This window comes from Rattus rattus, chromosome 16 (assembly GCF_011064425.1).
Source record: "Rattus rattus isolate New Zealand chromosome 16, Rrattus_CSIRO_v1, whole genome shotgun sequence".
NCBI classification, from domain to species: domain Eukaryota; kingdom Metazoa; phylum Chordata; class Mammalia; order Rodentia; family Muridae; genus Rattus; species Rattus rattus.
Window position 1 is genome coordinate 39,708,554 of NC_046169.1, and position 112,693 is coordinate 39,821,246.

At 51.0% G+C, this 112,693-nt stretch overlaps 1 protein-coding gene across 1 annotated transcript; it reads right to left on the minus strand.

The window, feature by feature from the left end:
• Positions 1-5,633: 5,633 nt before the first annotated feature.
• Acacb (acetyl-CoA carboxylase beta) lies at positions 5,634-92,881 on the minus strand. Its single transcript, XM_032886835.1, is given in 53 exon segments — positions 5,634-7,021; positions 7,602-7,738; positions 7,859-8,029; positions 8,599-8,753; positions 10,310-10,422; positions 10,811-10,988; positions 11,562-11,697; positions 12,750-12,846; positions 14,024-14,120; positions 15,126-15,246; positions 15,915-16,058; positions 17,079-17,189; positions 18,974-19,094; positions 20,509-20,606; positions 22,609-22,878; positions 22,992-23,114; positions 25,407-25,562; positions 26,317-26,520; positions 27,576-27,731; positions 29,660-29,875; positions 31,136-31,177; positions 31,409-31,465; positions 32,868-32,975; positions 33,065-33,164; positions 33,402-33,539; positions 37,166-37,284; positions 39,327-39,416; positions 39,946-40,059; positions 40,148-40,261; positions 42,309-42,433; positions 43,210-43,298; positions 44,334-44,434; positions 45,938-46,126; positions 47,130-47,276; positions 48,906-49,040; positions 51,393-51,543; positions 52,836-52,981; positions 54,530-54,611; positions 56,029-56,132; positions 56,233-56,383; positions 58,521-58,536; positions 58,539-58,683; positions 60,458-60,619; positions 63,990-64,160; positions 64,378-64,587; positions 67,440-67,550; positions 67,671-67,780; positions 70,679-70,777; positions 71,779-71,860; positions 72,038-72,147; positions 72,829-72,967; positions 76,719-76,851; positions 92,234-92,881. Coding segments are annotated over 53 exon segments (7,365 nt in total). The 5' UTR covers positions 92,878-92,881; the 3' UTR covers positions 5,634-6,894.
• Between the last annotated feature and the right edge of the window lie 19,812 nt (positions 92,882-112,693).

The following is a 112,693-nucleotide window of genomic DNA, read 5'->3' on the forward strand; positions in this document are numbered from 1 at the left end:
CAAAATTCACAAGACTGACGCTGTCCTTCCGAATGAACACTTGACAGGTAGCGTCTTGGGAGTGAGTTGTACATAACTGTCAACTACTCCCACGGCAGACGCTCGGTGTGTGCGTGGTGGGGGGGTGGGGGCTGGGTCTACACGTGCCAGCCTCAGACTCTGGTGGGGCTGCTCCAAGCTGGGGAGAGGGCAACAGAAAGACTCCTCCCTTCTCATCATCTGCCACACGCCAGGCCAGGGATGGTCACCACCGTGAGCTCATGAAGCCCTCGGAGAGCCAGCGGCTTAGTACTCAGTAGCCCCCATTTTGCTGGTGAAGAAATGGCTCCTTGGACAACTTCAAATAACCAGTACCAGGCCCCCTACACCGTGGCTCATCCATCAAGCGTGTCCTGTGACACCGGCTCTACCAACAGGAGCATCGAGTTGAGACTGGTTGCCGGTCCAGCTGCCCTACTGATACCGTGACCTTAGCCCAGTGAGAGCCTGGGACTTCTGGTCTCCTAAAACCGTACCATTTTAACTACTGTGTTACTGATCCACAAAAAGCCAACCATACTGATGTTATAAGGGTAAACTGAGGCTGGGAGGAGCACCTAGGAGCAAGCCTAGGTGCATCGGCGAGAGGCACCAGATCCACAGGTTTAAAGAGGCACAAACTTCTCCCAGAACTGACTCCCCCGGTCTTTAGATACCCACCCCTTCTCCCAACAGTGGTTGCTGGGATGGGGACAGGAGGGGGGTAGGGAAGGGCTAGACACCTGCTAACAGTTGGAGGTGGAGCAGGGGCACCAGAATGACCTGTTTCAGGTGGCCCTGTGGTGTGATGCTGGGCCTCAAGTTTCCAAGCCTTGTAGTTCAAGGACAGTTAAGTGACATTTGGGAGCTAAGTGGCCTCCTGTCCATCACACCCTTAGGCCGCCTTGTCTGCCAAGATGTGCCCAACCCACAGACACGTGTCCCTCAGTACAGCTCAGCTCAACCAGCGGTGTGCCGTGGGAGCCAGCTTAGTTTTGGGGACTGTTTCCCCACTCCTTAGGGGTGGTCAGATCCCACAGGCATCTTCAGTGGCCTCGGCCTCGACGCTCCCCCACCCCACCCCACCCCACCCTTTCTGGAACCCGGCAGTTTTGTCTATGTAAGCTTGGAAACCTGCCGTCTTAGTTGTTTTTCTGATACCGAGATAAAGACAATGGCCAAAAGTAACTCGAGGACAAAGGGTTTGTTTGACTTACAGGTGGCTGTCCATCACTGGGGAAAGCCAGGGCAGGAACTCAAGCAGGGCAGGAACCTGGAGGCAGGAGCTGATGCAGAGGCCATGGAGGGATGCTGCTTACTGGCTTGCTCCCCCTGGCTTGCTCAGCTTGCTTTCTTGCAGAACCCAGGACCACCAGTCCAGGGGTGGCTCCACCCACAATGGGCGGGGCCCTCCCCATCAATCATTAATCAAGAAAACTCCCTCACAGACTTGTTTACAAGACACTTGGATAGAGGTATTTTCTCCACTGAGGCTACCTCGTCCCAGATGACCCTAGCCTGTGTCAAATTGTGGAGAAACAACTACACCTGGCCAAGCTCACCTAGGACTTGCAGCTCCTGGGCACTTAATGTTCTGGGTGAAATAGAACCCTCCAGTCTGGAGAGATAGTTCAGTGGGTAAGAGGACCAGGGTTCGATTCCCAGCACCCAGGGGGAAGCTCACACCTGTCTATAACTCCAGTTCCATAGACCTCAGAAAGACAGAAAGACAGACACACAGGCAAGATCATCAACACACATAAAAGTAAATAAAAATTTTAAACGACTCTCTAAACCCTGAAGGGGACAGTAGATAGGGCCAATTTGTTTTGTTTGGCACCAAGGGGCTTGCTACGTAGCCCAGGCTACCTCAGAACTCATGATCCTCCTGCCTCAGGTTCTCCAGTGCTGAGATGACAGGTGCATACCATTTATGCTTGTGTAATCTGAGTTTTTACCAGCATTGCTGATAGGTCTAAGAACGGATCAAAGGATGGGCGTGGGGAATCCAAGGAAAGAGGGCAAGGAGTCACCAGGGGCCCTGCTGCCACTGCAAGGCAGATCCAGGCACAGCCAAGCCCAGAGCTTAGCCCAACTCACCTCAGGGTTACTGTGTAAACCAGGAGACAACATCCGCCAAGCTGAGGGTGAGCCTGCCTGCCTCTGGGAAGGCCTGTCTCCGTCTAGCTGGATCTGCCTTGGGAATGTTCCATGACAGAGCCAGAACCAAGAGGGGTGGGAGAAGACTGTTGGAAGTCAGGCAGGCACGGAGTAGGTGTAGGCCCAGGTGTAGGCCGTTGGCCGATGTGTGAACCTGGAGCGTTTCTCACAGGTTCACGTCGTGTTCCAATATTTCTTTGCCAGCTGCTGGCACTATGGTGGGAGACTGAGGAGGGGTTAGGAGTTGGGGCCTAGCTGGGAGAAGGTTGGAGAATCCCAGGACTTGGAAGATTCTGGCTTCTGTTTCCGGGAGATGTGAGCGGCCTTGGTTATGTCCTCCCCTTGGTCCTGCTCTGCCTTGCCTGCTATGCTGGACAGAAACCATGAGCCCAAAGCAAATGCTTTGCCAGATATTGTAGTCACTGTGTCAAGTAACAGGCACAGCAGGTTAAAAGGCAACTTTTAAAAATAGTTCGTGTGTCTTGGTGTTTTGTCTGTGAGGCTGGAAGGCTGGTATCTGGCTGCCGGGCACTTTCAGTTTTCAACTCTAGAGGTTCTGAGAGTCAGCGGAGAATCACCAAATGAGCCAGAAGCGGCCCCACTTCAGGATACAGACCCAAAAGAACAGAGAGAGAGAGAGAGAACAGGGCCTGAGATGCACGTGTTCTGCTCCCCCTGAAGAATTATCTCGACAGCTCAAGCAGAAGCAACCCGCAGCCTCCTACAGCTAGAAAACTACCGTGTCCGAGGAACACGATGGAACACTTAAAAAGGGAAAGTAGACACGTGTCCTAAAGTGGAGGAACCTCGAGGACACCGTGTTAAATGAAACAAACTAATACTAGATAGTGATACAGTTCTGAAATCCCGAGATAGAAAACAGCGAGGGGTTGAGGGGCTTGGAACCAGGAAACAAGAATCCATTGCAATAGGAATAGAATTTCCACTTTGCAAGGGGCAAAGGGTGCTTTTAAAAGTCTCATGTGGGCCAGAGAGATGGCTCAGCAGTTAAGAGCACTGTCTGCCCTTCCAGAGATCCTGAGTTCAAATCCCAGCAACCACATGGTGGCTCACAACCATTTGTCATGGGATCTGATGCCCTCTTCTGGTGTCTGAAGACAGCTACAGTGTATATAATAAATCTTTTTTAAAAAGTCTCATGTTTGGGATACGCCCTTTGACTTGTTGGCTGGAGGGCCCATATACACCCCCCAAGCACATACACCTCCCAATCAAATAATCCAGGCTCCTGCCATTTCTCTCAGTTGCCACCAGAACTCGATGCTAAGACCTTATTGCTGAAGACACGACGTGAAGAAATCAGGCTGGTCCCAACCTGGAGGTGTCCTCCTTACTGGCTTGCCTTGAGAATGACAGGAGATGCCAGGTGGACTCTGGGGAAGAAAACTAACGGATGCTATTACCCATCTTTGAACCCTGTGAGCTCCAGCCAGCCCGGTAAGATACACCCACAGATACAATAGTGGCATGAAGGTTATGGGAATAACCAACTCCTTCCTGATCTACTTTAAGGTGTGACACTCAAGGCTGAAGTCCTGCCTGAACTGTTAACTGGGTCAAGTACTCACAAGAGAGCCGATAGGCCCCAGGGAAGAGCCTACCTGTATCATGTTGCTAAATGGACACAGTATCCAGTCACACAACCGGGTAGTTACTTTTACATGCAGGATGAGGGCAGCCCGGACCCTCATCGGAGAAGCTGCTTCTGGCTGAGGGCTGTGGCTGACAGAACTCACAACTGGTCCAAGTGCAGAGAACAAGTTACCACTGAGTGCTCTCGGCTCTGAGAGCTCTGATCACAGCCCCCTCCCCTCAAGGCTCAGGGATCATTGTGTGCAAGTGTGTGTTTGTGCCACAAGTGTGTGTACAAGTGTGTGTGAGTGTGCATAATGAGGGAGAGGAAGGGAGGGAGAGGGGGAGGAGAGGGAAGAGGAGAGGGAAGGAGGAGCAAGGGAAGGGGAAGGAAAAGGGGAGGGAGGGAAGGGGGACAGAGAGAGAGAGGAGGTTCTGGTAGGAATTGGAGGAGAGAGTGGGCATAGGTTTGATCAAAATATGTTTTACGTACATCTAAAATTCCCCAAAGAATAATCTTTTTGAAGTGTAGAAGGTTGGTTTTCAACATGAATGTCTTCAACACCACTAAACATCGGAAACTGGAGAAGGTGAATCTCAGTTAGGAGGGAGGCCACACCAGTCTAGCTCAAGGCCAGGCCCGGGCAACACGGGGAAAGGAAAAGCTGTCTCAGGAAAGTGTGTGGCGTATATTTTATCCAGTAAGAACACCAGACCCCTGCCCCACAGCTGTGGGAAACCTGAGGGATCCTGCTGGTCCCGAGCCTGGGGTTTATCAGAAGATGAATGGCCGGTCACCTCCATCTCACAAGGGCACAGGACAGTGGCCACCTTGGGTGGACCTGAACTTGGTGATGGGGACCCTGAGTGTGGGTGGGTGTGCATGCACGGAGTGTGTGCATGAGCATGGGTGTGCATGTGTGCACATGCTTGTGTGTGTGTGCATGGGTGTGTGTTCTCGAGTGTGTGCACACATGCTTGTGCACACAGGGAGAAGTGGCAGCACCGGCCTCCTCGGGACAATGGAGTTTGCAGCGACTTCTCACAACAAGCTGCTGTGTGACAGCAGCTAGGGTCTGCATAACCCACCAGCCTTCCAGACATGATGCAAGTGCCATCCCTGTCCCCATCACAAACAGCCTTGGGTCAGCACCTCCTTTCCTAGGTATCTGGCGACACAGAGTGCCATTGTAGGAAAACTGCTTAGACTGAGCCATCGGAGGATGAGGTTGTGGCTCCTCCTCGAATGAGGGAAGGCATTTTTAAAAACGAACAACATGAACAGGATCCGACGGGCCCTCTGGCTTCAGGCCTGGCTTGATTCAGGCATCCAAAGATTACCGATAGGCCTGGGCCTCTCCCTGCTTCCCCGTGGGAGCCCCCTCTGTGGGGCAGCTTCTCTCTGCCCAGCAGTGCTGGGGAACGCTGATTGGCTGGGGAAGACGCTGGGTCAGAATAAAAGTAGTAGTTGATATTTGAGAGTCGAAACTGGGCAGTCCCTATGAACGGCTCAGTGGTGGGAGGGGACGAGGGGACAAAGTTCCTGTGCAGGGACAGCCAATTCCCAAGTGTATATCAGCAGCCCGGGCATACCTCTGTCATAGAAGGAAGGTTCTGGGTTTGACAGTCAAATAGACTGGACGCCTTCCATCCCATCCTGTGTGGCTGGGGGCAAGTGTCTTGACCTCTCTGAGATCATGCCACCCTGGTGATGGAAAGAGATAGGGACTGGAGCGAAAGCTGCCTGGGCCTCCCTCCAGTGTTTGAAAGAGGGAGATTCTGAGGGGAGCTGAGAACCGTCTACCCGCTCCGCCAACTGGGCAGGCTCTTCTGGTCTGCAGAGTAAATCAAGGCCAGAGAACGTCCTTCAAAAAAATAGTTTATTTTGCAGATCTCCCGGTAGCCTCTTCGGCGCACCCAAGTGGTCAGGGCAGCCCCGAGCGACAGTCTAGGCTGTCCTCCACAGCAAAAGGACCTTGCCCAGAACCCTTCATCCCCCAGAACAGCAACGTTTCTCCACTCGCCCCAGGCCCCCTCAGCCACCAGGGCTGCCCTTGGCTGATGGCGGGACATTTCCGTTTCAGCCTGGTTTGCAGATGATTCCCTGAGTGTCTGGGACCTCAGCCTGAAGTGACGCTTGGTGTCTTCAGACGCACTGCCCAGAAGGAGGAGCGCAGATGGATTCCCCAGCCCCGGTCATGGCACAGAACAATGTCTCATTCAAGGCCCTCATGCTGCGGAACCTGCGAGTGCTGGGGAAGTCTGTGAGCAGATCCTGGGTGTTCACAGCACAGTCCTGGGTCACTGGCCCAGAGGAGCCGTGGTATCAAGGCACAAAGTGAGGAAGTGGTTCTGGGAGGGGCGGGGGCGGGGCAGCCTCCGAGCTCAGGCAGTAGGGCACTCATGGTACCATGTGGGTGGCCAGTCTGCAGGAGGCATGGAGTGAAGTCCAGTGCTTGTTTCACTTGGGAAGAAAGGGCTTACAGAGCCCCGGAGTCCGAGGCAGTTGGTCTCTGCCAGCCATGGCGGATCCAAGCCTCCTATCCATTCCCCCTGTATCTCTGGAGACTCTCTAGTGGGACAGCCTGTTCATAAGATGGCTGTCCTGCCTCACTGGGGCCACTTGAAGAACAAAATGTCATTTTATTCTCTTGAGAAAAGAAAAAAAGGGAATCATTTTTGCCCCTGCTTGGATGCCTAGAAGTCTAATAAGCCTCATTACAAAAAGACGTTTTCTCGGGTCTCATCTGGCGTTTTCTTTGGCTTAAACAGGGGCTGAGTGCGAACCACATGTGTCTTCTGATCAGACAGGGAGCACCGAGACACGATCCCCATCCCAAGCCAAAGGGGGGAAAAAAAAAACACAGAACGTGGGATGCCCCGTTCAGTTTGCCTCAGAGAGGCAGCCAGTTATTCACTGGGACAAACCCTGAAGTCCCCAGGTGAGGAGAGGCTGTGCCCACCTAGTAGGAACATGGGAGCCTTTTCTCTAGGAAGACGCTGGTCAGGAACCAGAGCTACACTGTGTAGCTCCAATTTTCCCAAAATTAGTCCTGGCGTACTGTGAAGGCCTGCCGCGCAGCCATTCCCACCGTCCAGGGTCCTGGGGATGGCCAGGGTTGCTCAGTGGGAGGCTGGGCTCTCCGTGGTAGACAGCAGCTGAACCACCTGCATCCGCTCAGCGGGCGTGAGGTGCTGGCTCAGGTATGCCACACAGTCCATGGTCACCTCTGGGTGTTCTTGAACTAGGCTACAGGGAAGGAGAGAGTCAGGTGGGTCACTCTTGCCATCCAGTTCAGTGTTTCCAGGCGTCCTTGTCCAGGGCACCTGGATGCTCTCGAGTGGACCAGAGCCCAGAGCTCTGCCTTCCTCTTGCTATGCTCACATAGGGAATGGGGTGGGAGGGTGGGGGGTAGACAGTCCTGCAGGTTCATGGGATTATGCCATCTCTCAGGGTAGCATAGCCCTTTCTAGTCGCTGGTTGTGTGGTATGATCTTAGGTGTGACACACCCCTGAGCCCCAGTTTTATACCCCAAGCAGGCTCCCAATTGTCCCGTGAGCCACCTCCTTGGAAGCTATGGAAAGACTGGGAGGGAAGTAGCCAGTACCCTCAGACCCTGGGTGTGTGGTAGGGTTCTAATCAGCCGGGTGCTAGCCAGGATACAAGTCCCCACCTAGACCCAGCTCTGCTCTCACACGGGCTGGCCACAGCTCTGTTGCTGGGGTATGAACCCCTTGGGTTGTTACTTCACACTCCAGGCTGGGCCTGATCCCAGAGCACTGTGGCCGGCCAGTGAGCTAGAGGTTGGCCACGGGCACCGTCACTCACCTTTGGATGGTTTTGAGGACAGAGTCCCGCTTCAGATAATTGATGTTCTCTCGGATAGTGGAACGCAGGTTGTCCCTGGCTGACCAGTGCTGTTCCAGCCACTGGACCACAACCTGGTTGCTGTCCCACAGGTAGGCCTGGGGATCGATGGATACAGTCTACCTCAGGTGGACATGCTGCTGCAGGGGTGGGGGGCAGCACCCCTGGGCCCCCAAGCGCCTGCATGCCGCAGCTCCCCTCTCCCCGCTCAGGCCCACCTTGACGGCGCCCTCGGTCTCCACAAACCAGCGTCGCAGCATGGACTGCGTGTGCTCGTGGCTCAGCTCGGGGCTGGCTCGCAGAATCTCCTGCTTCACCTGTGCCTCCAGCAGCAGCCGGCGCAGCCTCCAGTACAAGTAGGTGCGTGTGGTTTTCCATTCCAGCACATCCTGTGGACATGGCCATCTGAGCATCCACGGAGGGGCTGGGAGAGGCAGGGCACTGCCTCGACCGTGCCCCAAAATGGCTACCTGGCTCCTACCCACCTTATCCTAGAAGCAGGGACGTCCAGTGTAGGGGGTCATGCTCCTATCTAGGGCAACACAGAGCCGGGCTCTGCAGGACCCCATGGTGCTGGGCAATAGGCTGAGAATGTCCTCTGAGCCAAACTGGAGTCTACATTGACTGGTGCCTTCGCAAAACTCAACCTCAGGCTAGTTCCCACAAGAAAAACGGGCATGGGCCAGTGGGCACAGGATGCCCTCTTAGGAGCAGGTCATGGGCCACTGTCAGCACAAACAAGGCTTTAAGCCTCATCAAAGGTGCAAACCGAACAACCATTTGCACACACTTAAGTGACTCTATCCTTTCCAAAGCCCAGGCCTCCCCGAGTTAAAGACAGAGGCTGCTGCTCCTGCTGAGATACTCAGACTGAGCCGTCCAGACAGCGTTCAGAGCCCTCGCTGGGCTCCATCCCACACGCCTATGTGGTCCTCTGTGTCGGGTGGGGGACCCTTACAGAAATGATTCCCTTCTCCAGCATGTGGCCCGGCGTGTCATGCAGGTCGGCGAACTGCACTGCCACCTGGTGGTAGATGGGGAGCAGCAGGTCCTCCCGGGCCTTCAGCTGGCTCTCCAGCTCTTTCCGGTCCTTGTCAGGGAGCTGGGCTGTCCCTGCAGGTGAGCAGACAGATAGCAATTCAGGACTTCAGGGGCTGTGAGGGGTGGCCATGTGGGGCTGCGGTAGATTTTCTTTTCTTTTTTTTTTTTTAAAGATTTATTTATTTCATGTATAGAAGTACACTTTGCTGTCCTCAGACATACCAGAAGAGAGCATCAGATCCCATTACAGATGGTTATGAGCCACCATGTGGCTGCTGGGATTTGAACTCAGGACCTCTGGAAGAGCAGTCAGTGCTCTTAACCTCCGAGCCATCTCTCCGGCCTGGGGTGGATTTTCTTGTTTTTGCTTTTCAAAAGCCATGAAACTAGTGGCCTGACCTGTGAGAGTCCAGGCTGCAAAGCCAATGCTGCTCCTAAATCAAGTTGCCTGGCATCTTGGAAATGCACTCACAGCCCTAAGACAGCATCTGGGTGAAACTCAGCCTCACTCCAGGTTTCAGCATAGCATCAGCTCTTGTCTTCAGACAGATAATAAATAAGATAATAAATACAGCGGGATACGTTAGCTTATGCCACAGTTCTGCCAGGGCAGGATGGGTAGTAATGAAGACAACACTGTTTAACAAGGAGGTCCACACTTAGAATCCTAATAAGGGGCCAGCGAGAGGGCTCGGTGAGAAAGGGTGCCTGCTGCCAAGCCTGATGACCTGAGTTTGATTCCCGGGACCCACGTGGTGGGAAGAGAGAATGGACTCCTGCAAATTGTCCCGATATCCACACATATGCTGTGGATGTACACACACACACAGAAAGAGAGACAGACACACATAGAGACATACACCCACAGCACACACAGAGAGAAACACAGACATACACAGAGAGACACAGACAGACAGACACACACACACACTAAATATAATAAAAAGGAAAGGAACCTCGTAAGAGATGCTTTCTGACACAATGCCAATTCTGTACAAACCCAAGTTACAAAGGTGCAAACCCAAATCCCAGAGGCCCTGGACCTCCAGATGTTACACGCTGTGACAAACGCATGGTCGTCACAGTTACAGACATCACTGCCACACCACATCCGGGGAATAACACCAAAGAAGGGAAGCAAAGCACTTGTCAAATAAACTCCATACAGTGTTTCTCTCTGGCTGGGGATCCTAAAGGGCCATTATCACCTCCCCTCGGGCCCCACAGGACTCCGCCGTCTCACGCTCTGCATATGTTGCAGAGTGCTGACTACGGGATCACAGGATGAACACCCCTCACTTCAAACGCTCCGGAGCCTGAAGCTCTGAGCACAGATAGCCCCGAGGATGGGATATGGTCAGAACACGGCTCTGAAAATTAACTTCATGTTTACCTCTGAGCCCCTCGCCCAAACCATCTCACGGAGAACAAACGGAAACACTCCCAAATCCCCGCCACCTGAGACACTTCCCGGCCAGTGCTGCGGGTTTCGGGTGGAAGGAGCATATTGCAAATGTGGACTGGTTTTGGGGTTTCATGGTTGGACATAGGCGGGAGGATGGGTGCCTTTGGCGACCTTGGGTTGGCACCTGTGTGACCTAGGGGTGGCACCTGTGCGACTCACTTACCCAGCTGCCCCAGGAGTTTCTTGCACACTGGGTCAATCCTCCTTATGGTCTTCACCAAATCTTTCTTCCGGAACTTAATCTCCACAGTGCCCTCGGGCTCCAGGACACCCCCCCTGGACAGAGGATGGGGGAGGGGCTGAGCACAGACACCTTAGGCCCCCAGCCCCCAGCTCTCTATGACTCTGTGTGTGTGTGTGTGTGTGTGTGTGTGTGTGTGTGTGTGTGTGTGTGTGTTTGTATCTGTGTGTGCATACCTGTAAAGATCATATGGGTCAATGTCGGGAGTCCACCTTACTTTTTGAGGCAGAGTCTCTCGCTGAAACTGGAGCTCACTGATTGGCTACACCGACTGGCCCGCAAGCTCCAGGGATTTGCCTATCGACGCCCGCTACCATCAGGGCCAAGGTTAGTGCACACCGCACGTCCGGCTTCCTACCCTTGTCTGGGTGCTGTCCTCTGGGGCCCTAGCTAACGCTGCAGACACCTAGGCGACACACTCACCTGCTCTCTTTGTCTGCGTACATCTCTATGCACAGGGGGTTGATGCTGGAGTCGAGGACAACCCAGGCGCCCCCTCGGAGTTCGGCACCGGGAGGGATATAGATGAGAACCGGCTGCTTGAACAGACGGAGACTGTCCACGATGTAGGCGCCAAACTTCAGCATCTGCTCGTACATGTCTACAAAGCGAGGCCTGCTTAGGGGACTCGGGCCCCGGGACGCACCCACAAAGCCTACAGCCTTCTCAGCCCTGGGCTCCTGAGGGACTCAAGGAGAACTGGGGGCTGATCCGGGGCTGGCTCCCTTCCTCAGTGCCCGTGTGACCTTGGGCAGGCTGTGTCTCCATCTGTGAACTCAAGCACGGGACGCCATCTTCTGAGATGGCCAAGCTCATCCACCTATCTGGTACACACAGCCCGGAGAGCAAAGGTCCCTCTGCTCTGCCTTATGAGATCCCTCCAAGTCCCCCCACCACACACGCACCTCCTATGTGGTGACACTGCAATACTGTGACAGCAGTGTGGGACCAGTGCATGGGACCCTCACTGCGGTTCTCTCTCCACGCACAGAGGAGGGGTTTGGGGATGCAGAGGGGTCACCCAGATAAGCCTCTCTCCCACCTGCCCCGCCCTTCACATGAGGTCACCACCTCATCTATAAACCAAGCGGTTACTTGACCAGCGGCTGTGGCTGTCGAGAGACACTGCTGAGGTGACAGGGGAGTGACGCGCAGCACAAAAGGGTTGACTCACCTTTCATGCCGCCCGAGAAGCCTCTCCAGTTTGCAAAGATCATGAGAGGCAGATGCTCCTGGTTGAAGTCCCTGATGACCTGAGCCGTCTTGAAGGCAGAGTCCGGGAACCACACCTGGCCTGCCTGCTGGATGATCTGTGCACAGAGTCACTTAGGTCACACACTGACCCTGGGACGGGGGGACAACAGGGCCAGTGATCACGGCTTTGTCCTGTACCATTTTATGTCAACTTGACACAAGCTAGGGCGGTCAGAGAGGCGGGGACCTCAACTGAGAAAATGCCACCAAGAGATGGGGCTGTAGATGAGCCTGTAGGGCATTTTCTTAGTGATTCATGGGGGAGGGCCCCGCCCAGTGTGGGTGGAGCCATCCTCTAGGCTGGTGGTCCTGGGTTCTATAAGAAAGCAGGCTGGGCAAGCCATGGTGGGGGGCAAGCCATGGGGAGCAAGCCAGTAAGCAGCACCCCTCCATGGTCTCTGCATCAGCTCCTGCCCCCCTCCAGGTTCCTGCCCTGACTTCCTCCCGTGATGAATAGTGATGTGGAAGTATAAGCTGAATACCTTTCCTCCCCAAGTTGCTTTCATCATGGTGTTTTATCACAATAGTAACCCTTACTAGGATATGTACCAGAGCCAGGGCTCCCTAGAAACCCAAAGCTTGGCACTACCCTTAGGACATCAACGGGTCCCCTATTCTCAGGCTTAGCCTCACAACACAGAGTTGACGCCTCATTGCAGCTTCTGGGAGCAGGAATAGAGCAGAGGTAGGACTGGGCACCTTTCTCCTTTTCCATTTTTTTCTTTAGAATTATTTATTTCATGTATGTGAGTACACTGTTGCTGTCCTCCTCAGACACACCGGGAGAGGGCGTTGGATCCCACTATAGATGGTTGTGAGCCACCATGTGGTTGCTGGGATTTGAACTCAGGACCTCTGGAAGAGCAATCAGTGCTCTTAATCACTGAACCATCTCTCAAGCCCTGGGACTGGGGACCTTCACCACCCTGGGAAGAAGCCTGGAATATTGGAATATTATGTATCCCATGGAGATATGGTAGGGAGACAGGCAGAGCCCCCAGACCAATCCCTACTTGAGGCCTCTGCTCTCTGAAGCTCCTCTGAACTGGATGAAAGGATCTACTCCTGTCTGCAGTGGTTGTAGTGGTCATGGCTCCTGGCCCCTTACCTTGGCCTCAGAATCCAAGTTGGCAGGGTCAGCAGGGACTGCCATCTCCACAGACCGAGTCTCCACGGCAATCACCCCTACAGGGATGCCCCCCAGCCTGCAAGACAAACACACACAGGCTCAGTGTTGGGCTGCCTGCAGGGCCTCAGGGCCTCAGGGTCTACCCAGTCTGCTGCCAGGCGTGTCCAGGTACAGACAAGGGCTGCACGTGGAATGAGCTAGCTGTAAGGCAGAGGAAGGGGCAGCACCGAGTTGCTAAGAAGCACGCAGAGCTCCCTGCTAGAGTGAGAACAGGCAGAAGGTGCCAGGTCCACGGGAGCTGTCTGTCCTCAGGCCTCTCCTGCTCCCAGCTTTCCTCAGTTGCCTGGTGTTCTCCATGTAGGGCTGAGGTAGTTAGCAGTCATGGACTTTTCCCTGTCTAGGTTGACATATGTGTATTGGTGTCATCTTTGTTCAGCTCGCGTTTTTATTTTTACTTTAGTTTTGGAGTCTGTGTGTGGTGGGTGTATAGGCACACATTGTGAGGGCATGCATACATGTGCATGCATGCATGTACACATGTATGTGGGCATGTGTGTACATGTGTATATGCACGTGTACATGTTCATGCGTATATGTGTATGCATGTGTACATGTTCATGTGTATATGTGTGTGGCATGTAGGCATGTGTGGGCAGGTGTGCACATATGTGCATATGTGTACTCACATGTGAATATGTAGTATGCACATATGTGGACATGCATTGTGTACCTGTGCATGTGTATATGTGTATACGCGTATGTGCATGTGTATGTGTTCACATGTACATGTGTGTATGGCATGTAGGAGTGTGTGGGCAAGTGTGCACACATGAATGTGCATGCATGCGCATGTGTGTGCACACCTGTGAGGGTCCATGTATGTGTGCACATGTGTGTACCTGCACATAGAGTTCATTGACGGCTGTCTTCCTCTGTTATTCTCTTCCTCATATTATGATACAGGGTCTGTCATAACCTGGAGCTCTCCACCTCAGAGTGGCTGGCCAGAGCGGCGCTGAGAATATGCTGCAGCACCCAGCTTTTCATGTGGGTGCCAGGGATCTGGACTTGGGTCCTCCTGCTGGCACAGCAAACACTGTGGCTTTTTTAGCTATCTCCCCATTCCCTACGTGTGCCCTCACATTCAGAAAAATCTAAGGACCAAGAAGAATGGGCCCTGGCAGCCCTGGCCTAGCGCTGAGAGCCTCCGTGCCTGGTGAGCAGATGTGTTCAGCCCACCCCTGCCGAGTTACCTTGCTCGTCCAGTCACCACAGTCTGGGCCCAGGGTGCCATGATTTCCTTGAAACTGCCATGGTCAAAGAATCCACTCTGCCAGGTCCCCTTCAGAGCTGTGGGCAGAGGAATGGAAACCCTGCCTGAGGCCTGGGGAGGGGTATACTCAGGGTAGGGTCTACTGCTGAGGCCTTGACCTTATAACAGGCCTGCTATTCCCTTCTCCTGAAGACCACACAGAGTCTAAACCTTTACACCAAAAATAACCCTCCAACAAAACCATGATTACAAAAGCTACATCAAGGCGGGAATTCGTTTCTGAGGGTATGCCAACTCCAGCTGCTCCCATAATGCCAGACACGCTGACGTCCCAAACACAGCCCCAGACTGCCCCTCCCCAGAGGTGGCGGGGTTAGGAAATGCCTTCTTCCCACAAGGCAAGATTCCAGGAAGGGACCACCGACCCTGGAACCTTATTCTGGCCCACTGGCTACAGCTCAGTATCCCTGAGAGGGAGCAGGTCTCCCCATGTCCCAGAGAGACATACTGGTGACATCTGCACTGCAGTCACTGATAGGTGGGGCGGGGAGGGAGGGGAATGAAAATGGCCGCCACTCTAATAGCTGTGCTTCATTCATGGCTGGGGGTAGGGATCAGGGTTGGGGTGAATGGCTGCCATTCCCATAAAAGCTGACAGGACAGGCAGCAGGCGACTCAAAGGACACAGCAGAGGTTTGATGCACGTGTGTGTGTGTGTGTGTGTGTGTGTGTGTGTGTGTGTGTGTGTGTGTGTGTGTGTAAGAAGCCAGTCTCCCATTGTGATGTCTAGCCAGGTGGGGAAAGAGGCAGGAGGAGGAGGGAGGTGAAGTCACTGAGTACTTTAGGGAGGAAAAACCTGGCAAGCCCTGACCTCTAACCCTTGGCTCCAGACACTGAGCTGTTTCCAACCAGTATTGGTCTGTGTCCCAGGAAAAGCACAGAGTCCAGTCTCCCTCCACACCTGAGCTCACAGACACCCACCCCCTGCTGAGAAATGTGTAAACACTTCCATCAAATCAGCCCTTTGCGGTAGACCCAGGAAAGAACTCCAAGTCTGGGGGGGTCAACGCTTTGAGACTTACTTGGGTGAGGCCTCCCTGCAAGCAGCCACCTGGGGTCGTAGGGAGCTTTGGTTGGGGTGAATTCAATTTCCCTGTCGATGGGGTCAGAAGGAGTGATGATGGGGACTGGGCTTTGATTGTCCTAGAAAAGAAGGCCCGAGCGGTCCAGGTTGGTCCAGGTCGGTCCCTGTGGCATCTAAGTGCTTTCCCTCTGTGCCCTAGTTGAGCAGCGGTGCCTCTCACTGGGGCTTCCAAGCCGCTGCTCCAGCTAGGAAATGACAGGCTATGACTGTCTGTGTTCCTCCGAGACTCAAGAGAGACCTGAGTGTGCTGAGTTCAGACAGAGTCTGGGAGCCACTCCTTCTCCAGGCGGCAATTGAAAAAACTGAGGCCCAAATGCCTACCTGGTCACGACTAGTTAGAACAGTCCTGTGCAGACTATTGATAACTAATCAGTATAGTCCAGGGGAGCCTTTGGAGAGGCCCTGGGCATCACGCCCCCTCATCACCATGGTAACACACTTCAGGAAGATGGGGAGGCTGCCCAAGGACTGTTCCTGAACAGGAAGTCAGGAACGGGTAAAGGCTGACTGTGAGATCTGAGGCTCACTGTTGTCCAACATCACCCTTTTCAGAGGATCAGCAGACAGCATCCTTATGCCTGTATGTCCTTGCAACACTTCAGAGCCTCCCCAGTAGCAAAGGACAAGGCTGCTAGGTATCAGAGAGGGAGGGTGGGAGAAGCCAGGTCCGCCCTACCACCGTGAGCCTACCCCTGCCCAGGCTTCAGGCCGCCAGGGAATATTGCACCTTTGGTATATATGACAGCCATTCCAGAATGGTGCAGACCCCCTCGAAGTCATCTGGCACCGTGACGTGGGAGATCCCGTTGGTGTGCATGATCTGCACACCGCCCAGTTGGTTGTTGGACGTGTAGACCTCTCTTCCCAGGACCTGCTTCGACACAGCACAGTTAGCAAAGCCACTCCATCTTGCTCTGGCTGCCTGTCAGAATGACCTGGAAGCTTCTGAAACACTTGCCAAGCAGGTTATACCCAAACCGATCCCTTCCGGGTCTTCAGGGGGAGTGACAGACACTGGCGGTCTCTTCGTCTTTAAGAACTCTAGACAATTCTAAAATGCAATCTAATTTGGGAACCTGAGATCTAGGCAACTAAATGGTTCTGGCTTCAGTCTGTAATGGGTCTACCCAGGTGCCACTGCAAGAACCACCCGTGGGGCGTCTTAGTGGGCTCTGAGTGGACATTAAACACGGTGAGTCCACAGCCACGTCAAAAATCCTGCAGGAAAATCCTGCAGGTGGCAAAACAAGCAGGTGACAGAACTTTAAGCTCAAGGGGAACTGACTGCAGGCGGGCCAGAACACAAACGTTCTACCCCCAAAGCAGAGGAGATGCAAAATCGCTTAGGAGGCTTTTCTCGGTTTCCGGTAAAGTGTGATGGTGCTTTAATAACATTTTTAATGTAAGCTGGAGAGTACATTCCAGGAGGACGGGTCACCAGGGGATCGGGAATCTGCAAACTGATAAAAACAGGGTTCGCCTCTGGAATCCACAGTGGCTAGGCTGTGGTGGTTTGAAAGAAAATGGCCATATTGGAGGTGTGGCCTTGTGGGAGGTGTGGCCTTGTGGGAGGTGTGGCCTTGTTGGAAGAAGTTGGTCACTAGGGGTCAGCTTTGAGGTGTCAGACACTCAAGCCAAGCCTACTGTCTTTCTGTTTCCTGATGTCGAACTCTCAACTACCATTTCCATCCGTGTGCCACCCTGTCTTCCCGCCATGACAATAAGGACTGAACCTCTGAACCTGTAAGCCAGCCCCAATTAAATGGTTTCTTTTATGAGTTGCCATGATTATGGTGTCTCCTCATAGCGGTGGAACACCAGCTAAGACAGCTGCCAAGCAAGACGTGACCAGTTCCCCACACCACCCCTCCTCTGGCCTCGCCTGCAGCACCTTGTTGAGAGCACTGGCTCCCGTGAGGATGATGTGGGAGTTTTCCACCTGGATCACCCGCTGGCCCAGTCTCACCAGGTAAGCCCCGATTCCAATGGCGCGGCAGGTCACCTGTGGAGACACACACACACACAGAGGGGCATCTCACTGTGTAGCCATAGCTGGTGGAACTCTCTAAAAGAGATCCTCCTGCCTCTGCCTCGGCCTCCCAGGTGTTGGAATTACTGGCTGGAATCTCGTTTCCTTATGGCACCGGCTCCAACTCAGCTTCTGCTATTATCTGCACATTAAATGCTCCTCAGAGGCCCCGTTAGATGTAGTAGAGACTCTAAGAGGTGGGCCCTGTGAGGGTCCCTAGGAGATGAGAAGACGGTCACCAGGAGAACCATGAGAGCCCAGCAGCTTCCTCCACCCCTGGCTGCCTGGCCCTCTCTGAGCAACCACACTCTGCCTTACATCCCCACAAGAGGCTCAAATCTTCAAGACCACGGCGTCTCCTGGCCCCTATGAAACCCTAAGTCCAAATTAACCTTTTCTCTTTATAAACTGAGTGCGTCCTGTCCCTTTGTCATAGTCACAGGAAGTAAACCACGTGGTTTGTATCTGAAAAGAAGGGGGTCAGTCAAGAAGAGTATTAGGAAGCCAAAGGCATGCTCCGGCCCCTGCTGGTGCTGATCTAACCAGCAATGGCCTCAAGAATATGTAAGAACCGAGCCATGGTCTCCTGGGTTTCTGTTTGGTTTTTGAAACGGGGTTTTGCTCTGTAGCCCAGGGTAGATCATCCCCCCATCCCCTCAGCTTCCTAAGTGCTGGGACTGCAGGTATAGACTACCATGCCCAGCTCGCCTCACCTTCCTGGTTTGGCTAATGAGCTGTGACGGGTCCCCGGGGCAGTGAGTATGGGATGCCCGTGGGGATGGGGTGGCCTGCCCATCCTAAAGTCACATAAAGCTGTCCAACATTCGACACCTTTATTCCTTTACTTATGACATTTACATTGATCATGTTAATGTATGTGTAATGTATGTATGTATGTATGTATGTATGTATGTATGTATGTATGTATGAATGTGCTTGTTGCAACATACACATGGAGGTTAGAGGGCAACTGGAGAGAGTCCGCTCTCTCCTTCTGTCACGTGGGTTTCAAACATGGTACCAGGTTAGGAGACTTGGTGGCAGCCATCTTTGTCGAACATACCTTCTTGTTGGACATCTGTTTTTAAATTTAATTTTGTACTTGCTTTTGAGACAGGGTCTGGAAACCACAGGGTCTTGGCTGGCCTAGAACTTGCAGCATAGACCAGGCTGACTCAACGTGATTCTCCTGCCTCTTCCTCGGCAAACCAGAGACACAGACTTTGGACATCTGTAAAACTGATTCGGAACTGGGCTCTGTGAAGTTACAGTTTCAGGGGCTGTTGTCTGGACAAACTGCAGGTGTGCCCAAAAGGGGAAGGCCAGGAGTGGCTGGTCCCAGCACTCAAGAAGCTGAGGCAGCAAGGATCCCGAGTTCGAGGCCAGCCTGAGTTATTTAGCAAGACCAAGTCTCAAAAGAGAAAGGGTGAGCTTGGGGGATGGCTCAGCCAGAAAGTCCTGCCAGAGAACCATTAAGACATGAGTTTAGATTCCCAACGGCCATGTAAAACTCAGGCAACACGGCAGTGCTTGGCTGCAACCCCAGTGCCGGGAAGCAGAGGCTCCTGGGGCTCACTGGCCAGCTGTAACCATATGGGCAAGCTCTAGACTCAGCGAGACCCTCTGTGCCCCCAAAACCAGGTGAAAGGCAACGGAAGAAGCTGCCTGATGTTGACCTCTGACCTCACGTGTACACAGGCATGCGCACACTCACACAACAGGGAAGCAAAGGAAGGAAGAGACCGGAAGGCGCTCACCATGCTGATGGTGACATTTTTTTCGTAAGCCAGAGAAGCCTCTCCTGCAATCATGCCCGAGCCCCGCAGGTTCTCCACACCCAGGCTACTGTCCTTCCCGATGATATCCACGATGACGTACCTGCAGGGTTCAAACATGACTGAAGTCAGGCTCCTCTCAGAGCAAAGACAACAGGGAGTGTATATTTCTAGGAGGTGGGGGGAGGGGGGAGAGGGAGAAATGGGGGAAAGGGGTGGGGGAGGGAAAGGGGAGAAGGGGTGGGGAGGGGAGGGTAGGGGAGAATGGAGTGGGGGGGGGGGAATGGTGGAACAGGGCAGGGAAGGGGGGTGGGTGGGGGAGGGGGCGAGCAAAGACAAACACTGGGACCCAAAATGGTCAGAGGCAAAGTGAAGACTGGGCTCAGGACCCTGGGTACTATGCTTCCAAAAGGTAGATGTAGACAATGACCGTTCCCTACTAGACATTCGTAAGACACACCCTATCCCACATCCCATGGGAAATTAGCTTAGCCTTTGCTCTGTGGAGAGAATGACCTTAGTTCACAACCGATCAGCCAAGGGGTGAGACACACTGGCCAGCTCCCGTTAGAAAGTCACAAATGTTATCATTTGTGAGTCTATAGGAGAAGGTTTTGCTGGCTGCATTTAACTGAGTTTCCCAACTCGTTTCACTGTGAATTTAAAAATGCTTCACGGGGGTGGGGGTGGGGAGGGTTGGGGATTTAGCTCAGTGGTAGAGCGCTTGCCTAGCAAGCACAAGACCCTGGGTTCGGTCCCCAGTTCCGGAAAAAAAGAAAAAGAAAAAAAATGCTTCACAGGTCATTTACATTCTGAAAAGTCACCCAGAGAGTCCTGGCTTTGTCTGATTCCCCTTTGTTCAATTGCACTGGGGAACGCAGCTGAGAATTTGTGACATTCTCAAAGCACAGACCCCCACTGAACACTCGATCTGTTTGGATAATTGGGCCACAAGATGTGAACCTTTGGCTGGGTGTGGTGGTGCACAGCTTTAGTCCTGGAACTCTGGAGGCAGAGGCAGGTGGATCTCTGAGTCTGAGGCCAGCCTGGTCTGTGGCATGAGTTTTAGGATAGGCAGGGCTACACAAGAAAGACACAGAGTGAAAGAGAAGCAGAGACGAAGAGACAGATGGGGGGGCAGGGGAAGAGGAGGGAGGGAAGGAGGGGAGGGAAGGAAGGATGAGGGGAGGGAAGGAAGAAGGGAGGGATGGAACAAAGGAAGGAGGGAGGGAGGGAAGAAGTGAACTGTAAAACCGACTCTTTCCCTGCATGAGCTGCTATTCTGAGTACAGGATACATCACTGCAGGTGTGCAGCACCTGCCTAGCACATACAAGGCTCAACAGAGGAAAGGAGGAGGGAGGGAGAACTGAATCCCTTGGCGGTAACCAGGAAATTGTCCCAAGTGGTTAAGTTTTTAACACCGCACGTGGAAGCGCCCCCTACGGGCAGCGGAGATGAACTGTGACTACGCCAGAAAGGGAAAGGAGGAGAAGTCAGCATCGACACAGCGATTACCTGGACTCGCCTTCGTCCTCGATGTGTTTGCAGTGCACGGAGTTCTGGGAGCTGATCTGGGTGTAGTCTTGGGGCGTCAGGTACAGGTATCTAAATCCCTTAAAAACGCACTTCAGTGAGCCTCAGATCGCGCTCTGTGGACTCCACAGCCACCAGATGTTCCAAGGTGTCAACGCCATCCAGGGTGGCTGTGGACAGCATCAGCTGTGCGGCCGCACACCTCAGGCTCACAACACAAGCCAACCACCGCAGGGCTACCCTGAGCTTCTCTCTTCCTCACACACAGCCTCACGCCCTGTCTGGTTATGTACTGTGTAGGGAATGTGTGTGTTCACGTGTGCACGCGTGTGTCTGCGTGTGCAGGTTGGATAGCCCACATGAAGTGCTTCCCATGTAAATCTGACTTCCGGAATAGCTGCTTCTACTTACTGAGATAACTGGGGGATGGGGCTCAATCACGTGCTGTAGATGCCTACCTGGTACAGCAGCCACTCTCAACCCGTGGGTCATGACCGTCGGGACACATATATGTCTGACTTTGAGAACTGAGGGGTGGCTCAGTAGCAAAGTTACAGGTGTGAAGTAGCAACAAAAATAAATTTGTGGTTGAGGGTCCCTAGGACCGTCAGAAATGTGTGTTTTCCAGTGGATGTGACCCACAAGTTGAGAACTGCTGGGCTGGGGGCATAACCTATATAATATACAACCCAGAGATAGCCTATATGTAGCCTACATGTAACCCTATAACATACTGTCATGATTCTGTGTTTTTACTGTGACCCATCCCATGAGATCAGGTGTGGGTAAAATTTGCTATTTTAGGGATGAGATTAGTGCCCAAAAGGTTTCAAATTACACAGCATTTTGGATTTCAGATGCTTAGACTAAGAATGGAATAAAGATCTATATTTTTCAACAAAAATGGGGAATTAATTTTCGACTCTCAAGGTATTATTTTTTGTTTCCTTTAGGGAAACAGTGTCACTGTCTGGAGACCATGTTCTGTGTGAGAGCGACTGTCCCGCTATCTCACGTCAGGGCTGTGTGTTTACAGCGACAGGAGACAGGGCTGGAGAGGACGGGCCCCTGGAAGCTTACTTGCTGGCTGGCCTAGAAGCCTTGACGGATCCCAAGCTGAGGAGGACCTGTCTCAAACAGAAGGTTGAAGGACACCCAAGGAATGATGCCCGAGGTTGTCCTATGACCTCTACCTACATGTATACACACGTACACACTCAGAGAGCGCATGAGGACACACATGCACCCTCATGTGCACACACACATAAACACAGTGCACCCTCACATATGTACACACGTATGCCCTCACACATGCATGGGCACATACACACATGCATACATGTGTGCGCGCGCACACACACACACACACACACACACACACACACACACACACACGGGCACCCTCATACATGCACACATACATGATCTAAGGCCTGGGTGTGGGACATTACTCACTTTGCATTCTGGGTACAGGAGGTGGATTTAGAAGCCGGCAAATGTCACCTGCATACCTACAAGTTTCTCATTGTCATGCCCCTAAGGGGTTCCTGCTAACCACCATGCCCCACAGCATTTTGTTTCTTGGTTTTGCTTTTGTTTTGAGACAGGTCTCACTACATGGCCAGGCAACCTTCAACTCCATCCTCCTGCCTCAGCCTCCCGAGTGCTTGGACATGCATGTGGCACTGTGCCTGGTTCTGTGAACCTGAGTTGTACATCTGTACCCTTTCCCACGGTCTCTCGGGAACCTTGACACCCTGCCGATGTGACGCGGGGTCTGTGTCTTTTACCCGCATGGGGTCAGAAGGGGTTTAGATTTTGAAGATTTTTCTTTCAGACTGGCATATTTGTGTATAACGGGATATCCCAGGAGGTACCAAGTCTAAACTCAACATTTATCCATGTTGCCTCCCACACAGTATCTTTGGGTTCCCATGCTCTGACTGAGACTCAGCAGATGGGGTCAGGTGGGACTTTCTGTTTGGGATATACTGACACTCAAGCATTTCAGATGAGGGGCTTCTAGGTTAGGGATGCTCTGTGCAGGGAAGCATCACGCCGCCACCTGCACTTCTGACGTACTTTGTAGGGATCCTCGGGGTCCACCCACGCCACTTGGAATATCTGCTTGATCTCCTCGGACAGGCCCAGACGGGCCCCGCTGTTGGCTGCCAGGTAGATTTGGGGGATGCCCTCTGTCCGGGCCATCTCCGACGCCCGTAGATACAGGAAGTCCTCTCCTATGCCAAAAGAGCCGATTTGGAAGGTGATGTCATTGCCAATGACGATAGCATCCCGGCCTTCTGGATACTCCGGGGTCTTGAACCTCATTTTGAAAACCACCATGCCCACCTGGGAACAAGACGAGGGCTAAGCAAAACACCTTTGGTTCTTCCCGGTGACATCTGAAGTGAGCTGACCCCAGTTGGGCCCTGCCGGATCCCTGCCTCATGCCCACCTCCTACCTCGTTACAACCAGGAAGCCGGTTCATCTCCACCAGCTGGCCCTGGGAGTCCAACACCAGCTCTGTGTATGTCAGGATATCTTTGGGGTACTTCTCTGGGGAGCCCCACAGTTTAAAGAGAGCCTGGGGGAGGGGGAGAGGAAAAGCTTGGAGTCATGGGTAGAGAAGTACTGCCTTCCCCGGTTGGAGGTAATTGATTAGAGCACCGGGTCTTCAATCACATTCCCTGTCCCCTTCCCTTTTGAGATGGACAGACAGGGTCTTTTCTCCCCTCCCCTCCCCTCCCCTCCCCTCTCCTCCCCTTCTCTCCTCTCTCTCTCTCTCTCTCTCTCTCTCTCTCTCTCTCTCTCTCTCTGACTGCCCCCTGCCTCTGTCTCCAAGAGCTCAGGATTACATGTGAACACTACCTGCCTGGCTTTTTTAAGGTCAGCGCCGTGGAGATCTGAACTGGGCCGTCACGCCCATGTGACAAGCCTGCTACCCATCGAGCGACTTCCCCAGCCAGGGCATGTTTTTCTAAGAACTGACTCAGCTCGGTACCAGAAGAGCTCAATAAGAGAGACTTATGGTTCTTCCAGAGGCCCCAGGACCCACGTTAGGCACCTTGCAACTCCCCAGAACTCCAGTTTCAGGGGCTCCAACACCCTCTGGGCTAGGCTGGCACCCGAATTCACACAACGTGTGCAAATAAACTCGGCATGCACACGTGCACATGAAGAACGGAGACAGCCCTGTGTCCCCACGTATGTGCCTGTGTGCCAGGGGAGTCAGATGCTGGGTCTGGCTGGCATGTCATAGATGGGTGATACTGGATCTCCCTTATCTCTGCCTTTCTACATGCTCTAAACCAGGGGTTACCCAAACCTTTCTAAGGCTGAGACTGTTGGCATTCTATCTAAGCTCCACCCCCACAGTTACCTGGCAACAGCCAGGTTTGCCTGACACTATATAAGGGCTGCTTGTCCCCTCCTCATTCTCTTGCTCTTGCCCTCTTCCCCTTTGTCCCTTCTCTCCCCATCCCCCCCTTCCCTCCACATGCTTATGGCCGGCCTCTACTCTTCTCCTCTTCTCCTCGTCTTCTCTCATTAAATCTTTCCACGTGGAACCATGTTGGGTTGGTGTGTTCTGTCTGGACGCGAGCTGAGATTTCTAACTCCAACAGCAAACCTTGAACACAGTTCCTCAGGCTGTGATTGACTCCCAACCATAAAATTATTTTTGTGGCTACTGCTTAACTGTAATTTTGTTACTGCTATGAATCATAACGTAAATATCTGATACGCAGGATACCTGACATCCGACCCCTGTGAAGGGGTTGTTCAGACCCCAGACTGAGAACCGCTGTTCTAAATGAATAGTCAGAAAAACCCAATATTATTTTCTTCCGAGACGGAGACTCACTACACGGGCAGGCCTCCAACTCCTATCGAGTGATGCCCCTGTCTCAGCCTTTCAAACAGCTGAGACTACAGGCAGTTGCCACTGCACCTGGCTCCCAGACATTGTCTAAGGGTAGGGCTGAGATTCCTCATAGCCAGTTTCTACTGCACCGGTGTCAATCTCCTGCATCGGAACACATGGGACTAACCAGAATGTGTCCCTGGGGAGATGGCTCATTCTTTTTTCCCTGTACTATTTTTTTGTGACCTTGATTCTCCAGAGACTAATTGCCTTAAAGTAAAGTGTACACTGCAAACACACACACACACACACACACACGTACCGCTTCCTCTCCGGGGTCGGCCTGGCCTCTGAATGGGGCCTAGGCAAGCAGCAGTTAACATACAAACAAGCAAACAGATCAGAAGTAGGGGCCGGAGGTCAAGGCACAGGGAGCAAAGTGGGGTCCTCAAAGCCTGAGGACCAGGGTTCACTCCCACAGAGCTGAGGAGATGGAGCCTGGGGAAACCCTGAGGCTTGCAGACCGGCTACTCTGGTCAAACTGGCAACCTCCAGGTTAACAGAGAGACTCTGTCTCAAAAAACAGGATGGAGAACAAAGGAAATAGCTGATGTTGACCTCTGGTCCATACACACACATGCACACATGTGCACACGCGTGCACACATGTGCACACGCACACACGCACGCGTGCACGCACGCACACACACATGCACACACACACACACACACACACACGCACGAAAGCCAGAAGCTTGAAATGGTGCTTTTCTTCCCCCCACCCGATTCCCTTTGTATCCCAGCTTCCGTCGCACATCACCGAACAAGATGAAGTTTGGTTTATCTGGGGAGAAAGTACCATGAGGTCAGTCATTCCTGCATGACTTGGTTCTTCCCGGGAAGAACTCATCTGGAACGGGTCTCAGAAACATAACTCAGGACAAAGGATGGGTTCCCGTGGGAGGAGGGGAGGGGCCCCTCGATGGCTGTTCACATCTGAGCCCGCAGGACTTACCTGCCTGAACATCTCTGGGAAGTCGTACATATAGGTGGTCCCCAGGGACTGCGCCTGGAATCGCTTGGCCTGGAGCAGATCCTTGGTGACGTAGGGCGTGTTGATCAGCATCCCGTGCAGGCTCCCTTGTTTGTTGCCGAAGGAATGAAACATGATCTGGACGGAAAGGAAGAAAAAGGGAGGGGGCTGGAGAGGTGACCCCACTAGTTGCTCTTCTGGTGGACCTGGGTTTGAGGCCCACCTCAACCTGAGTCCTCACAATGAAAGTTCAGTGGAGTGGCAGGTCCACGGTGCAGACCTTACACCCTTTGCCATGTGGCAACCGGAGCAGGATGGGCCTGTGGGAGACAGAGCCCACCCCCAAGGAATGCAGACAGGAACCATGGGGACCCGTGTGGGGTCTATTCCAGCGATTGGCCAGACACCCGTGTCACTTTACAGTTCAGGTAGCACTCTTGGTCAACTGAATCGTGTCTTAGGGAGAAGCTGGGTCAGGGTAGACCTTATCCAATATTTTGTTCTGTGCTACCTTGCAACTTAAGACTTTTGAGTCTCATAATTTCAAACTTAAGAAGCACGCGTGTACACATATGCAGACACACACGTGTATTTATACACGCATGTACATGTGAAATAGTCTGGGGTTCATTTACAAAACTCGTTTCTGCAAGGTGTTTGGGGGAAGCACTTTTCTCTAGCGGACCAGTGGCAGTGAGCTCTGCCTGGGAACTGCCACATACTCCACTTCCCACCGGCAACAGGGCCACAGGATGGACCCTGCCATGGGGATCTGCCTAGGAGGACAGATGGAAAAATGCCACACCCACCACACCCTGAAGCTATCTACTGGAGGCCGCCATGATCCAAGGCGAGTCGAGAGGACGCAATGCCCTGGCTAGCACGCCCTTACGTTTCCGGATCTGGAGTCGGTCACTTCTTTGTAGAGGCTGATGTCCAGGTAGTAGCCGGACTCATTGGTGATGAAGAGGCGAATGGGGACGGCACAGTCCGAGGTCGTCTGACGGATGTTGATCTTAACTTCTGCCTGCAGCACACGGAGCTTCCACAGCCGACTGCCGTAACGCATGACCATGGCACGCACCGACTCCTCGATCTGTGGAGAGGTGCGGCACCATCACGGCCCAGCCCACACACAGGCGAGGGGACAGTGAAGTCTGCAGGAAGCGAGGAGCCCGGCAGCCGACACGGACTATTAGTGGTGAAACACCGATGAGGACGGGACCCAGGGCCTTGGGTATGCCAGGCAGGTGCTCTGCCACTGAGCTACACCCTCAGTGACAGGGTCACCAGTAATAGAACCTGCCCATGTGTCACCCTATCTTTCTGTGCCTCCCAGGCTGTCACAGTTTTCTTCTGGACTGGGTGGAGGAGTCAGGCCAGGGCATCCCCATGGGTCCTGTGAGTCCTACAGATACCGACATCTCTGGTTCCAGAGTCAGCATAATTAAGGTTGGTCTACTGCAGCGCCAGCTTGTGTACAATGCCCCAGCCTCAGACCTTAGGCTCTCCCCTGTGCCGGCAGAGCCTGGAGTTAGAGGGGGCATAAACTCTGCCAGGGATTCTAGATACACGCGTTGTCTGAGCCCAAGCATCTGGACTGACTGGAAGGTCTCTTCTCCCCTGACTCTCAGCTAACCACCTGTTCATCCTTTTGATGGTCTGTATATACTCAGCCAAGGGAATGACACTATTAGAGGCTGTGGCCTTGTTAGAAGAGGTGTGGCCTTGTTGGAGGAGGTGTGGCCTTGTTGGAGGAGGTGGGGCCTTGTTGGAGGAGGTGTGGCCTTGTTGGAGTGGGTGTGTCACTGTGGGCATGGGCTTTAAGACCCTCATTCTAGCTGCCTGGAAGTCAGTCTTCCACTAGCAGCCTTCAGACAAAGATGTAGAACTATAAGTTCCTCCTGCACCACGCCTGCCTGGACACTGCCAAGTTCCTGCCTTTGTGATAATGGACTGAACCTCTGAACCTGTAAACCAGCCCCAATTAAATGTTGTCCTTATAGGAGTTGCCTTGGTCACGGTGTCTGTTCACAGCAGTAAAACCCTAACTGAGACAATCCTAGAACTCGGGCCTGGAGGACCGGGGACCACCACCCCAGAGCAATGCAGCATGAAGACCCATGGGAAAACACACCACAGTAGTACAACCTTGAGTGGGTCCATGATGACCGTGGGCACGAAGTTGAGGAAGATGTGGTTGCAGTCGGTGCGCACGCTGGTGTTGTTGAACGCCACCTCCAGCTCGTCCATGGCTTCCAGCAGCAGCCGCTCCCCTTCATTCTGCAGGTACTCGAAGGAGGCTTCCTGCCAAAGGGCGAGGAGGCTGCCCTCAGCCAGAGGCCTTGCCCAGGCTCGTGTCCCCCTCCTCCTGGTGGGTCTGGTGAGACGGCGGAACCTTGCTGAGGGCAGGAGGCTGTGCACCCCGCTCTGTACCCTGATGCTCGGACATCTACACTGTGGCCTCAGGGTATGCTTGGGAGTGGGGGGGGGGCGGCTTGCTACCAAGCCTGACAGCCTGAGTTCAGTCTCCAGGTCCCACACAGTGAGAGTAAGAGAACAGACCCCACAATTGCTCTCCTGTGTCCATGCACATGCTGTGGCGCTCCCTCCCACCCCATACATACATACATACATACATACATACATACATACATACATACAACATACATACTACATACATATGTATTTTTTTTAAAACTTCATCAGTGGCCAATTTGATCTTTTTAAACCACTGCGCCACACACACACACACACCATACACAGTACATCCACAGACTTACCTCGTACTGGGTTTTTGTTCACATAGAGCATGGTCTACAAGCGAAACCACAATTGTTCTGAGTGTCTCACCCACACTGGTTCAGACCTTCCATTCCACATCGGGATGAAATCACCTCTAGAAAGACCATCTGTAGACCTGGCCCCTCCACAAGAATTCTTGGTCTCTTTTTGTTTATTTTTGGAGGCAGGGTTTCTCTGTGTAGCCCTAGCTGTCCAGGGACTCTGGCTCTAGAAAGATTATCAACTCACTCTGGCTGGCCTCGAACTCGGGGATCTGCCTGCTTCTGCCTCCTGAGTGCTGGGATTAAAGGCGTGCGCCACCACCTCTGGCTTGGCACTCACATAATTGTTTTTTTAAAAGCATACATGTGTATATGTTGTATATGTGCATTGTATTTGCATGAAGTATATATGTGCTCTCTATTCACGTGTGTGCACTAGTGCTCAGAAACATGGGAACATGTGTGTTAAGGTCTGAGGTTGACGGTATCTTCTACAGATCGCACTCTGCTTTCTTTTTTAAATTGTGTGTGTGTCTGTGTGGAGTTGTGTGTGTGTCTGTGTAGAGTTGTGTGTGTGTGTGTCTGTGAGTGTGTGTGTGTATCTGTGTGGGGTTGTATGTGTGTGTGTGAGTGTGTGTGTGTGAGTATGTGTGAGTGTGTGTGTCTGTGTGGAGTTGTGCGTGTATGTGTGTAACTGTGTGTGTGTGAGTGTGTGTGTGTGTGTCTGTATGGAGTTGTATGTGTGAGTGTGTGTGTCTGTGTGGAGTTGTGTGTGTGTGTGCAGAGTTGTGTGTGTGTGAGTGTGTGTCTGTGTGGAGTTGTGTGTGTGTGGGTGTATGTGTGTGTGTGGAGTGTGTGTGTGTGTGTGTGTGTGTCTGTGTAGAGTTGTGTGAGTGTGTGTGTGAGTGTATCTGTGTGGGGTTGTGTAAGTGTGTGTGTGTCTATGCAGAGTTGTGTGAGTATGTGTGAAGTGTGTCTGTGTGGAGTTGTGTGTGTGAGTGTGTGTGCCTGTGCAGAGGTGTGTGTGTGTGTGTGCGTGTGTGTGTGTGTGTGTGTGTGTGCAGGAGCCCGTTGAGTTGCAATCAGCTGTGGGCCATGCCTCCAGCCTTCCACTCTACTTCTAGGCACACGGTGTCTCACCAGACCTAGAGCCTGCTCACTCTGGCGAGCCCTACTTGTCCTGGGAATCCCTGTCTCTGCTGAGACCACAGGGAGCAAACAGAAGAGATTTCTTGAACAAGCCAGCACTCTTCTACCCAGAAAATGTTACAGAATATAAGACTCTGACGGAAGCATCATCGCTGACTGAGATGTCCAAAAGGGCGGGTGCGCTGAGAAACCCCCTGACCCCCCAGAATGCATCCCAGATGGGAACTTGAGGGAAGAGAAGGCCAGAGTAGACGGACAGGCTGCAGGGTAGGGGTGGGCGGGAACACTGTGCCACCTCACCTTGGTGATCAGGTCTGAGTGCCGTATGATGGCTCGGATGAAGAACCTGTGGTCGGTCACCTCCAGCCCTTCCTTCACCTTGGCGGCTCCCAGGTAAAGATGCATTTTATGGTTGGCACAGGGCACGGCCGTCAGGTCAAAGTTGCGCATCCGGCTCAGCTCCAGCTGGAAGGCCAGGGCCGGCTCCAAGTGGCGGTAAATCCGGTCTTCTGCAAACTGCAGGCCGGCCAGAGAGAGGACAGTCCGTTTGTCACTGTGACAGCCGCTGAGCCTGGTGCCCTTATTGTGTGTGGCACCTGATTGTGACCGATCCCCGAGGCTCAGGAGGTTTGCAGGTCACTGGCATTGCAAGAGCAACCCCGGTGTTACGGTATAATTATAAAAGCACGCGACTGGCTCCTGCGAGTTACCCCTCCAAGTGGATCTGAGCGCTCTTGCTGTTTCTCTGTCAGCGGCTTTTACACGCTGTCCCCTTGGTGGATCGTTACCATGCCTGATACACACATCGGGTTCCACAGGCCATGCTAGCATGGCCCCACACCATGCTAGCCCCAAGCATTCTATAGCCTAGCACGGCTTCCTGTCACGGACTCTGCTCACACTCCCAACAGTGAACACACAGCTCCACAAACTCCACAAACCCAACAACCAGGTTTCTATGTTAAATGCTCAATGTACAGTACATCCACACAGTTAACTGACAACCAGTCGTTAAGGCTATAAGCCGTCCACCTAGACACACAAAATCCTGTACACATTCATCCCTTGAGAATGGCCCTAACAACCTGTATCTACCTAGAGATGCATGACGAGGAGCATTTGCGTCTGCCTCCATGTTGCTTCTCCCGCTGCTCTCCCCATTGCTCCTCTCCTCACTTAAAAACTTTTCTCCCGCCCATCCTTCCTTCTCGTCCAATGACAGGCCCCGTTCTATCCTGTACCTGCCTTCCTGCATAAAGACATCAACCTACACTCCTGAGTGTGCCTTGCTTGCCCCCAGGATGTGCCAGAGCCACGAGGCTGCTGTCTGTCAGCATCTCTTATTCTTCAACTTCTGAACCTGGCTTCTTTACGGGATTAAGTCCCTCAAAGGAGTCAACTGGCAGTTTGGGAAACTGAGGCAGAGAGAAAATAACAAGTCTCCGTGTCCCGCCCCACCAAGCGCCCCCTTCCCCCCCAATAAGGATGGTACTAAATGTTCTAGGGTGATAGTTAATCAAACGGCTGTAGCTGTGCTCCAACAAGGATTTATATATAAACCAGGCTGCCCGCTTACTGAGTACAGCACAAATGCAAAATACATCAAGGGACGGGGAGCCCTGTGTGTCCCAGCTAACTACAGGATACATGGGGCTCCTTCTGACTGTGTGGTTCCAGGGAAAATGGAGGGCCCTCACCTCTGGCTCCGGGGCATGCCCGTGGGGGCGTGTGAAGGATACTCAGAAATAATAACATCGTCAACGCCTTCACTCTTACCTCATCTCTCGCTCTGAACGTGAAGAACTTGGGAAATTCTCTCTGCAAAAAGAAACCGGTGCAAGAGGCCGTTCAGCGCGGCGAGACTCTGAGCCCTTTCCCCTTGTGTTTTGTGATCATTAAAAAACGGCCCCATTTGCTTCCAGAATGAATCATCTGGAAAGACTGTCCTAGCAATTGCCTGCCTCTATCTCATCCTAGAGAATGATTAACAACTATCCCCGGCCCGAGGCTCAGAACAGAAAAGATGGCAGACTAAGGATTGGGACTAACCTCTTGGGCGATAAGGAATGTGATTCTTCTCAGTCCGTAATCCACAAGGATGTGTTTCTGCATTTAAAAGCACAGACACAGGGGGAAGATTATTTGGTTAGCAAAGGCCTGGTGTGCTGACGCATGTTGCCACACATACACTAAATGCAAGAGGCCAGCAGTCGGAGACCCCTAGCAGACAACGTTCAGAATGAGTGATTCGGCAGAGCTGGGAAGTAAGTCAGTGGCTGCCTCCAGTTGGGGAGAAGGCCGGGAGAGGACTCGGGGTTCTGCTTCTCAGGTGATGTTCTCAAACTGACAGTGGTATGAAGGCCACCACTGTGTACATACTGGAAAAGCCACAAATTGTGCATTTTATGGAGTGGGGTGTTTTTCGGTTGTAATGGGATTTGAACCTAGAACCCATAGTTTGCCAGGCAAGAGCTCTACCACTAAGCTATATCCTCAGTCTGAATTCAATGGCCGAGTTATACACTGATGTGCACTGGAAGTTATGAGACATGCGTGTAAGGGTTCAGACTCTGATGCTGCACACGGAAAGTGCAAGAGCAGATGGAACTGAGTCAGGACACAGACACACTCTCTTGTGGGGCAACAGGAGCGACCATATCTGGTCTGAACGTTGATCAGCAGGGTAAAAACCTATCATGGTTTGTATATGCTTGGCCAGGGGAGTGGCACTATTAGGAGGTGTGACCTTGTTAGAATGGGTGTGGCTTTGTTGGAGAAGGTGTGGCCTTTGTTGGAGGAGGTGTGGCCTTGTTAGAGGAGGTGTGGCCTTGTTGGAGGAGGTGTGGCCTTGCTGGAGTGGGTGTGTCACTGTGGGTGTGGACATTAAGACCCTCATCCTAGCTGCCTGAAGTCAGTATTCTGCTAACAGCCTACAGATGAAGATGTAGAACTCTCAGCTCCTCCTGCACCATGCCTGCCTGGATGCTGCCATGTTCCTGCCTTGATGATAATGGACTGAACCTCTGAACCAGTAAGCCAGCCCCAATTAAATGTTGTCCTTATAAGAGTTGCCTTGGGGGGTTGGGGATTTGGCTCAGTGGTAGAGCGCTTGCCTAGCAAGTGCAAGGCCCTGGGTTCGGTCCCCAGCTCCGAAAAAAAAGAAAAAAAAAAAAAAAAGAGTTGCCTTGGTCACGGTGTCTGCTCCTAGCAGTAAGACCCTAACGAGACAGAACCCGTCAAGCTGTATCTGTGCTTGATTTGCTTTATGTGTATGAGTGTTATGTCCTATCTGTCCACCACAGTGTTGCAGATGGGTGCTGGCTGCCATGTAGTTGCTGGGGATTGAACCTGAGTTCTCTGCAAGAGCAGTCAGAGCCCTAACCATTGAGCCATCTCTCCTGCCCTCCCCATAAATTTTTTACTCTATTCCCAGCCTGGGGTATTTTGTGTCAGCCACACAAAGGTCAAGACAGCCTGTCCTCTGACCCCAGAGGCAGGACGGGAATACCTTGGACTGTACAAAGGCACGGAAAACCGGCACCAGCCTCTCGTCCTCCATGTGGTCGGCGCACTGGATGGCCACATTCAGGATGTGGATGGGCTCCTCTCGAAGGCTCTGCGAGAGAAAGAACGAGGGCTGGGGGCAAGAGGGCTGGGCTATAGCCCGCTCCTCCCCCAGCGCTACGAACTGCCCATTGGGCTCACCTTGCCGTCCTCCTCTGAGTAGAGGGAAGTGCACGCCTTACTGAAGAGAGGAGTGTCTGTAGGCACGTTGGCAAAGCAGGAGATGACTTCATCGAAGTTCCTGTGGGGTAGGACAGAGGAAAGATGAGGGACCCTGCCACTAAAGGATGTGGCCAGTCCCGGTCCCTGTGGTTGATGGCCTCCTGTCTGCCCAAGCCCCTTAGGACAGTGGGCCAGTCTTTCCCATCACTCCCTGAGTCTGGAGTTCTTAACTACAGTGCCTGTGTCTGGGTCTCCCAAGTGTTAATGAATGAGTGGCTGGGGGTTGGTGAAGCCCAATAGCGTTCCTGTGCCCTACCTGGTGAACTCCTCAAATCTCCTGAAGGCCACCATGGCCCCCATCCGCTGGCACAGTGGGGAGAAGCCGCTGTCCATGAAGAGTTCCTTACTGTGTCTCAGCAGGTCAGGGTCAGAGACGTTGATGGGCATGGCCATCCTGCAGGGCGAGGAGAAAGGGAAGTTGAGGCAGCTGCTGCCCACTGGGCCCTCCGAGCCCTTCCCGTGAAGGAGGCTCTGGAAAGCCAGATCCGGAGAAGAGGCTTTCCCGAGTGGGGTCTGGGATGGAGAGAGGGGGAGACTTGCAGTTGGGGGACAGGTGCTGAGGGGGTCGCATCAGTCCCCTCAGGACATGCAGTAAGAGCCCAGGAAGTGAGTGAGTGAATGGATGAATGATGTATGCATAAACAAGTTCAGTCCCAATGTAGTCCAGAGGTAAATCCAAACGGGCAAGCATAGGCACACAGAGGAGGTATGCTCCCAGCCTCAGTTTCCCCTGCAGAGCCCAGCTCTAGGCAGCTGGTAAGGAGGTAAGTTTGGTCTTGGATTGCCCCAGGCCCCCAGTCCCTTCATCCTTTTCCCTGTCTTGCGATGAAGTTGGTGGCTGTTAGGAGTTTAGAGAGCCACTCTTCCAAGAAACCAGTCACATGAGGACTCTGGAATTGGGTACAGGAGGGGTGAATCCATGAAGTGTAAAACACAATGTGCACAGAAGCCGGAACTGCCCCACCCTTCCTAGGAAGGAGGGCTGTTGCAAGGGTGGCCCTTGGCTGGTATATGGGGACTTTGACTTGGGTCCCTTTTCCTAAATGCGTGTGGCTTGCAAGGCCTTTGTTGCTGTAACCAACTGTATAGGTTGGTGATTTCAATCCTCTCCTTAGAGCCTGGGAATATTCCTTCTCAAAATGAACAAACCAACCAACCCAGGGTCTCGTGTATTGGTCTGGCTGGCCTTGAACTTGAGGTCATCCTCTGCTTGTCCCCTGAGCGATGCTTTTTTTTTTTTTTTTTTGCCTTACCGGGCCCAGATTAGTGCCTGTGTGAGCAGAGGCCCATAAGAAGCATGGGTGTTAACCTAGTTCAGACACCTCACAAACTCATGGTGATGATTAATCCTCCCTCCCAACTTAATTGGGGTTAGAATCACCCTGCAGACTGATGAGGTGCATTTTCAGGGGTCTCTGGGAAGGTTTTTCCAGAGAAGATTAACCGGAGGGGTTAATGTCCCAGAACGTGGGCGGCACCATCCCCTAGGCTGGAGGCTTCGGTGGAATACAATGGGGGAAAGGAGAGAACCGGGTAACCAGTGAGCCTCTCTCCTTTGGCCTTCTTCACCTAGATGGACTCCAGAGCCTGTGACACCAGGAGCCCTAAGGAAGTCTTCCTCGGTGTGCTCTGTTGGGTAATATGGTCAAGACGATGGGACAGCTAGCACAGATCACAACCTATGACTGCAGGACTCCATTTCTTCTTCCAGTCTCTCCCCCCAGCCTTTGCCTTTGCTGATCTCAGACTGTAGGCACGGCTGTGTACTGAGTCCCACAAGGCCTCCTAGGCCAACTGAGCACCCAGGACTGCTCTCGGGGACTCTCCAACACGAAGGAATGTTCCTGATATTTCCAAAATCATGGTCCAGACCCTCGACTCCCCTACCACAACATCCACAGGTCGCAAACTCAGACACCCACACAGCTACTCTCAGACTGACTGTGCTCTCAGTTACACAGGCGTAACTCAGATGCTCACCCTGATAACTCAGGGGAGTTCAGACCATCCAGGGTCTAGATTTCCAGCTCCTGGAAATGCAAACCTAGGAAGGTATAGATGGGACAGTCACCACCACACAGGGCAATAGTGGATGGCGTGAGAGCGGCAGACTCTAGGGCCAGATGGTACTAGAGGGTACTCCCAGCTCTCACCCAGCAATGTTCACAGCCTCCTGGGACAAATGGCAATTCTGGTTCTAGACACAGCCTCCTAGTAGATCTCAGTAACCCAAATCACACATGGCCAGCTTTACAGACACATGCTCGGGTCTCTCCCGCTGGCCCTCCCCAGAGCCTCAAAAGGCTGGGTCCCAGAGTTAGCCCAAACCTAAAGTAAGTCACATTATCAGCCGGCAGCAACAGCAAGGTCCTGGGGGCGTCTCAGTGTCTAAACCAGAACAGGAGCTGGTGCCCAAACAGGGGTCATAAGCAACAACCTGGGCATGTGTGCAGGTCCTCCCTGAAACAGTATGAGACCCCCATATCCCTTAGGGAAGGCGCGGCCCTCATCCCCCAGAAGCACTTGCTGCTCAGACAAAACAGTCGAGAGAGAAAACAACTCTCGTGGGACATTTCAAAATTCTGTATAACACACACACACACACACACACACACACACACACACACACACACACACACGCTGACTGCATGCGTGCACACACCAAGGCGCCCAGACGACCATCCTCAAAACAGCTGAATCGGTACAAGACTTGTCTCACAGTGAGGCAAAGTACAGCAGGACTTTAGAAAAGAAAAAAAGAAAGGTAAAAACAAACGAACAAACCAGAAGTTAAGACGCAAGGAGCCGCCTCCTGGAGGCCTTCCTTTCTTACCGGTAAAGCTTGCTCTTTCAGAACCAACAGGAAGAGAAACACTTGTAAAATCCTGAGAGGGGGCCGTGGAAGGGTGGCTCGGCACCTGCCTCTCAGGCCTGACGATGCAAGTTCAATCCCCAGAACCCACGTAAGGGTGAAAGAGCCGGCTCCACGGAATTAGCCTGTGACTGTGACACATATCTCTCTCTCATATGCACACACACATGCACATCTCTCACACACACACCTGTATGCATCTCACACACCTACCTACACATACACCTGCACACTCTTCTTACACCTGCATACACATGTCTCTCTCACACACATATGTATCTGCACATCTCACACACCTATGCATACATCATACACACACCTGCACACACATCTCTTACATACACACATACCTCCTCCATCTCATGCATACATACAAATACACACACATCTTACACGCACACACACACACACGCAACTACACATGGACACACACATTGCATAACTGAACACACATCTCTCTTACATACACACCACACACATGTACACACATCTCACACACACATCATATACTACATACACATCACACACATGCACACATACATGCAAATACACATGGACACATACATCACACACATATCATATACCACACGCAAGCATGCACACACCATACATATCACATACACATATCATACAATATACACGACACACGACACACCACACACACCACACACACACACACACACACACACACACACACACACACTGATAAGTAAAATAAAAGCACAAGAGAACCAGGAAAACACAGACCCTGCCTCATGTGAATGAGTTCTGACCCATGGAACCCAAGTCCCATGACCTCCACTCCAATCACAAGCAAGGCCTCTGGGAAACCCAGTTCCAAGACAGAGGGACCAGGGACAGCGGCAGGGAGGGAGCCTTTGGATTCCCATGGGGAGACATGGCTACATTCTAGAAGGTTCCACACTCTAACCCTGCTTCTAAGGAAGAGGAACTAGAGACTGTGAGCAGTTTTGCAGTCAGACAGACGTCCCCTCGAGCACACTGGTGTTCCTTGTTCCACAGATGAGCGGGAAAGGCTGCAGGAGACCTACAGCGGGGAAGGGGCCTCCCCAGAGCCACACATACTTGCCGGATCCTTCCAGAGAGAAGACAGCGAGGAAAGAAACAAGGGGAAACCAAGTCCCTACCGGTTGGGGTGGGAAGACGGCAGCATGAACTGGAACTCCACCACGCAGGTGCCGTCCGGTAGCTCCCGGTGCTGCAGGCTGTTTAACTCGTAGGCAATGTAGCCTCTCCGCACGTAAACCTGAGGGTGCAGAGGGAGGACGGTGAACATCCACAGAGACCAGAGGATTTCAAAGGCACGAAGCGCTGTGCACAGGACCTCTGCAGGCTCTCTAAGCTGCACCAAAGGGGATTTCTCAAGAGATGAGGAGCAAACACTTCAGACTTTGGGAGACCTCATTCCTGATGAAGATTCTACTGTTGTGGCATAGAAGCCACCATTGAAAAAAATGAATGTATGTATCTGTGTTCTAATAAAACTTTATCTGAAAAAAAAAAAAAAACAATGGCCTTGATGTCCCGTGGGTTGAAGTCTGTCAGCTCTACTCTAACCAGCTGGAATTTAACACCACGAGCCTCATAATTTTAAATTCCTAGTAGCTACTTGGGGGGAAATTTTATATTTTCTCTTTCTAGAAATACTCCAGCAATTTTCATCTCAATACTGATGCTTAAAAACACCCAGAGTTTCCTGAGCTTCCCAGGAGAACTACACATGTCGTAAGTCACTGTCAGAGGATTTCACTCGTTGTGGTTCCTCTCAGGGAAGGTAGCCCACCCTGGGCCCATCAGCATCGCCAACATGAACAACTCTTGCTGTCTGTGTAATAAATACGTCACAGCTGTGACCATGACAGCCCGAGTCCTGTGTGTCCTTGTTAATCATTGAACTGGAGTGTGCTCGGGGACCCCAAACGCATTTAGGAGGACGACAATAACCCTGTCATCTCAAGAGTCTGAGCCTACAATGTACATCCCCAGTGTGCCTGAGCCACAAGGGAGAAGCTGAATCATGTTGAACAAACGTGCCTGATACGGACTGGGGCGTATGAAGGTATATCCTGGGGCCACACAGACAGCTCGGTGGGTAAAACAACTGTGGTGCAGGCCTGACAACCTGAATTCGCTCTCTGGAACCCACCTAAAAAGCCCAGTGCGGTGGCACACATCTGTAATCTCAGCATCCCTAAGCTGAGTTGGGAGACAGAGAGGAGAGTCAGCGGGAAGCTCACGTTCCAGCACACAGCCTGGTAGCAGAAAAGAGACCCTGCCTCAAAAAAATTTTAAAGGGGTTGGGGATTTGGCTCAGTGGCAGAGCGCTTGCCTAGGAAGCGCAAGGCCCTGGGTTTGGTCCCCAGCTCCAAAAAAAGAACCAAAAAAAAAAAAAAAAAAAAAAAATGTGTGTAATGGTACCTGACCAGATACCATTAACTTTAACTTCCACGTGTGTCCCTATGGTCCAACTCGCTCTTGAGTCCTCTTTCTCTCACACACCTAAGATTGATTTATTGATGACAAGTTTTTAAAAGCTAGAAAAACCCCTCACAGATACAACTAGGAAATGACACTGTCAACATAACGTCCGCTGGGGTGTACTGTGTCTCGAGAGCAAGGCCCCCTGCAGCTGTCGCATGCTCAAAGCCCCAACCAGTCTCTGTGGAGATCTAGGCATAGCTGGCATGGCATGGGTGACCAACGGGGTCCAAAAGTCGCAGGAAAAGATGGGGGCTCACAAGGCATGGAGACGCTGCGCTTGGCGGCCCAGGGTGAGCTAAGACTGTCAGCCATGTAACTCAGCCCCAGGTAAGAGGTCCTGAGAACAGGAGACGCCGCATCCTGTTTGCAGGAGTGGAAACAAACAATCCTGACAGGAATCCATTGGGACAGACAGAGTGCCTGGCAGACACCCCATGAGGGAAGCTGTCCCCTGCCAAAGGGAGGTGGCCTGTGTCTTCTGCTCCAGACAGAAAAGTCTTTGAGATACTGAATATTCAAGAATAAGAAGTTTGCACAAGGTGCATCTGGCTTGGCACCGGGATGTGGCCCAGCTGTGGAGAATCCTATGATGCCACAGGGCCTGGCCTGGACTGCGCAAGAAAACAAAGTGTGAATCCTGGCTCTGTCCCCGTCTGTGTGGCCCTAAGAAAGTCACCTCGCATCTCTGAGCTCAACTTATCCACCCTTCCTTAGAGAGAAGAGGTCACGTTTGCAAGGCACACAACCTAGGGACGGGGCGTGCAGGTGGGCAGGCGGGCAGCAAACACTCAGCGTTTCTCTACTTACCTCCAGGGACGCCATACAGACAACCTTGTTAGCGTGATAGAAGAAAGTGGGCAGGACGTCGAAAATGGTCGTTTCCGAAAGTATTAGTTTCTGTGGGAAACAGGAGGGGCAGGAAAGCAAATGGAAGTGAGCAGGTGCAACTCACAGTCACTGTCACTATTGCAGGTGGTGTCCCTGATATTAGGGACTCCTTTGCACAGAGCCTTGGGAGACCGGACGATGAAGGAGTGTGGGGTGACTGTGCGCAGGGCAGGGTCCCGGTTTCAAATGCTGACGGGTACTTATAAGTTTATGATAAGCTAGGGTCCTGGCAGGAACCTGGAAAGAGAAAGTCAGTGCCAGCCCCCACCCCTACCCCAGTTGCCCCACCCCAACCCCAACTCCCCCACCCCCAGCCCAGATCTCCTACCCCCATTGCAAAGGGCTCACACCTCCTGGTATGTTAAGGAAAAAATACACGCATGAACACACGAACGCACACGCGCGCGCGCACACACACACACACACACACACACACACATACACGTACATGTTAGCATTATTAACCCTGTACTGGCCAGGAAAGCCTCAATCCTGTTGCCCCATGCATACTGCAAACCCTATGGTCCCCGAGGCTCACCTTGAGGTTTTCCGGGCAGAACTGGTGGCCATACATGTCAATGGCTGACAGGAAGATGGACTCCACCTGGTTGTGCCGCAGTTCGTAGGAGGGGAGGTGAGAGGCAATCAGGACCTGCAAACGGGAGGAGGGAGGGCAGAGGTGACAGGAGCTGGGAGGAGGGAGAGCCACAGACACCGGGGCTCCATGCTTCGAGACCAACCTGCCTGGCTCTGAGGGCCACCTTGCAGTGCTCAGTCCTGCTCAACTGCGTGAGTTCCTTGAGGATGGAGGTCAGCTCTTCTGACAGGGCGGGGTCTGGGCCACACAGCTCATCCTTCAGGGGCAAGGACAGAACCCAAGTTGACTTTGTTCTACCCAAGGGGCAAGCACTCGGCTGGTCGGGGAGGTGGGGGCTAAGGGGATCAGGTGGGGAGGGGAGGGGTGGTGGAGGGGTAAGTGAGGGTGGAGGAGAGTCTAGCTTCAACTCTAAACACATCTAGCCAGGTGTTTTTAGAGCCCTTAGCTGGGCAGTGGTGGTGCAAGCCTTTAATCCCAGCACTCAGGAGGCAGAGGCAGGTGGATCTCCATGAGTTCAAGGCCAGCCTGGTCTACAGAGCGCCAGGACAGCCAAAGCTACACAGAGAACACTGTCTTGGGGAGAAGAAAAGTTCTTGCCTCTTTTTATTACAGGTTCATGTCATTCATTCACTGACCCATGCACCTCAAATATGCCCTCACGCCTGATGGGCTGTACCGGGAAGTATATGTGTGTGTATGAGCATGCACATGTGCTTGCATGTGCGTGGGGAGAGGACCAGCCCACCCTGGAAGTCTTCCTCTGTTGCTTTCCACTTTATTTTCTGAGCCTGGGTCTCTCCTGAATCTGGACTCAGGAACTCACTGGTCTGGCTGGTCTAGGCTGCAGGCCTTGGGGATTCCCCATCTCCAGCTCTGGAATTCTGGGTTCACAAATGGGCCGCTTTACCCTGTGGCTTTTTATGTGGAATTTGGGAATCCAAACTCTGGTCCTCGCACCTATGCAACGGGTGCTCTACCCACTGAGCCATCTCCTGGGCCAGGTAAGCCTGTACCCCTTCTGCTGAACGAGGAGCTATTCTGCTGCAGACAGGGCTGTGTGCACAGGGGTACAGGCAGGGCTGTGTGTACAGGGGTGCAGGCAGGGCTGTGTGCACAGGATGCAGATGGGGCTGTGTGCAATAGGGCTGTGTGCACAGGGTGCAGATGGGGCTGTGTGCACAGGGGTGCAGATGGGGCTGTGTGCACAGGGATGCAGGCAGGGCTATGTGCATGGGGTACAGGCAGGGCTATGTGCACAGAGCCCCCGTGTTTCCTCTTGTGTCTTCATTGTAAGAGGGGATGGGGACAGCTCAGAAAAGGGGCTCCCTAAACATCCACTGGAGACAGATCTGCGATGGGAGGAAGCGGCGGCTGCTGAGCCACTGCCATCCACCACCCACGTCAGCTGACACTGTCCTCTAAGATACCCTGCCACCTACAGAGTGGAGGCTGAATCACCCCTCACTTACACACATGTACTGCCCCATTCATGAAAGCCCTGCTTTCCTATTTATCGGGCTGTCACCCTCTCCTTCTCAATCCCTGTAGGACCAGACAGCTACAGCATTGCTCTCACTGTCCTAACCCTGTGGCTGCATCGAGCACACAGAGCCCAGGGGGTGTCCACCAACTAGGCTAAGAGGGCCACCATTCAAAGGCTACTCGGTATGGGGCTGGGGAGATGGTTGAATTTAGCATATAATCTTTAAAACTGACTCACATATTCAATCAAGAAATTCTGGCACAGAGCAGGTGCTTTGTGTCACTGCCTATTGTAACGAATAAAGTTTTATTGTGCATGGGGCTGGAGAGATGGCTCAGCAGTTAAGAGCGCTGACTGCTCTTCCAGAGTTCCTGAGTTCAATTCCCAGCAACCACATGGTGGCTCACAACCATCTGTAAAGAGATCCGATACCCTCTTCTGGTGTATCTGAAGACAGCTACAGTGTACTTGTATATGATAAATAAATAAATCTTTAAAAAAAAAGTTTTATTGTGCAGCCACGCCATAAACAATGACGGAGTCAAGCAGTTAGGTCACAGACCCAAACACCTGCAAGGTCTACTACGCCTTCACTTTCTAGATCTTTCTAGAAAATAGTTTGGGGATTAGGCTGGGGATATGGCTTCGTGACAGAACTTGCCTAGCGTTCGTAGGACCTGGGTCCCATGACAGAACTGAAAGGGGTGTTGGGAGAGGAGGAGAAAAGATGAGGAAGAAGAGAGAGAGAGGAGGAAGAGGAGGAGGGAGAGAAGCCCTGTGGCCCTCCCCAACCCAGGAGGGGGGTGGGCCCCCATCTTACTATCAACATGGTCACCAGCTGGTTCTTCTTGGCCACTTGTGAGTGTGAGAAGATGCAGTCCAGCACCTGAGTCATATCCGGCTTGAACTGCTCCCTCAGGTTGATCACACACTTGTCATAGTGGGCTGTGGGGGAGACAGGAGACCCAGAAGGGTGAGGCCAGGACACCTCCCCCTCCCCCTGCCCAGCGCTTGTGGCACCGCCTCCCTTGCCCCGCCCAGATCTTATGGCTCCTCCCTTACTCTGCCCAGAGCTTGTAGCATCTCCCTCCTTCCCTTGCCCCGCCCAGAGCTTATGGCTCCTCCCCTACCCCTCCCAGAGCTTGTAGCATCTCCTTCCTTCCCTTGCCCCGCCCAGAGCTTATGGCTCCTCCCCTACCCCTCCCAGAGCTTGTAGCATCTCTTTCCTTCCCTTTGCCCCCCAAAGCTTATGGCTCCTCCCCTCACCCCTCCCAGAGCTTATAGCATCTCCTTCCTCCCTTGCCCTGCCCAGAGCTTATGGCTCCTCCCCACCCCTCCCAGAGCTTGTAGCATCTCTTTCCTTCCCTTGCCCCGCCCAAAGCTTATGGCTCCTCCCCTACCCCTCCCAGAGCTTGTAGCATCTCCTTCCTCCCCTTGCCCCGCCCAGAGCTTATGGCTCCTCCCCTACCCCTCCCAGAGCTTGTAGCATCTCCTTCCTCCCCTTGCCCCGCCCAGAGCTTATGGCTCCTCCCCTACCCCTCCCAGAGCTTGTAGCATCTCCTTCCTTCCCTTGCCCCGCCCAGAGCTTATGGCTTCTCCCCTACCCCTCCCAGAGCTTGTAGCATCTCCTTCCTCCCTTTGCCCCGCCCAGAGCTTGTGGCACATCCCCTGGTTCCGCCCAGAGCCTGTGGCCAACACCAGTTGGGGGTGGTGTCTCTTGCCTTGCTGGAAATGATGCTCCACGTTCAGATATCTCCTCAGGAGGTCCAGCACCACAGCCTTCATGTAGCCACGGGTCCCGCTGCGGTATCTGATGAACCGAAAGCAGCCCTGTCACCATGCCTACCCTCTCCTGAACACCTGGCTGTCTCCACTCGGCCGTTATGACTTTAAGAAGGTGAAGGAGCCACAGACATGGAGGTCCACGCTTGCAAGAGCACTCTTCCTATGAGGACTATGAGTTGGAGGTGGTCTGAATTATACAGGGAGACCTTTCCTCAGAAAACCAAATGCTGGGATGTAGCTCAGTGGTAGAGCATTTCCCTAGCATGTGCAAAGCCCTGGTTGCAAGCAACATTGCCAGGGGAGGAGGGTGAAAAGGAGGAGGGGGCAGAGAAAAGGTAGGAAGGAGAGAAACAAAGGGAAAGGAAGACAGAGGAGAAGGGGAGGAGGGGAGAAAAGAGGAAGAGGGAAAAAGAGGGACAGGAAGGGAAAAGAGGGAAAAGGGAGAGGAGAGGCAGGAGGGAGGAGGAAGGGGGGAGAGTGGGAGGAAGGGAGGAGGGGGAAATAGGGGAGAGGAGGGGGAGAAGGGAGTAAAGGAAGAGGAAGGTGAGAAGGGAAGGAACGGAGAAGAAAGGGGGGGAGGAGGGGAGGAGGAGGAGTTGTAAAGCATCTGGAATACAATTCAAATCCTCAGGTCAAAGGAGCTATGACTTGTCCATCAAAGCACGGTCCAGCCTGGGCTGGCACCCAGAACTTATTAGCCCCAGAGAGCACCTACTCAGGCCCAGAGAGGGTGGAAAACCTTAAGAGCTGAGCTAAAGAGGGAAGTTGATTCTTTGACAGATTTTAACCACAAAATAAAACCTTCCAATAAGTTATGCAACACAGAAAGCTGTTTTCAAAAGTCAAACTTGAAGACATTTGCCGAAACACTTTTCATAGATTTCCCTTCCTTTTGAAACAAGTGCGGTGTTGTTACCTCTCCACATTTTTTTTTTCTACAATATTTCTGAACACGGGGAGAGTGGGGGAAGGCATTCCCTTTCCACCTCCCGCTCCGTGTGCTAGAGGTTGAGGCCAGGGCTTGCTACTCAGACCCCCAGAGGGCCTGGGAGGCACTTGCCTCTGGATCAGCTGCACGATGCTCTGTGTGTTCATGAAGAAGGCCTCTCGGTCCACCTTACGCTGCAGGGTGGCGGCGTGGCAGTCCAGGATGGTGGCTATCTGGATGAGAACACAAAACAGGTCGGGCCACTGCCAGCCTCATGGATCCAGTCGCTACAGGGTCGGATTATGAAGGGACCCACTGCAGGCTCCCCAGGAGGTACCAGACTGGTTGTACTCAGAGACCCAAGTCACCTGGCTTCTGCATAACTGCCCTGTTCACCCTGTCAAGGTCTCCCTGGGGACCCGGGAGCCCAGAATGACAACGATCTCACAGAGATGTGATCAAACTGTATGATGGTTCGATCCACGTCCCAGACAGGACCCAGAAGAGGAAGGAGAGTCCAGTGACCGTGTGGGCACAGGAGTGAGAGGCTTAGAGTTCATATGATTGGTGTGCCTGCTTTTTTAAACTACCGTGGCATGGGGGTGTGTGCACGTGTGTGGGTGAGCATTCGTGTGAGTATGTGGGTGTGTGTACATGCATGTGCATGTGTGTGTGCGTGCGCATGTGCATGCACGGTATATATGAGGATATATGCACCCCTGCACATGTGGAGGTCAGAGGATAACTTCCTGTGATCGGTTCCCTCCTTCTACCCTCATATGGGTTCTGAGGATCCAACTCAGGCGGCCATCCTTGTTTGGCAAGCATCTCTACCTGCTGAGTCATCTCCCAGCCTCCCCCCAAAGAAGGATTTTTAAAGAAAACTAAAACTGGAACTCTAGAGATTCTAGAAATTCTAGAGAAGTTCCAAGCACAGCCTTCTCTCGGTGGGGGGCGCCTTCACTTCCGGTTGGAATACAGCTGCCTTTCCTGCCCCAGCTGTGTGTATCTGCTGAGTGGGGAGCCACTCGTCACTCATCCTCCATACCAGCACCCTTGGCAAGCAGCTGGCCCTCGCCTCTGCCCCCGCCCCTCCCCTGGCAGCCACTAATGACTTCCTTTCTACACTGATCGCCTGTTCCGGACATTTCCTAGGAGCAGCTCAAACATCGTGTGGTCTTTCGACCGGCTCCTCGCCCTTAGCACGAGGGCTTATCCTTGTGGGAGCATGACTCAGAACTTCGTTCCTCTATATGGCTGAACAACATTCCAACCTTCAGGAGCTCGGGCTGAAGCTCAGTGGTAGAGTGCTTGCCTAGCATGCCTGAGGCCCAGCACTGCAAAAAACAGAACAGACAGTTGCATGCAGCCTTTAGAATCGTTGACCTCTGGGAATGGCCTGAATTAACTTCACAGCTACGGGCTTCAAAACCTGTGACCCAGGAACAAGGTTCTGCAGGTAATGACCTGAGTCAGCCTGGAGGGGACAGAGTTAGTTCTATCTGCACCCGTGACTTCCCCCTGAGCCTGAGCGGTTTTGGTGTGAGGCCCCCGGGGCTGGGGCATACATCAAATGCCTGACCCGTGGGAGAAAATACCTGAGTTCTACGGGAAAGGTTAAAAAGAAACCTCGGGCCCACAACACTTGGTGCTAGCCCAGCTTAAGAGAGGCCTGACATAAGTATGGGCCTAGGTGTGGCTGGCCGGGGCTGGCTGGAGCGGGCCAGGGTATGCACCTGCTGGCTGGGGAACTGGCAGAGCACCGAAGTGATGTTGCTGGCGTACTGCGCCATCACCCTGCGGACTGCCTTCTCCACCGGGACCGGGATGCGGCCTGCCACGCTGGTCATGATCTCCTGCAGCTCCAGCAGAGGTAGGGAGGGATGCCGGAGAGTCATCATGAGCTTCTCGACCCAGTCCTTCAGCTGCAGGAGACAACCACATCAGACATCTCTCATGCATGCACACCGCAGTTCGCGTGGGCGTCCAGATCTGCCATGCGCACCACCATTCGTGTGGGCGTCCAGATCTGTGTGCGCACCACCGTTCGCGTGGGCATCCCCGTCTGTGGTGCGCACCACTATTCGCGTGGGCGTCCAGGTCTGCCATGCTCATCACCGTTCGCGCAGGTGTCCCTGTATGCGGTGTGCACCACAGTTCGCATGGGCGACCCCGTCTGCCGAGTGAACCACTATAGACCATGCACGCTCACCCAACTCGATTCACTCAGGCTATACCCTCCATGGAGAAAGGCCCCGGCACATAGTCGCTACTTATGACTCACGAAGATTTAGTCCCAGCAGCCTCTGAGGTAACCTAGAGTAGGGTTGCCCCAGTCTCCCCACACAGGGAGGGCGCATACCTTCTCTGGGTAACTAGAAAGCCAACATGGTGTGGGGGAGCAGATGAAGTCACATGACAAGCTTATGCTGTGGGCCACTTGCTTAGTGCCAAGTAAGATCCACAGATCTTTACCCGTTTCCCGTTTCAGTTTATTTTAATTATTTTTAAATTAAACGCATGTGTCGTCTGTGGCTTCGTGTAGGCTGTGCACATGAATGCTGGTGCCCTCCCAGGTCAGAAAAGGGTATTGGATCCCTGGAGCTGGAGTTACAGACACTTGTGAGCTGCCCCACGTGGGTGCCCTGGAAGAGCAGTACATGGCTCTCAAGCCAGCCACTGGGAGAGCTCCGCACTCCTCAGCTGCTTTTCTCATTTCTCAGAGACAGCCATAGCAAGGCACAATTGCTCTCACCGTTCGAGATGGAAATGAAAACAGAGAGGCCACTTGAGTCACCAAAACTCCTCAGATGAAAAGAAGACTTCCTGTGACCGTGGTACTCCACACAGAGCCCACCCCCCCCCCCCCACGCCGCCACGCCGCCACGCCCCCCCCCCCCTGCACACCTGGGTCCCGCAGGTCCTTACCTTCATGCTGAAGAAGGGCTCGGGCAGGCAGTAGCCACTCATGACATTGGTCAGATTTTCCAAGACGCTGTGGAACACCTGATGCAGCCTCTCCCCGAGGATGGGCAGAGTCTGCTGGGCCGGGAGCTCCCCTGTGAACGGCTGTGCCTGTGGGACATGAGGGCGTGTCAGGGACAGGAGAGAGAGCCTGTGAGACACGAGGATGGGTCACACAGGTCACATGTGCACGCACAAACACAGTACACATATCACACACAGTACAAATATCACACACACAGAACACATATCATACATGCACACAGTAGGGAGAGGAAAAGAGAGGAGTGAAGATAGTAAGTTATGTATATTTAATCACAGTCATAAAAATCATGGACATCTGGGTAAAGTACTATGACGAATGATATGATCACAATAGTTACATTAATAGTAATTAGCAATAAATACTGTTAAATTAATAATAGGAAAACTGGGTGCATGGAACATGAGAATCCTTTGTAGGATCTCTAAGATCTGCGAATCTAAGGATGCATGAAGGCTAAAACCTGGTTTATACAGCACATACTAACTGAACAAAATAACATTTTAAAGGTGTCCCCAGATCGCTCACAGAACCTGGCAAGATTATGCCTACAAATATAAATAAATACACACATATGCATATACATATATATACACACACATATATATCATATACATATACATATAGGCATACACACATATATACATATACACATACACAGATATACACACACATATATATACACGTATACATACATATACATACACATACAGACATGCACACGTACATACATATACATAAACACATACACAGATATACACATATACATGCATTCATATACATACACATATACATATATACACATACATATACATATATACACATATATATACATATACATAAACACATACACAGATATACACATATACATATACATACATATACATACATATATACATATACACATATATATACATATATACACATATACATACATATACACATATACATGAACATACATATACATACACATGCACACATACATATACACATACATACATATACACATAATACACATATACACATACATACACATATGCATACATACACATATGCATACATATACATATAATACATATACATACACATACATATATGGGTAATGAGATAGCTCAGCAGACAAATGCTGGCCATACAAATCTGAACCCACAGTAGGAACGAATCAACTCCCCAAAGTTGTCCTTCAACCTCTACTCACACAGGATGGCGCGCGCACGCACGCACACACACACACACACACACACACACACACACACACACACCATAATAACACCACCAACAATAATACTAATAGTAAAATAAAAATTCAAATCCAATGTGGAGTGCTTGCCAAGCATGATCAAGACCTTGGATTTATCCCCAGCACTGAAAGTAAGCAAAAGGCAGCTTCATCAGCAAGCTAAGAAATCTTGTCACGTGACAGTGGGCTTCCCACACCTGGGGCAGGTCCTTCCAGCCAGGGAGGGGAGAGAGGGAAAACCACAGCCATCGTGGGGGAGGGGCCCTGCTTGGATCTTGGTCTTTGCTCCAAGCAAGATTAAGAGCTAGGAAAGGAACGGAGAGGATGGGGCGTGGCTGCCACAGTCCATCACCATCTGAGCCCAGTGTCTGCGAAGGACGCAGACTGGTACAGGAATGAAGAGACACGGTGGGACCTTCTGGGCCAGCCTGATCAGCTAGGACCACGGGCCACATACCGTGTGCACTTTTGAAGGGTCATCGAGTTCTAGCCTCGCCACCACGCAGCCAGCCTCCAGTACAGCCCCCGGCCGCTTGATGTACTTCACCCGGCCGCTCTCTTGCACGTTCAGGGTCATGATCATCTTCATCACCTGTTTGGCAGAGGGGACAGGTCAGAGTTCCCTGGGCCGTCATCCGGAGTCACCAAAAGCTAGCCACTGTGGAGCGGGGGTGCATCATGGTGACAGCAAACCTCTGGACACCGCTCACACACAAGACAAGGAACCTGCCATTTCTCCCAGGCTGCTGTGCACCAGGCATGGGCGCCATGCAGGAATGGGCCCAATAAAAGGACAGCCAGGGAGGCAGGTGTGTGTGCTGCCCACTTTACAGACATAAAAACCACTTTCCTCTTTTCGGTTTCTGGGGCTGGGGGCAGAAATTGGGGTGTCATGCATGCTAGACAAACACTCCACCCACTGGGCCGCAGCTTCTATTTTCAAAGGAAGCCCTCTGTCTCAGAAACACAGTTAAATCCTATTACCCGCACTGGTTAGTATAAAGTCAGTTGCAGCGTAATAGATTGCACTGACGGTGGCTGTGCCACGCGACTATAAGGATGCTGACCCGGCTATTGATGACCAAATGGCACCACAGCCAAGCCTGAGCTGCAGCACTACCTGTCTGGTAAAGTGCAGCACACACTTAACGCTAAGACAGTCGGCAGCAGCGTCTTGCATTCCATGCTTGGAGCTCACCTCAACACCTCAAGTGACTGACTGCCACCTTCCAGGTCTGTGCAAATATGCTATGCAATGTCCACATGACAAAAAAGTTGTCCAGAACGTATTTCTCAGAACGGGTCTGTGATGGTTTGTATATGCTTGGTCCAGGGTATGGCCTTGTTGGAGCAGGTGTGGCCTTATGGGTGTGGTCATGTTGGAGCAGGTGTGGCCTTATGGGTGTGGTCATGTTGGAGTGGGTGTGGCCTTATGGGTGTGATCCTGTTGGAGTGGGTGTGGCCTTATGGGTGTGGTCCTGTTGGAGGAGGTGTGGCCCTGTTGGGGGTGTGGCCCTGTTGGAGGTGTGGCCTTGTTGGGGTAGGTGTGGCCCTGCTGGAGGAGGTGTGGCCTTGTTGGAGGTGTGGTCTTGGGTGTGGCCTTGTTAGAGTGGGTGTGACCTTGGGGTGCGGCCTTGTTGGAGTAGGTGTGGCCTTGTTGGGTCTGTTTACAGCAGTAAAACCTTATCTAAGACAGCGTCCCATCGCTGAACAACACACTTTCCTAGAGCTACCCTACCCACTCCCAGCTGTAAAAAGCAGACGTTTAACCCCATGCCCATGGTTGAGGGCACACTCCAGAAAGTGCTTTGGAAAATAAAGCTCCTGCCTGCAGTCTATCCTGTGACTCATCTGCCTGACTGGGTATCTGAAGATGCCTGAGACATGAGATTCGTGATCACGGTACCAACGTGGAGCCACGGGACCATGCTGCTCCTTGCTCAGCTGTCCCTATGCCCAAGAACCCCATATGCCGTCACCTCTGCGAGTTCCAAGCACTGCCCTGTCTTTGAACCTGGGTGTCCCCTCCGTAAATTGGCAGCTAGTCCTCTCCCTCACAGAGAATAACGGAGGTGAAGAGCCCGGTCTGTGCAGGAAGGTGTTCTATCCATAGCAGCCATTCACTTTACTCACGGCAGAGAGCTGACGTCAAGCTGGAAGCTTGGCTCTGGGTGCTCTCAAGCAAGATCCTCAGTTCACCCTGCAGGGTCTGGCTTCTTCATGCATATAACAGGAATCACCTGTGTGCCCACCTCAGGAACATGCTGACGTTATAAATGACAGGATTGGAGTATAGCTCAGTGATACAACACTTGCCTGAGATGTTTTAGGGCTTAGAGTCCGTTCTCAGTTCAGTAATGTGTGTGTGTGCCTGTGTGTGTGTGTATATATATATATATATATATATATATATATATATGTATGTATGTATGTATGTGTATATATATATGTGTGTGTGTGTATATATATGTGTGTGTATATGTATAACACATATACATATATACACATATACAAATATATATGTGTGCATACATATGCATACACATCATTTGCATATAACTATATAGTGAGTGCACTTAGATCAGCAGCCACTGGATGGTCAGTGCTCAGTCCACGATGGCCTGTGGTTTTCATTTTGTTTTGCTTTTGTTTTTGCAGACAAGATTTCTCTGTGTAGTCCTGGCTGTCCCAGAACTCATTCCATAGCCCAGGCTGGCCTAGAACTCAGAGATCCTCCTGCCTCTGCCTCCTGAGTGCTTGGACTAAAGGCGTGTGACACCACCACCATGGCGCCACGCAGTTCTTGCTCCTTCCCGGGAGATGTGTGCTATCTGAGCTCTTTTAAAAGTACCCTTTGGATACCACAAGGAGTTCGGGTGAACCTCCGAGGCCGAAGAGAGACAGGGTTTCAGACCCACAGCTCCAGGGCAGGCTCTGCGCTCACCTCCATCTCAGCATAGCTGCTCCCGACTTCCACGTGCTGGCCGTCCTCCACCGTGTACTGCATCAACTTCCCAGCCGAGGGGGATCTCAGGACGGTGGGGTCGTTTTCCTTTTCAAACACGCATGTCTTATTGCCGATAGTGATCCGGTAACTACGGGAAGGGAGGGGGGGGGAGGGGGGGGGAGGGGAGGAGGGTGGAAGATGAACGAGGCCCAGCAAGGATGCCAGACTTTAGGGGAATTCCCCGTTTCCAGGGCAGGCATTTTCAGCACCCTCTGTGAGGCATTAGGGCCTTTATTTCTTCTGGCTAAAGATTAGTTTCTATTACTGACGTAATCCCCCCAGGTCCTGCCACAGGGAAATCGATCCATCAATAATCAATCAATACTATTCAATAACTCTTAACTGATTCCAAATCCTTCTAACCAAACTGGGGAAGACAGGCTTTGAGCAGAGCCTAGGAGAAATCTTGAATATTTTTAGCAGATGGAACATAGTTATAAGACAGTACTAAGGAGGGTTGGGGATTTAGCTCAGTGGTTGAGAGCGCTTGCCTGGAAGCGCAAGGCCCTGGGTTCGGTCCCCAGCTCGAAAAAAAAAAAAAAAAAAAAGAAAAAAAAAAAAAGAAAAAAAAAAAGACAGTACTAAGGTATAACTCTAACCTATCTTCCTCTAAAATACTGGGGGTTAAGAAAGGGGTACCCCCAAAAAATTTTATTAAAAAATTAAAAAGATAAAATGAAATAAAAAATAAAAAGGGGTACCCCTCGTCGTTATGACTTCCAGGATGGGCTCTAAGAGGCACACATGTACACGCACTCTCACACATGCACGCGCGTGCACACACACACATAGGCACACGCACACGCTCCCACATACGCACGCGCACTTTGTTCTCTTTGGGGAAGGTCTGGGTGGCCTCCTCTGCCTGGGTCATCCCTGTAGCACTGTGACTTCAGCACGGTCAGGCAAATGGGAGCTGGAAGTATCTGTACCCATCATGCAATGCTCCACGCGAGAGCTTGCAGCATCCAGCATCCGCCCACCTCATCTTCTGTCATAGGCTGGAAGCCCAGGAGCTGTGACGTCAGTGTCCCTCTCCATAGCTGGGCACGCTGCTCACAGCAGCTCACAGACCAGTCGCTGGATCCTGCATCTGTCCCACACCCAACCACAGGAGGCAGCTGGTCCCTCCCCACTCAGCCCGCAGACTATGGAGCTGGTTACTATGTCCTGTTTGGCTCTAAATCCTCTGGTAACCATAAAGGTGCTGCCTGGGGTCCCTTACCCTCCAATTCTTGCCAGGTGCATGGAGTTCCAGACACGCACCCCGTCCAGAAGCCCCACAATGAACCAGAGAACCCTAGTTTGCATGGCACCTCCCACAGAGGGAGCTGCGCATCTTCCGTGCTTCCCCACACAGCAGCTGCAGCCCCCACGCACCTGTCCACCTCTTCCTTCATGTACGTAGTGTAACTGCTACCATTGTAGGACAGGAGCAGGCCCCCATCGTTCAGCCGGTGGGCATCGATCTCGATGTGGCAACCATTCATGATGAGGACAAACATGGTCAGGGACTGCCGGGCCACCTGTGGGGACAGGCTCACGTCAGAATCCCCATGATAGTGGTGCACGGGCTAGCAGTCTACTCCTGCCCTGGGCGTGGACAAAGGCTTCCGACTGCAGACACAGGGCTCGTGCACCACTGTGGCGGGGACTGCAGCTTTCACTCTGGGTGAGCATCTTGCGGAGGCTTCGTAAGAGGCCTAGCCCACTAAACCGTGTGCTTCCCACATTCTGATACCGAAACCCAGCCTCAAACGAGATCTTACTGGGCAGTGAGATCGCTGGTTCAGTTACACGCGTCATGAGGGCAGGCCCTTCTTAGTAGTCTTATAAAAGAGACCCCAGGGTTGTGAGATGACACAGTGGCAAAGGTGCTTGCCATCAAGTCCGACAAGGTGAGTTTGATTCCTGAGACCCACAGGGCGGGAAGAGAATGAACTCCCGGAGGCTGCTTTTGACTTCCACGCACACGCTGTGGTATTCCTGTACACACGTATACATGCATGCACACTCACATTCGCATATGCATACACACATGAATAAAGAAATTCAATTTAAAACAATTTTTTTCGGATTTTTAAGACAAGGTTTTTCTGTGTAGCCCTGGCTGTCCCAGAACTCCCTCTGTAGAGCAAGCTGGCCTTTTGAACTCACAGAGATCCACCTGCCTCTGCCTTCCAAGGGCTGGTATTAAAAGGCTTGCACCATCACTACATGACTTCAATTTAAAAACTTTAAAGGGACTCCAAAGGGCTCCCTTGCTCTCCTCTACCACATGAAGACACACAGCAAAGGAAGGTACCAACCAGAGACCGGGAAACAGGCCCTCAGAAGGTACTGAATTGACCCCTGCCATGACCCCGGTTGCCCTGGACTTTCTTTCTGCTGTTTACAAGACCCTGCTCTATTGCATTTTGCTATAAAAACCTGAATAGACAGATACACCTGAACATGGACTATGGCTTACTAGAGAGCTGGGATATTGGAGGGGAGCATGCGCAGTGAGCTCAGCCCAGGAAGGAGGCATGCGCAGTGAGCTCTGCCTAGGAGGGAGCCATGTGCAGTGAGCTCTGCCTAGGAGGGAGACCTGTGCAGTGAGCTCTGCCTAGGAAAGAGCCGTGTGCAGTGAGCTCTGCCTAGGAAGGAGGCATGCGCAGTGAGCCCTGCCTAGGAGGGAGCCGTGTGCGGTGAGCTCTGCCTAGGAAGGAGGCATGCGCAGTGAGCTCTGTCTAAGAGGGAAGTGTGTGCAGTGAGTGTGGCCCAGGCTCCGCACTTCCATACCAATGAAATACCAGCCCAAGGCTTACCCTCATGCGTATATCTTCCTAACATACACATGCATTACATCACACATACACAAATGATTTCGGATAAAAGGCAGCATTCTTTAGGTTCCACTCAAGATTCCCCTTCTATACACAGACTATTCAGGATTGAAGGCCAGGGATACACAGCGAGTCCTGAGGGACACACTGCTGAGATCCCATTCCCCTCCAGGTTCACAGATAAAATGAAACACGTTCCCATCAGGTTCAAAATGGCAGGGATTTCTGAGATGCACGGGCCTTTACCTTGAGAACATATTTGATGCCTCCGTAAATCAACTCAACGTCCACAATGTTCAGCAGAGAATCAGCCGGGAGGACCTGACCCCTGCAGGGAGAGTCGTGCCTATCATCGGTCCAGGAAGGAGCAGAGATCCCTATAGCACCCGCTTGGGCTCAGTGACACCTTCCATGGCCCTCGGGAGGCTGAGGTGGAACTCCATGGCAGAGCAGACGCCCCTGTGTATGAAGCCCTGGGCTCCATTCCCAGCATCAACCAAGCTTTGAGTCATGTGGCTTTGGCCCTTCCTGGGTATCAGCAAACCAGACGGAGCTGAGTTTTATTAAAAGCGTGGGACACAAATCCCAGAGAGGAATTGGTACCTACTGAATTGACCCACGCCATGACCCAGGATATCCCGGCCTCCAGAACTGAAAGCAACGTTTCCCACTGTTTACAAGACCCTGCGGTGTGGTATTGCTTCATAAAAACCTGAATAGACAGTGACACCTGTACGTAGATTACAGCTTACTGAAGAATGGGTCATTTTAAAATGGCTTCAAATCTTCTGCTTGGAGAAAATCCCCCCAAAAAAGTCAGGTTGTATATCTATAAACGTGGCCCTGGGGAGGGTGAGGCAGGAGGGTAGTTAGCTCGGGAAACAAACACAGACCATTTCAACAAAAATATATGTGAGATCAGGGCTGGAGAGTTGGGTCAGCAGCTAAGAGCACTGGATGCTCTTCCAGAGGACCTGGGTTTAATTCCCAGCACCCACATGGCAGCTCAGGACTGTCTATAACTCCAGTTCCAGGGGATCCAACACCCTCACACTCACATATATGCAGATGACCCACCAATCAATGCATATAAAGTAAAAATAAGTAAACTGTTAATATATGTATCAGCATTTATAAGCAAGGCAAATATGTCCTGTCTGTGACCTGCCCTCCTTAGCACATGGGCGGTTCCTCAAAGGGGACAAGTGGCCACTGCTGGTTTCCCTTTCATGCTTTTTGTGGGGACATTTTGTCTTTCCTTCGTCACAGCACTTCTAGAGAGGGATATTTGTTCCCATGGCTGGGACAGTCGGGGAATGGTCTCCTCTAGTAGGTAGGAGACATAATTTCCACTGTCACCTTACAATGCACAGGACAGTCCTGCCCAGCGATGATGACCCAAGCACAAGCCGCCTGTCAGCTTCACCCTCCCCTAACGGCCCTCCAGAACCACAAACCTCCCTACCCCCCACTCTCAGTCTCTCCCAGGCGGTGTGAACACAGGCCATAAGAGAGGCATCCCAGCTCAGGGGTGACTGATCTGCCCTCAAAACCTGCCACCTAGCATGAGGTTCAAGATGGGGAGCATACTGGGTATGACCCCAGCACTCAGGAGGCTGAGGCAGGAGGATTAATTTTGATGCCAGCATGGGCTACTTAATGAGAGTCATCTCCCAACAAGCCCCATTCTGCCCTCCCTGCAGCCCACACGCCACAGGAGGGGAAGGGGAGAACTGTCCGCCCACCTTTCCAGGGAATGCAGGAATTCCGTCATACAGGTTCTGAACATCGCGTCTGCCACGTTCAAGGCCCCACACACCACCCCGAGCATGATGTCCGGCTTCTCTGCCTAGGAAAGACTCCAGGTGTCCATACCTGCAGGAAGCAAGGATCTCTGCCACCTCTTCCCCCCACCCTTGGGGAGGGAGGCAGAGCAGCCTCTCTCTCACCTGCACCCGCTGAGCGATGAGGTGGTCCAGCCACCCCGTGTCGATATCGTTGTTCTGGAAGCTCTCCGTCTCCAGAAGGTTGACGAGATATTCCACGGTGGTCCGGAAGTCACCCCGGATAGACAGTTCTTTCAAAGCCACCACCATGTTCCTGGAGAGACATGTGCCTGGTTTCCACATTTACCCACGGTTCCTGGGAGGTTTCTCAGAGCATCTGAGAGCGCGGGCATGTGGACTGGCTGGGTGACCTCACTTAACCATCCTGGGCCTCAGTTACCTCATCCGAAAAATGGGCTAATAACCCTGCCACCTGCAGTATTTGAGGGTTGCAAAGGGATGCTCCATCATCTAAAGCAGTTGCAGTGGCCCCTGATCCACAGAGAGGGGTGGGCCTCTCTGACTGAGAGCAAGTTCTGTCTCTCCTTGGTCTGTTCAAATCTCCTGTCTCATAAAAAGCCACTGCTGCCCGTCCCTGGCTGCTCTGTCCAGATGTGTCTGTTGCCCCCGGCTCAGCGGCCATGCAGGAGGCATGGCTGCACCTTTGGGGAAGCCATTAGGATGAGGCACATTCCTGGAGAGGAAGCCCCAACCCCTCACAGCGTCCTGGGGAGCCATGAGCAGCTACGAGCAGAGACAGTAATAGTTATGTTTAAACAGTGAGACCATTAAAACGAAGGTGTCAACTGGCCACAGGTCTGACTCTGTATGTGACATGGTCACGCGACTGAGGAGGAACGACTCTTTGCAGATGGCTTGACTATGTCACTGATCGGGGAGCCAATCACAGAGTCCGAGGGCTTTCCTTTGCTAGACTCTGACAGCAATAAGAGACGGAGTTCCTACGTCTGTAGCAGCTGCAGACGGTGCCGCAGTCTGAGCCTCCCCTGGAGCACGCTGGGCCCACTTCCTCCCGTTAACCAAGTCTCACTTGCTTCAAATCTCCCTCCACTCTCTCCGAGGACCTCAATTTGCCCAGAACGTGATCAAAATGAATTAATCTGGGCTACAGAGATGGCTCAGCGGTTAGGAGCCCTGACTGCCCTTCCAGAGGTCCTGAGTTCAATTCCCAGCAACCACATGGTAGCTCACAACCATCTGTAATGGGATCTGATGCCCTCTTCTGGTGTGTCTGAAGATGGCAACAGTCTACTTACATATAAAATGAATTAGTCTAAGCCTAGCGAGGGGCACCACCACCAAAACTGTCAAATTAATTCACAGTTAAACAGCCAGACCAGAGTCTGACGCTTCTTAAATGAAACAGTCCCGATGCCTTTGGACTCTTTACGCTCTGAGGTGTGGTCATCCGCCTGCATGGGACGTCTAATTACAACACAAAGTGGATTTTACCTTCCTGGGCCCGTGTCCGGGCAGGGAGATGTTAAGAGGAGAGACAAGGGGAGTAGCTTGTTAATGTGACTTTCTCCTTGTCACAGACTTGGGGTAGAGAGCAGGGAGCAGCAGGACCCCCAGAAGAAACTAAGTCTTGGAGTAGATGGTGTGGAAACTACTTATAAGGCATTAACGGTGTCCCCATGCTCTCCTGAGCCTCATACTTGGCACCCTTTAGACACCATTGAATGGTTTGGGGGTCTCTTTGAAGTTAGATCTCTTGCACGCTCAAGACCTCGTGAGCCTTGGTGAGCTCCCTGACTTCACAGCAGGTCTCCAACAGAGGAAGAGACATGTTCTTCAACTTCAGTGGTTAAAATGGTAAGTGATGTACAGGGAAGGGTTTGGTGTATGCAAGTGTGTGTGTGTGTGTGTGTGTGTGTGTGTGTGTGTGCGTGCAGGTGCATCCACACCATTGCAAGTGTGTGGGTCAGAGGTATGTGTGTGTGTGTGTGTGTGTGTGTGTGTGTGTGTGTGTGTGTGTGGTGTGTGATATGCGTGTGTATGTGTGTGTGCGTGTGCGTGTGTGTGTGGTGTGTATGCATGTGTGGTGTGTGTGCGGTGTGGTGTGTGTGTGTGTGTGTGTGTGTGTGTGTGTGTGTGTGTGTGTGCAGGTGCAGGTGCATCCACACCATTGCAAATGTGGGGTCAGAAGTGTGTGCATGTGGGTGTGCGATGTGCGTGATCACCTCCTGCTGCCTTGTGGAACCGGGTTGAACTCAGGTGATCAGGCCTGCACACAGGAACTTGTGAACATTTCTTAAAATTAGGAGGTAGGGTTGGAGAAGGAAGGGAAGGAAGGAAGAGAAGGAAGGAAGGGGAGGGGAGGGGAGGAGGGGAGGGGAGGGAGGGGGGGAGGGAGGGGAGGGAGGGAGGGAGGAAGGGGAGATACTGACGAAATAGCCTCTTCACGTTCTCGCCCCAGGAGAAGCAGTGCCCAAACTGGGAATCGGCAAACTCGTGCAAGCCCCCGGCAGCGGCCACGCTGAAGTAACCCCACACGTTCTTGTTGCTGCGGAAGTTCAGCTCCTGCACTGTCCCTGAGCTTGGCTTAAAGCCCTGGAGCCCAGAGAGAGGGAAAAGAGGAACAGAAGTCATTTCTCCAAGCACCGGGTTAGGGAGATAACCGGGTCCACAAATAGCACTGACTTCACAAGCAGAAGGACCTGGGTGTGATCCCCACAACACCCAAAGACTGGACATCTTCACTGATAAAAATTTAAGCCAAGAGTGGAAAGGATGCTCAGTGGTTAGGAGCACTGTCCACTCCTGCAGGGAACCTGGATTTCATTCCCAGGACCAACATGGTGGCTTATAAACATACGTGACTCCAGTTCAGGGGATTTGACACCTTCATTTGGTCTTCTTAGGTACCGGGTCCACATATGGTGCGCATATACGCAGGCAAGCAAAACACTCATACACATAAAATAAATAAATAAATATGTAGACTGTTGTCCGTATGCAGGTGAGGACTGGCATAAGACTAGGCCTATGATCAGGCAGTGAAAAAGTAAGGTGGGCACAGAGTTTTGAAGGGAGGAGAACCAAGATGGAGGCAGAGGATGACCTAGATCCATGTGGCCTTAAATGGCCATGGGTAGTTATGAATATGTCATAAGGGATGGATTTTTTTATGGGACATTTTGTCTCATCTAGGCGGGCAGTTTATATCATTATCAATGGGCCATGAGTTTATCGTGTGGATGTTTGTGGAGTGTATATTTACTGAGATAAATCTGATTGATAAGTTACAAGCTTCTTGAGTCTTGATTGTAAGAAGTTGCTGGGAGTTGATACTATAACCATTAGGGGGCGGATGCTGGGAATGTAAGCAGAGTTCTGTGGCAGAGAGCCAGGAGCGCGGCGGCCGGACCAGAGAATAGCTAGAGGTAGTGTGGCATGGTGCCCTAGATGAATATACCCCGCTGATGCCATATGGCTCGATGATGCTGGCTAGCGAGGGCTTGTGGATATTTTTAATAATATTTACTGCTACACATATATATATATATGTAATATATATATTAATTTTAAGTAAGCTAGGTATGGTAGCACATGCCTTTAATCTCAGCACTCAGGAGGCAGAATCTGGAGTGTGAGGACAGAGTTACTAGAGAAAGACCTTGTCTCAAGCACACACACAAAATCTTTGATTAAAAAATAAAACACAAAGGTCTAGAGAGATCGCTCAGTGGTTAAGAGCACTGATTGCCCTTCCAGAGGTCCTGAGTTCAATTCCCAGTACCCACAAAGTGGCTCACGGCCATCTGTAATGGGATCTGATGCCCTCCTCTGGTGTGTCTGAAGACAGCTATGGCGTACTCATAAAACACACACACACACACACACACACACACACACACACACACACACACACACGGAAACCAGAGGAGACTGGTGAGCCCTAGAACAATGAGTGGTCAGAGGTGTGGAAGCAATGAAGCCAGAAGATTGTTTTCAAGACCCCAGTAAGAACGAGGCTCAAGGGGGCCTCCTAGAGGCTCCCTGAAAGACAGGACTACAGCCAAAAGCACAGAAACCCCAGAACCCGGGATTCAAATCTGGCAACACATGCCAAAGGTGGGAATCATGTGGAGAGTCAGGAATGGCCCCAGCAGGCTGTAATGTGACCACCACCCAGAGAGGTCATGGGAGTGAGGGGCTGTGTGAAGGGTCTTGGTGAAGCCCAAAGCCATGACTGATAGCTTCCACCCAGAGTTTCTTGGGTATGAGCTGAGAATTCTAGGTGCTGGTGTACCCACACCATAGACCAGGGCCCACCCTCCGCTGCAAGCCTGTAGTTGGTGGAAACACGGGGACCCACACTTGCCTCGTCTGGGTTTTCGCTGGTGATCCTGGCCGCAATGACATGGCCTCGGGCAATGGGAGGGCTCAAAGGGGTCTCAAAAGAAATGGGGGTCACTCCCCACGGGGACTCTCCGTACAGAAGCCGTATGTCCTTCAGCCGGTGCAGGGGCACACCCATGGCGATCTAAGGAGAAACCCATCCCACAGGTCAGTGTGCTGGGATCCTGGCCCTGAGACATGGAGGGCAGCAGTGGAATGTGAAGAAGAGGCACAGTCAACACTTTCAGATATACTGAGCCTATAACATCTCAACAGTGCTGTGTACAGGGGAACAGGAGAGGAGAGAACGTCAACTGAGCCTGCTATCACACACTCCAAGTCCAGTACTTAGGAAGCTGAGGCAGGAGGATCGCAAGTTCCTGGCCACACTAGAATAACCCTGGGGATGGGCACACGGGAAGACCTGGCTTGTGCATGAGAAGGTGTGTATGGACCATCGTGACAGAAGGAGCTCCGCCATTAAGTCTGAGGCTAGCCTCTTGGAGCCACAGAGAGAAGCCACAGGGCTGGCTGGGCAGTCACAGAGGCTTCATGAAAACCTTCAAGAAAAGCCTAGGCACGTCACCGCCTCCTCTTAAGCACATGGTAGAATTCGGCATCTCAAAAGGACGCAGGAATGTTCTGCAAAAATACTTAGTGTGAATCGAAACAGAAGAAATAATTGAGCAAATCCAAACTGACAGACTCTCAGCCTGAACGCTTAAAAACACTGCTTTTGGGCCAGTGAGATGGCTCAACAGATATAGGTGACTGCTGCCAAGCCTGACGACCTGAGTTCAAGGCTCAGGACCCATGTTGGGGAAAGAGAGAACCTACAAAACACCTTCTGACATGACAGGATGTGGCATGACATGCTCACAATCACACATGATACATGCTTACATTCACATGACACATGTTCTCAGTCACACAAGACATGCATGTTCACATTTACATACAACACACATGCTCACAGTCACACATGACACATACTCACATGCATGACACATGCCCAGTCACACATGTCACATGTGCTCACATCCACATGGTACACATACTCAGTCACACATGACATGTGCTCACAATCATACATGACACATGTGCTCAGACACACATGATACATGCTTAGTCACATAAGACATGCTCACATGCACATGACGCACAGTCACAATAACATACTACATGGCATAGCATGATGTGTTCAGGGTCACAAAAGACACATGCTCACATTCATGCATGACACGTGTTCAATCACACATGACACATGTGCTCATAGTCACACATGACACAGGTGCTCAGTCACATGACACACATGACATGATGTGGCATGACAAGCTCACATTCACACATGCAAAATAAGTCAGTGTCTTAAGAAAAAAGTCACTAATGTCATGTGAGGCCCTGGGTTTTATGACAAGCACCCCAAAAAGGCCAGTATTAAGACTGAAAAGACTAGAGAATGTTCCAGATATGAGACTACACATGACAGTGAAGGGGACCGGGCATCTGGGTTGGATCATTAAACTCCCATGGACTAAAACCCTGACACTGTCACAGAACACCTTGTTCCTTCACATGGCCACACTGGCAGGAGGGGAGGTCACAAGGTTCAATCCCACCTGTTGGTTCATAGCCCTCTCTGCCGCTCACCCAGAGGTGAGAAACTGTGCTGAGCTAGGGCCTTGGGGGTCCCTCCCCATCAACGCCTCATGATAAATTCATGTTCCTACCCAGTACCTGGGTACTTGGATTGGCTAGGCAGGGAGAAACTCTGCTAACCAGGCTCTGTGCAAGTGGCTTCAGACAACAGACAAGCCATCCTTTCAAGGGAAAGTCCTTTCTCCTTTCCCTCCCCCTTCTCTTTGCTCCCTCCCTCCCTCACCCCACTTCTCTCTCACAACCCCACAAGGTTCACTCTCCCACCTCAAGGTTCGAACGCTTAGGGTTGTGGTATCCTGTGCATCCCTGGCGTGTGCTTAGAGTTTAAAGCTCCAACAGACTCCAGTCCACTCCCTGTGTTCCATGTGTGGTTGAGGGCACGGTCCCTGGTCCTCCTGACCCTGCTGTCCTGTCTTCCCCCAAGGACAGACTATAAATCCATCTGAAGCCATAAGGCAAAATGAACTCTCCGCCCCATAAGTTTTTGTTCATGGTATTTTATCATAGCAATAGAAACATAATGCATTGCTCTCCCAGAGAACCCAGGTTCCGTACCCAGCATCAGATGACTCATGATGTGGATAACTCCCACCCTACTCCGGGCGGTGTGGTGGGTGGTTTGGTGCCCTCTGGCCTCCAAGGACACCTGCACGAGTGTAGTGCACAAAAACTCATGCAGATGCACACAAGAATAAATAGTCCTTTAAAATTTTCTTTAAAAACACCATAAAAATAGGGAAGGAGGAAAGACCAGAGGGAAAGGAACATTAATTTTAAAAATGTTAGAATATGGGCTGGAGAGATGGCTCAGTGGTTAGGAGCACTGACTGCTCTCCCAGAGGTCCTGAGTTCAATTCCCAGCAACCACATGGTGGCTCACAACCACCTGTAAAGAGATCTGATGCCCTCTTCTGGTGTGTCTGAAGACAGTGACAGTGTACTTACATATTATAAATAAATCTTTTTTAAAAATGTTAGAATTCTTAGTAACAAAAATGTCCTTAGCGATGGGTCACACGCCCTCCAGGTTTCTGTAATGTGCATGACATTAATGAACTGTCACGCCTGAGAGGGCCAGCTCAGGAGGCTTGGTTGCCACCCCTTATGCCCAAGCACCCTCGTCTCAAGACTGTCCTCCCAAACCCTTGTCCGGGGAAAGCTAACCCTATAAAAAGGGAACAGTAGACAGCAAAATGGCCCAAGAATGAGGTCTCTGCGTCCTTGAGAACAGGAGGGTAAACAGTGGGAGCAAAACCAGTGTCTGTGAACCGGGTTGGGAGGTCAGTCATTCCCAGTCACCTTCCCAAAGCCAAGAGCCTCAGCTACTGGTCACCCTGTAATACAGAAAGGCCTGGGGTGGAAACAGCTGCCTGTGGTCCCTCGTCAGGGAGAACGTGCTCTGCCGGGGGACCATCTTAGTAGTCAAATGATCTCACAGACCCTTTGGTTCCTAGGATTCCCCACTGGGTCCTTCCTGATGGCCCATGTGTCTGATCTAACGCTCTCTCATCATTCTGCTCCTCGCTGCTCTATCCTTTACTCCTGATTAATGCTGTAAACTTAATAAAACAAATCCCTTCAAAACCCAAATTCTCCCTATGAAGCAAGGTGTGAACCTAGGCCACGTGAAAAAGAAAATCCCAGAGTTGAGGAAGCCCCGCCCCCCCGGGTTTAGAGTTGGGAAAGCTCCACCCTCTAGGGCTTAGAGTTGGGAAGCCCCGCCCCCAGTCTTAGAGTTGGGGAAGCCGCCCCTCGTGCCCCCCCCCGTTTAGAGTTGGGAAAGCCCCGCCCCCTAGGGCTTAGAGTTGGGGAAGCCTCGCCCACGGGGTCTTGGGCCCCATTTCTCAAGAACTCACCTGTAACTGTGCAGCGGGCAGGTTGACATCTGCGATCATTTCAGTGCAGGGATGCTCCACCTGCAGGCGTGGGTTCAGCTCCAAGAAGTGAAAGCTGCCATCCTGGCTGTATAGGTACTCCACAGTTCCCGCGCTCACATAACCCACGGTCTTGGCCAGGAGGACGGCACACTGCAGAGACAGAGGCCAAGGGCTTTCTCGGGTCATTATGAATGTCAGCACCTGTTCCCTCCCAGGGGCACACTGAGGACCCGCCTTGTGGGGCCAAACACATCTGTATGATGCCGGGATCACCACCCTCCATGGGCTTTGTCACACCCACACTTCCAGCCACCATGACTGTAGCCAACGCTGCAGAGCTGCCCCAAGCCCACTCTGCCAAAGGCACCTGTTCCATGAACTCAAACACAGCCGGAGCGGCGATGGTGGCCGGAGCCTCCTCTATGATCTTCTGGTGCCGCCTCTGGATGGAGCAGTCTCGTCCGAACAGGGATACGGCGTTCCCGTACTGATCTGCCAAGACCTGGACCTCCAGGTGCCGAGCATTCTGGGCCAGCTTCATGAGAAAGATGGGCGAGCCCGGGATCTCACTCTGCACCTGTTAGGGAGGCCCAGGTGGTGACGGAACCAGAAGGATCCAGCTCTGGAAGCTTCTGGAACTTTACAATAGCTGGGATATGGGCGGGGGGCTCCCCACATGCTCCACTCCCTCCTCGCTCTCATTTTAATTCCAACAGACACATGGACTGCTTTCTCATCGTTCTGAAGTCAAACGCTGTAAAAAGGGCATCAGTTCCACCGATACTTGGAACCCCAGCACCCAAGAGGCTGAAACAGGAAGACTGTTCTAAGTTTAGGGCCAGCCTGGGCTACATGCAGAATATACAACTAGCCTTAGCTATGCAGAAAGTTCAAGGCCAGGCTGAGCTACACAGCAAACACAAAAACAAACAACAGAACCCCAGCTGAGTTTAGTTTTCTGGGTGTGTAGCAGCACGGTGTCGATAATTAATGTATTATGCCCTTGAAATTTCCTTCAAAAAAAACGCAGTGCTCTTCCCAAATGACATAAGCACCTGAGGCGACATGTCTGTAAACTGAATTGGCCGTGAGAATCACCCCTGCAAATATATGCAGGACGGAACGCCACACTGAACAGTTTAAACATGTATGGCTTTATCTGTCAAACATAGATCCACAGAGGGGTGGGGGAGGGGTGCAAGCTACTTCTGCACATTCTGTAGCACATAGAACACTTCTTTAGAGAAAACCCGCTCACATTCACCTCTGAGCTGTGGGAACCTGGGGGGAGAGATGGGAACCATCCCTGCTGCTATTCAAAGTTTCTAGACGTTCTTCCTGAGGTTCTGCTCAGCTCAGCAGGCACAGTGTGGCAGAGGAACCGCCATCAGGATGCGGCATTAACACGTGCCCACAGCGTGACCACCGGAAACCCTTTCTTGAAAGCTCTCAAAGTGAACTGTCAGTGCAACGTGCACGGGCTTAACTAAGTTCCTCTCTAGGGAGCTTCTGTTGTCAGAGTCTCACTGTCACTCTAGCTGGCTTTGGACTATGTGGACTAGGTACAGAGACATACTGGCACACAAAACACCCCTTGGGATGGTTTGTTTATGCTCGGTCCAAGGAGTGGCACTATTAGAAGGTGTGGCCCTGTTGGAGGAGGTGTGGCCTTGTTGGAGGTGTGGCCTTGTTGGAAGAGGCGTGGCCTTGTTGTGGTGGGTGTGGCCTGTTGGAGTGGGTGTGGCCTTATTGGAGAAGGTGTGACCTTGTTGAAGGAGGTGTGGCTCTGTTAGAGTACGTCCTCGTTGGAGTAGGTGTGGCCTTGTTGGAGTAGGTGTGTCACTGTAGGTGTGGGCTCTAAGACCTCATCCTAGGTGCCTGGAAGCCAGTCTTCTCCTAGTGGCCTTCACCTGTACCAGGCCTGCCTGGAGGCTGCCCGGCTCCTGCCTTGATGATAATGGACTGAACCTCTGAACCTGTAAGCCAGCCCCAATTAAATGTCCTTATAAGACTTGCCTTGGTCATGGTGTCTGCTCACAGAAGTAAAGGCCTAACTCAGACACCCCTACACATAAAATAAAACTTAAGGGGAAAAAAAAGTTGCAGTTATCTTAAGCAACATTAAACCCTTCCCCCAAACGTGGGGGGGGTGGGGATGGTAGGGGGGTGTGAAGCTGAAGGTTGAGCTGTAGCTCATTGGTGTAGCCTAGCTCCAGCAAGGTGGTCTCTCCTGCACCCCTCACCTGAAAAAGAAGGCTGACCAGTACAAGTTAAACACACAATCTCTCACAGGCCTGCGGCCCAGGGAGTACTGATCAAAGGTAGCAAAAAGCAAGAAAACACAGAGGTCGTGTCCACAGGAAACTGAGCATCTAGACACTTAAAAACGAACCCCAAAATACCCTTTGCAAATAGAAGGCCATTTCGGAGACCCCCTAAGGCACAGAACCGCCCATCTGAAGGAAGGCCGCCAAGGCCAGCAGGGGCTGTGGGCTTGTGAGCATCGATGTTCACGTCCACTCCAGAATACACCACAAGGTGGGTGAGAGGCTCACTGGCAGAGAGCATGCCTGGAAGGTGAGAGACCTTGTGTCCCACCCCAGCACCACCAAATAAATAAATAAATACATAAATACATAAATGAATGAATGAATGAATGAATGAATGACTGAATGGTTGGGCAGGCGGCTCAGTGGTGTGGGGAACTGAGTTCAAATCCCAGAACCCACATAAGCAGTAGTGCACTTGTCTGTCATCCCAGCACCCTGGGACAGAAGGACACCTGGGAGACCTCACATTTCACAGCAGCAAAAACAGTGAGAGAGCCTGCCTCGAACAGGTGGAGGACCAGCAACTGAGGTGTCTGGTAGTAGCTGGCTTTGGCTACTTGGTAGCTTTCTTTCTTCCACCCCTCTCCACTCTCTTCCCACCCTTCCAACCCCCTAACACTAGATAAAGAGACCACTTAACACAAGGCAACAGACAACAACCCTCTGGGGGCGGGACTGACATTTATACATCCTCTGAAAAGTCCCCAGAATTCCCAGTGCCACACAATTCAGAAACTATCGGCAGCTGGCAAAACCATGCCTCTGCTCCAGGCAAATCACAGTCAGTGGATGGTCTGAAGCAGCCCCGTATCCCACACCTGGGGTTAAAATGAAAACATATTCTTAAAATACCTCTGTGGTTTTTAAAGAAAGCAAAACTCTCACTACGGTGCATAAGCATATGCGTGCACGTGCACACACACACACACACACACACATGCATGCACACATACTCAAACACACACAACAAACAAACAACAACAACAAATGGTTATAATCCCAGCTCCTGCAGGCGTGGTCCTGGCTTTCGGGGAGGTTGCTAATCAAAACCATCAGCCAGCAGCCCACAGGCAGGGAGGGCAGGGCAGGAGGCACTCACCTGTCTGAAAAGCATCGGGAAGTCCTCTGCGCTCTCAGCCCTGCGGATTCCTTTCCCTCCTCCACCTTCGGAGGCTTTGATCATCAGAGGAAATCCTACTTTTTCTGCTGCCTGAGGGGAAAAGGCAGACAGATGGCTTTAAAGGTGGAACAAGTCCAACTCCAGGACGGAGGGAGGTTTGTATCACTCTGGCCTGCAGTTACCACGCAGACCCTGCACATCTGCTGCTACCTGCAAGCCTTCGTCCACATCTCTCACACAGCCTTGCTCATAAATGTCTTCTGGGACGCTGATGCATTTGCCCTGATGCTGGCTGTCCTCTGTCCACTCCACTATGAGACCTGAAGGGGACAAAGAGAGTCGTGTCCTCCTCGGGATAGCAAGAACACAGCCCAGTGGCTGCACCCAGTGTCTTACGACCCTGAATGGGAGTCATGCTTAAGAAACATACGGGTTATGAACACTGGCCGCTCCTCCAGGAGACCTGGGTTCCCGTCCCAGTACCCAAGTCAGGCAGCTCCCAGCAGCCTCTGACTACAGCTCCAAAGGGTCTGATAGCCTCTTGTGGCCTCTGCAGGCACTGTACATCACAAACACACACACACACACACACACACACACACACATCACACACTCACACATGCACACACACAGACATATGCGTGCACACACAGGAGACACACAGACACATGAACACACATGCACACATACACACACATACAGACACATGCACACACACAGATAAATTCACATACACACAGGAGACACAGACACATGAACACACACATGGTCACATACACTCACACACATATGTATACTCACACACATATACACATATGGCACACACAGATAAGATACACAGATACACATTCTCATACACTCACTCACACAAACATGTGCACACACACATACATATATACACTCACACACATGGCACACATACAAGATACACAGACTCTCATACACTCATTCACATACACACACACATTAATAACTTTAAAAATCTTTAAAACTAGACACACACAGCAAGATGGGCCTGGATCTAGACAGCGTCCCCATCTACTCTATGGAGTCACTTCTCTGGTCCCTGCTTTTCCAAAACCATGGGAAGACTGAACTAACTTTCCATACTGGGAAATGTTTACCCTTTAGAGGGGAAATTTACACTGAGTAGCAAAACCTTGACACTTCTTGCTTTTGTTCTTTAATCTGTCCTAGAAGTCCTACTTTGGGGGTTCACCCAAAGATGATCAAAATCGCACATATTTAGCCCACTTATCTTAGGTATTTTTAAATTACGAAACAAATCAGGAAAAGGCCTAAGTCGTAAAACTATGGAGGGTAATGAAGTGAATCACAGCATGTGCACATGATAAACTCCGGCACAGGCCCCGGTCGTGGGGTGCGAGCCTGCGACCCAGCTATTCGTGAGGCTGAAGCAGGAGGATGGTGAGTTCTAAGCTAGCCTGAAAAACTAGAGCCCATCTCAAAACCAAACACAAAAGGAAGAGGCTGAGGGGTAGAGTGTGCCACACATGTGCAAGGGGCTGGGCTCCGTCCCCAGGACCACAAATCCTGACAGTGTACGCAGGCGTCTCGGCACAGAGTCCGTTTACTGGGACAGAGAGAAGGCCCTCGTCAAAAAGGCTTACATCTAGGGCTGGCCTGTGAGCTTCCAGACAGTTCTCCTGTCTCTGCTTCCCGTCTCTCTCCACACGAGTGCTGAGACTGCAGGTGTGCACACTGTGTGCTGCTTTTGGTGGGTTCTGGGGACCCAACTCCACTAGACAGCAAGTGCTTTGTTGCTGACCTAGCTTACCAGCCGGAGCCGGTTTTTAACAGGATATGACTAAAACTAAGGCTGGGAAAGAGATCCACAGTGCCAGTAAGTGTTTAACCCGGGAGTAGGCAGGACTCTTCTGTCTTCTTCTGTCTTCTTTTGTCATGTGTGTATGTGTGTGTTTGTGTGTGTGTGTGCATATGTGCAAGTAGTGTGTGTTAGTGCAAGTGTTAGTGTGTGTATAAATGCATGTGTGTTAGCGTGTTTGTTAATGTATGTATGTGTGTGTTAGTGCAAGTGTTAAAGTGTGTGATAGTGTATGTGCATGTGTATGTTAGAGAGTGTGTGAGTGTTAGTGCAAATAGTGTGTGTTAGTGCAAGTGTTAGAGTATATATATATTTGTGTTAGTAAAAGTGTTACAGTGTGTGTTAGTGTATATGTATTAGTTTGTATATTAGTGAATGTATGTGTGTTAGTGCAAGTGTTAAAGTGTGTGTGTGTTAGAGTATGTTAATATATGTGTTAGTATATGTTAATGTATGTATGTGTGTTAGTGTAAGTGTTAGAGTGCATGTTAGAGTATGTGTGTGCATGTGTGAGTATATGTGCGTTAGAGTGTTTGTTGATATATGTGTTAGTGTATATGTTTATGTATGTGTGTTAGTGCAAGGGTCAAAGTATGTGTGATAGTGTTTGTGCATGTGTGAGTATGTGTATGTAAGTGTTAGAGTGTGTGTATATGTATATGTATATAAGAGTTAGGGTATGTGTGAGTGTGTGAGTATGTGTGTTAGAATGTATGTGTATGTATGTGTGTTAGGGTGTGTGTGTGAGTATGTGTGTGTAAGTGTTAGGGTGTATGTGCATATGTGTGTGTAAGTGTTAGGATGTGTGTGTGTGTGTGTGTGTGAGTATGTGTAAGTGTTAGAGTGTGTGTGTGAGTATGTGTGTGTGTTAGGGTGTGTGTGTGCATGTGTGAGTATGTGTCTGAAAGTCTTAGAGTGTGTGTGTATATGTGAGTATGTGTGTGTAAGTATTAGGGGGTATGGGTTGGGGATTTAGCTCAGTGGTAGAGCGCTTGCCTAGCAAGCACAAGGTCCTGGGTTTGGTCCCCAGCTCCAAAAAAAAAAAATATTAGGGGGTATGTGTGTGTGAGTGTGTGTGTGTGTTAGGATATGCGTGTGTGAGTATGTGTGTGTGTGTGTGTGTGTGAGTATGTGTGTGTAAGTGTTTGAGTATGTGTGTGGTGTTTTGAACCAGGCTCTCCCACTGTAGCGTTGGCTGACCTGAGACCCACGATGCAGCCTGAGCCTCCTGGGATTACAGACATGAGTCACCATGACCAGAAGATGCTCTCAGTCCAATACAAGGTAGCCACATTCTTATTTGTCTAAAATCTTTAAGCAAAACAATTTTTAAGAACACATTCCCATCACCCCAAAGGTCTGGATCCCTTACCGCTTCCGCTCCAGGGTAGAGTTGGGATCTGCAATGTCTGGGCTACAATGGTGGAGGCGATCTTGTCTCCCAGGGCCCACATGGCCTCACTCGGGGGACCTGGGGTGGCAGGGAGGGAGAATGGAATGGAGTCAGCCACTGACAGGCTGAGTGTCAACCCGGGCGCAAGGTAGTGGTGGCGGGACTCGGGAGAGCAAGCAGATGGAGAGAAGGTCTCGGGCCTGCTCTCTCTCCTCAGGGGCCTTTCATCTGCTACCGTATACGTCAGCTTCCAGCATCTAGACCTGGACCTGCTGCAAGCAAAAACTGACCTCAGTGGCAGACGCAAGACTCACTTTGGGAGGAGCCAAACCCCTACAAGAAGGAGGCACACTAGAGGCTCAAAGAGCCCGCTGGTGCGTGCACAGCGAGCGTTCCCTACGTGACAGGACAGCCTGGGCAACTAGCATCCCTCACAAAGTTCTCCATCTTTGACACTCAGCTCAGTTCCACTCTGATCAAGCCTGGTGTATTCAACGACCGCAGACAGGAAAGATTGCTAACCGATTGTAAGTCTGTACAGGACTTACTCAGACTATTCTCCCTCGCCTTGACTCCCTAATTGATGTTCTATAACCCAGCATAGACGCTGAACCCCGTCAGAAGTAACTAGAGATGACTTAGGTACAAAGAGCAGGGGCATCGACATCTGTGCGTGCTCCTGGAACCCAAATCCTGAGCACACAGTGACTGCCCGTGGGCATGCAAAATTGTCTAACGCATCCACAAATGAAATTCCCGAGAGCTACAGACACCGCCAGACACAGAAAAGTGAGGGGCTCCGGTCCTGCAAAAAGCAGCCCAAAGATATGGCCCTCTCAGACACGTGACCCTTGGGTCAGCTTGGCTGGTACCAAGAGAAACATTAGCACAGGACGCTGCTCACCACAGCATCACTCCATAGCGGTAACCAGAGCAGGGGTTCCTGTTGCCATAGGCAACACGCACTGACGCACGGCCGCCCACCCCTGCTCACCAGCCTCTCCCGGGCTTGCACTGTGAGGTACAGCCCAAGAAAGTCACTCTGACTCCATCCCAACCCGACAGAGGGCACACTTCACCTAGGAAAGCAATCTCGTGCTTGCACAGTAGCTCTGGAAGTTTGGGGTTTTCCGAAGCGTGGCCCCAGCCAGCCCACACGGCCTGCAAACACAGAGGGGCGTGAACAAGGATCTTCCCACACCCCACCAGCCATTGCGCCCAACACTCTGCTGTGTCCCATCATGAGGCTGTCCTGAACTGTAGTATGGGGCATCCCCACCCCACCCCACCCCACCCTACTCCACCCCATGGTCATCCTTGGGAGCTGTGAACCATCACCTGCACAGGGATTCTCTTGGCAATGTCTATGATCAGCTCAACGTTGGCGTAGTTGTTGTTATTGGGTCCTCCTGGGACGGGAACGTATTGGTCCGCCATCTTGATGTACTCTGCAGTTAAAACAGAGAAAGTGGGAAGAACCAGGGAGAGGCAAGAGCCCGTGAGGTGCAGCACATTCTGCCCTTGAGGACAGTCTCAAGGTCTGTGCGGTGACAATGGGTATTGTCCACAAAATCGGAGGGAAATCAAGAGTTTAGTACACATTTAGTGGCTGGGCTTTAGGATAAAAGGGAAAAGGTCGGGATGGGTGTTAGTCCTGCTTAAGGTCTGTCTGAACATTTTATCATTAAGTATGCTCCATTTCAGCAGGAGCAAGGGAAAATAAACAGCAGAGATTCACCAAAAAAAAAAAAAAAAAAAAAGCACCCGTGGCTGCAGGAAAGGCAGCTAAAGAAACGGTTATGGCAGTGGAGGGGTGGGGGTTTGCGGGGAGGAGAGAGAAGTGGGTAAGAAGAACGAACAAAAATTAATTCTTGAAGACGCTAGAATGACACCTGCTATGCTGTGTGGTAATTAAAATTTAAAAATAGGTGATACGCACACAGGCACACAGACAGGCACGCACGCACGCACGTACGCACGCACGCAAAAGAGCATATAAACAGGAGCCAGTGAAAGAGGTCCCATAGCTCTGGGGTCCAAGATGGACCTGACTGGGGAAGGGTGGAGGAGGTGAGGGCTGGCCGAGATGGGATAGCATGGAACTGAGCTGAGCGGTCAAGTTCAGGTACCTGCATTGGCCTTAAGATCCTCCGGCGTCACCATGACCACAAACCGGATGGCGCGTTCATTACGGAACATCTCATAGGCCCAGCGGCGGATGGAGCGCATACACTTGACCGCAGCGATGCCATTGTTGGCGATGAGCACCTGAAGGAGACACCAGGAGAGTCAAGACACTTCTGCAGTGTCACAGAGCCAGCAAGTGTCAGAGCTGGGGCTGAAATCCTGATCTCTCCAAACCCGTACTTCAAAGTGCCCTTCGGCCTCTTCTGCGTTGTCAACGCTCTGATTTGGTTTTTAAAAAAAGGATCATCAAGCACTCGGGAGGCAGAGGCAGAAGGATCTCTGTGAGTTCAAGGCCAGCCTGATCTACAGAGCAAATTCCAGGAGATAGATAGACAGATAGATATAGATATGAACATACCTGTATGTATGTGTGTGTGTGTGTGTGTGTGTGTGTGTGTGTATACACACACACACATATAATGTATATGTATGTGCAACAATAATTACAGAATTTGGGGAGGGGGACACAGATGAGTTGGAGGCAGAAATGGAGACAGAGTTCTGTGTAGAACGCTCTCACACACATACACACAAAAAACCTTTTAACATTAACTATACATTTCTGTTTGGTCAGGTTTTTTGGAGACAGCATTTCTCTGTGTAGCCCTGGCTGTCCTGGAACTCTCTATGTAGACCAGGCTGGCCTCAAACTCACAGAGATCTGCCTGCCTCTGACTCCCAGGTGCCGGGATTAAAGGTGTGCACCACCACCACCCAACGACAATAATTATACATCCGCATACATAATACAGGAATGGAGGATGTAGCTCAGTGGTAGAGCATTTACCTAGCATAGAGCTTGATCCTTGTGATGGCTTGTATATGCTTGGGCCAGGGAGTGGTACTACTGGGAGGTGTGGCCTTGTTGGAGTAGGTGTGTCACTATGGGTGGTCCCTGTTGGAGGTGTGGCCTTGGAGGAGGTGTGGCCTTCTTGGGAGTATAGCCTTGTTGGAGGAGGTGTGGCCCTGATGGAAGAGGTGTGGCCTTGTTGGAGTGGGTGTGGCCTTGCTGGAGTAGGTGTGTCATTGTGGGTGGGCCCTGTTGGAGGTGTAACCTTGGAGGAGGTGTGGCCTTCTTGGGAGTATAGCCTTGTTGGAGGAGGTATGGCCTTGTTGGAGTGGGTGTGGTCTCGTTGGAGTGAGTGTGTCACTGTGGGTGTGGGCTTTAAAACCCTTCTCCTAGCTGCCTGGAAGCCAGTATTCTGATAGCAGCCTTCAGATGAAAATGTAGAACTCTCAGCTCCTCCTGCACCATGCCTGGCTGGATGCTGCCATGTTCCCGCCTTGATGATAATGAACTGAACCTCTGAACCTGTAAGCCAGCCCCAGTTAAATGTTGTCCTTATAAGAGCTGTCTTGGTCATGGTGTCTGTTCACAGCAGTACAACCCTGACTGAGACAATCCTCCTGTACTAAAGAAATACAAATAATCAGCATCTCTCAAACCTAGAGAGATGGCTCAATGGTGAGGAGCCCTGGCTGCTCTTTCAGGACCCAGGTTCAGTTCTCAGCACCTACACAGCAGATGTTTTACAAGCATCTGTGGCTCCAGTTCCAGGGGATCTAACACCCTCTTCTGGCTTCCAAGCAAACTGCATGCACACTGCACACACGCGCGCGCGCGCACACACACACACACACACACACACACATCACATGTGCTGGCAAAACACTCACAATATAAAATACATAAATCTTTTGAGCTGGGCATATTCCTAGCACTTGGGAGGCAGAGGCAGGCAGATCTCTGTGAGCGTGAGGCCAGCCTGGTAACCTATAGAGAGTTCCAGGACAGCCAGGGTTACATAGTGAGACCCTGTCTCAGAGAGAGAGAGAGAGAGAGAGAGAGAGAGAGAGAGAGAGAGAGAGAGAGAGAGAGATATATATCCAGGCATAGTCTAGAAATTGAAGAAAAGGGGTTGGGGATTTAGCTCAGTGGTAGAGCGCTTGCCTAGGAAGCGCAAGGCCCTGGGTTCGGTCCCCAGCTCCAAAAAAAAAAAAAAAAAAAAAAAAAAAAAAAAAAAAAAGAAATTGAAGAAAAAATTCAAGATCAAGGGTTCACAATGAAACCTTGTCTCGAAATAAATAATTGCAAATCCACAAAGGTAGTTAGTCCTCCAGTCTCAAGCTCTGAACCACAGAGCAGTTCCATCCTGTGTTCACTCCCACTGTTATCCAACCCTGGCCATGCTGCTGGGGGGCAACCTCCTCGGAAGTATGGGATGCCTTGGTTTAACAGATGGGCAACTCAGACCCAGTAAACTCACACTTGTGACCTCAGGCCTTGGCCAAGGCTCCTAGCTCAGGTGCATGGCCTTTCTAAGCCTTTGAGGAGCATCACTGGGGAAGAGCACCACTGGGGAGGATCACCACTGGGGAGGATCACCACTGGGGAGGAGCACCACCACTAGGAAGGAGCACCACTGGGGGAGCATCACTGGGGAGGAGCACCACTAGAGGAGGAGCACCACTGGGGGAGCATCACTGGGGAGGAGCATCACTGGGGAGGAACACCACTGGGGAGGAGCACCACCACTAGGAAGGAGCACCACTGGGGGAGCATCACTAGGGAGGAGCACCACTAGGGAGGACCACCACCAGGGAGGAATGAGAACAACTTAGTGTGGCCTTCTCACTACTAAAGCAAGGCTAGGCCCAATGGAAAGGGCTGGGGGTGGCAAGGGAGGACATACTCTTGCAGCCCTGTCGGGGAGGAGCCAGCTCTCCACTCTCATCCCCAGGTAGAGGCTTTCTCATCTGACCCCAGCACTGAGGGCAAGCCAGGGTCAGCTCCTACATCACAAAGTGTGAGAGCCCTGGGCAGAGGCTACCTGAGGCTAGCTGGCCATGACATTCTGGGGATGAAACACAAGCCACAGCGGAGCTAGCTGCCAGTCTCCTGATAAGTCCAGAATACAGGATCTAGAAGTAGGGGTTAGAGGGGGATAGCTCAGTGCGTATAGTGCTCGCGGCCTCCGGACACACACATCCTGGGTTCAGTGGCCAGCACTGGCTGTCATGGCACATGCATGGGAGGTGGGAGTGGGATTATCAGAAGGGCAAGTTTATCCTTGGGGTTTGAGGCCAACCTAGGATACACAAAATTCTGTCTCTGAAAAAAAACAACAAAAAACAAGGGCTGGAGAGATGACTCAGATGTTAAGAGCAGTGGCTGCTCTTCCAGAGGTCCTGAGTTCAATTCCCAGCAACCACATGGTGGCTCACAGCCATCTGTAATGGGATCTGATGCCCTCTTCTGGTGTCTGAAGACAGCGACAGTGTACTCAGATACATAAAATCTTTTTTGAAAAATGTCTACTTCTTTCCCAGAAGACTCTAAAGCAGAGTGTTTGGAGCAAGATGGAGGAACCACCAACCGGGCTCAGATCCCCAAGAGTAATTGCTCCTCCCTGGTAAAGTGATGAACCTCGGCTCCACTTTTCAAAGTAGTCACAGCTTGTCATGAACGCAGCAGTATGGTAGGGGCCTGCTCACTGCAGCTCGTGGTCTCCTCTCCTCTAGGAAACCCTAACCTCTGAGGGTGGCTGTCGGCAGCTTCAGTGCTCTCTGACCGTCAGCTCAGGAAGCAGCTCCACTCCCCAAAGCACCCAGCAGCCTCTTGACCAAACCCAGAGGCTCGGTCTTCCTTTCTGAGGAATGGGCTAATAACACCCACTTGGGGGGAAGAGGTGAAAAGTTCCTGGAGGTAAGCACTCATTCGCCAAAGGAGGCCTGCCCTCCTTGTCCAGTGCTAAGAAAAAGCCTGAAGCTGGGCCTCCAGCAAGAGAGAGGGCCTGCCCCACCATCACCAGCACACAGGACCCGTCTGTACCTTCTCGATGACCCTGTTGCCTCCAAAGCGGGTGACAAATTCGGCTGGGGAAGCTACAGTGAAATCTCTGTGCAGGTCCAGTTTCTTATGTTCACGGCCTCTCTTCACCAGATGGAGTCCAGACATGCTGGGCCTGAGGAGGAAAGATAGCAGCCATGAGGGAAGAAGATGAGGGCCTCCAGGACAGAGGTAGAGCCTGGCACTGTAAGGGCAAAACCAGTGGCCAGAGAGTATACACACACACATACACACACCTGCACATACCCTGCACACACACACACACACACACGAAATCCAGATGCACAAGGAGACTTAAGGCCAGACAGTGCTACCCCCTGAGGTAACACAGCTCTTACTTGCCATGGCCCTGATTTGGGAACTTACAGCGGGGATGGGCGATCTGTGATCACAAAGGAATCCACACAATCTGACTCCTCATCTAACGCCTGCCAAATTTAACCCGCTGTGGCTTCCATGAATTTTTCACAAAACTCTTGTTTTATTAAAATCTGAAAACAACTTTCAATAGGTTTTTTAAAAGGATTTATTTATTTTATATATGTGAGTGCACTGTCGCTGTCTTCAGACACCAGAAAAGGGCATTGGATCCCATCACAGACAGTTGTGAGCCACCATGTGGTTGCTGGGAATTGAACCCAGGTCCTCTGGAAGAGCAGTCAGTGCTCTTAACCACTGAGCCATCTCTCCAGCCCTGAAAATGATTTTTAAAGAGCACAATACAGAAGTTGTCCTGTGACTTTGCTGTCTCCCCTGTACACCCCAACACACTCTCCTTTCCCAACCTGGGCTTGGAAGTGTGGCTCCTGACAAGAAGAGGGCAGGATGAAGACCACAGCAGCAGCACACCCTCACGCACACCCTCACCTCTGACCCACGCCAACCCCCACCTCCACCCGCACCTCCCCCCAAACCTCATAGAAACCAGGGAAACTGACATGAAGGAGACAAGTGCTCCAGATGTCACATTGATGGAGACTCAAGGAAGCCTCTGAACCAAAGGAAATCGTCCATGTTGATCAGTGTGCATGTTACTCAGGAAATACAGAGACGAAGGGGACCCACCCAACCCTCTAGACTGCGCTCACCCTCATCTCTGTTACATGGTCACAAATGTCCAGACAGGGGCTGGTGAGATCCGCTGGCTAAGAGCACTGGCCGCTCTTGCAAAGACCCAGTTCTCAGTACCCACATGGTGGCTTCCAACTAACTCCAGTTCCAGCGAGTCTGGTGCTGTGGGTACATGCACACATGCACACATGCACACATGCACACACGCATACACCCCCACCTGGAGTAAGGGGACCATGACGTGCACCTCATTCAATATGGCTGCACCCTTGCTTAGGACTAAGTGAGGCGACCCGGATCCTCAATAGACGGAAAGTAAAGGGCTTGGAGTGGTTGGTGTGTGGTACATCCTCGATGAGCAGCCACACCAGGAGGGTCAGGGTCCAAGAGGAGCTGCTGAGCCCACCCCACAGAACTCCCATCTGAACACCAGCCTCACCTGTCTTTGACCTTCCCCGACAGGCTGATGTCGCTCGGTGTCAGAAAGTCTGACCCCTCCCGGCCTCAGACACACAAACCTTCCACCTTGTGCGATTCGATGGAAATGCACAATAAAGGAGGACTCCTCTTCCAGGCCCAGAAGCATCTGTGGTATCATTGATTTTAGGTTGGTAACAGTATCCCTTCACCAGGCAGACCACGAGTCCAGCAGACCGCTCAGAACCCACACAAGGCTGCAGGGAAGGCCTTCTTTCAGGGCCCATCTCCAGGCACTGGGCTATTTTGATTCTTTTTTAACAATGCTGGAGGGCCAACCAACATTGGCTCCGGACGGGTGAAACTTCCCCCAGCCCTGAAGCCAACGGAAGGAGAACCTCTCCCAAGTGCTGTGCCTTCTTCCCAAAGCTAAGGCCTGACCTTACACAGAAGGACGGGGTGAGGGCCAAAAATGTTCCACGGCGGCTTTGGAAATGGCTTCGAATAGCAATCAACAACGGAGGTGCCAAACACCAGACTCAGTCAGCTCCCGGGCACAAGACTGGGCAGCGCTGTTCAGGGAGGGGAGGAAATCAATGTTTTCAAGGGCAAGCAACGGCCCGGCCCTTCTCAATGCCCTGTGTAAAAAGGGCTGCCGTCTCCTTCTCTCAATAACGAGACAGAGGTTCAGAGAGGCCCACTGACCTCAAGTCATGCGGCTGAGAAGCAGCAGGGCTGGGCTGGCAATCCGACTCTATCTCACCTCAGACTCTGCTACTGAGGCAGGAAAGATTGATTGGGGCACAAAGACAAAACACTGCAGTGTCAGCTCTGGAAATGAGTGTAGGCATGGGGCACTGGGGCAGGGTGCTTCTGCTCCCCAGCAGGATGGATGTGTGTGGTAGCGATCAGAGATGTTGCTCAACTCCCTACAAATGCACAGGATGGCCCCCGACACCAGCAGAGCTCCAGCTGGGAAAACTAAGTGTCCTGGAGCATCCTCCAGGCTTCTGATCTAGCAAAGGCTGCCTGTGTGACTTTGGGATGCCCCTCCAGCAGCCTATGCCTCCTCTCACAGGATGAAATATCCAGGGGCCCTAAAGGGGGACTGGTAGTGCACACTCGAAATCCAAGCACCTGGAAGGCAGAAGAGGGAGGATCCTGAGTTCAAGGCCAGCCTGAGCAGCCTAGACAGACTCTTATCTCAAAAAAAAAAAAAAAAAAAAAAAAAAAAAAAAACGGGATGGGTCAGTCAAGCCTGACCACATGAGTCTCAGTCCTTCAGCACACAGGGTGGGAAGAGAGACACAAGTCACGTAAGTTGTTCTGGCCTGCACAGAAGTGCCGTGGCATGTATGCTAGCATGTGCGTGCTCACACATGCACGTGCACTCTCACACACACCAATAAATGTTTTAAATAAATTAAATAGAAGCGAAGCATCTAGGGAGGTGGATGTGTCACGATATAACTCTTGCCCATGGTGCAGCAGACCTTAGGTCTGGAGCAGACCTAGGACTGGAGAACTAAGAATCTGGAAAATGATGCACAAGGAATACGCTGAAGGAAACTTGCCCCTGATGACAATGTCCCAGCTGCCCTCACTATCCAGGGACCCAGTGTCCTCCAACACTCAAATCCCTTACCCTCTCTTGTCTTCATCGGCGATGGGATGGGAGCCACCACCCTGGCCACCAGGTGGAGGGCGGCATGCACACTGTGTTTCTGCGGTCAGTAATGGAAGCACAGGGAGAAGCGAGTGGAAGCCGCTAAATTTACTTCCCTACAGACAACACCAAGATCCCAGAAGCTGCAGAGGTGGCTCTGCCGTCACGAGAGCTTGCTGCTCCTTTACAGCACTCAGGTCAGGGCCTCACAGCTGCCTGGAATCCAGGTGCAGAGGATCCGATGCCCTCTTCTGGCCTCCGATGGTATATCCACACACACGTGCACACACGCGCGCACACACACAGAGTGTATGCAGACACATGCAGACACATACACACACATATTCAGCATATAGACAACACATACCTACACACAGCATATACATGCACATATACATGCACATATATGCACATACACAAGCACACACATACACATACACATACAGCATATACAGACATACATAGATATAAAAACAAATCTTACATATAACTACAATACCAGATAAATAGACCTTTTACAATTTCTATTTAAATGTTTTGATTATTCATTTGGGGATGGGCTGCATGTACTACCATGCATGTGAAGAGGTCAGAGGGCAACTTTTAGAGGTCAGCTCTCTCCACCATGTAGATTCCAGGAATACCTGCTGAGCTGTCTTGCTTCCCAGCCCTTGGGAATTTCTCAGGCCATGCAACCTCCAGATGCCTTTTGGGATGGTACCAGGTCAAGGGTGAGCAAACGGGGTCCTTGGGCCAAACTCAATCTGCTATGAATGGTTTAAACAGATTTAAGTGGTTCGGGGGTGGGAGGAAGTCCAAAGAACTCTGTATTATGACACACAACCAATTTATACAAACATCCCGTTTCAGGGTCCCTTAACAGAACACGGCCAGTCCCATTTAAATGAGTAGCTACTGCCACAGGAAGCGGCGATGAATAGCTGTAAGAGACTGTGTTGTCACAAAACTGAAAGTATTTACTATGTGGCCTTCTGGGAAGACAGCACACTGAGCCTGAGCTAGGCTGGCATGGGGGCTTCATCAGCAGGAGATGTGTGTGTCTGTGTATCTGTGTGTCTGTGTGTCTGTGTGTCTGTGGGTGCATGTGTCTGTGTGTGTATGTGTATATGTGTGTATCTGTGTGTGTGTGTGTGTGTGTGTGTGTTTTACACGGAATATACAACTATAATCCCAATCCCAGAAAACAGAGGCAGGAGAAGCAGGAGTTTAGGGTACCCTAAACTGTAACGAGAGTTCAAGGCCAGCCTGGGCTATGAGAAATCACACTGGTGCACCTTTATTCCCAGCACTCAGGAGACAGAGCAGCTGGAGGTGGCAGCACGTGAAGTTAACGTGACACCTGCGAAGCGCCTACATATAAGATAAGAGCAGCCACGGGAGGCCGCAGGAGTGGGGACTGTGAACAGTCTAGTAAGCCTCCTTTACAAGGCATAGTTGTTCTATCTGCCCGGACCACCTAGAGAGCCGGAGACCCGAGTTAGAGCCGCAGGAGCCTCTCAGGGAACGCCGTCCTAGTCGTGAGCTACAAACCTGAAACCATGAGTGGTCTTGAGCTGCTCATACACGGGTTTGTTTTCCTATGTATGCATTCCTATGAGAAAGTCTATCTTACACGTTAGCCATGGGAAGAGATCCACAATAACATTAGTAGATATATAAAGAAATGCATGGGGACTGGAGAGATGGCTCAGTGGTTAAGAGCACTGACTGCTCTTCCAGAGGTCCTGAGCTCAAACCCCAGCAACCACATGCTGGCTCACAACCATCTGTAATGACAGATGTTGTGTCTGAAGACAGCTACAGTGTACTAATTAAATATTTTTAAGCAAAAAAGAAATACATGTGTTTATTTTATTATTGATATGTAAATTAATATAAATATTAAATATTGATTAGGTATCATTAGATAAATTAATAAATATAATAACAAGGTCTTTAATATAATTTCCAGCATCTCCACCTTCCTGCTTTGATGCTACCCTTAAGAAAAATAAGGGTTACTTGAGCAGAAGTAGCAAGATAACATAATAGTAACACAGTAGCCATGGGCAATAGTAAATAACTAATGTGCAGATATATACAGAATGGATACATTGGACAAGAGGATACTTTGTGTCCTAGATGGGATCTTGGCACAAGATTTTCTGACCCCCCCCAGGGAGGTCAACAACCTAAAAGAGGAATTATGTCTAATTTTTTTTTTAAACACAGGTTCTCTGTGTAGCCCTGGCTGTCCTCAAAGTGTCCGAGATCGCCTGCCTCTGCCTCCCAAGTGCCGGGATTAAAGGCGTGCTCCACCGCGGGCTGGCTATGTCTAGAATTTTTAACTCGATATTTCCAGACCATGATTGATAAGAAGCAAAACCACAGGAAGGGGAGGCTGTTGAATTGACCGGACATTTGCCTACCCAGTGGACTGGGAGTTCCTGGAAGATACAAGCCGTTCTTCCCAAACACAACTATGGCCCTTCTTGTTCTCAGAGGCCAGTTTTATACACTGGGTATGTATGATCCTTATGGACCAGGTTAATCTACCCAGAGAAAGTAACACAGAAGGAGGCAGTGACTCAGGGGCCGGCTGCTGCCGGCAATGCTGCCTGTTTATCACAAGGAGGAGACACAGTTTAGCTACCGGCCATACATAGTGACTGCTGGCACATCTTAAGGTGCTTCCATTTACAGGAACATTTGGACCCAGTGAAAGCATGGTGCATAGAGCGAGGCTTGGCAAGTCACAGCTAGCTGACACTTAGGGTGTCACAGTCTGGCCTCTGTCCCACTACTCAGGACTTCTTCTAGCAAGAGGTGCTAGAAACCAGGGAGTGACGTTGTGTGCCAATAAAACTATTTGTGCACTCTGACCTTTGAATTTCTCATAGTTATCACATAATGTTCTTCTCTTGTTTACAATCATTTAAAAACATAACCACTGCCCTCAGGCCAGATAAGCACAGATAAGCTCATAATTTGCTGAGACAACTTGGAGGGAAAAAAAAAAGATGGGCTGGAGAGATGGCTCAGTGGTTAAGGGCCACTGGCTGCTCTTCCAGAGGTCCTGAGTTCAATTCCCAGCAACCACATGGTGGCTCACAGCCATCTGTAATGGGATCTGATGCCCTCTTCTGGCATGCAGGTGTATAGGCAGATAGAGCATTCATTTTATTTTTATGTGTATGGGAGTTTTGCCTGCACTCATGTCTGTGCTCTACATGCATGCAGAAAGGCCAGAAGAGGACGCTGGATCCCCTGGAACTGGAGCTGCCACGTGGGTGTTGGGAATTGAACTCAGGTCTTCTGGAAGAACAGCCAGTGCTCTTAACCCCTGAGCCATTTCTCCAGCCCCCAGATAGAACATTCATACACATAAAATAAATCTTTTTTTTAAAAAGACTAAAAGCAGGTTACAATACAATAAATATGGTTCAATTTCATAAATTAAACATCTGTGGGGTTGGGGATTTAGCTCAGTGGTAGAGTGCTTGTCTAGCAAGCGCAAGGCCCTGGGTTCAGTCCTCAGCTGGGGGGGGGGGGGCGGATATGCACTGAAAACAAGGCTTGACAGGTATCAGCTGTAGATCCAGGTGGAATTATATCTTTACTCCTCTTCCTGGTTATCTATAATTTCCTGAGTTTGTTCATTTGATTTTTAGAGGGGTTTTACATGTGTGGGTTTTCCTATCTAGCCCAAGCTGGCCTGGAACTCAATCCTCCTGCCTCAGCAGCGCTAGGATTATAAATGTGTGCTGCACTCCAGGATAAAGGGCTGAATTCTCCACAAAGACTACAGCATCCCTTTGGTGAGTGTTTTAAAGTGCAGTAAAATGAAGAGGAAAAGGAAAAGAAACAGTGGGGTCTGTGAGGCTAGAAGCTCTGCCCAACAGTATGCTCAGAGAGTGACCTTAAATACAAAGCCTGCTCAGGGTGCCTGGGTTTTCCCAGGGCTTCAAGCCTCAAAGAGTGTTATTTTCTCAAGGCCAAAGGGACAAAGACGACGGAAGAGTGGTCCCAGGGATCAATCGAGGCACCTGTGTGCTGGGCCGCGTTCTCCAAACACTGTCACTGAGTGGCCACCTAGGCCGCAAGTTTGAGAGGTGGGCTCCTTCCTATAGTGGCTAAGCTAAGCTCACATCTCTTCGGAAGGAAGAAGAGGAAAGGCGGGGTGCCAGTGGGCAGACAATAGACCTGGACGGGGAGGGGTGCATAAATTTGCAAAAGCAGTTATTAAAATCGCGGGCTTACTTACTTTCCTGTGAGCTCAGGGAAACAGACCTTGCATTTGGCAGGGCTCATGTTGTCCCAGCCCACCGGCCAATCCCAGCCGGGCGGGGGATGCGCAGTTTGTACCCCCTAATCACGGGAAACGAGCAAGCTCGGCTCCCAAGGCGCAGCAGGGTCGCCAGCTCGCCACCAGAGGTGGAGGCGTCCTCGGGGAGGGGCTCTGGCCGCAGCCTGTGACAGCTGTGGGTCTCGGGACAGCGAGCCTCGCCGGCCATCCCGAACTGTTCCCTACTTTTGGAAACCCAAGCCAAGGCCCGCCTAGCCACGCCCTGCCCGAACCAAAGCCTCGCCCAGGCCACACCTCCGGACTGGCTCCCAGCCACGCCTCCCACCGGGCACCCAGACTCCACCCATGCAGATAATCTGGCCACGCCCTCCACGTTCCCCGGGCCAAACCTTCCATCCCGACTCCCAGCTACACCAGGCCACGCCCCCAGGGACTTGTCCAGCCCAGGCCCCGCCTCCTCAGGGGCGTCCCTGCGCCATACTTATGCCCCTGACCTTGAATTTGGGGCTCAAGGATGTTTCTCTTCCTCCCCCAGCATCCCCCGCACCCCGAGAGAGGTGGCGGTTGCAGGTACCACAGCCTTCTGCACTGCAGTCCATGTGTTGGACACGCGTGGTAGGGATCCAATAGAAATACTGAAAACTTTTCAGAAGAGGGCGGTCGCTCCGGTGCCTCTTAAGGCCTTCCTTCCAACGAGCACTTAAAAGACTTTTTAAGTTACATGTGTTTATTTATTTACGGGCGGGGAGTGGGTCTTTCTCAGGTGTGGAGATCAAGAAACGATTTGTGGGAATCGCCTTCCACTACACGGGTCCTAGGGATTGACCTCTGGTTATCAGGATTTGGGGTGAGCGCTTTTACCCTCGGAGCCATCTCATCGCCCACCAGGACCCCTATTAATGCGGAAAAGCCCGGGAGCCCTCTGTCTCATCCTCGCCGCTCCTTAGCAGCACAGACGAGGAAAGCGTGGGGCAGAGATGGACGTTATTCTTAGGGACAGGACTAAAGTGGGATCTGAAGAACTTCCAAACTTCTGCACCGAGCCATTGGGGGAGGGGCTGGGAGCGTGGCTTAGTGGTAGCGCCCCTGTGCCCTGAACTCTACGTCCAGGGTCTCCCTCTAGGGGGCATTAAGCACCACCGTGCCTCCACGACTGGGACCCTTGCCCGGGTTACAAAAGTCCAAGGTTAGATGTGTTAAACATTTGAAGGAAAATAAAATGGGTGAGCAAAATTCTCAATTTGGGTTTTCTAGAAGATTCCTCCGTGGTTTTAACTTGACCTCCTCAAAAAAGGAGGAGGAAAAGGAGGGAGGGAGGGGAAGGAAGAAAGGAAGGAAGGAAGAAAAGAAAAGAAAAGGAAAGGAAAGGAAAGAAAAAAAAGAAAGAAGCCCACATTGGGTTTGATATGTCTTTCTTTTTGTTTTTTTTTGTTTTTTTTTTTTTTTTTCTGTAGCTGGGGACCGAACCCAGGGCCTTGCGCTTGCTAGGCAAGTGCTCTACCACTGAGCCAAATCCCCAACCCTGATATGTCTTTCTTTCTGGAAGTTTCAAACCAGTACCCAAAAGTATCCATCCTCCCGTTGACCCAATTTAAAGTAACCACATGGAACGGGGAAATGAAGATACCCAAAACAGCCCTCCCTGCCCAGCTCAGGATCCTGCAGAAGAGCCCGGCTCTGCAGCTTCCTGGCAGCCAGAGAGGTTTTTAATCTCCAGGCTCCCAACACTCCCTCAACCTGCTGTGGATAGTGTAACTTCCCTGCTAACAGTGTGAAAGGCTCCTGCGACTTTCACCCGCACCCGCGGTTCTAGGGACAGTAGTTCACAGCAGCAAGCAGGAAGCTTGCTGAATTCAGGATCTGCCTGAATTCTTTTTGACAGGAGAAGTCGAGTCACAGTACACAGAGAGATTCGATCTCGGCATTGTTAAGGTATATCAACAGCCCTGCCCTGACTCTCGGTTTAGCTTAGCTGGTAGAGACGCTTTACAACTGCAATCTTCTTCCTCAGCCCCAGAACTCTAGCCTAAAGTGAATAGGCAAGCAGATGTAGCACCTCCCAGTGGTCCCTGGACTGCCCTCCTCCATGCCACCAAGGTCATCAGAAACACACAGGTCTGAGATGTCACTGGGGTCAAATTGTTTTTGTTTTTGTTTTTTTTTTTTTCCTGCAACTGCCCAGGCAAAGCCTTGGCTTTGGTCTATCCTCTTGCCTCAGCCCTCCTAATAGGCTGGAGGGTACCACCATACCCTGGCGGATTTTCCTCTATCCATATTTTATATTAAGGAATAAAAGATGGGAAGGAAGGAGTACTACACACCCTGGTGTCCCGATCTGCCTCATGCAAACACCAATGGCTGTGACCCACCTCCAACCCCCTTACCTTTTTCTTTTTTTCCTGAGACAAAAATCTCCTGAAGCTGAGGCTAGTCTTGAACTCCTGACCTTCCTGCCTTGGCCTTCCTAAAGTGTTGGGATTACAGGCAGGAGTCACCCTCCCCAAACAGCTCAAATGGGGCTGTGGCCCTGCCTCATTTTTTTTTTTTTTTTTTTTTTTTCCTTTTTTTTTTGAGCTGGGGACCCAACCCAGGGCCTTGCACTCACTAGGCAAGTGCTCTACCACTGAGCTAAATCCCCAACCCGGCCCTGCCTCATTTTTTAAGCCTTTCTCTTGCCCTATGAGCAGCTAAATTTAACTTTTGGATATTACAGAGGGAATACAAGGTTGACAAGGTCAACAAGGCCCCGATGGTGAGTGGCCAGCTGTGGGCTGGGAAGCTGTGTGTTGACAAGCCTGGCCTGCCCTTGCCTTCCAATGTGACCTGGATCGAATCTCTTCTCTACACCTTCTGACCTATAAAACCAATGTGTAATGCGCTCTCACCAAAAGAAAGCTAAGCGGTAATGCTCTAGCTCAGTTGGTAGCATTTGCCCAGCACACAGGAAGTCCAGGCAGCCCAGACGCAATCCCCAGCACTGTATAAACTGCTTATGGAGAGGTGTGCCAGTGATCCCGGCTCTTGGGGGCCAGCGCACGGTCCTCTGTGGTCTTTAGAATGCCAGAGCAGGCCTGCAGGTGAGGGGGCTCACACCAGTGAAGAAAGCTCTATTTCATAGCCTTGTACTCAGCACTGCAGGGTTGCGATCCTGAACCCATCCTGGCCCACTCTGTCCACCCCACAGCATGCAGTCAACGCCATGGTGTGTCCCTGTTAGGAGAATGAGGGCGGAGTAGCTTTGAGCCTGGACATCGTACACCAGACCCACTGTGCATGAAGCACAGGGGTGGGTCCTCCTGTATCTGGGGGTTTGTGAGCCGAATTTCAGAGACTGTTTTGCCATACCCTGTGATGTGTTCGTTGACTATGAGTTATGTGAGGATTTCAACCCTCAAGGACCAACCAAGTCCAGGGAAGGGCCAAAGAGAATCAATAGACACCAACCTATCCATCTATCTATCTGTCTGTCTGTCTGTCTATCTATCATCTATCTATCTATTCCTCTACCCATTTATCCATCCTTCCATCTGCCCATCCATCTATCTAGTCACCCACCCATCTGTTCATCTATCAACCTACATCTGTCCATCCATCTTCCATCCATCTGTCCATCTAACCGCCCATTCATTCCTCTATTCATCTATCCATCCACCCACCCATCCATCCACCCACCCATCTATCCATACATCTATCCATCTGTCCATCATCCACCCTTCTACCCACCATCCATCCATCCATCCATCCATCTGATTTCCCCATTTGTCCAAGTATTTACCATGCCCCTAGACTGCAGATTTTGTCTACAGAGGGTACACATTGCTTGTTTCATCCACGCATTTGTCAAATACTCAAAGCCTGACTACCTTTACCCAGTGCAGGGCTAGGTGGTGAGGAAAGACAGATCCTGCACCCAGGGACTTGCTTCCCACTGCAGGAGAGAGGCGTCACAGGAGCAGCCAGAGAAAGACATGAAAGGCAGAACCGAGTGCTGTGACAGCAGCAGAGTGGGCAGCTGGATTGTTTAAAGGTGGCTCAGGGACAGGAGGCCTGGGATGGCTGGACCTGTTACAAAGTGAAAAGGAGGCCAGTCCTTCCTCTGCATCGCCAGGAATGCTGAGATGTTGACAGACAGCAGAGCCAAAGCACACGTCTGCCGTTGAAAGTGCAAGTCCCAAGCCAGGCATGGTGGTGGCTGCCTACCTTTCACCCAAGCACATGGCAGGCAGAGGCAGGCAGACTCCTGAGTGTGAGGCCATCTTGGTCTGCAGAGCGAGTCCTGGGATAGCCAGGGCTACACAGAGAAACCCTGTCTCAAAAAAAAAAAAGAAAAGAAAAAAAAAGAAAGAGGGCTGGAGAGATGGCTCAGCGGTGAAGAGCACTGACTGCTCTGCTCTTCCAGAGGTCCTGAGTCCAATTTCCAGCAACTACATGGTGGCTCACAACTATCTGTAATGGGATCTGACAACCTTTTCTGGTGTCTGAAGAGAGAGAGAGAGAGGAGGAGAAGGAGAAAGAGGAAGAGAACACAACTCTCACTGCAGGACAGGACAGCCAGCCGTGGTGGGAACAAAGAAACCTTTAGTGTGGAAGGAGCAAAGAGCCAGAAAGAGGAGGGCTCTGGGGGGGCGTGAGGACGGGCAGGAAGGGAAGGAGCTTCCGCCTGCCACTGCTGGCCTAGCAGGAAGAAGCCCATGAGGCTGGAGGCCACTGAAGCCGAGCTGGAGCCAGAGGGCTTGATCAGAAACCACGAAGGACAGGACAGTCATTTGCCACAGTTCTGTCCTAAGGTCAGGGTTCTGGACAGACAGCTAGGCCTTCTCCCAGGCCTTCACTCTGTCTTTGAAATGGGCAAAGGCCCGAGTATTCAGCTAAACCTCGAGTCTGGATTTCTTTCTACAGAAGCTGGGTACCTCGAGATTTTAGGGGACTAGCTAGCAGCTGCTGCGGTGTGACCATATCCCACCCACCCCACGCCTGTGTGAAGTTCTCCTGCTGGAGATTTAGGCCCCAAATTCACATGCCGAGTTCATATCTGGAGATGGGGTCTTGGGGAATTAGGGTCAGATGGGGTCATGAGAATCCGACCCCCAACCCACAATGGCATTAATGGCTTTATAAGAAGAGGAAGGGCGGTCTGAGTTTGTCACTCTGACTTGTCTTCCCATGTGACACCTCCATCATATTAGGATTCTGTGTGAGTCCCTCGCCAGATAGGTGACGGGGTCTGCTCTGCTCTTGGACTGCCCAGAACCAGGTGAACCTCCTCTATTCTTTTTTTTCGGAGCTGGGGACTGAACCCAGGGCCTTGCGCTTGCTAGGCAAGCGCTCTACCACTGAGCCAAATCCCCAACCCCAACCTCCTCTATTCTTTCAGATTGCTTAGCCTCAGGTATTTTGTTATAGTAAAAAGGAAAAAAAAAAAAAACCAGACTGAGACAGCAACTGGACAGGAAAACTGACAAGAAAGGGGGCCCCCTGGATTCTGCTGACGCAGACTGGTTCACACTCCTGTCCCCTTTGGACAAGTGTCACGTCCTCCCTGCTCCAGCTTGCAGCAGGTGGCTGGCTAGCTGAATGCTTTGCCCACACGGGTGTTATATAAAATTTCTACAGGTGGCTGATTTGGCCTGATCTCCAAGTTCCCACAGGCCAAACCCAAATGGAATCTCTCAGGCTAAGCACCACATAATAATCATATCAGAGACGGGACAATCTTCGAGAAATTCACAGTAACCAGCCAGCTGGGACAGCTTGCTAAAGATGTACGCTCTGGTTTTGTTGTTGTTGTTTTGATACAGGACCACACTGTGTAGCCCAGGCTGTCCTAGAACTCACTCCATAGCCCAGGCTAGCCTCAAAACACACAGAGATCTATCTGCCTGTCTCTGCCTCAGAAACTACAAAGGGCAGCAGAGCCACAGACACGGCCATCTCTGCCACAGTTCTGTCATAAGGGATTAAACGGGTGCCAACATGCTCAGCTAGAGGACATGAGAGACGGGGAACCAAGCTTGTGTAAGAGCAAACAACTGCAAAGCCCTCCCCACCGCTGATGTTTTAAACAAAGCCTAACTCTGCAGCCCTGTGTGAGCGTTGGGTATACAGGTATTCGAAACCACACCTGTCTTTTTCTTTAGTTCTTGTCCCCCCTCGTCCCTCTGTCCCTGTCTCCCTCCCTCCCCCGCTGCAACAGGAATTGACTATGTGGCAGAGACTCGTAGAACTCACTATGTAGCCTAGGATGGCTTTGAACTCCTAAACTTTCAGCATCCAAATGCTGGGATCAGACATCCACCACCACACCCAGCTCCCTCATTTAACTGGCTATTTAGTAAGTGCATTTTTTTCTTGCTAAAAACCTTGAAATTATTAATTCGTTGAATCTGAATCCTCACAACCTCTGAGAATCTAAGATTCAGGAAACAACAAGAGTGTTACGGTTCTGTCAAGCCTGCTGATTTGGTAAATTAATTCACACAATTAGATTCACAAATTAATTCACACTCCTTGGCCACTAGGTTTAGACTCACACTGATGTGATATGATAGGCACTAGCTACTTGGGGTTGTTTACACTTTATATAACTAGAATTCTCAGTCGGCCAGGTGTGACGGCCCAGGCCTGAAATCCCAGCACTCAGGCAGCAGAGGTCAGAAGATCAGAAAATCGGGGCTGGAGAGATGACTCAGCACTGACCTGACTATTCTTCCAGAGGTCCTGAGTTCAATTCCCAGCAACTACATGGTGGCTCACAACCATCTGTAATGGGATCCTATGCCCTCTTCTGCTGTGTCTGAGGACAGCGATAGTGTACTCACATACATAAAATAAATAAATCTTTAAAAAAAAATCAGAAAATCAAAGACATCCAGGAAAAGAAAGGAAGGAAGGAAGACAGACAGACAGACAGATAGACAGACTGGAAAGCAGTTCCATGGGAAATTGCATACCCCAGAGTTTCTTCAAAGCCAGATACGGCCATAGCATCTATAACTCAGCTCTGAGGAGGCAGAGAAAACAGGATCCCAGGTTGCCGACCAGCCAGTGTAGAGCAGTAGGCTCTGTGAGAGACCCTGCCTCAAAATAAGGTGAAGGACAATTAAATGCCTTAGCAAAGCACAGCATCCTGAGTTCCGCCCTCAGAACTGACCAGAGTTGTCCTCTGACCTCCACAGCTGCACTGGTGAATGGCAGGCTTCTGTGTGTGCAGGTGCACGCGTGCAAACATGCATGTACACACACACACATACACACACACACACATGAACACACACACATGCACACACAGTCACACTCTATGGGTGTGACTCTACGGGTTTTTGTTTTAACACTATAGCTGATATTACATAGGTGACACAAGTTGAGATTCTGCTGTTTAGGTACCAGAGGGGATCAGTTTACTGTCAAATAAGGGAAGGAAGGAATTGCTGCCTCATTAGGAGGCAGGGTGAGCAGTCTCTCCCTCCAGACTCCAGTGATCACCTGGGACTTTTTAACTGGTAACTTGTCACCCACAAGATCATCGTCCCCAGCTTGACAGAGAGCTCTAGAAAGCCACTTTCCTGGCATGGGGCCCTGTGCACTCAGCAGGTGCACACAGCAGGTGCAAGCAGTAGGTACAAGCAGCAGGTGCACTCAGCAGGTGCAAGCAGCAGGTGCAAGTAGCAGGTGTACTCAGCAGGTGCACACAGCAGGTGCACTCAGCAGGTGCACACAGCAGGTGCAAGCAGCAGGTGCACTCAGCAGGTGCACACAGCAGGTGCACACAGCAGGTGCACACAGCAGGTGCACTCAGCAGGTGCAAGCAGCAGGTGCAAGCAGCAGGTGCACTATCAGTAATTCTGAAAGGAGGGAACAGGAAGCAAGGAAGTCAGGCTTTGCCTTCTGCAGTCCAACATGGCTGCTCCTTTCACATGGCTTCTAACTCACATGTGTTAGAAAAATTGGAGGGAGGAGCCAAGGGAGGAAGCAAATCCCACTGCATATCAGAGATACAAACCTTACTCTAACTCTCAGTATGAAGAAAAGGTCCATTACCTCATAGTAGGTGTGTGAGACTCAGGATCAGCTGTGTTCAATGCAGCCTCCTGGGACAGGGTGCCCAGGCTAGCCCTGCTGCCCTTCCGAGAGGAGGTCTGGAAGGAGCTAGCACTAGGGTCCTCATCAGAGGAGTTGTCATCGAGGGAGCCCAGGATAAAGCTGGTCATCAGCTGCCTCTTGATGTGTGCCTGCTTCTTGTCCTCCCTAGTGGGGGATCCCGTTCTCTGGGTCTGAGGCCTGCCCGGGAAAGGCAACCCGTTGGCTTCTGGAACCTCTGAGCCAGGGGCTGCTACCCCGTTGGTTTGGAGTTCTGGGGAGGAACAGGTGTCATTGGAAGATAGTGGGTTCCTCGGAGGCTTCTGGTGTGAGCTTGGCACAGAGTCCCTCTGCTGACTGGCATCTCCAGGACCTCTGTGGGAGGCCAGCTCCTCCTGGTCAGGAGTTGTCAACGGACAGCTGCAGTTGCCATGCTCCTCTGACTGGTCCGAGGCTGAAAAGGACTCCTCCTTACTCGAAAGGAGGCTTGCGTCCACCTTACTGTTGGTGAGCGGCTTCGAGTCTGTCATCTTCCCCCAGATTTTTAACCAGGAAATGGTCAGGCAGGAGAAAACCAGGCAAGTCAGAAAGAGAAGCAAGACCATTCAGACAACCTGTCAAGGGAAGAGAGAGTTTATAGCTATGATCAACGGACTTTTCTCCTAACACAACACGTGGGGCAAGGGTATTGGGGTCCCTGTACTGGATACAATAAGCAGAAATGGGCTTCTCCTCTGACTTCAGCGCTTCTGTCCTGGACCACAGGGCACGTTGCTAAACTAGATGTGGGTATACGCTGTGGTGTGAATGCCTGCTCCCGGAGTTCATTTGTGGTCCTCAATGAAACGGTGCCAGGAAGCAAGCAGGAAAAACATGGCAGAGGGGAAGGGTCTGCTGTCACAAGAGGGCCGCTTGCTCTTTTGCCGATCTGCCTCCGCCACAGGATGAGTCACGAGAAGATTCTTACAGAACGCAAAGTTTTCAACCTCGGCCATCCCAGACTCAAATCAGGAATGAGGAATCAGGAATATATCAGGCTGGAGAAATGGCTGAGCAGCTAAGCGCACTGACTGCTCTTGCAGAAGACCTGGCTCCGATCCCCAGTGCCTGCGAGGCAGCTCACAATCATCGCTAATTTGAGTTTCAGGTGAGCCCATGCCCTCCTCTGACCTCAGAAGGCACTGCGCATACATGTGGTACACATATATATGTGCAGGCAAGACACACATACTAATAAAATAAAAAATAAACCGATCAGGGGAGAGACACCAGGTCTCAACCTGACACAAAGAACTACGGGCAGCTAAGGATGCTGGGAACAAGAGAAATAATCTTCCTGGGGGAAGAGTGCACCAACTGGTTATCCAATCCCAAATGGTCAGCCCTGAAAACACATACAAGTAACATTAGATAGACTGAGTGGTTGTACTTATGTATTTAGGGATATGTATACATACATATACACATATATTATACTTGTAATATATGTGTATATATGCATATATACCCCTACATATACATATGTACATATATCTGCATGAATGTGTATACACACACACACACACACATATATATATATATATATATATCTCCATGTATGTAAAAAAACAGTACAAAAAAGGTCATGAATTGGAAAGAGAGCAAGAAGGGGCTTAAGGGAGGTTTCGGAGGGAGGAAATAATTATAATATAATTATATCATAGTCTCAAGAAATAAAAGGATAGAAAACAAAAGCAAATCTTTCTTTAAAGCAAAATTAAAATAAATAAATCTCTTTAAAAGACATATCTATCCTTTTCTGTAATCTATTTGTGTTTATTTTATGTACATCAGATATCTTGCTTGCATATATGTTTGTATGAGAACAGCAGTTACAGACAGTTGTGAGCCACCATGTGGTTGCTGGGATTTGAACTCAGGATCCCTGGAAGAGCAGCCAGTGCTCTTAACCTCTGAGCCATCTCTCCAGCCCCCAACATAGCTGTTCTTTTTAAAATATATAATCTCAGATATTTTAGGCTTACACACCAATGCATGCTCAGTGTAAGTCACACGTAAGAAAGAACTAAAGAAGGTACTGCCAAGGACTTTGTTCTAGAAGCATGATTTAGTATGTCAAAAACATGGGAACAATTCAAGTATTCTTTAAGGCCCAGCAACACTCAGGAGGCAGAAGCAGGGGGATCTGGTGAGTTCCAGGCCAGCCATGGGGATACATACTGAGACTGTGTTTCAAGAAGAAAAGAAAAGAAAAGCCAAGTATCTTTTAACTCATAAATAGATACAATGTGACTCACCCACCAAATAGAACATTACTCATCTATTAAAAGGAATGTAGCGTGATCCACACTACAAGGTGGATGAATCAGAAAACCTTATGCCCATCATGAAAAACCAGAGATTATAATTGTTTCTTCGAGCTGTCCACACTGGGCCAGTCCATGCAGACAGAAAGATTAGTCGTTACTGAGGGACAGTAGGGTGGGGTCACAGCTAAAACGTGTGTCATCTGAGTTTGGGTGGATGAAAAGGTCCTGATGTTGACTGTGCCAACATCTGGTCTGAACACACTAACTGCATCGGCTTGTTCTATCTTTTAAGGATTTATTGATTTTATGTGGATGAGTAGTTTGCCTGTGTGTATGCCTGGTACCCTCAGAAGTCAAAACAGAGCATCAGATCTCCTAGAGTTAGGAATAGTTGTGAGCCACGTGGATGCTAGGAACTGAACCTGGATCCTCTGCAAGAGCAGTCAGTACTCTTAACCACTGAGCATCTCTCCAGCACCTGCTAATCTGTTCATTACATGAGTGGATTATATTCTATGTAAATGACTTGCATGGTATGTTAATGAGGTGTGTGTTGTGTAAATGACTTGTGTGTTATGTAAATGACTTGTGTGCTATGTAAATAATTTGCATGGTATGTAAATTACTTGCATATTATGTAAATCACTTGCATGGTAAGTTAAGGAGTTATATGTTATGTAAATGACTTGTATACTATGTAAATTACTTGTGTGCTATGAAAATGACTTGTATACTATGTAAATGACTCATATGCTATATAAATGACTTACATGCTGTGTAAATGACTTATATGCTATGTAAATGACTTGTATGCTATGCAAATGACTTGTATGCTCTGTAAATGACTTGTGTGCTATACTAATGGCTTGTAAGTCATTTAAATGGCTTGTATGCTATGTAAATGATTTATATACTATGTAACTGACTCATATGCCATGCAAATGGCTTGTGTGCTGTGTAAACACTTACTTGTATGCTGTGTAAATTATTTGCCAATGTAAATGACTTTAGCTACAAAGTTGGCTTCTCTGCAGTTCTAACATTCGGAAGAAACTGGTTCTGCTTACACACTGATTTTCCTACCATTGTCCTATTGTTCTCTGAACAATGGAGCCCCTCTGCTCTCTGAATTGCATTTACATCGAACAGGGACTATAAATCACCCAGAGATTAGAGCATGCAAGGGCTGTGTGTAGGCATGAGGCGAGCACACATTGTATTCAGGGATTTTGGTATTCTGGACTCAGAACCACCCAGCAAGATAAGCATTTCTTCTGTGGCTGGTTTCTGTCTCCTCCTTCCGGGTGTCTGCTGTTCTCACGGCCTGGAAGAGGACGGACTGCACCCTGACCCAGGCCCAGAACACCTGAGCCAGGTGGTCATGACTAGAATGGACACTGAACAAAGCCTCGGGCTCCGGAGTACCGCCCACACTGATGCCGAGCGAGTGTGTGTGGGAAGAGTGGACTCGGACGTTCCGTCCGTACTTCCTCTCACAGCTCTGCCCTCTGATGAGCAGATAATCACTGTCTGAAGGAAATGTCCTAAAAACTATTGGATTTACGGGCAGGGAAATGACTCGGCGAGTAAATATGCTTCAATCCCTAGAATCCAAACGAAAAGCTGGATGTGGTGGTCCATGTCAGTAACCCCAGCACTGCTACAGTGAGATGCGAGGAAAGACAGGAGGACATTCGGAAACGTGTGGGTGCAACGACCGAGCGGAAGAAATGAGAGAGACACTGCCTCAAAAGGCCACAGGTGGATCGAAAGAGCCAACACCCCAGAGACCAGCTCTTTCAGGTTCAGACTCCATCTTAGAGAACCTGACCAAAGGTTACCTGGCGCCAGTTTCCAGGTTACCCCCAAACAAATCTGAACCTCCGGGTTACAAGTCTGCCCCTGACGCTTCACTTCCTAACAACCACCACCAATCAGGAGGAGAGCAGAAGTTAATGGTTTCGCTCCCAGAACCAGCCAATTATGTTCGAGGCCATAATGCCCCACCCCAATCAAATGTGTGCCAGGATAGATGCTCCCTCCTTGCCTCTATGAATGCTTGCCTGGAACTGGGCGAGGCCCCCTCCCATTCTCCTGTGTCAGAGCCTGGGGCGGGACCCAAGCTCAAACTTGAATAAAGAGACCCCAGTGCCACTGCTTCAAAATCAGCTCCTTGAAGGGGATGGGTTTTTAGCTCAGTGGTAGAGCGCTTGCCTAGCAAGTGCAAAGCCCTGGGTTCGGTCCTCAGCTCTGGAAAAAAAAAAAATCAGCTCCTTGCCAGTCTTTTGGGGTTCATGAATGCTTCCTGGCACAAGACACCCAGGAAAGTTGTCCTCTGACTTCCATATACACACCATGCACACATGTGAGCACACACACCTACCGCAAACGATTAAATCTTTTTAAAAAGCATGACCTAAATGTTTCAGCATCTTTGTTTTTTTGTGTTTTTGTTGTTGTTGTTGTTGTTGTTTTTTGTTTTTTCTTTTTCCGGAGCTGAGGACCGAACCCAGGGCCTTGCGCTTGCTAGGCAAGCGCTCTACCACTGAGCTAAATCCCCAACCCCATGTTTCAGCATCTTTGAACCAAATCTTCCTGCTAAGGCTTCAGCTGAGCGGCAGGCAGGGTCCTTGCTTGGCACGAGTGAGGCCTTGGGCTATGGCAAGCATTTGCAAAGAAGAAGTAAGTGAACCAATGCCATCCTGAACCAATGTCAGAAAAGCTACAAAGTCACGATGCACGGCAGGCAGATCCCTGTGGGGTCTAAATGTTTTCTTCCTTTGTGATTTCAACAAAATGTTCTCTAGGGAAGCAGGAAGAGTTCTCAAGTTTTCCTGAAAATGTTGGAGCCAAGTGTGGATCTCATAACCACTTGGCAGTTATATCCCTGAACTGTTGGCAAGGGTCTAGTTCTGGGTACGGCATAGATTCGTGTTTTATTTTCTTCCTCAAGTTTGTTTTTAAAGAAAAGCAAATCGAGGGTGACTCAATGCCAAGTGACGTTAATGGCACAAAAGAGAAATCACACAGTCATTTCATATCTCTCTCTCTCTCTCTCTCTCTCTCTCTCTCACACACACACACACACACACACACACACACACACACACACACAACACACACACACAAACACACACACACACATACACACATACACATTATAAAATCCCATACCTTTTCATGACTAAAAAAAAAAAAAATACGGGGTTGGTGTTGGTGATTTAGCTCAGTGGTAGAGCGCTTGCCTAGCGAGCGCAAGGCCCTGGGTTCGGTCCCCAGCTCCGAAAAGAAAGAAAAAAAGAAAAAGAAAAAAAAATACATTTAGGGAACCAGACACAGATGGGAACCTCAAAACCAATGGTGTGTCTCCTAAGCCAGAGACAAGACTGGAAGGACCCCCTGTCCAAGAGTTCTACCCAGAGCAAACGCCTACATGAAGAGGACAAAGGAAGGACAGGCCATCTGCAGAAGGGTTGGTCCCAAGATCTGGAGGAGACAGAGAGATGGAGAGAGAGATGGAGAACTACTACAGGCAAGAAGTTTTATTTGTAGGATCAAAATATCACCATCCCAGACTCAACCAGGTTCCTACACACAAGCAACTAGCAAGCTGAAATTCAATTTACAATCACACACACACACACACCCCCCCATAACACATACACGCACACATACACGCACACACATACACACACCCGTAACACACACACACACACACACACACACACACACACACAAAATGAAAATTGTATTCAAGGAGTTGAAAACTTGTTGTTGCTGACTTAGTCACACCCAATGTGGTTCAAAGGTGGATATGAGAGACTACGAGGGGTTCAAACAGACAACAATGTATCAAAGAACAAAGGGCTGAGGCCAGGGCTCAGTGGGCACTGTGTCTGCCCAGCATGTACAAGGCCCCAGGGTCCAGTCCCCAGGACTGCATAAGACTCCAAATGTTGGCAGGGGTCTAGAATCGCAGCATGTGGAAGGCTGCGGAGAGAGAATCAGAAATTTCAGGTGGCTCAGCAGTTATGAGCACTGACTGCTCTTCCAGAGGTTCTGAGTTCAATTCCCAGCAACCACATGGTGACTCACAACCATCTGTAATGGGGATCTGACGCCCTCTTCTGGTGTGCCTGAAGACAGCTACAGTGTACTCATTCATATAAATAAAATAAGTATATTATAAATAAATTAAAAAGAAAGAAAAGCAAGCAAGCAATTGTCTGGCATAGTGGCACAGGCCTTTCATCCCAGCACTCAGGAAGCAGAGGCAGGTGGATCTCCGTGCGTTCCAGGACAGCCTGGTACAGAGTGAGTCCAGGGCTCTGTTACACAGTGAAACCCTGTCTTAAGAAACAAAACAAAACAGGCAAGAATGAAAGCACTGAACTGGAGGCCTGCTTACAATTTCTTAGGGGCCAGGCCACCACGGTGGGAGGATGGGGGCAGGGAGGCAGGCGTAGTGCTGCTGCCGCAGCTGAGAGCTTTTGGAAGCCAAGAGGGAACTAGGTTGGTCCTGGATGGGCTTTCAAAACCCCAAAACCCACCTGCGGTGACACAGGTCCTCCAAAAAAGGCCACACTTCCTAATCCTTCCTAAACCACTCAAAACTGGAAACCAAAAATCTGAATGGATCTATGGGGCCACGCCCTTTCAAGCCATCATACTGTTCATGCAGTGGATCCAAGTTCAGGTCCTGGGACCCACATCAGGCAAATCAGAACAGCCTGTAACTTCTGCTCCAAAGGACCCAATGCCTCCTTCCCTTCTGGTCAGCAGGAGCAAAGCACTTAGGCGTGCACACACACACACACACACACACACACACACACACACACACAAAATATAATCCCTGGCTGCTGGAGCGATGGCTCCGAGGTTAAGGACCAGACACTGGAACCTGTGCCCCTAGCAGAACCCCAGGCTTCTTCCTGATGCTAAGCCCATCCCCCACGCATTCCCTGGGAGTCTCAATCCTGGTGCCGGCAGCATTTGAGGCTAGGGAACTCTGTGCTGGGCATTTTGTTCAGGATTTCCTGTGCTTTACAGGGCACCCCCTGTGCTGGAGAGATGGCTCAGAGGTTAAGAGCACTGACTGCTCTTCTGGAGGTTCTGAGTTCAGTTCCCAGCAACCACACGGTGGCTCGCAACCATCTGTAATGAGATCCGATGCCCTCTTCTGGTGTGTCTTGAAGAGAGCGACAGTGTACTCATATACATAAAATAAATAAATGCTTCTTTAAAAAAAAAAAAAAAAAGAACTGCCCTGGGATCTAATACCTATGTATACCCCATCTGGCTCCCTCTTGCTTCTAGAAACCAATCGAAAACTTCTGAGGACAAACTTCTGTGTGTGTGTGTGTGTGTGTGTGTGTGTGTGTGTGTGTGAGAGAGAGAGAGAGAGAGAGAGAGAGAGAGAGAGAAAGAGAGAGAGAGAGAGAGAGAGAGAGAGAGAGAAGAGAGAGAGGGAGAGACTGACTTTTATATAGCCCTGGCTGTCATGGAGCTCACTTTGTAGACTAGACTGGACTTGGACTCTCGGAGATCTGGCTGTCTCTACCTCCCGAGTGCTGTGATTAAAGGCATGTGTCACCTGGCCTGGCTGGAGTCCATTTTGAACATTATCTCTCTTGCCCTTGATAAACTTTAAAACATCGGCAAGCAAGAGCATCATCCTGAAACTGCTCTCTCACACAAGCCCTCAGGAAAAAAAGACTCTCCTGTGTTCACTGACAGAGGGCATTGCCAGAAGGTTGCAGAAGTAACTCTCCTCAGAGGGCCAACAGGTTCCTCAGGCAGGAGGGTGTGACAGGGATCAGGGACTTTCCATCCCTGGCTTCTGCTGAGAGACCAGTCCCATCGCAGACACCCGGCTGGCTGCACATGCAAGTGCCTTCACAGCCACGTAGCCATGGTCTCTCCTTGTCCCTTTTTCTCCGCCTTAACTGTGGACAACAGGCACAGTTTCCATCATGGTAATTTGGAGATGCAAGATAAAAGATGTCTCCATCTTCCCTGACAACAAGGTGGCCCACAGGGACATTCACTTACAAATCCTTGTGCCTGGCATGGTACTAAATATATAGTAGGTGTTTAATAATGTGAATGAATGAATGATGAATGAATGAATGAATGAATGAATGAGCCCGTGTACAAACTGAGCACAAGCAATGGCATGAACCAAGTTGGACTTCTGTATTTTAGAGGTTCGGTTTCTGCAAGTGCACTTGGGAGCCAAGGGGACAAACTGTCACCCCACAGTTTTCCGGGAAGGAGCCAGAGACCCTGACCCAGGGAAGGCCACTGTGTGGCAGGTCCCGCATGTATACACATGAAATAGTGCCAAGTTACAAATCACAAGCATGTAAAAACGTATTTAAATTGTTTCCGAGGAAAGAGCAGGCAGGGGTGGGCAATAAAGACAGGAAGCTGGAATGGGCCTTCGGTGATCTGATGCCCTTGTGCCCACTCCATCTGGGAAGCCCGGGGGATGGCGCAAACTTTGCGTTATGCAAACTCCATGGAACCTGCTTAGCAAATGCTGGCTGCCTGGGAGGACAGACAGCTGCCTGGGAGAACAGCTGGTGGCCTGGGACTATGGCTATGCTGCGCCCCAGAGGGTCATGAGCTGGGAGCTTGTCCCCAGTTAGGATGACGTTGGTGAGGAGACATAGCCTCCTCCAGAAGGGACTAGTGCTGGTGTCCCGGTGACTGAGGTCGTTGTGGGAATGAGTTACCATAAAAAAAAAAGTAAGCCTGGCTCCTAAATCCCACCAGCCTCCTGTCTCCCACGTCATCCCATGAGGACGGCATCTACCATCTTCATCTACCATCTTATGATCCCCCCAGAAGGCAAGGAGTCAAACAGAAACTAGGACCCTGCGCTTAGACCTCCAGAACTCTGATTAAGTAAACTATTTTTTTTTTCCACAAAGTATCAGCATCGGGTACTTTGTTACAGAGAAGGAAAACTAACCCAGATGGGCAGGTGGTGACCCGAGAGCAGGATTTGAGCACCTGAGTAGATGGGACATGCAAACATGGCTGGCGACTGGGACCCAAGGCCAAGTTGCCACGATCAACTTGGAGACTCTAATGAGCAGAATAACCAGCCTTTCCCCGCAGCCTCGACGCACCCCATAGAGTAAATTCTATCCTGACAGGAAGCAGTGATTCTAATACCAAACTTTGCCAGTTTTACCCCGGGGAAACCCTCAGTGTCTATTCCTTAGTTACTTTTTTACTTAAGTATTTATTTAGAGACAAAGTCTCACACTGTTGACCAGGCTGGCTACCTCACAGAGAGTTACCTGCCTCTGCCTCCCAAATGCTGGGATTGATGGTGTGTATCACCACCACCATCTTTCTTACTTTATTTCTTTTTCTTTTCTTATATTTTTGGTTGTGAGCCTAGCCTTTAACGGCTGAGCCATCTCTCCAGCCCTTCTTTTTCTTTTCTTATAGCATAAGACCCAGAGGTCGCTAGGGCAGAAGTTTACCAAGTCCGTGCACTCGGGGAGCTGTCTGAGAAAGCTGCCAACCTCCTCCTCTGGGCCTGCCTCCCCCTCTAAAAACTGCAGAATCCCCTCCTTGCCCTTGAGTTGCTCTTAGAACGACGTCTCTGCACACTCAATTTCCACACATGTGTGCCCGCCGAGGGTCTTCAAGCCTCCTCGCCCCATCCCTCCCATCCCAGAATATCACTGTCGAATTAACCTGTCCTTACCTGGTTCTGCTTCATAGTTTGGACACCTGTGACTCAGAGAAGCTCAGTCACTCAGCCCAGCTCAAATACTAGCCCAACACCCACACCTTCCCCTGTCAACACACAAACACAGATAATTCTCACATGACCCCAAGGCACTACGACCTGTGCTGACACATCACATCTGGTGGTGTGCCTTTAAGAAGGACAGCAGACTGGGGTCTCACCGTTGCTGCACAGACCAGCTGGACAGTGGTCTGAACAGCAAAGACTAGAGAAGGGCCTCCCAGTGAGCATCTGTTCCCCGGGATGTTGCTTTCCTGTGACCTGATCTAGCTGACCCCAAAACTGGTTGCTGGTCAAAGTTCTTTTTTATTTAGTTTTTTCTCTTTCTTTTTTTCCCAGGGTTGAACTCAAACCCTGGACCTGGAACACGTGAGGCAAAAGTCCAACTAAGCCACACACCCCCTTAGGCTTATTTTTACTTCTCGAATTTCAAACCCAAGCAACAACTGTCTGGTGCCGGAGCCATCGTTCCTCTCATGACCGATACAGGAAGCTGCCAGGTCCCAGCCAATGCTGGCCAGTAGCCAGCACCACAGTGCAACGGGTGGAGGGCATATCTCCCACCCCTACCTCTGCCAAAATAGCACATTCACCCTGTCTAGGAGAGGTCTTGGAGGGACGGGGACAGCATGTCAGCATCCTGCAGTCCCCATCTCTACTTGGACTTTTTGCTCCCACCCAGTGCTTGGGGCCGCTTACCGACACTGGGGACGTGGCCACCAGTTCCATTCTCAGGAGAGTCTTACAAGTGCCCACAGGGTGACTAAGGGAACCCGGCCTTCTGAGTGTCACCTTTCAGCAGGAGGCTGTGGTGTGCTGTATCAGGCCACAGGGGAGGGGCTTGGCCAGTACTCGGAGGCACAAGAGGAGCTGGAATTCCCTGCAGCGCACCCTTATCTGCCACCACAGTTCTGGCCCTGGCTCAGTCCTCACCTGGTTCTTTCCATGATCTGGGGCTTGCCAGCACAGAGGGCCACCTCCTCCCGGCTTACTACATGTCCCTACTTAAGCCTACTTCACCCTCGCGCAACCGTTCTCCTTGCCCAAGTCTGAGTATCAGGAATGTATTTGAAACCCTCGCACCAACCGGTCCAGGTGAGCAACACTGCAAGACCTGCCTTTGTCCCCTTCCCTCAAGCACCTGTCTGGAGGAGAGAGTACAGTTCAGCATTTTCTTGGGATGAGCTACACTGGACACAATGGGAAAAGAGGTGACAGTATATCAGAATAGAAAGTGGGTGGTCAAGAGCTCCCCAGCGGCCAGGAGAGCAGCACACAGCCAATTTTAACCACTAGGGTAAACACTGCCCCTGGGGATGGATGAACCACACACCCCTGCCTATGGGATAAAGGCATTGCAGGTGCAACATTTCTGCAAAGCTACTCCCATTAGCAGCCCAATACAGGTCAACCAGGTGTCCAATATGCTTCCTGTCCAAATAAACAGAAGCCTGATGTCACACCCAGCCTGTGTGCCGTCCTCACTGAGAGCCTGGGGGCAGCGCGAGATACTCAGGAAGAACGTTATCCTGGGCAGGTTTTTGCCCTCATTCTGAACCAGTGTCCCTCACCTAGAAAAGAGACAATCCTCACCCTCACTCACCTCCTGGGATTACTGTGAGAGTCAGCCGAGCCTGTGGAGTCACTTTCAGTGACAATCTTAGTGGCTCTCCTAAACAGAAGCAGGAAGTCAGCTCTAGCCACGAGCACACACGGTGGAAGGAGAGAAACACCGTCCCAAGCTGCTGTTGTCTGATGATCACACCCACACACATACACACATATACACACAAACTAAATAAATGTAACTAAAAAATAAATAAATAAAACCTCTTGTCTCCAAAGGAAGATTTCCTACACCTGCGGCTGTACTGTCTAAGGGACTAAACTCAAAGGGACAGGAGCAGACCCCACACTCTAAGCTTTAGGGAGACAGAGGTGTTCTGCCCAAATTAAAAAAAAAAAAAAAAAAGTGATTTTTTTTTTCTTCATAGGTGTTCATTATGTAGCCCTGGCTAGCCTGGAACTTGATCTGTAGACCAGGCTAGTTTTGACCTCACGGAATCTGCCTGCCTCTGCCTCTGGGACTAAAAGCATGGGCTACCACATACAGTCTTTTTTTTGTTGTTTCATTTTCTTCCTCCCTCCACTCCCCGCCCCCTTCTTTTTTGGGACGGAGTCTGGCAATGTAGCCAGGCTGGCTCTGAAGTAACACTGGTCTTCCTAGCTACCCACGGTCTGAGATTACGGGTATACGTCATCGCACCTCGCTCAAAGAGTATTCTTTTTACATTATCTTATTTTTAATTAAGTGTCTACAGTCTTTGAGTGAGTTTAAGCATATGAGTGCATTTGCCCGCAGAGACCAGAAGAGGGCACCAGATCCCCCAGGAGCCAAAGTTACAGGCTGTTGTAAGCTGCCAGATGTGGGCAACTGTGGGCGCTGAGAAGCAAACTCTTCTACAAGAGCAGCAGATGGGGTTGGGGATTTAGCTCAGTGGTAGAGCGCTTGCCTAGGAAGCTCAAGGCCCTGGGTTCGGTCCCCAGCTCCGAAAAAAAGAACCAAAAAAAAATTAAATACATAAATAAAAGGAGCAGATGGCCGAGCCCTGTCTCCAGCCCCGTGGAAAGTATTATTCTTAAGCCATTTTAAAGATGAAACTCTGGTGACCAGGGAGGGGGGAGAGGCTTGCCTGCAGTCACACGGCTCGGAGGCACAGGCTGATATATGGACTAGGCAGAGGCCACGGGCTGTGGATCTCGGTTATTCAACAGGCTAGAAGGAGCTGATTGTGGCTCAAACCTGTTCTCCCAGCACCCCGCAGGCTGAGGCAGGAGGATTGCAGCATGAGCAAAGCCAGCCTTGAGCTTCAGGGAGGGATCTTGTCGAGGCCCCTAAAGAAAAACAACCCACAAACAACAGAAAAGACAACAGCAGGAGATGAGGTCCCATGAGAGTGGGTAGGTCCCAGGATTACCACACGCCAGAGCATACGTCTCCAGAGTAGCCCAGATGGCCGGCCTGAGCAAGCAGAAAACAAGCAGCCTCGTGGCTGGTGCCAAGTCCCCTGGACACTGGAGCACTGCACATGCGCAGCGTTGCTGGTGTTGGGGCGTCAGAGATAGGAAAAGCCGGTGCAGCTTACAAAGAGACGGCGCAGGTGTAGGGAGAATCGCTTGTAAACCTCACGGGTCAATAAAAAAAGCCGATGGCCAATGAGCGAAGGCAGGAAATGGGAAGCGGGACGCTGTCAGGAAGAGAGGATTCTGGGAAATAGCGAGCGGATAATAGGAGAGATTTGAGAGCACCATGGAGATGCAGGCTATCGCAGAAGAGTGGTACCCCTGGAATAGTTCAAGTGGGTTAAATAAGTTACAAGCTCGCCAGGGAGCGAGCCAAAGCTTACGGCCTAGGCATTTATTAATAAATACTTAGTCTCGGGGTTGGGGATTTAGCTCAGTGGTAGAGCACTTGCCTAGCAAGCGCAAGGCCCTGGGTTCGGTCCCCAGCTCCGAAAAAAAAAAAAAAAGAAAAAAAAGAAAAATAAATACTTAGTCTCAGAGTTGTTCTGGGACCAGGACCGGGGAAGGAAAAATGGTTTATTAACTTTTTTTTTAAACACTCAAGTGACTACACACCCCAGGGCACTCTGGAATATTAACTCAGAAAGGTACGACCATAGTGCCCAGCACACAGCAGGCACCCAATCAATGCCAGGAGAGCCCATCTGAGCTTCCAGCTCTAAGACTACCTTTTGAGAGTTAACGTGAGCTGTAACTTCCCCGTGTGCGGAACACGGTAGCAAACCTCAGCAGGCCGATGGCTGATGGAGCTCAAACTATGTAGGCTGGCACTCATGACCACGGTGATCACTGTGACAGTCACACCCCTCTCCTTGGCTGCCCCTGGGAAATGTCACCCTTTGCTTTCCCTGGTGCCTGTCAGCTGGTGGGCGTGAGCATCTCTTCTATCGAGTGTGTAGACGCGATGGCCTCTCTCCCATCTGGCTGAGGCCATCCCCAGGCTGGTCCTGGGGCAAGAGTATTGCAACATCTAACCTGTGCGTGCGTGAAGTAACCTCCGGAGGTCAGACCAAGAAGAACCAGAGCTTTTCATCAGTCTCAGAAACTGAGGTGACAGTGTTGCCCGTTGGTGGGAAATAAGCTCTAGGGTGAAGGGCCTCCCGGATGAACCCATTCCCCCAGGTTTCCCTTTCTAGTCACAAACCCGGAAGCCGCTCCTGATCCGATCCCACGGGGTCGGGGCCCAGTACCCACCGCCTCCGGGCAGATCTTTGGCACTTATTCTGTTTACACGTTTGTGTTGCGGCTTCCCGGTGCTGCCCTGGCTGCATACACGCCTGGGTCCAGCCTGGGCCACACCAGTCTGTCTCAAAACACCGAACCACCCCAAACACCCTGAGAACCCTACACCCAGTGCAGGGCATGTCGTGGATGTGCCTGGAGAGTTCAAGTGGCCCTTCCCTGCTGTGCGGGCCTGAGTTCTCGCCAAGCTCCTGAATCCTGGTTTTCTCGTACACGAGGAAGGCAGAGGGCAGAAGAACTGGCTGAGGCTAAGTGGGCTACGGTGTTCCAGGCACAGTGCTGGGTATATTATCTCACATCAAATTTAAGCTGTAGAGAGCCCCTGGGCCATTGCACAAGCCTCCAGCCTATCTCCCTGCCCCCAGGCTGGTCCACTTACGCACAGAGGAGCCAAAAATATCTCCCGGGAAAGCCAAGGACAACTGGGTGTGGTGGTGAGCCTAAGCACTCCAGAGGCTGAAGCAGGAAGGTGACAAGTTAGAGGCCCTGCTCCCAAAACAAGGTCAGAAGGAGTCCACTGGCATGCCTGGTATCCACATTGTGACTCTAAGTGCTTTCTCCACTGAAATGAACCATCTTCTGGGGGGGTGGGGTCAGATTGAGACACTGTCACTCAAAGCAAAAGCGCCAGGGATTTGGTTCATCATTCTGGTTTTTTTTTTTTTTTTTTTTTTTTTTGGTTCTTTTTTTTTCAGAGCTGGGGACCGAACCCAGGGCCTTGCGCTTCCTAGGCAAGCGCTCTACCACTGAGCTAAATCCCCAACCCCTGGTTCATCATTCTGAAAGCCAACTTTCACACAAAAGGTGCATGCGTGTGTGTGTGTGTGTGTGTGTGTGTGTGTGTGTGTGTGTGTGAGAGAGAGAGAGAGAGAGAGAGAGAGAGAGAGAGAGAGAGAGAGAGTGTGTGTGTGTGTGAGAGAGATGAGAGAGAGTGTGTGTGTGTGTGTGTGTGAAAGAGCAGGGGGGCGGGGGGGGGAAAGGGGCACGTGTATGAATGAAGTGGTGATGTGCGTGAGGAGGTCAGAACAACTCTCAGGAGTTGTCTCTCAGGGGTTGGGGATTTAGCTCAGCGGTGGAGCGCTTGCCTAGGAGCGCAAGGCCCTGGGTTCGGTCCCCAGCTCGAAAAAAAAAAGAACCAAAAAAACAAAACAAAAAAAAACAAAAAAAAAAAAGGAGTTGTCTCTCCTTCCACTTCTGGGGATGGATGTTAGCTTGTCAGACTTCCGGGACTCATCCCATGTGGCAGCTGTGTAGGCCACTGTCCTGTGTACATGGATCTCCCAGGCAGGAGCGTAAGCACCATGAGACCAGACAAGGCTTAAGACCTGGGCCTGCTCCTTCTCTAAGGAACTCCCAGTCGACTGAGTCGCCTCTCCCCTTGCAACAGAGACGCTAGAAACACACTTTGTAAACAGTTCTTTTTGCAACCGCAAATCCGATATCGACTCCGAAGCCCAGAGCAGGTACCTGAGATGTGCACAGAGGCCTGCTGATGACACCGAGTGCTGTCTGAGCGCATCCCCCCCGCATCCTTTATCCTCTGACCTCCGTGCTCTCGACCCCTGTGGCTCGTGGACATGGGATGAGGTGCAGGAGGGGACAGGGGACATCATCAGAGCAAAACCCATGGATCCTTCTACCTTCTGTCAGCTGCAAGGCTGGCATAGGTCCACTGGAAACCAGCTGTGTTCTTTCCCCGGTCTGGCCAAACTGTAAATATATCTATTTTCTTTACTGGTCTCTGCTTTATGATGTCTTTTGGAATACAGAGAATAGAAGGCATCAGATCATGAACCTGCATGCTGGTAGCAATGTCCCCAGGAACTAGGGGAGCTGGGACTGAGCTGGGCTGAGTGCAACCTGCAGTTGACTGAATTCTATTCTGTCCCCCACCCCCACCCCTGTCCTGATATAACTAGAAGCCTGAAAGGCTGAGGTACACAGAACTCTGAGGTCCTGCCTGCAGCTCCTGCCCATACTGCACCCAGGACCCTGCATAAAAAACGAGGAAAGCAGGGTTGGGGATCTAGCTCAGTGGTAGAGCGCTTGCCTAGTAAGCACAAGGCCCTGGGTTCGGTCCCCAGCTCCCCCCCCCCAAAAAAAAGGAAAGCACCCAGCACATCTGTTCGGAGGTTCCCAAGATCCTATGAGGTGGTCCTCACCTCTGCCACGTTGCATCATGGCCAATCCCTCCCTCAGGGTGCTCCATGAGAAGATTCTGAGAGGTCCTACCACAAAGTTTCAGTGCTCCCCAGAGGCAGTGTGGGTGCTGGACCAGTCCACAGCCTGGCTCCACCTTGCTCACTCCTTGCACCTACCCTGTGGTGGGGCAAAGCGGCAGCCATCTATCCTCTGGAATAAGGAAGGCCTCCTGTCAGGTGACGCGGTTCCCCAGACCTACTTACTGAAGTCTACTGAGAGGAGCTCAGAGCCGTCCCCTTCAACACCGTCTTATTCACAAGTCACATTCACTTCATAAGACTGAGGGAGAGCCAACAAAGGGTAAAGAAAGGCCCTTGCTGCCTCCGACCTCCACGTGTTGTACAAGTGACTTTTATTCACCTGTTAATTGTCTGATGCTTACTGCCTCTGTCTACTAACCTAGACCTAGTCCTGGAAGTGTGGTGGACAGAAGATTCTAGCCTTCGCACAATGGGATCTCAGCCTAGAATGTTTTCAGCCTCCGAGACTTAATACTGAATAAGCTTGCCCTTTCTAGCTCTTTCTGAACTCTGGCTGGCTGGTTCAACTCAGCTGTTCTGACTTAAAACTCCTCTCCGAGCTGACTGCTTCAATCTGGCTCCTCTCTCGTCCTCTCCTGAATTGCTCTGCTTGACCTCGAACTAAAACTCCCAAACTGTCCTAATCTCCTGGCTCCTTCTGTCTTCACCTGTGTCTGGCTTGTTCTCTCCTCACATTGTCAATCTAAGGCCAGTGGGAAAGTTCCACCGTGAACCTTTAAGCACAAAGACCCCTCCCTTCCAGGGAGTAGTTAGTTCCCGGAGCAACTGCAAACCAAACTCAAACGAAGCTACCTGTGACTCCCAACTGACCTCCCCTTGACTCCCCTTGGAAAGTCCAGAATGGTCCACTTATCAAATCAGCTTAGAGGTCACTTTGCCCCATCAATAATACCCTGCCTAGGGGTTGGGGATTTAGCTCAGTGGTAGAGCGTTTGCCTAGCAAGCGCAAGGCCATGGGTTCGGTCCCCAGCTCCAAAAAAAAAGAAAAGAAAAGAAAAAAGAACAAATATAATACCCTGCCTAGTTACCAATTGTTTGAATTCTGCCCCAGTTGCTAGCAAGGTATATAACTCCCGGTCAGAGTCTGCTTGGGGTCATCTCCCCTTGACCTGGGAGGACCCCGACATGCCGGAATTAAACTCCTCTTGCTTTTGCACCAATCACTGTCTCCATTCAAGAGGATCCCAGTAAAGCTGTCCCTTTCCTCTATCTCTTTTCTGGCCCATCTTTTCCCCCATCTATTCTCTCAAGAGTTGGGGGTATCCGATCTCTGACTCATTCTGTCAAATCTTTCTCTGATTCATCACTTTGTCTGCCACTCAATTAGACATCGATTCCCTCTACAAACTAACTTTACTTTCACTGTTTGGGATTAAAGGTGTGCACTAAGGGCGTGTCTGTATCCCAGCCAGAGGGATGATAGGTGTGTGCTATGGGCCGGACCCACACACCCAGAGACAGGTATTTTCAGTACATAACACAGTCTCGGCGTTCACAGTGTGACCCTGCAACATGTTCCATGCCTGCACACATAAATAAATGTAAGAAGGAAATGTTCAGGAAAGAAATACAGGTGAACTGACGCCAAGCTTGGGCAGACTAAAGGGTCTTTCCATAGGAGCAGGTGCAGGCATAGGGTGGTTAAGAGGCCTCAGAGAAGGGCAGAAGTAGGCCATGTCCGGGTGGGACCTTCACCATCCACCACTTGACTGGCCTGAGCCGTTAGGAAATTCTCTGCAGCTTGGTGCTCTGACTCGGGATGGAATAAACGGCACCTGTTGCTTCTCCCAGCCCTCGGAATCTCAAGGTCATCTCATTGAGCACCCTGCTCCAACCTCCCACACAGATCAATCCCTCAGCCTAGACTCTGTGACGGGAGCCCTGGATTTCTTTTTTCTTTTTTTCGGAGCTGGGGACCGAACCCAGGGCCTTGGCCTTGCTAGGCAAGCGCTCTACCACTGAGCTAAATCCCCAGCCCCGAGCCCTGGATTTCTAGACTGAAGGTGCATAGGCACACACACACACACACACACACACACACACACACACACACACACACACACACACGAAGTTTACTGCAGCCAGTGCAGAGACTGAATATGTGACCTTCTCAGGTTGCTGTGACTTTGAACTGCTCCCACACTCCACTAGGGACACACAAACCCACCCCGAAAGTGAAAACCCTGACTCAAGATTCAGAGGCCATGTTAGAACAGGAGATAGCCAGGATTCTATTGGAGGAAGATCCAGAGGCCACCTCCGTTTCAAAATACAAGCGTGCCCATATCCCACACAGTCTGAGAGCAAGGTTTGATGCCCCAGTCATTTCTGTGTTACCAAAACATTATAAAACACACACATACACACACACACACACACACACACACACACACATACACACACATACACAAAGGTGGTTTGCACAACTCATACAGGCACAAGCTAACCTACAACGCTTCTCAGGGCTTTTGGAGGAAGTCATGGATGAAGGGTGTCCCAGACCTGCACCTCCGATCAAGATTTGGGCCTCCGCTGAAGAATGGAGCAGCCAGGGTTGATTGTTTTGTTTTGTTTTAAGACAGAGAGTAGGGGTTGGGGATTTAGCTCAGTGGTAGAGCGCTTGCCTAGCAAGTGCAAGGCCCTGGGTTCGGTCCCCAGCTCCGAGAAAAAAAAAAAAAAAGACAGAGGGTAGTTGTGAGTTCAAGGCCAGCCTAGATAGCTGGTTGAGTTCCAGGACATCCTGGGTAAATAAACATCAACCAAAGACATAATAAAAGATAATTCTGAGTCCCCAGGGAGCACCGGTCTTAGGCAGTTGAGATAGCCACCCAACTATATGGAAGTCCATTTTTATTTTAAAATCATGGTCACGGCAATAATAGGAGAAAGTGACAGATGTCACTTGAAACACAGAACCAGAGACTTTTATGACAAACCTCTCAGCAGCTCCCTCAGTGTCCCCTAAAACTCTCAAGTGGATGCTTTCGTCTGGGCTGACACTCCATTTACACACTCCTCTCTCTCTCCTTCTCTCTCTCTTTCCCTCTCTCTCTCTCTCACACGCACACACGCACACACACATACTCTCTCTCAAAAACACACTCATACACACATACACACATACACACATACACTCCCTTTCACACACACGTACACTCTTTTACACTCATACACACACTCTCACATACACATACTCTTTCACACACTCTCTCCATAGGCATACACACACACTCACATATACTCTCACACACACGCACTCTTACATACACACACACACTCACTCTCACACACTCTTACACACACACACACACACACCATCCTACAGGGACTGGCTTCGGGGTTCATGACTCTGAGAGGGGTGAGCTCACTTACTGCGTTCACACTTTTGCTTTCCCCATGGCTTCCCAGCTGTGTATCCAGGACATTTTTCAAGCTCCTCTGTGGCTGAGGCCCGGATCTAAGCTGCCGGTGGCTCGGCTGTGACTGTAAATGTCACTTTTAGATTAACCAGCCCCTGCTGTTTAAAAATATCCCCCGGAGCATTTAACCTTCAAGGCACTGAGTGGCAGCAGTGACCTAGGGTGGGAGGAAATGATCTTACAGCAGCCCAGTGGGGCTGCACTGGGGCCCTGGGAGCCCTTCCACCTCAACCCCACAGCTCGATTATTTCAAAATTCCTAGACACTTAAACAAGAGCTGTCTAAGGCCCAAGGTGTCATAAGCAATAGGGGGAGGTCACTCTGGCCTGTGAATCCATAGTGAGGGAGGG